A 121896-nucleotide genomic window follows, 5' to 3' on the forward strand; every position below is an offset into this window, starting at 1 on the left:
ACTGGATTTATTTTATAATGGAATTCATCTTTCTCAGTGTCTTGAGGGACTACAGTATATCAGAATATAGTTTGGGAAATGTTGGTCAATGAACTATATAAAATGTGCTTTATAAATTTATTACATTAACACATATGTCTTCAGTCTTGAAGACCATGGAGGGACAAGATTGCACCAAACACACATACAACTCTTCTAGGCTGTGTTTTGCTGGGACTGGTGAAAGGAATTTCCCATTGGAACTGTGTTGGAAACACATGTTTTATTTCCAATAGCAAGGAAAGGACCTTCTCCCCTCACTACTGATGAAATGAAGTGAAGTTTGAGAAAGTGAGCCAAATATTTAAACTCTCCACTGAGCTGGCATCTATATACTCCAGCATGCTTTCCAAGCCCTGTGTGCAGCCCCTAAACAGCTATAGGTTATGCTCCATTATTCAACCAAATAGCCCAGAAAACTTCTCTGCACAGCTAAGGTTCTGGCCATGATGTGTTTTGAAAGATGTAACCATGAAAAAGACACCAGTGTTAGGCCAAAGAATGTAGGCTTAAAATCCTAGAATTTTCCAGTTGATTTTGTCACATTGAAGAGATTGGCACAGGTAGAAGCTGTCTTCGTAGACTTCTGAGGAGTCTCTTCAGAACCGGGACTCTTGACTCATCTGAGATTTGAAACAAGCATAATCATACAGTGTTTTCCAACACATCTGGCTTTATTCTTGCTATTACCATCTTTTTTAGAAGAAGGTTTCATTCCTAAGAGCAAGTGCCCCAATTGTATTCCTCCACAAGAAGAGATGCTCTGGCTTAAAAGTGAAATCTCTAAGAATATTAGAGCTGAAGACCTTGCACAAGCATCTAGCCTTGTTACAGCTCAATTTAATCTCAGGAAGAACTGTTTTTTAAAACTTAAGGATAAGAGTGTTGGCTTTGCAGGGGAAAAAAACCAACGAACTTCTTCCTTCCAACTGTGGAAACAAAATATGATACTCAAGTGCCCACTCATTAGCCAAAAACACTAATTAAATAACTGTGTGACAATCACCAGAGGGTCTTGTTTAAAAATATACATTCCTGGTTTCCCCTGCCAGATGTATTGAATCAGAATCTCTAGAAGTGGAGTGAAGAATCTAAAGTTTTAAGAAGGTCTTCAAGAGAGTCTGATGCATAGCCAGGGTTGAAAACCATTAGATTAGATGATTTACAAGATCTCTTCTAGACCTAATTTTTACAGATTCCTTTATTTTAAAAAGATAGACATAGATCCTCCACCTACCATGTGTCAGGAATCCTCCCAGACTTGGGAACCTCTCAACCAAGGTTCCTTATCCAAACCACAGAAAATGATTTTTGTGACTTTTTTCAATCCTCCCAAAGATTATGCCTAAAGAATACTGTTATAAGTGCATAGAAGAGAAGTTAATGCATTACATACAATGGCATTCTTAGGGCATTAGGGCTTAGCTCTTTCATGGTTGCTAGAGAAAACTAGTAGAGAGACAGTTTGTGAGGGATAAAGTGTCTAAAATATAATGTATTTACACTGTAGGTAATTCAGCTACATAATAGGGCCACCAGCTGCCACACCTTCCAAATGCCTGTGTGGTATGAAGTAGGCTTCCCTTACTTCTCCCCCACCTATATCAGAAACATATAATGATCAATAAATAAATTACCATTGAGATTCTGGGGTTAACTTGTTACCATGGTACAGCGGTGTATCCAGAGTAAAGTAGTAACCTTAAGAAATTTGGACTTTATTCAAACATAAAACCATTGAAGAGTTTCTGACAGGATGAATAAGGGGATCAACTATACATTTTTCTAATATCACTCTGATTACAGGGTCAAGACTGGAAGGGAGAAGGGCAAGACTCAATGTTGACAGATCAACTTGTTAATGAAATCATTATTGAATTAATGTGTTCGAAGCTGCAAAGATAAATGAAATAATTATGGCTTGTGTTAAATACTATGAAGAAAAGAGCCAGGGTACTATGAAAGAGAAAAAAAGGAGGGGCTATCCATTTTATAGGGAAGCATGTTGATAGAAATATAATGTGAGCAATATATACAACTTTTTAAAAAGCATTTTGGTTGTTGTGGGAAGACTGAAAAGGCCATAATGGGACAAGACTGATCACTGAGTCTTTCAGGGTTGGGGAATACAGGCATTCAGATCAGGAGAAGAGAATGACTCAAGTACCAGGAACACCCTGAACTCCACATTTTAGAGAGTTGAGTCAAAGCCTTGAGCCAGAGATAAGCCCTTAATCAGTGGAAATGGTCCACAGAACCCTGTACAAACATACCCAGGGGGAAATGAAAGCAGCTTATAAACTCGACCTGACCTGGGTGTACACAACTGTCAAAACTGTGGAGCTGAAAATCTAAGAGTTGTTCATTTTATTGTGCAATACATGATGCCTTGATAAGTTAAAACACTTATTCAAATGATTTGCCTTAGCCAACAGTACTTTTTGGTGAAGAACAGGATGTGAACACAACCATGTTCTACTGAAATTCTAATGCAAAAAATTTTACTTGGGTAAGGCCCAAAATTACTAAAGAGAAACCAACTATTTAGAGAGAGAGAGAATGGAAATGCACGAAGTGTTTATATCATATCTGAGTGTTTACGTGTTCACTAAAGGTTTTGCAGCTAAAACCTGGGTAACTCAATCTTTGCATGATTGAAATGATTTTCCCCAGATATCCAGATGGTTCCCACTTTCCACCATAGAGGGACCCCTGTCCCTCTTCCACCATAATAGTTTTCTCTTCCCATTCTCTCACCTTTGAGACTTCTTCTCCAGAAGAAAATAATTTTTATAGCAAAGACTTACCATTGGAAAGCTTCTCGGGGTTGACCTTTGGGTTCAACCAGTCTCCCCATGATATTCACACACACTGGGAATCAAAGTCAATTGTGGGAAATCTATGAGGTAGGACTGACATATTGGGGTGTAGACTGAATCGCAAACTGCCGCTGAGCAGTGGTTGCTGAATTCCAATTTGTGCACAGAATCACTGGCTCCCACTAGCTACTAACCTATCTCATTCCAAGTGAAAGAACATTTTGTTTTTTGTTTTTTTTTTAATTAACTTTTATTGGTGTTCAATTTACCAACATACAGAAAAACACCCAGTGCTCATCCCGTCAAGTGTCCACCTCAGTGCCCGTCACCCATTCCCCTCCAACACCCACCCTCCTCCCCTTCCACCACCCCTAGTTCGTTTCCCTGAGTTAGGAGTCTTTATGTTCTGTCTCCCTTCCTGATATTTCCCAACATTTCTTTTCCCTTCCTTTATATTCCCTTTCACTATTATTCATATTCCCCAAATGAATGAGAACATACACTGTTTGTCCTTCTCCGATTGACTTACTTCACTCAGCATAATACCCTCCAGTTCCATCCACGTTGAAGCAAATGGTGGGTATTTGTCATTTCTAATTGCTGAGTAATATTCCATTGTATACATAAACCACATCTTCTTTATCCATTCATCTTTCGATGGACACCGAGGCTCCTTCCACAGTTTGGCTATTGTGGCCATTGCTGATAGAAACATTGGGGTGCAGGTGTCCCAACGTTTCATTGCATCTGAATCTTTGGGGTAAATCCCCAACAGTGCAATTGCTGGGTCGTAGGGCAGGTCTATTTTGAACTCTTTGAGGAACCTCCACAAAGTTTTCCAGAGTGGCTGCACCAGTTCACATTCCCACCAACAGTGTAAGAGGGTTCCCTTTTCTCCGCATCCTCTCCAACATTTGTTGTTTCCTGCCTTGTTAATTTTCCCCATTCTCACTGGTGTGAGGTGGTATCTCATTGTGGTTTTGATTTGTATTTCCCTGATGGCAAGTGATGCAGAGCATTTTCTCATGTGCTTGTTGGCCATGTCCATGTCTTCCTCTGTGAGATTTCTCTTCATGTCTTTTGCCCATTTCATGATTGGATTGTTTGTTTCTTTGGTGTTGAGTTTAATAAGTTCTTTATAGATTTTGGAAACTAGCCCTTTATCTGATATGTCATTTGCAAATATCTTCTCCCATTCTGTAGGTTGTCTTTTAGTTTTGTTGACTGTATCCTTTGCTGTGCAAAGGCTTCTTATCTTGATGAAGTCCCAATAGTTCATTTTTGCTTTTGTTTCTTTTGCCTTCGTGGATGTATCTTGCAAGAAGTTACTGTGGCCTAGTTCAAAAAGGGTGTTGCCTGTGTTCTCCTCTAGGATTTTGATGGAATCTTGTCTCACATTTAGATCTCTCATCCATTTTGAGTTTATCTTTGTGTATGGTGAAAGAGAGTGGTCCAGTTTCATTCTTCTGCATGTGGATGTCCAATTTTCCCAGCACCATTTATTGAAGAGACTGTCTTTCTTCCAATGGATAGTCTTTCCTCCTTTATCGAATATTAGATGACCGTACATTTCAGGGTCCACTTCTGGGTTATCTATTCTGTTCCATTGATCTATGTGTCTGTTTTTGTGCAAGTACCACACTGTCTTGATGACCACAGCTTTGTAGTACAACCTGAAATCTGGCATTGTGATGCCCCCAGCTATGGTTTTCTTTTTTAAAATTCCCCTGGCTATTCGGGGTCTTTGCTGATTCCACACAAATCTTAAAATAATTTGTTCTAACTCTCTGAAGAAAGTCCATGGTATTTTGATAGGGATTGCATTAAACGTATAAATTGCCCTGGGTAACATTGACATTTTTACAATATTAATTCTGCCAATCCATGAGCATGGAATATGTTTCCATCTCTTTGTGTCTTCCTCAATTTCTTTCAGAAGTGTTCTATAGTTTTTAGGGTATAGATCTTTTACCTCTTTGGTTAGGTTTATTCCTAGGTATCTTATGCTTTTGGGTGCCATTGTAAATGGGATTGACTCCTTAATTTCTCTTTCTTCAGTCTCATTGTTAGTGTATAGAAATGCCATTGATTTCTGGGCATTGATTTTGTATCCTGCCATGCTACCAAATTGCTGTATGAGTTCTAGCAATCTGGGGGTGGAGGCTTTTGGGTTTTCTATGTAGAGTATCATGTCATCGGCGAAGAGGGAGAGTTTGACTTCTTCTTTGCCAATTTGAATGCCTTTAATGTCTTTTTGTTGTCTGATTGCTGAGGCGAGGACTTCCAGAACTATGTTGAACAGCAGTGGTGAGAGTGGACATCCCTGTCTTGTTCCTGATCTTAGGGGAAAGGCTCCCAGTGCTTCCCCATTGAGAATGATATTTGCTGTGGGCTTTTCATAAATGGCTTTTAAGATGTCAAGGAAAGTTCCCTCTATCCCAACACTCTGAAGGGTTTTGATCAGGAATGGATGCTGTATTTTGTCAAATGCTTTCTCTGCATCTAATGAGAGTATCATATGGTTCTTGGTTTTTCTCTTGTTGATATGATGAATCACATTGATGGTTTTACGAGTGTTGAACCAGCCTTGTGTCCCAGGGATAAATCCTACTTGGTCATGGTGAATAATTTTCTTAATGTGTTGTTGGATCCTATTGGCTAGTATCTTGTTGAGAATTTTTGCATCCATGTTCATCAGGGATATTGGTCTGTAATTCTCCTTTTTGGTGGGGTCTTTGTCTGGTTTCGGAATTAAGGTGATGCTGGCCTCATAGAACGAATTTGGAAGTACTCCATCTCTTTCTATCTTTCCAAACAGCTTTAGTAGAATAGGTATGATTTCTTCTTTAAACGTTTGATAGAATTCCCCTGGGAAGCCATCTGGCCCTGGACTCTTGTGTCTTGGGAGGTTTTTGATGACTGCTTCAATTTCCTCCCTGGTTATTGGCCTGTTCAGGTTTTCTATTTCTTCCTGCTCCAGTTTTGGTAGTTTGTGGCTTTCCAGGAATGCGTCCATTTCTTCTAGATTTCCTAATTTATTGGCGTACAGCTGTTCATAATATGTTTTTAAAATCGTTTGTATTTCCTTGGTGTTGGTAGTGATGTCCCCTTTCTCATTCATGATTTTATTAATTTGAGTCTTCTCTCTCTTCTTTTTAATAAGGTTGGCTAATGGTTTATCTATCTTATTAATTCTTTCAAAGAACCAACTCCTGGTTCTGTTGATCTGTTCCACAGTTCTTTTGGTCTCGATATCATTGAGTTCTGCTCAAATTTTAATTAACTCTCTTCTTCTGCTGGGGGTGGGGTCTATTTGTTGCTTTTTCTCTAGTTCCTTTATGTGTAAGGTGAGCTTTTGAATTTGAGATCTTTCCAGTTTTTGAATGGATGCTTGTATTGCGATGTATTTCCCCCTCAGGACTGCTTTTGCTGCATCCCAAAGATTTTGAACGGTTGTATCTTCATTCTCATTAGTTTCCATGAATCTTTTTAATTCTTCCTTAATTTCCTGGTTGACCTTTTCATCTTTTAGCAGGATGGTCCTTAACCTCCACGTGTTTGTGGTCCTTCCATACTTCTTGTTGTGATTAAGTTCTAATTTCAAGGCATTATGGCCTGAGAATACACAGGGGACTATCCCGATCTTTTGGTATCGGTTCAGACCCGATTTGTGACCCAGTATGTGGTCTATTCTGGAGAAAGTTCCATGTGCACTTGAGAAGAATGTGTATTCAGTTGAGTTTGGATGTAAAGTTCTGTAGATATCTGTGAAATCCAGATACACTGGTCCAGTGTATCATTTAAAGCTCTCGTTTCTTTGGAGATGTTGTGTTTAGAAGACCTATCGAGTGTAAAAAGCGCTAGATTGAAGTCACCAAGTATAAGTGTATTATTATCTAAGTATGTCTTAATTTTGGTTATTAATTGATATATTTGGCAGCTCCCACATTCGGGAGGATTGTTATATTGAGGATTGTTAAGTCCTCTTGTTGGATAGATCCTTTAAGTATGATATAGTGTCCCTCTTCATCTCTCACTACAGTCTTTGGGGTAAATTTTAGTTTATCTGATATAAGGATGGCTACCCCTACTTTCTTTTGAGGACCATTTGAATGGTAAATGGTTCTCCAACCTTTTATTTTCAGGCTGTAGGTGTCCTTCTTTCTAAAACGAGTCTCTTGTAGACAGGAAATAGATTGGTCCTGCTTTTTTATCCAGGCTGAAACCCTGTGCCTTTTGATGGGGTCATTAAGCCCGTTCACGTTCAGAGTTACTATTGAAAAATATGAGTTTAGTGTCATCATGATATCTGTTCAGTCCTTGTTTTTGTGGATTGTTCCACTGAACTTCTTCTTAAAGGGGAATTTTAAGAGTCCCCCTTAGAATTTCTTGCAGAGCTAGTTTGGAGGTCACATATTCTTCCTGTTCCTGCTTGTCTTGGAAGCTCTTTATCTCTCCTTCCATTCTGAATGAGAGCCTTGCTGGGTAAAGTATTCTTGGTTGCATATTTTTCTCATTTAGGACCCTGAATATATCCTGCCAGCCCTTTCTGGCCTGCCAGGTCTCTGTGGAGAGGTTTGCTGTTAATCTAATATTTCTCCCCATAAAAGGTAGTGATTTCTTGTCTCTTGCTGCTTTAAGGATCTTCTCTTTATCTTTGGAATTTGCAAGCTTCACTATTAAATATCGACTTGTTGAGCAGTTTTTATTGAATTTAGGGGGAGGATCTCTCTATTTCCTGGATCTGAATGCCTGTTTCCCTTCCCAGATTAGGAAAGTTTTCAGCTAGGATTTGTTCAAATACATATTCTGGACCTCTGTCCCTTTCGGCACCCTCGGGAACCCCAATTAAACGTAGGTTTTTCTTCCTCAGGCTGTCATTTATTTCCCTTAATCTATCTTCATGGTCTTTTAATTGTTTGTCTCTGTTTTCCTCAGTTTCCCTCTTTGCCATCAACTTGTCTTCTATGTCACTCACTCTTCCACCTCGTTAACTCTTGTCATTAGGACTTCTAGTTTGGATTGCATCTCATTCAATTGATTTTTAATTTCTGCCTGATTAGATCTAAATTCTGCAGTCATGAAGTCTCTTGAGTCCTTTATGCTTTTTTCTAGAGCCACCAGTAGCTGTATAATAGTGCTTCTGAATTGGCTTTCTGACATTGAATTGTAATCCAGATTTTGTAACTCTGTGGGAGAGAGGACTGTTTCTGATTCTTCTTTTGAGGTGAGGTTTTCCTTCTAGTCATTTTGCTCAGTGCAGAGTGGCCAAAAACAAGTTGTATTGGGAAAAGGAGAAAAAGAGAGGAGAGAAACAAGGAAAGAAAAGAGAAAAAGAAAAAAGGAATAAAAAAAGAAAAGAGAAGAGAAAGAGAAAGAAAAAGAAAACAAGGGAAAAAAAGGGTCGGCGAATCAAACAGAAATCAAAAAGAAGAAAAAAAAAACACGTCGGAGTATCTTCTGATTCTGTATACTTTAAGTCCCTTGACTTCCGCTGGACCTTGTCCGTCTAGCTGGTCTTCTGGGGGAGGGGCCTGTTGTGCTGATTTTCAGGTGTTAGCACTTGGGGGAGCTGCTCTGCCCCCTGCCTGGTGCAGAGCTCAGTGGGGGTTGTTTACCCCGTGAGGCCCCAGGAGGAATAACCGCAGTGGCGGGGTCAGCTCTGGAAACCTGGATTCAGCTCCCGCAGTAACTAGGGAGCTCTCCGTCTGCAGGAGCCTGGATGCTCTGGGGGCGGAGCCGCTGATCTGCTCAGCTCTGGGCAGAAGCTTCCTTGCTGTCCTGGGCCCTCCTGGCCTCTGCCTGTCTCTGGGGGAGGCCGGATCCTGGGCTGTGTCCCGGCGCCCTGTGCTCCGGGGCCTGCGCTGGTGGATTCGCGCTCCCGCCCAGCAGCCCCCTCCGAGGAGCCACCGCCCGAGCCCCTCCGAGCTGCTCCTGGGTCCAGTCGTGCGTGCTGCAGCTCTTTAGGGAGCTCGGCCCCGGGGTGTGGCGCGCTCTCCCCCGGGGCAGGTGTCTGTTAGTGTCCCAGGGAGCCTGAGTGTATCCCCGCCTTCCTGGGGTCCTGCTGTAACTCCCTGCGAGCGCCTTTCCACCCGGGAAGGTTGGTGCAGCTCCTGCTCCTCCGGGACGGGGCTCTCCTGTCCTGGGGACACTCGCCCCGGCCTCAGCCCGGCTCCTCGCGGGGCCCCTCCCCCTTGGAGGCCTTTTGTTTCTTTATTTCTTTTTCCCCGTCTTCCTACCTTGAATGAAGCGCGAACTCTTCTCTCTGTAGCATTCCAGCTATTCTGTCTTTAAATCTCAGGCCGAATTCGTAGATTTTCAGGATGATTTGAAGGTTATCTAGGTAATGTGGTGGGGACAGGTGATTTGGGGACCCTACTCTGCCGCCATCTTGACCCTCCTCTCCTGTTTGTTTTCTTCAAAAAAACTTACTACAACTGATATTGTTTCATTTATTTATTTATTATTATTTATTGTCTTCTCCACCAGAATATAAATACTGTGAGAGTAGGCACTTAATCTTGTTCACCATAGAGTCCCCATCAATTAGCACTCTGCCTGGTAGATAGTAGTTGCTCAAAAATATGTGTTGAATGAATGAATGAATGAATGAATGAGATGATAAGGCATGTGTGCAAATAACCACTGTACAATGCAGTGTGGAATGAATGCATTGGGACAATATTGTGGACATTTGCCTCTCCAGGGTCCATTCTCCTTCTGGTAATGGACTTGAACACTCCTTCCAAACTTTTGACCACATTTAACCTTAGAGGGTGAAACATGTGACCCAAGCCTAAGCCAAGCAGTGTATGACATTACCCTGACCACAATTATTAATTTGGTGGTTAGCATAATCGGAGCAAATCTCAGGATTTTACTTGGAATCCTGACGTGAAGACTTTACTCCTTTGTTCTTTTGACAGGGTTAGTGATACTGGAGCTAAAGAAGCCATGTTATAATCATGAGGGCAAGAAAGCAGTATGGAAGCTCAAAACAGGGAGAGGTCATTGTAAGCCTCAAGCTGTGGGTTGAGATAGTACTTGAACTAGACCTTGAAAATAGGTATGATTATTTTTGTTAACCAATGGTTTTTTCTTTCTTCCTTTCTTTTCTTTTCTTTTCTTTTTTTCTTTTCTTTTCTTTTCTTTTCTTTTCTTTTCTTTTTCTTTCTTTTCTTTTCTTTTCTTCTCTTTTCTTTCTTCTCTTCCTTTATTCCTTTCTTTCTTCTTTCTTCTTTCTTTCTTTCTTTCTTTCTTTCTTTCTTCTTTCTTTCTTTCTTTTTTCTTTCTTCTTTCTTTTTAGTTTTCAAATTGGAAAGAACCTTAGAGATCTAGATAGTTGAAACTCAGCAATGAATTGGCTTTCTTACATTCTTCACATGGCAAATTAATGGCAGAGCCACAACCAATATCCAGACCTACTGTATCCTGACCCAGGATTCTTTCCACTTTATAGGTAGGATTTTGCACATGCAGTTTTGCATTCTAAGTTAAGGTACAGATATACCATCGAAACTTTGGCATAAAAATTTAAAAATGCCCATAAGATAGTAATCTATGTAGCTAGAGGAAAGAGTTTCAGTAAGAGGACAGCAAGAGATGGGACAGGAAACATCAGTTTGAGTCAGATTTTAGAAGTCAAAGGGAAACCATTCACAATCTTTGAATAACAGAGCATGATGATTTAGGTACCATTGAGAGACCAGCTAGGTGGTTGTTGCACTAGCCTAGTTTTGCCATAATATGGTACTAAACCAAAGTGGTTTGGGTGTGTTTTTTTTTTCAAAGAAAAATAAAAGGCAGATGTCCATAAGTAAGAGAAATACTTATATTATTGTCTAAAATAAATTCTAATTATGATAATTTGCATTAATATCTTAATATGTATATATATATTGATGGAAAAACAGCATATCTGCCTTTTGCTATTACATAATATTTACTAATTACTATTTAATATGTGTCAGATTAATTATGCTATAAATTTCATCTCACTTTATCCAATGAGTTTTATTCATGTATGCTCACTCAGCCTTCTGAATTTGAAGGCTCATTATGAGATGAGAAAGGAATACTGGAGAAACTAGGCCAGCCACTTGGTCTTTGGCTTTATCATTTCTCATCTATTTCCATTTGAGAGTAGCCCTTTCCATTCTCAAAAGGGAGGTGAGTTCCTTCCTTTGTCTTAGGTGGAAATTTGGGGGAAAAACCCCATCAGAAAAGGACAAGGCTGCGTCCTGAGCCAAAATCCTGAACAAAGCTGGCCACCTGCTTATTCTGTTGCAAGAACCGAAGTCAGCCACTTCTCAATTTCTCTCCAGGTTACCTACACAAGATGTGCCCCAGGCTATTATGTCTGGCTGCTCAGCTGGGGAGGCTATCCAGACCAGACCTGGTAGATCTGCCTTACACTATACTCAGTAACATGTCAGAAGCAAAAAGACTATAATATTAGAGGGGAGGAAACAAAAAGAGCCCAGGGAAAAACTGGAGCCCATTTGAATAATGAATCATTAGTCAAAGCTGAGCATTGAAGCTATTTGGGAATATTTAGGTTGTAATAGCAACCTTATTCATGGCCCAACTTTTTTCTAGGTCAGGTATTTCAAAGAATACACATATTCTCATACACATACATTTTCTTGCTCTTCCTGAACAGGATACTTGGTCCAGAAGATGAAGCAGTGTTTTAGAGTAAAGGGGTGTGAAAAAAGCCATGCAAATAGGTGGCAGATTTGACAGAATGAAATAAAAGTCAATGTAAGGGTGACCATATCCTGGATTTTCCTAGGATAGTCCCATTTTATGCCCATTGTAGATTAACAACTGTTAATTATTTCACTTCCAAATTTGTCCTGATTTAGAAGGTACATTGTTTGTTCATTCTATTGAGCCCATTACTTTAAAGATAACCACTTTACATATTTATAGCTCATTATAATCTTCAGTAGGCTTTGTTATCCTTTTTTCTGTTAACACTTAAAATAATTTTATAAGGTGAGTACAGCAGGTGCTACTAACAGATGAGAAAACTGAGGCCAAAAGAGGTTATTTTTTTCCAAGGCCACTAAGTGGTAGAACTGAGATTCTTATTTTCAGGTCTTGTGCTTTTCCCAATTGTACTGTTTTGCTGTCCTTATTATTATTTAAGACACATGGCCAACTCTATTGTATCCAATGATCAGCATAAAGTTAGCAGGGCCAACTAGGTACAATGTTTAGCTCATCGATTTCTGAGCTAGACACAAAATACATACAAACCTGGGAAGAGTGAAAAAGTCATCCATCTGTAGGTTAAAATGATGAGAAAGTGTAGGGTTAGTGGAGCCATGCCTTATATCATGGTAGCTCCAACCAGGAGCAGTCAAAACTTGGATGACAAAATGCTGGTTTATTGACAGAGTCCAAGTAGATTCTTGGTAAAATGTGAAGTAAGAGAAGCTTGAATTCAGGACCAATAACTTTCATACTAACATCTGCTAAATCCATACTGCCTCTAGACCCTTACTCTGCTCATGTTGCCAATTGTCTTCTGCCTGCCCATCTACCTCTGTGGCAAGTGACAGATTCACAATGTCTTCTTCTTACTCAAGCAAAAATCTCAAATGAGAGCAAGTTAAAGTCAGGTAGCAGGTGAAAGGGTTCTGATTATCTAAGTGAAGTTACTCACTGTAAATGGAAAAATGGAGATTTGAGCCTTCACCCTCCCAGTGGTATATGCATTTGAAGAGAAGGCATGGGGCCTTCCCAGTGTCCCTTTCAGATTCCAGCTACAATCCAGCTAGTCTGACTGCTTGCTAAGGAGGAAACAGCAGCCTAGCATATTCCTCTACAGACCTGGCAATCAAACCTGCCAAAGAGGCAGAAAAGGGAAAAATGAGGTCACACTGATATTGTCTAATGTAGTTGCTACAGCTTATCATTCTGGCTGAGTCCTAAAGCACACAAAATATCTCATCTTCATACACAGAGCTTATGGCTTTCTAACTGTAAGTTCTATTTTCTGGTTCTATTATACTAAATTTATGTTGCCATGGCAAGGTCTTATACCTGCTTTGTATTAATTTATTCATTCAACAGATATTAAGTGCCTACTAGGTGTCAGGTCATGTGGAAGGTGACAGTGATAGAACAATGAAAGAGACATGGTTTCTGTTGTTGATGAGTTCACAGTCTAACAAAGAAAGCAAACAAATAAATGAATAATTACAATGTAGCATAATTAGTGTTATTTATTCATTTGTTAATTTATGTGTTCAAAATTTACTGAGCACCTATTATACGTCAAACCCTGCGCTAGGTACTGGAAATACAATAGTAAGCAAGAGGGGATCCCTGGGTGGCTCCGCAGTTTAGCGCCTGCCTTTGGCCCAGGGCGCGATCCTGGAGTTCCGGGATGGAGTCCTGCATCGGGCTCCCGGGATGGAGCCTGCTTCTCCCTCTGCCTGTGTCTCTGCCTCTCTCTCTCTCTCGCTCTCTCTCTCTCGCTCTCTCTCTCTCTCTCTGTCCATCATGAACAAATAAATAAATAAATATTTTAAAAAATGGTAAACAAGAAAGGTAAGAGGCATCTCCCATATCTGTGTGCCTCAAGTAATTATCATCCAACACAGTACGTGGTACGAAGATAGCTCTTAGCAAACAAATGACACAGTTTAATCTGAAAGCTACACACACACTTTTTTTTCTAAATAGTGGAATCCTTTATTCAAGGAAAATCTTTCATGTAAGGCTAAAATGTCAAATAAATGAAAGGGGATGGGGAAAAAGGTTAAAGGTACTATGTAAAAAAACAAAGAGGAATTTTATGATTTAACTTGAAGTTTGAGTCCAAGAACTCTGTTCTATTAACAACATCCTCCCCTCCAAAAACCTCTTCTACCTCTAAGCCATCCATGAGGCATCTCAGCAGAAGGCGGAAACCAATGGATCAATTTGTTTCTCACATTATGTTTTTCAATCCAACATGTCACTTTCACCTGAAGAGCTTGTTAAATAGGCTGATTCCTGTGACTCATCCCAGATATACTGTGTCAAACTCTTTGGGATGGAGCCCAAGAATATCACCTTCCAGGTGATTCTGATGCATACTTGAGATTAAGAAATATTACCTACTAGGCTTTGTTCATAAAAATGCAAATTCATTTTTTATTGCTGCATAACAAATTACCACAAACTGAGAAGCTTAAAACAACACCCATTTATTAGCTCACATTTCTGTAGATAAGTCTAGGCATTGCGTGATTGGGTTCTCTGCTCAAGGTTTCCCAAGACCAAAACCAAGGTGGGCAGCTTTCTCATCTGGTGCTCAAGGTCCTCGTCCAAATTTGTGTAATTGTGCCAGAATTCAATTCCTTACGATCGCAGGACTGAAGTTCCCATTTCCTTGCAGGCTGTCAGCTGGAGGCTGCTTTGAACTAGTACAGGTCACCCACATTCCTTGCCATATGGCCCTTTTCAGCAACAGAGAATCTCCCTCATATTCAATCCATCTTGCACTTGAAATTAGTGGCTTTTGCGAGGAAAAGCCCAGTCCCTTTAAAAGTCTCACTGATGAGGTCAGGCTCACAGAGAATAATCTCTTTCTTAAAGATAACTGATACAGAATTTTAATTACATCAGCAAAATCACAGCAGTATCTAGACTCAAAATTCTTTTTGATTGAATAATTGGGAGAAGGTATGTATAAACCAGGGGATAGGTGTTTTCAGGGCTTGTATTACTTTGTTAGGGTGCCATAACAAAATACTATGGATTGGGTGTCTTAAACAACAGATACTTATTTTCACACAGTTATGATTCTGGAAGTCCAAGGATCAAGGTGTCAGTAGGTTTGGTTTCTTCTGAGACCTCTCTCCTTGCCTTGCAGACAGTGCCCCTGTTGGTGCCTCTTCATATAGATTTTTCTCCTGTGCACCCATCCCTTCCTCTTCTTATGAAGATATCAATAATGTTAGATTAGGGACCCACTCTAACATCCTAATTTTAATTACCTCTTTAAAGATATTATCTCCAAATACTGTTACACTCTGTGGAACTAGAGGTTGGGACTTCAACATATGAATTGTAGGGGAACACAATCCAGCCCATTATGGGGACCACCTTAGAATTCTGCCTACCATATTAGACATATGTATTACCCTTTTAAAAAGCAGATACTCTCAGTTTTGCACTGAGGTTTTACACTACAGTAGTAAGCCAAAAACAATGTAACCTACAGGGAGCCTCTAGGGGCATCATATTTGTCAGAGTGCTGAATTCTAATCACATTGCACCTACTTCTAGGGAGTAGGATGGTGGTCATGCCACGACAGAGGGTTTGGAAGAAAATGTATAAAAACAGTATGCTGAGTTACTGTTTTTACAGGCATGAACTTAGTATTAGCTGTGAATAGCAACCAGCATTTCTGCACTGTGGTTTTGACATTGAGGAAACAAAAGTTTGGGAACCCCTTCTCTACAGCCATGATTTTCAACCATGTCCCTCCTCAGCAATGCTTATAACCTTACTTCAAACCTATTGAATCAGAGCTTCAGGGCCAAGGTCAAAATATTTTTTCCCATTTTCACTGGTGAATTTAATTAAGTGCACCAATGACCCAGATACTAATGTGCTTGGCACATCATAGTTGCTCAATTAATATTTTTACTGGAATAGATTAGAGAGGGTAAAAAAAACCTTGAGAGAGTCTTAACTCTAGGAAACAAACTGAGGGTTGCTATAGGGGATGTAGGTAGGGTGATGGGGTAATTTGGTAATGGACATTAGGAGGGCACATGATGTGATGAACCCCTGGTGTTATATGCAACTGATAAATTATTGAACACTATATCTGAAACTAAGTAGGCACTATATGTTGGCTAATTGAATTTAAATTAAAAAAAAAGAAAACTAGATATTTTTTTAGTGGTTTACTAAGTTCATATTATAGCCATCTAGAATTTGGGGTGTTGTATGTAGACACAGAGTCTGATACACCTACAAGTGACGTCTATCCCCAGGATCTACCTGAAAGCCAGAAGCAGCAATCTTTGGGTTTTGTTCCCAATTTAGGCCCCTGAAAGAACTTGAGATGCTGTTGCTTGTGTCTTGAAAAGCAGCACTATACACATGAACTAATAAGATAGCAATCATTGATCCTACTGTGCTCATGGTCCTGCAGATGGTTGGAAACTGTGACCCACAGCTGGCCTCTTGCTTCACTTTTTTGGGTCAGCTTTATTTTTTCACATGAGGAAACACCTTCTTTCCCAGCCAAGCAACATCACTTCTTTGGCTGATCGATATGCCTTGTGACATGAAGCCCCTATGATCTTCATTTAGTTTCCCTCTCCACAGTTTAAAAGATTATTTTTAAGTGAGGTCTAAGAACCACGTAAATGAAAGAATAGGCAACTATTTGAGTTAGCATATGCCTTTTGGATGGGGTCATCTAACAAGTAAATATTGATATATGTGTGAAGGGCAAGAGCAAAGAAAAATGAGAGGCATGGGAGCCATTAGTACAACTCACATCATATGAAAGGAAAGCATAGAGGGCCCTCATGAGTGAGAAGGGTAAAGGCATGAGACAGGTGAGGGCCAGGAAAAGATCTAGGAAGAAGAAACAGAGCTGTTAGAGTCACAAAAACCATTTTATTAATCTCTATAATGCTTAAAGGGTGGTCTGAAGACCTGCTACATCAGAAGGTCCTGGGGCTTGCTAAAATGAAGATTTCTAACTTGATTAGGCTGACTGTTGCATAACTACAAATTTACTAAAAATCTTTAAGCCGTATACTCAAAACAGGTGAATTTTATATGTAGATTGTATCTTGATAAAGTTGTTCAAAATATAGATTTCTAGGTACCACCCCATATCTGTTGAACAAGAATCTTTTTTTGGTATATTTTTTACGGGAGTTTGGTTTGCCAACATATAGCATAACACCCAGTGCTCATCCCATCAAGTGCTCCCCTTAGTGCGTGTCAGGCAGTCACCCCATACCCCCGCCCACCTCCTTTTCCACTACCCCTTGTTTGTTTCCCAGAGCTAGGAGTCTCTCCTGTTCTATCACCCTCACTGATATTTACCACTCATTTCTCTCCTTTCCCCTTTATTCCCTTTCACTATTTTTTATATTCCCCAATTGAATGAGACCATATAATGTTTGCCCTTCTCGGATTGACGTACTTCACTCAGCATAATACCCTCCAGTTACATCTACGTTGAAGTAAATGGTGGGTATTCATCGTTTCTTTTTTTTTTTTAATTAATTTTTATTGGTGTTCAATTTACCAACATACAGAAAAACACCCAGTGCTCATCCCGTCAAGTGTCCACCTCAGTGCCCGTCACCCATTCCCCTCCAACACCCGCTCTCCTCCCCTTCCACCACCCCTAGTTCGTTTCCCCGAGTTAGGAGTCTTTATGTTCTGTCTCCCTTCCTGATATTTCCCAACATTTCTTCTCCCTTCCTTTATATTCCCTTTCACTATTATTCATATTCCCCAAATGAATGAGAACATACACTGTTTGTCCTTCTCCGATTGACTTATTTCACTCAGCATAATACCCTCCAGTTCCATCCACGTTGAAGCAAATGGTGGGTATTTGTCGTTTCTAATTGCTGAGTAATATTCCATTGTATACATAAACCACATCTTCTTTATCCATTCATCTTTCGATGGACACCGAGGCTCCTTCCACAGTTTGGCTATTGTGGCCATTGCTGATAGAAACATCGGGGTGCAGGTGTCCTGACGTTTCATTGCATCTGAATCTTTGGGGTAAATCCCCAACAGTGCAATTGCTGGGTCGTAGGGCAGGTCTATTTTTAACTCTTTGAGGACTTCATCAAGATAAGAAGCTTTTGCACAGCAAAGGATACAGTCAACAAAACTAAAAGACAACCTACAGAATGGGAGAAGATATTTGCAAATGACGTATCAGATAAAGGGCTAGTTTCCAAGATCTATAAAGAACTTATTAAACTCAACACCAAAGAAACAAACAATCCAATCATGAAATGGGCAAAAGACATGAAGAGAAATCTCACAGAGGAAGACATGGACATGGCCAACAAGCACATGAGAAAATGCTCTGTATTCATCGTTTCTAATGGCTGAGTAATATTCCATTGTATATATAGACCACAGCTTCTTTATCTATTCATCTTTCGATGGACACCGAGGCTCCTTCCGCAGTCTGGCTATTGTGGACATTGATGCTATAAATATTGGGGTGCAGATGTTCCAGTTTTTCACTACATCTGTATTTTTGGGGTAAATCCCCAGCAGTGCAATTGCTGGGTCATAGGGCAGGTCTATTTTTAACTCTTTAAGGAACCTCCACACAGTTTTCCAGAGTGGCAGCACCAGTTCACATTCCCACCAACAATGCAAGAGGTGAGCAAGAATCTCTTGGAGTGAAACTGAGAAATTGATATTTTTACAGCTTCCCCTGATGATTTTAATGCCTGCTGAAGTTAGAGATGCACCTGGCAACATAGATGAATCATGAAATATTAGAGTTAAGTCGGAAAAGCAGCAGTGAGGTTTAGAACAACATTTATGTAAATTAAAAACGTATACAGATTTTGCAAGAACACAGACAAGCAAAAAGTTATGGATTGGTGACCTTGGAATGGTTGGCAGCAGTAAGGATGAGACAGAGACAGTGTGCTTTAGCAAGAAGGCTTTTGACCAAGTTGTTCTAGGGAACATTAAGATGTTACTCTTAAACCCATCAAGGAGAGGAAAAGATCCTTTTGTCACTTTCCCAGCACGCCCCTTCTAGTTTTAGAACCTGCCTGATCTTTTTGTTTTACACTGGTCCCTTCTGAAACCATGTAAGCCCAGCACTTCCCGATCATGGCAAATTCCCAAGCTTTAGTAAAAAACAAAAAACACAAGGCAGAGTATGTTTGGCTGCCTACTTGAAGTGACTCCCCAGGGAAAAATGAAGACCTCAGATCTCAGGTTCAATTGAGTCAATTTTCCACTAATTGCATATATGTCTCAAAAAAAAAACCCTATAATTAAATACTTCCAATTCTTGAACTATTTGCAGAAAAAAAATCAGAGTAAATAGTAATTGCTGTTAAGAACAAGCAATTAAAATTCTTATGGATTAAAATTCTTATGTGTAACCCTCATAAGTATAAATCACTAATAGTCTCCAATGAGTTATCCCTCTTCACCAGAGGTTAAAAATTTCACCATGGATTCTGAGAGTCCAGAAACCACACTCTGAGATCAGTGGGAAGTGGACCACCAGTGCAAAGTAGACCAAAGCAGCATCAGCATGGCCTAGGAACTTGTTAGAGGTGCAAATTATTTGGGATCCCCGCCCCCAGACCTACTGAATGGAAACTCTGGGATAAGGCTCCACTACTTTGGATATGATATGCCCTCCATGTGCCTCTGGTGCACTGAACTAATGAACCTCTTATCTAAACTTAAGAAACTAGCCAGCATAGTCACTGCTACTGCTTCACGCACCCAACTAACTTCTTTGTTAGCTGGGGAAGTGAGCTACTTTCAAATGGGTCAAGAAAGGGATGAAACTCTTTGAGGGTTGGTCCCAAGAGTAAAATCCAGGCACTTTACTACACTCACTCCTTCCCAGCCAGAAGCATCCACAGTCTCCCTATGTTACAAGAAAACCTTGTTCAAAATTCTGTGTCATGATACCAATGCCAAAGAAAAATAATTAATTAGAAAAGGACCTCTTGCAACTTGTTCAAGTTTCTAAAGATAATTCTTTATATTTGTTGTATGCAAAGTTGTATAGAAGGACATTTATAACTTCAAGGTACCAAGGAGCCCAGTAAGTAAAGTAGTCCATCTGAGGACTTTATTCTCTCTCTCTGCCTCTGTCTCTGTCTCTCTTTCTCTCTCTTATTCCCTTTATTCTCCTCCACCATCCATTCATGTACATCATTAATAAATGCTAGTCTTTAAAATTTATATTTTATGTTATCTTTTCTCCACGGTACTTTATATCAAGTTACAAACTCAATTACCTATAGGAACATGATGAATAACATAAATGAGTAATGTGGGACTGGCATGATAAAACTTCACACTCAGCCCTGTCATAGAGCAATGGGAAGTGTCGAAGACTGTGACAAACTGGAGAACACATCACCAGGCCCAATTGAGGGGGGCCTGGCTGTTACTCAGCTCCAGCTGATTGTAAATAAATGTGAATGATTTTTATGTGAACTTCCTGAATCTTTCAATTTTGGCTTCAGTTGAAGCTAGTACACTGGGAAAGCCAACCAAAATATATGAGCTCATGGACCAACTAGCCTGGATTTCTGCTGTACATTGAACCAGCTGTTACCAAGAAGATTTGAGTGTCTGCATGTTGTCTTCCTGCTCTCCAAGCTGGTACAAACAATCTTCAGCTAAGCTATGTAATTAATTTACATGTAGAAGCCACCCCACTGTCCAAACCCAAGTGAGAGGTTTGGATTTAGAAAACTCAGATTGTCTTACGCCCTATATGGATTCAAGAATTTTGACCCAATTCTAGCTCTTAATGACTAGTGGTTATATATACCATGATAGAGTCTATTAAACACGAGGATAAACTTCCTGGCCTCCTTCCTCTGTATCTATATTTCCAGTTGTCCAAGTCTCTCACAGCTTGATTTTCCTTGCAAGGGGAAAATGCCACTAACATCAAAGTGAGATGACTCCACAAGAGAAACCAGAAATGTAAAGTCAAAAGATAAGCGAAAGTAAATTAAAACCACAATGAGAAGCCTCGGTGTCCATCGAAAGATGAATGGATAAAGAAGATGTGGTTTATGTATACAATGGAATATTACTCAGCAATTAGAAACGACAAATACCCACCATTTGCTTCAACGTGGATGGAACTGGAGGGTATTATGCTGAGTGAAATAAGTCAATTGGAGAGGGACAAACAGTGTATGTTCTCATTCATTTGGGGAATATGAATAATGGTGAAAGGGAATATAAAGGAAGGGAGAAGAAATGTTGGGAAATATCAGGAAGGGAGACAGAACATAAAGACTCCTAACTCGGGGAAACGAACTAGGGGTGGTGGAAGGGGAGGAGGGCGGGTGTTGGAGGGGAATGGGTGACGGGCACTGAGGTGGACACTTGACGGGATGAGCACTGGGTGTTTTTCTGTATGTTGGTAAATTGAACACCAATAAAAATTAATTTAAAAAAAAATAAAGCTTACAACAATCAAAAAAAAAAATACCACAATGAGATACCACTACCCACCTGCCAAATGGCTAAAATCAAAAGGACTGATGAAACCAATTGATGAGGAGAATGTGAAATAAATGAAATTCTCATATGTTGCTGTTGGGAGTATAAATTAATTCAAGCACTTTGGAAAACAATTTGGTATTATCTGCTAAAGCTTAACATATGCTTATCCTGTGGTCCAGCAGTCTGGTCCTCAGTATTTATCCCAGATAAATGAGCACATGTATCTATCCAAAGACTTGTAGCAAATGTTAATAGTCATTATACTAATAGGAGCCAAAAATTGTAAACAACCCAAATATCCATGAATAATAGAAAAGATAATGAAATTATAATCTATTCATAAGGTGAAATACAACTCAGTATTTTTTTAAGAACACACTACTGATACAAAACATTGATGAATTCAAAAACATTATGTTAAGTAAAAGAAGTCACACAAGGGGAACCTGGATGGCTCATTCAGTTAAGCATCTGCCTTCAGCTCAGGTCATGATCTCAGGGTCCTGGGATTGAGCTCTCCATAGGGTTCCCTGCTCAGCAGAGAATCTGCTTCTCTCTCTCCCTCTGCCCCTGCCCTTCGCTCATGCTGTCTCTCTCTCTCCTTCTCTCTTAAATCAATCAATCAATCTTCTTTTTAAAAGAAGCCACACAAAGGGTGCACACTGAATGACTCCATTTATAAGAAATTCAAGGACATGTTAAAATCAATCCAGAGAGCCACCTTGGGGCAGTGTTGTCTGGGAAAGGGAATTTGCCCAAGGGAAAATCCTAGGGTGCTGGAAGTATTCTATATTTTGATTGAGGTTGTGGCTAGAGGTGTACACACTTGTCAAAACTCATCCTAGGATTTTTCCACTTTATATAAATTATGTCCCAATAAAAACAATAGGGTGTGGAAAATATTAACTGAGAAAAAAATGTTCAATATATATAGGATATAAAAGGCTTATATATGGGACATATTAAAACATCTTGCAAAAAAAAAGATAAAATATCCAATGAAAAACTGGGCAAAAGATAGAAATAGACCAGTGACCCAAGTTGAATTGTATATAACTGAGAAGCCCATTTAAAAAATAACTAGTAATCAGAGAAATGCCAAATAAAACACAAGAATTCACAACTGATATTGACATTCAGTGTCAAACTGGTTAACTGTGTGGAGAGGATAATGGAAGTGTGAAGACAGATAAATAGGTATCTGTTTTGTTTGACTTATTACTTATTATATAATGAGCACAAATTAGCTTTAATTAAAAATAATAAAGTAAAAGTGAATCTTCTCTTTTTGTTCTATTCAGGCCTTCAAATGATTGGTGGAGAGCAACCATATTAGGGAGAGCAATCTGCTTTTCTCAGTCTAAGAATTTAAATATTAATTTCAACCAAAAATACCCTCACAGATATACCCAGAATAATGTTTGACCAAGTATCTGGACACTTCATAGCCCAGTCAAGCTGATATACAAAAGCAACTGTCACAGAGCACTTGGCCACATTAAAAAACAAAACAGTTATTCAGTTTTCTGGACTCTGTCTAGGAGGGATAGCATGAGTAAGATAAATAACATCTATTTTACTAATGTTAATAATGACTGTGTAAAAATTTGGGGGAAGATTATTTAAAATTTCTAGGCCTCAGTTTTCCTCTTCAGTAAAAAGATAATAAAGGCTCCTACATCACAGGACTGTGGTAAGCTTTAGAGTTCATGTGTGTAAAACACTTAAAACAGGATCTGGTACATAGATGCTGCAATGGTCTGAATGTTTGCATCTCCTCCCAAAATTCAAATGTTAAAACCTAACCCCTAAGGGTGACGGTATTAATAGATAGGACCTTTGGGAAGTGTTTATGTCATGAGGGTAGAACCCTCATGAGTGGGATTAATACTTTATAATTGTGGTTCCAGAGAGTTCCCTAGCCTCTTCTACCATGTGAGGATATAACAAAAATTCTGAGACCCAGGAGATGGCCTTCATATGACCATGCTGGCACCCTGGTACCCATCTCAGACTTCCAGCCCCCAAAACTGTGAGAAATGATTTCTAGATTTGTAGTATTTTGTAATAGTACAATAGGACAATACCAGGTTCATAGTATTTTGTAATAGCAGCCCAAATGCACTAATACAGATATCATAAACGTATTAGCTATGATTGTCAAAGTGAATATAAACTTCAGGAAAGCAGGGATCTTGGCTTGCTTTTCCTCTGTTATATCCCAAGTGCCTAGAGTTTAACCACCACATAGCAGATACTCAAAATATTTGTGGAACAAATGGTTTTATATAAGTGTTTATACTTTCCAGAGGATATCCATCTCTCATCTGAGAAACATACTTACTTTCAATCCCAGATCCCTTTCTGGACAGTTATCTGTGCAGCCTTGCTGGTGATAGCTAGCTAGGCACAGTTGGCAAAGGATGGCCATTGCATGTTTGACTGATCAGGGTAACATACAGACTGACTACAGAGGAAGGAAATCTTGCAAAATGTATCCACTCAGTCCATTCCCCCCAAATACCAGGCCTATCAGTAGAAGGTAAAAACAGAGGTGCTGGGAGCCCGAGGGGTTAGCTTTTTGCTGGTATGCTTTTTGTAAAGGCTTTACTACCTATTCTTGCTAAGGTCAACCATTGCTTTCCTAGGGGGCAGAGCCATGTCCTTTCTCTATCTTAGCGTGTTAGGCGAGCGTGATGACCACTAAACTACGGAAACTTCTTTTCTCTATCTTAAATGAGCTTCCCCTGACAAGGACCACTCATAGGCTTTAACACACTAGTCAAAACAAAAAACAAACAAACAAACAAGCAACCACAAAAACACAGCTCCTTTTCCACGAGCAGCTTTTAGCTAAAGGGAGTTGAGAGAAGGTAATGAGAAAGGAAGGGTCCTAGGAAAAGGATGATATCCTACAAAGCTACCCATACCTTATTTTGTAATGCCATTTCATGAGGTTCTGCTGAATGAAAGGCATGGCCCCTGGGCACCTGCCCAAGAAAAAGCAGCTACAGTAGCTCCCAGGACTACTTCACAATTCAGGTCTGCCCAAAGCATGTTTGTGAAATCAGGTTGAGTTATAGATCATTAGCAATTTTGATCACTTTGTTAAAACTTTGACAAACTTTTGCCAATCATTTGTACCAGTTTTTTTTCTTTCCTTTTTTTCTTATGTAACTCTCAAAAGACTTTTGAAAAACAATGTACTCCCTGGTACAAGTTTAGACTAACATCTAACTTGCATCATAAATTTTGCAGTTGGAAAGGCTATCTTCTCTAGCATACTGTAGATACTGACTTGTTTTTAAAAAACTACCATGTTATCCCTATAAAAATATCCAATGTAATCAAAATACCACAGAGATTTGATGCCCAACCTTGTCTATTTAAAAATATGTGAACACATTTTCTCCTTGAACTTGTGCCTCTTTTCTACTCACCCTACAGAATATTATGGTAATATACTTAAAAGCATTTTATTGACCACCCTCACATATTTCTGTAGACTAATTTTTTTAAATTTCTTGTTATCATAGTGGGTAATAGCTTTTTTTTTTCTTTTGGAGTAATTATGAGTAATTATTATGAGTAGTACATAATTGATAAAGTTATATAAATATATTACAATTTTTAAAAAATTGCTAAATATGAAAAGGGATAATGTTATTGAAAGTGTAGATTTAGGTGATTTAATACTGATTCGATTTTTTCTTCTAATTTTTATAGAATAAATATTAAGAAATCTTGACCACCTAAATAAGTATATGGAGATGGAAGTTGTTTTTTTAAGATTTTATTTATTTATTCATGAGAGACACAGAGAGAGAGAGAGGCAGAGACACAGGCAGAGGGAGAAGCAGGTTTCATGCAGGGAGCCTGATACGGAACTCGATCCGGGGTCACCAGGATCACGCCCTGGGCGGAAGGCAAGCGCTAAACCACTGAGCCACCCAGGGATCCCTGGAGATGGAAGCATTACTATTACAATGTAATTGGTCACTTAATTTTTTGAACATCTTTGTGTTACATATAAAAAATTATAGGGTTTGCTCATTGACATTGTTTTTAATGATCAATCAGCTGATAGTCCCTTCATTTTGTTGAAAGTCAATTAATTTAAACCATCTGACTTGCAACAGGATTTCTTTCTCAATTATTAAAGATACCAATGGTCGAAGTTGGAACAATTTGAGAAAATAAATAACAACAGTACAGTATATAGCCCATCAAGACACAAGAAATAGGGACGCCTGGGTGGCTCAGTGGTTGAGTGTCTGCCTTTGGCTCAGAACATGATCCTGGAGTTCTGGGATCGAGTGCCATATCAGGCTTCCAGCACGGAGCCTGCTTCTCCCTCTGCGTATATCTCTGCCTTTCTCTCTCTGTGTGTCTCATGAAGAAATAAATAAAAATCTTTTTAAAAAAGACACAAGAAATATCCATGAGTCCATACTGATAAAATATACAATTTAATGAAGGAATGAATGGATGAATGAATGAATGGAGGAGGGATAGATATTCCTTAATAATACCAATAACAAATGTAGAAAAAATGAGGGAAATAGAATACCACAGTGTTAGAACACCCCATAGCAATTGTAGCAGACAAGTTCCATCAACAGATGCTCAAAATAGCAGGCAAAATTTATAGATAACCAGGACATTCACATAGTCTCAAAGTATCTCCCCCAAGATTTATATTAATCACAAGGGCAAAATCCAAAATTGTTTCAAAATAAGAAGTCACAAACTAAAAAATAGGAAATTGTGCATTTTAGAGTTTGCTTCATGGGTTACAAACACATAAACATATATGTATAGACCTATATACATATTTTATATGCTATATTTCAGTTTCCTAATCTAAATTTTCTGTAAGTGACTAAAACTCAGGGTACATAGAGAGGAAGACATTTTGAGAATTATTATATATAGATAGATTTGTTATTTAATGTTATTGCTGAAAATTATTCATTTTATTGCTTCTAATTATTCATTTGACAGAATTAGTAAAGCATATCAGCTAAGGAGAAAGATTTTTTTTCCTAATTAAATGAGACTGGTTTTCTAAAGTTCTGGGCATCACATTCTAAATAGCATTTTAGGAACATTTTGTCCTACATTTACACATAAGTACATGTTCTGGTCTTATGAGGGCATTTTTAATCTATGTGTGGAAATTAACAGCACATTAAAGAGAAGCTACAGGACCATTAAGAAGTGAGAAGTTCACATAAGTTATTTCTTACCAGTGCAATCTTTGCTTTGCTCTTTTAGGACTTCCATATTCCTGAAGATTGAATCCATTATACTAAGAGTAGGGTTCCGCTTCTCATTTGTGTAGGGAGAGAAGGAAGATTGTAAAATAATAGATGGGAAAGAGAAAACTTGGTAGGACACCTTGACTGCAGGCATGTTCTCCAGCAGATCAATTTTATGAATCATACATATGCAAGTTGAGACGACCCTGGAAATTGATTCCCTTAACTCTTTGCTTGTGAACCCCTTGAGACTTTTGTGTTCCTCCAGAAAAAGGCATACTACTGATTAATGGTGATTCTGGAGTTTCAAAAATACCTGTCAATTTTTGCTTCAGTCCTTCAATAGCTTCAATGTGAGCATTAATTATGATGGTTATAATTGGTATGAATATTGCTAGCATTACATAGGTAATATCAATAGCTTATATTACATAGCACTTTTGGGTTTTCAATTTCTCTCATTTATGTGATTTCATGTCATTCTATCTTGGCCTTAGTTATCCTAAAAGCAGAGCCCAAGGGAGAGGCTTGGGTGCAGTTAATAGATTTGGAAAGCAATTCCAGGGAGAAAGATGGGGAAGTGGGCAGCCCGGGTGGCTCAGTGGTTTAGCGCTGCCTTCAGCCCAGGGCTTGATCCTGGAGACCCGGGATCAAGTCCCATGTCGGGATCACTACATGGAGCCTGCTTCTCCCTCTGCCTGTGTCTCTGCCTCTCTCTCTCAATCTCTCTCTCTCTCTCTATGTTTCTCATAAATAAAGAAATACAATCTTTAAAAAAAAGAAAGATGGGGAAGTGAAACAGGGAAGGGTGGAAAAGACAATACAAGGATACATTCTTGAGTTGGGTATCTTTGTGAGTGGTTGGAAACTCATGTATCTAAATGATTATATCTCAGAACTACCAGACTAGAGGGAAACTGTGGAAAGCACTTATCCACCTACTCAAGCTCCCATTGGTCAAGACTGGCCCCAAGGACATCCAAACCCTAGATGTCCTCAAAACCACAGGGTAGGGAGCAAAAGATAACAGTAATGGGTCTAAGATGAAGCAATGTCAGGTTGGAGGTCTTCAGGGAAATAAACAGTGCAGTAGTTGCTGAAGTAGGAGGTGAGGTTAAAATAGTTTGAAGTCACACAAGAGGCATCTTATCCATGCCCTTATAGCAAGCAGCAGTATGAGATACGGCAGGCATTCTTATTAATTTCATTTTTAAAAGACAAATGTATCAATAGCCTATTGTTAGTAAATGTCTGAGCTACTCTGTACCTCAGTTTCCATAGCTAGAAAAAAAGCAGAGAATAAAAACTCTTATTCCTTCCAATATGAAAATAGCTAAGAGAACAGCTGCAAAAATGCTGTGAGCTCCCAGAAGAACACAGCTATGTAAATAAATTATTGTTATCGTGCTTTATAGTCTATTTGAAAACAAGATGAGTCTTTTGTCATTTTGAAATATTGAATTCTACATCAGGCAAAATTGAAAAATACATAGGGGCCAATTTTATCTCTCATCTTTCACGCATATCTCCCACTGATTTTAAAGGGAGTTTGGCTCTCTTTGTCTATATATAATTATCCAAAGTAATCATAAAATGCCATATTTTAGTACTTGTATAATGAGCTTCAAAAGTCAACAATGAACTACAAATATTCATAGAAAATATTCTTTTCTAATTTTAGGATTGATAATTCACTGCTGCTTCTATTTGTGCATCAAGAACAACTATTGGTATGATTACTTCTCAGAATTTATGCCTTCATTCTGGAGCTAAGTGGCTTCTTTTGACAATACTGCATTTATGGTATTCTTTGAAGGAAGCCATATTTAAGCTTCTCCTGGCTCCATGGCCATCTGTGACTCTGCTACACCAATACATCTCCACCTTAAATTATGAGGAGGATTTAGTGTCAAGTGACCCACATGGATACTGGTGGCATAGAACTGCTAGGCTAGTAAGCCATCGCTGGCCTATGGTCTGAGCCCTAGGACATATAATTATCCTGAATAATTCTATTTTTCTTGATGAATTGACTGGGTTTTGGTATGGTCATGGAGCTATGGCTACAGCCAGGCCATCACAGGCACCTTCTTGAGAACCCAAACCAAGACAATGATATAGACAGAATCCTAGGACTTTGTAAACTTGGGAGAGCTCATTTTTTCTTTTTCTCCTCCTCATTCTTGTTCTTCTTGTTCATCATTTGTATTATGTGCTAGTTTCTGTCCTACATTTTATCCTTATTAGTTCTTGCAATATAACCCTATGCAGTAGATGTATTATTGTAACCACTTTACTGATGAGAAAACTGATGCTTAGATAGGCTAAATAAATTGCCCAGTCACTCAGTGTTAAGCTAGTGTTCAAACCAAGGTCTGTCTAATGCAAAAAGCATTTATTTCTTCTTGTTAGGTAGTACTCTGTTTCTAATGAATGAAAAGTTCTATGTTCCCTGGACATTGGTTAACAGGGCCAACTTCATACTAGACCAGAATTTATTATTTCAATATTTCTCTTTGACCTATTACAGATGAAATTACTGCTCTGGCTTCCATACCATGTGCTCTGGGTCTAACCTTATTCTGAAAGTTTATACCTAACCTGAATAGTCCTTGGTGTCAAGGTCTGGGGCCTAGAAAACCTAAGTTTTAAGTCTCTTCAGACCTTCATGATGCCTATATTTCAGAATCTTTATCCCCTCATTTGTTCATTTAAAACACTTTTTACTGAGTTGGACATGGGCATTAGATGGTCATTGCCCCTGCATTCCTGGATCTTGCATCCTAATGGGAGAGACATAAACACAGACACACACACACACACACACACACACACACACACACACACAAACACAGGTGAAGTAATTCCAAGTTGCAGTAAGTATGATGAAAAAAAAAAACAAATAGGCTGCCATGCTAGAAAAATATAGAGTCGGGTCTATTTTAGATAGTCAGGGAAGGCTACTCTGAAGTTATCTGGAAACATAGGAAGGAGCAGGCCATGTGAAGATCCAGAGAAAGATCGCAACAGGCAGAGAGAAGATAAATGGCAAAGGGCTGGCAGAGGGCAGGCTGAGAAAGGGCTTGGGCTGCTGGTTCAACCAATAGGGAGGAGACCAGTGTGTTCTGGGCTTAGTGAGAAAAGAGAGAGAAAGGCTGATAGGAGATAAGATTGTAGAAATAATCTTGACCAGATCTTGACCAGACTTTGTGGGCAGCCTTGAAAAAGTGTTACCATTTAATTCTAAGTGTCATGGGAAATCATTAGTTTTTAAGTGAAAGGGTGATATGATCTAATTCATAGTATGTAAGATCATTTTGACTATTTTATGGAAAATGGATTAGATGGTAAAAAAAAAATTGGAGGCAGGGATACCAATTAGGAGTTTCTTACAGTTGTTTAGGTGAGAGATAACAGCTCAGATTGGGGTGATAGCCTTGGAAGTAGTGAAGATGATTAGATCCAGAAGGTATTTTGATGGTGGAATTGACAAGATTTATTGAAAGATTGAAGGCAGGAGGGTGAGGAAAAGAGAGGACCCAAGGGTGACTTTTAGGTCTTCATTTGAATAACTGGATGAGGCCATTTATCAAGATGGGATATGGTGTAGAAGGAACAGATTTTGGGAAAAAATATCAAGAATTCTCTCTTGGTCATATTCAACTTGAGGAGCCCATAACCTAAGTGGACATATTAAACTGGCAATTGAATAAATGAGTCTGGAGTCCCAGGGAGATGTGTCCCATGCAAGATATGTAAATTTATGAGTTAGACTATAGATGGTAAATAGAGCCACAGAACTGGACGAGATCATTCAAGGAAAGAATCTGTTTATTTTGTTTCTTGCCAGTCTCCTGCCCCACTCTGGAATATAAACCTGTAAGGACAGGTATATCAATTCACTTGTGGTTCTTTAGGTCATGTGATAGTTTAGTTATTTAAAAAATATATTGAATATGTAGAATTGACTATTTTGTTTCTTCTTAAATACTTCTCATTGGATGGCCTTCACGGTGATATATGGCACCACCCTAGCCTCCTATCCCTGGTGTCTTGATCCTTTCTTATTTTTCTCATAAAGAGTCAAATTCACTCATGATGATCACAGTCATCATATCCCCAAGGTACAGAGAATGTTCTTAGCTGGTCATATTTACCTATCCTGATGTGTTCTTCTCCGTTCTCTGTGAACTTCCTTTGCCTAGGCCTTATGATCCCTTGATTGCTACCACCCCCACTTCTTTGCTCTAATACCTTAACCTAGAGAGGACACCTAAAATTGGACCCCATGTGAAGGTATTTGAATCATGGTCAGGCTGTGAATTGGCAACATTGGAAAAGCATGCCTGTATACTACAGGTCTAAGAAGGAATACATGCACTAACTTCAGATTTGATCACATTTCTTGCAGCACTGCTTATGTAGATTGGGCTGCTTAAATTTATTGTTTAGAGCTTATAACTCTAGCAAATGTTCCCAGGATCCTTACAATCCAATTGTACTGTATAATTTTCTTCAGATACTTTAAAACAAATCCTCACTGTATATCCAATCTGAGTGCCACCAAACATGATGCCACACTAAGCCAATACCTCAAGGCAGGTCGGTACTGGCTCAAGCCAGTACTCAGTTAGAAGTTGCCTTCCCTGGGCTGTTTGTCTTTATTGGAAATGCGCTGGACTTCCTAGAATAGTCAGATGGCTGGTGTTGCTATTGACTAAGGGTGAAACTTGCTTCAAAAATGGATTGCAGTGGAGTAGGCCATACAGCCTACAAGAAAGTGCAAATAGTAATTTTCCAGATTGGTTTGTCCCAGTCCAAATCAATAAGGACTGAGTCACAGTAGTAATTTTTTCTTTTCTTTTTTTACTGACATAATCCATTTGTTTTACTATAACAACATTAGAAGGCACATCACAGCATCCTAATACACCAGGAACAGCATCCTTTCTTCTCACAAGAACAGTATTACTAGATAAACATCAAGAATTACTTAATAATCTAATAGGAAATCTGAGATTTAATAAATCACAGTCTAAAGAGATACAGAGAAGTTTTATTATTCAAAATTCATATAATGATTTCCTCAAGTAGAGGAAAAAAGTTAACAAACTGTCTAGAGAGGGAACCTGTTATTACTTGGTTTATTTTGAAAATCATGATTGAGAGGCCTGGGTGGCTCAGTGGTTTAGCGCCACCTTCAGCCTGGGGCTTGATCCTAGAGACCTGGGATTGAGTCCCACATCAGGCTCCCTGCATGGAGCCTGGTTCTCCCTCTGCCTGTGTCTCTGCCTATGTGTCTCTCATTAATAAATAAATACATAATCTTTAAAAAAAAAAATAAAATCATGATTGCTTCCCTAAGAAAGAGAATTTAAGTTGAATGAAAAGTATTTTGGACCTGGAAAAGGATTTCTTTCTCTCAGTGAAGTTAAAATCACCTTATGAGAAGTCTGAAATTTCCATACCCCATCCTGCCAATAAAGGCGAAGAGCAGAGGTAATTCACGTATATGATTCTGGAACTGGTATCCTCTGAGTCAATCCTTTCCACGCTCCTCAGTTTCTTCCCTTCCTTGACCTGGATTAATGCAGTAACTTCTTACACTGACTTGTGGACTTTCATCCTTTCCATGCATGTGTTCCTTATGTCACAGCATATCAGCTCCTAAATTCTTCTGGCAGATTTTCAAGATCACCATCATCTGACTCCCACTTGATCCTTTGTAAATCTCACTCCTCTCAACATGCATGCACGTGTGCACACACACATATGGGCACACACACCCTCCTCTACTTATACAGTCAGGCTGCTCCACTACCACTCCCCTTCCTCCATGTTTGTGCCAACTGCTATGCTCATTTCCTCTCCTCTGCTTTTGCTTACACTATAGCCTCAATCTGGAGCACTTTCCACTCTTTGTGTAAACTGAAAGTTTTCATTTATTTTAAGACCTAGCTTAAAGCCAACCTTTCCTGTGGAATCCAGCCCATTGTGATATTTTCTTTCCTCATGGTTCCCTGGTTCTCTCATATATATTTAACATATACATTTTATTGTCCATCTTAGGCTTTGTCCTCTCCATGATAAATCTTTCTATTCCTTTGAAACACTTCAGAATGCTTATGGGATGGGCAAACCATAGACACTTAATGAATCCTTGGTGAAGGAATCTCAGCATTCTTGACTCTTTCCCATAGAATATAGTGAAGGGAGTGCTGGAAGACATAGTTCTGCTACCCCCATCCCCCTCAACACCAGTATAATCAGAGAAGGGGTTTTGATGATTTTTTTAAAGTATGAAAGCTACCAATATAGACCATTTATTCAACACTTAATGAATACTTACAATGTGGCCAGCACTGTGCTAAACATGCCTATGGAAGTTAGGAAAGGGTTAACGTTATTTAAAAAACTCTTCACAACAAGGATTTAAAAGTGTAGAGACAATGGAAAAGGGCTTACTGGAAACCAGCGTAACTCTTCCTCTAGTGTGTGACCCACTGAAGGTGCAGGTGTTGGCTTTCCTTTGCAGTTCTCTTAGATGGAGGGCCACAAAGAGTAAGGCATCGCTTCCCTAATACATTTTATCAGCCCCTCTCCCTCTGCCCAGTTCCTTGCCATTCTTACCCCATCAGAACGATGGAGTAAGTTTATCAAACTTCTAAATCAGACCAGACATATAATGGTATGAGTTTGTTTGTTTTTTGTTTTAAATACCAGGCTTCCCTGTGGGCACTGGCATTTCTGCACCTGCTTATATAGCAGGCTGCCTACATGAAATATTCCTCTTGACCCTCCAGGTCTACTGGGAGACTAAGCTGCCATCAGGAAACTGCTTTTCCCACAATTCATTTCTGCAATATTGAATGCTATGCACCTGAAGCAAAGTGTCCTGCTGCCACCACCACCAGGCAAAACTGAATCATGTGCAGACACCAACGCCCCAGGCTGCTGGCTAAGAATAAGATAAGCTCAAAATAACCTGCACTGTCCCCAGTGGACCTTGTTGCCTGCCAGCCCTCTCTTTACCATTGCCTATGATTGACTGAAGAATCAGGTAGACAAGACTTCCTAAGCCCTAAAATAACATTGACAACAGAAATAAATCTCTTGCCTGGGTCAGAGGCTCATCAAAGCCAAAGGAAGAGATGCTCAATCATTCTGCCACTTACTCAGATGTACTAAGAATTTCTAGTATGGGCTTCAAGGGGTTCTTGGCCTCTCCAGTTCAGGTGGGTGATGTGTATATTTGCATAGTAGAAGTCGAAAATAGATTGGGAGAAGTAACTAGGTTTAGCGGCAGGGGAGAACCAGGAAGCTTGTGTCCATGAGCTTAAAATCCCATTCTTATACACAGGCTCCCAATCTCTATGAACAGACCTGTATTCAGGCTTTATGAATTGACAATTATAGCTAATATATGCCTAGTTAATAAAAAGCAGAGGGAGCTAAGATGGGGGAATCCTCTCTGACAATGAGAAATCACAGTACTCCACACACCTCCTCCAAAGCCGGGGGCACCTTTTCTTTTTTTTCTTTTTTTTTTCAGGGGCACCTTTTCTAAGAGTGAACACAAGAAGGCATTAGTAGGTCCTAAATTGAGACTCACCTATTGAGCAATCTGATAGCTGAGAGAACCAAGAGCCCTTATTCACCACTCTCCTGGTTCATTACTCATTCTCAACTTTGACCTCAGAAGAGGCATTTTCTTCTCACCTAGCACCTAACGGTGGTACCATGAAATGGATTATGTTCTTGACTCTACCCATCCAAACGGCAGAATGTGCTGATTCCTTTTGAACTAGAAGTCTTATCAAGAGCAAGAAGTAGAGATATATGGGTTCACAAGACTGCAGACCTTACTGACTTGAAATGGCGTGCAATATCAAAACTGGGAACCCTCAATAGGAACAGGAAGAAAAGCAGTGGAACATTAGTGTTTTGAAAAATATGCCAAGGTTATTGTGATCCTCACCTTGAACTTTATATCCATGCATTAGCAAGTTATTCTTATTGATTTCCTAATTCATCAAAGAGACAAAAATGCCCCTACAAAAAAAGGTCATCCAGCTGAAAGTGGTGCCAGAACTTGCATGTATCCTCCAGTGCTGATGCACCCACCACTCTTAGCACGTGTAAACCTTTCACCATGAAAGTAAATGACTTTAGGATGACCTTCATCGAACATTGAGAACCAGGGCTTGAAGCTTAAGAACAACTTTCCTTCACATGTGAGTTAATCTAGGTTACCTAGATGCTAAGGTTACCATCACAAAATGCCGCAAACGAGGTGTCTTAAACAATATAAATTTATTTTCTTATACATCTGGAGGCTATAAGTCCAAGATCAAGGTGTCAGCAGAATTGGCTTCTCCTGATGCTTCTCTCCTTAGCCGCCATCTTTCTGAGTCCCTACATGTCCTTTCCTCTGTGTACACACCATTCGTGTCTCTTCTTGTTATTATAAGGGCACTAGTCCTTTTGGGTTAGCTTCCCACCCTTATAACCTCATTTATCCTTAATCACCTCTCTAGGGATCCCTGGGTGGCGCAGCGGTTTGGCGCCTGCCTTTGGCCCAGGGCGCGATCCTGGAGACCAGGGATCGAATCCCACGTCGGGCTCCCGGTGCATGGAGCCTGCTTCTCCCTCTGCCTATGTCTCTGCCTCTCTCTCTCTCTCTCACTGTGTGCCTATCATAAACAAATAAAATTAAAAAAAAATAAAAAAAAATAAAACAACGAAGATTTGTTTAAAAAAAAAATCACCTCTCTAAAGGTCCTTCTCCAAATATAGTTACATTGGGAGTCAAGGCCTTAACAGATGAATATTAGGGGGACACAATTCACTTCAGAACAATATGAAAACTCTGTGACAACTGGGCACAAGACTGTTCATCCTTACCTCATCCTGCATCCATAAAATTATATTTCCATCATCCTTCCTAACCACATGCTGCAAAGAACCTTTCTCCGTACCTCAAAAACCATGACTGTTGCTTTTACTAAGTCACATTCCTTCCACTCCTCTCCTCCATTCCCACAACACCCTGTCCCCTCACTTCTTCTGCATGATCCTAGGACTCCTTGTCTTTTTGATAAACGGATTATCTGCTCCTTGGCAACATTATTAGTTCTTAAAGGCAGGAACCAAATCTTATGTTTCCTTTAGAGGCCTAGAACAGACAGCAAATGTCCGGGCACACAGTGGGACACTTGTACTGAAACCGCATTGTACCCTATTTAGTGACATGACATGAAATGACAGTAAATGTCATTGCACTCCAGAAATGTTGACTCAGTGACTACCAAGGAACAGGAACAGGGTCACCTCATCCTCCTTTCTGCCCCCTATTTTAGTCTTTTCCAAACACCATTGAAAAGGTCTTGCTCTCTGCTTCTGTTAGACTGTTCTATTTTCTATCCTTACACTCTAGACAGTGAGAAACTCAAATAAGAATAAAGGGCATTTATCTCACTCTGAGAGGCTGAGGTTTTTTCTGCCACTGCTCTGGGGCTCTAACTCTCCCAACCAAACAGCTCAATAGGAAGAAAATGAAATCAGAAATTGGGGGCAGGGGAAGAGAAGAAAGGAGGAAGAAAAGGAAGAGATGGAGGCAGAAGGGAAAGCAAGCCAACATTGCAGTGGCCACTACTGCCCTCCCCGCTGAGAACAGGAAGGAAGCTACATTTTGCAAAGCACCTGTAAATATAGCCTCTCCCTGGACAAAGACTCTAATGAGAACTGAAGGAGGAGTGAGCCCTTTTCCATTCTCATGATCATGTTAAAAGTGCAACTTCATCATCTGGCTCATCAGCCCAAGAACGAGGGCAGCAAGTGCCTAGTGGTTTATTTTTATCCTTGATATCATCTCCCTGATCCCGGAGGGAGCCCAGCCTTGCTTATTTAAGACCACACAGTGTTGCTGTTAAACTCGTGTGTGCCTGAGGGACCCTTGCTATCTGTTGTACAGGAAGAAAGAACCTAAGCTGAACCCCTTGGCTCTCTTGCCCTTGTTTTCCAGCCAGCAGTTTAATAGTAGCAGTGAACCAGAGAAGCAGCTCAATGACACTCCAAGTGCAATGAGCACATTGAGCAATTGCACCTGGCCCAGTGAGCTTATTTGTCACCAGCTAACAATTCTGGAGTATGCACTAGACAGACTACGTTAGGAATAGTGTGCCTTTTCCATAGACTTGACATGATCCATGCCTTCAGGAGCTCCACGGTCCTGAGGCAAGATTAATTCAGTAATGTATTAGTTTTTATTGCTGCCTAACAAATTACCATGAACTTTGCAGCTTAAAATAAGTCATAATTACTAGTTCATAGTTCTATAGGCCAAAAGTATAGCATAATGTGACTAGAATCTCTCTTTAGGGCCTTCTAAGCCTGAAAATAAGTTGTCAGCTGAAAATAAGTTCCAGTTGCACTCTCATCTGGAAGCCTAGGACTCTCTTCCAAGCTCCTATGGTTGTGGCAGAATTCAGTTCCTTACAGTTATAGGACTAAAGTCTGGGGACCTCTTGCTGGCTATAGACAGGCACATGCTCTGCTCCCAGTGGCTGCTTGTATTTTTTTCTCACATGGTCCCCTCCATATTTTAATCTGCAATAGCACTTCACGTCCTTCTCATGCTTTGAATATGACTTCCCCTTCTCCATTTTTTTCCTGCCACCAGCCAGAAAGTATTTCCTGTCTTTAAGGGCTCGTGTGGTTAGATTATGCCCTCTGAGATAATCTTACTCTCTAAAGGTCAACTGTGTCATATAACATAATGTAATCATAGCAGTAATCATCATTTTAGGGAATGCAACCTGGTCAGGAAGGGGGGATTTATTTTTTAGAATTCTTCCTACCACAGTAATAAAAGGACACTTGTTTATGTGTGTGCACCCACATACACTCTTTACCCCTCCTTCTTCCCCACACACAAGTTTGCAGAGCTGTGAGCCCATAAATCAATACACATCCAAGAACTAGCAATACTCAGACTCTTCCCAAACGTCTCCTTTTCTTGTCATGGTTCTGGAAATAAAACAGAACCTACTAATCCCATCATTTCAGGTACCAGTGTAATCATTGGGTTTCTAGTACAAAGAGTGACTGAATTTATAGTTGTGGCAGAATACCATTTTGTGAAATAATTCTTCCTCATGGTTGACCAAAAAATGGTTTCCATTTTTACAAAAATGGCTCAATAGTGTGTAGCGGTGGAGGATAGCCATTTATATTTCATAGTGGATCCCTAATTGTCTTTGAGTTGCTGATTTTTAAAATATTTCAATTTATCTGAATGTTCATCTTTGTTTTATCATTTAGAAATCAAATGGGTTTCTGACTGCTGTCACATCTGATAGTCTAAATTACAAATTGATAGTGCATGAGTGAAGAGATGAAAGCAGGATACATTTCAGTTAGTGATGCAGCTGGGAATCAGATTGAGTAGAGGGTTAATGTTCATGCATTGCTATGATTTACAGAAGGAAAGAGATGTGCATTGTTCTTCAGAACCAAATACGTATGAAAAATAAATATATTTGAATAGTAGTATTTGAGCCATACAAATAATAAAAGTTCTTGAAACTTAAGATGTATGAAGATTCTAGCCTTTTTCCTTCTAGAGCAACCAGGAAAAGATAAATTATAGAGTATGGTCTTCATATATACCTCCACCCTGTATCTGAGTTTGCTCTATACCTATCATATAGATATATGCCATGTATATTTACATGGATTCCTTTGAGCTGTAACAGAATGGCTATGCAAAAAAAAAAAAGGGGGGGGGGGAGAAAAACCACTCCCTCTTCCAATTTGCTAATTGAAAAACCTTAGTCTGGCAACAGTTTAGAGTAAGAAAAGACAATTTTGTTGTTAATGAGCTAATGTCCTACATTACCGTTGACTCAGATCTAAAGTATGGTGTGGAGATGTGCTGGTCCTGGCTTCTAGAGCAGAAGTGTGAAAGAGCTTACAGATCTGTGTGGAAATGTAGTGTCAGAGAGAGGGAAAGCTTGCATAAGAATGAGAAAGGTCATTTTTTCCCTAGGTTGTATGCCAAAGAGTTTGGAGTTTAGTTCTAGATCCTGAAATGCTACTGAGTCAGAATTTTGTATAAATAATGAGGGCATGTCTGACCTAGAAAAGAGAGATGAAATGTATAAAGTTCGGTCAAAAAACACTGCATTTTGGGGAAGTGAGGGAGCTGGGACTGAGATGTGGCAATATACGGGGAGTATAGAAATATAAGGACATTTAATGAAACAACAAAAACTATAAAAACACAATTTATATTTCAATCTATAATAATTGGAGACACCTAACTCTGGGAAATGAAGAAGGGGTGCTGGAAAGGGAGGTGGGCAGGGGGTTGGGATGACTGTGACGGGCACTGAGGGAGGCACTGGACGGGATGAGCCCTGGGTGTTATGCTACATGTTGGCAAATTGAACTCCAATATATATATATATATATATATATATATATATATATATATATAGGGGGGGTAAAGGAGGGGTAAAGAGTGTATGTGGGTGCACACACATAAACAAGTGTCCTTTTATTACTGTGGTAGGAAGAATTCTAAAAATAAATCCCCCCTTCCTGACCAGGTTGCAATATATATATATATATATATTGAAGAGAAGCACCACAAAAATTGAGGGAGAGATTGGGACCCCAGGAGTAAGGCTCTCAGAGAAGGAAAAAGCCCTAGAATGCAAGTAGGGAAAATTAGCTAACTACAGCAACCACAAAGCTGCTTTTTGGAGGTCACCCTGACCACTCATTTATCATTGGCAGATCTTATAATTTTTTTTCAGATAAGGAAGACAACTCAGAGAGGTTAAGAAGCTCATCCAAAGTCACATAGTTAATTGCAGCAGGAGCCAGGACTGGATCCCATGTCTGCTGGCCTTTTTGGCAGCTTTCGTTTCTAGGCTCTTGACCTTGAGTACATCATTTTACAATGTTATTAAATATGACAAGGATTGAGGAAAAGGAAATTAGAACGCAGGGAAAGACACCCCTTCGTGACATTTACCATAAACACCAAATAAGGATAATCAGTGACCAAAATCATTGGTGATTTATTGAGCTGGTTAAGTAATCGATGCAATCTAAAGATTATTTTTTTTCAATCTAAAGATTCTTAAATACACTCAAACTCACACATACACACACACAATGGTAATAATGTGAAGTGATGGATGTGTTAATTAACTTGATAATGGTAATAATTTCATAATGTATATGTGTATTAAATCATCACATTATACACCTTAAAATGTTGTAGTATCTAAATTTATACAATATGTATTTGTCAATCAAATCTCAATAAAACTAGAAATGATTAAAGATTCATAAAAACAGGGATCCCTGGGTGGCGCAGCGGTTTAGCACCTGCCTTTGGCCCAGGGCGCGATCCTGGAGACCCGGGATGGAATCCCACATCGGGCTCCCGGTGCATGGAGCCTGCTTCTCCCTCTGCCTATGCCTCTGCCTCTCTCTCTCTCTGTATGTGACTATCATAAATAAATAAAAATTTTTTAAAAAGATTCATAAAAACATGGATATTTATTGGTACAGATGTATGAACTTTACAAAGAATTAATCTTAACAAATTGATAAAGTAAAACAGTTTGTTGTACAGAACTGACGATTTTAGAGGAGGTTTTTGCAGGCTGAAGACCAGTATGTTCACTTATGTCACCGCTTGGTGAACATAATATTACAATCTAGCTGGAAGTATACATTTTAAATGACCAAGAGTGAATCTAATTTCTAAAAGCAAAAAATGTGGAATCAGAAGATTGTGAAATATTAGTCATTCTGAGGACTTGAAGAAGGGTCAGAAGGAGGAGAAAAAAAGCACTGAAGCTTGATCACATAATTATCTAAGTGTTAACCTATTTTCCTAAACTTCCAGTCAGGTTGGGGCCATGTAGCTAACGCTGACCAATGGACTCTAAACAGAAGTCATATGTACTATTTCTAGGTACAAGGGACTAAGAGTTAGTGTTTCTTTTTCATATTTCTTTTCTCTTCCTATGATCTTGGAAGCTATGTGTTCAGGTGTTGATGTCACAAAATGGGTGGAACATGAATTCCTGATTCACTGCTTGGAGGAAAATCCCCACCAACTTGAATTAGACCTGGTGAAATAAATTTTGTTGTGTTGAGATACTGGAATTTTTATTTTTCTTTTGAATCAATTAGTGGTTACTAGTCCTATGCAATCCTGGCCTCAAAAGAATATCCAAAAAAAAAAAAAATCAAAAAAAAAAAAAAAAAGAATATCCAAATCAGTCTTCTGCATGATTTCCATATTTTTCCCACACATGTCACTAAATACACTTTACTTGTACGAGTAGTATAAAAGCTTATGGTCATTCAGAATTATATTAATTCTACAGAAACTTGTTTTGTACCACTTTGTTGGAAGGCACCTATTCCATACAACTATATAGATAAAGTTTAGGTGTTCTCTAGGATTCCCATCAAGAATACTAAGTGAAGGGCACCTGGGTGGCTCAATGTTAAAGCATCTGCCTTTGGCTCAGGTCATGATCCTGTGGTCCTGGGATCATTGCTTCTCAGCCTTTTGACTAAGATCAAGTGTAGTATCCAGGGTCCTTGGATCGAGTCCAGTATTGGGCTCCCTGCAGGGCTTCTCCCTCTGCCTATGTCTCTGTCACTCTCTCTATGTCTCTCATGAATAAATAAACAAAATCTTTTAAAAAATGAAAAATAAGTTATGGTACAAGGAATACATTCAAAAGTCAACCATACATGTTCTAAAACTGCATTGTGGTGATGGTTGCAGAACTCTACAAATGTACTAAGGATAGAATTGTATACTTAAAATAGGTGAATTTTGTGATGTTTATACTTTAATAAGATTTTTATTAAAAGAGGTCAACCAAGTATAGGTATTTGCACAAACCTTTACACATATAATTTTTTCCCTTTCTCCAGTGTTCTTTTTTTAATAATAAATGTATTTTTTATTGGTGTTCAATTTGCCAACATACAGAATAACACCCAGTGTTCATCCGGTCAAGTGCCCCCCTCAGTGCCCATGACCCATTCACCCCCACCCCCCGCCCTCCTCCCCTTCCACCACCCCTAGTTCGTTTCCCAGAGTTAGGAGTCTTTATGTTCTGTTTCCTTTTCTGATATTTCCTACCCATTTCTTCTCCCTTCCCTTATATTCCCTTTCACTGTTATTTATATTCCCCAAATGAATGAGAACATATAATGTTTGTCCTTCTCCGATTGACTCACCAATTATAATTATTCCAGAATTCACTTCAAAGAGTCCTAGCACATATCCATGAAATAAGATATGAGCAAAATAATATAGCCTTATAATCAGAAGAACTAAGGATAATATTCACAAGCCCAGGAAGAAGTCAGCCCAATAGCACCTGTGTAGTGAGTTTGGATTGGTTTCTCATGGTAGATCTACAACACTTAAAAAGATGATGGGACATAAAACAGCTAGCAATAGTCTCCAGACATGGAACACTTGGAAACCCTAACAGAAGAAAGATGTCTCACAGGTTTCCCATCTCTCACCCACATTGTAAGTAACAGATGCTAGAGAATTGCTTCCTGCTGAAAAAGAGAATGATGACTAGAAACAATTTTGAACAGGACCATCCTTAAAAAAGAAGGCAAGTAACCCAAGGTTGCTTTTGGAATGTGTCCCTTCATTTCTCTTCCCAAGCTTGTACTCAGGCCCTCATGTTCCCCATCTTCCCAGGAATGGAGGAAAACAAGATATTACACAAAACTAATGATGCAAAACTGTTGACAATATATTTCCAATGAAGTTTATAAGAGTCAACTGGAATGGACCAGACATAAACCAAAGAATAATGGTGAAATTTAATATATAAGTGTCTGGCTGGTGTAGAAGATATTATTTTAGTAAAAAAAAAAAAAACACCACAACCTTCCAAATATTCTTGAACTTATACCACACAAGCAATTGCCTATTTTGTAGTAGAGGTGGTGGTGGTGGTGGTGGTAGTAGTAGTAGTAGTAGTAGTAGTAGTAGTAGTAGTAGTAGTAAAACAGTAAATATTTATTGAACATTTATTATGTGTCATGTCCTGTGCTAAGTGCTTAATGTCTTTATATCATTTAATACTCTCAACCAACCTATGAGGTGGGTATTACTGTCCCTAGGCTATAGATCAGGGAACTAAGACATGGAGTGGTTAAAAACTTAAGATTGTACAGCTAAGAAGAAGTGAAACCAAACCTTGAGTGTTCCATACATTATTGAGATAGTTTGACAGAGAAACTGTAAATCCAGAATAGAACAAAAAAGGAGACTGATGTAACTGAGTACCTAGATGATAAGCTCAACACTATGCATGTTCACAGACCTATGCTACTTTAACCCTCAGTATAACCCTGGCCAACAGTATTATACCTGCTTATGGAAGTGTAAACCACTCTATTTTATTCAACAAGTGTTTATTGAGTTCCTGTTGTGTACTAGGCAATGTACTGGATGTTTGGATCACAGCAGTCAACAAGTAAGAAAAGTTGGTTGCTTTTATGGAATTTACATTTTAGTGGGAAGGAGAGGAAAACAATAAACAAACACATGCTATGAGGGAAAATGAAGCAGAATATAAGAAAATAAGACTTCCTTATTCTTATCCTGAGAAATAACCACTCTATTAAATTTAGTGCTTATTATTCCTGTTTTTATTACACATATACACATATTACATATATAGAAAACTTGGTGATATGTATATGCATATAGATATATATGCATATATATTTATATAATGTGTGTGTCATGTTATATTTATACATGAACAACACTGTACCTTTCAGTTTTGCTGTGTATCAAGTCTACAACAACAAGCTTGCTTCTCTTGCTCCCCTGGTTTGTATACCAGCTGGAGAAGCTTTTCTCCATGAATTTTCACTCTGAAGATGATACTGAGGGGTAGTCTCAGGGAACATGATGTGCTCTCACATGATGGAGAAAGAGAAAGGGAGAGCAAACTCTCTGGTATCTTTCCTTGTAAGGGCACTTATAAGAGTCCTATCCTCATGACCTCATCAAAACCTAATTACCTCCCAAAGGTCCATCTCCAAATACTATCACACTGTCAGTTAGAGCTTCAACATATGAATTTGGAGGGACACAATTCAGTCTATAGCAATCCTATATTCTGTTGCATCAGTCTATTTGTTGATCCCTGTGTCAATTTTACACTTATCAATCATTATAGCTTTGCATGAAGCCTTGATATATGAATCCAAATGTGAAAATCAGCAAGTAAAGTTACACTAAGAAAAAAATAACAGATGGAATATTTATTGGAACCGCATGGAATTTACAGATTCATTTAGAGAGAAGTGACACATTGAAGTATCAAGTTTTTTTAAGTCATGAAATGCATTTGTCTCTCCTTTTAGTCTTTTCCCATGCCCTTCAGCAATGTTTTGTAACTTCCTCTACATCTTTCGTTTTAGTCTTAAGTACCTTATATTTTTGATTGTTGTTGTGGACTGAAATATTTTTCAATGACTTTTTCCTTACTTAAATAAGAATATTTCTAGAATTCACCATTTAGTATGATATTTGTTGAAGGCTTGATATCTGTTGTCAGGTTAGGATATCCCCTTTTTAGTGCCAAGTTGCTAATACTTTCTGTATTAGCATTGTCATTGTATAAGACAATACAATCAGTAATGTCTTAGGATGGTACCAGTAAAGATAAGAGAAATAAACAGATAAGGAATGTATTTTGTACATACAATTGATAGAACCTGCACATGGATTGGAAGTAGGGACCAAGGGAAGAAAAGGAATCAGAGATTAACTTTCAAATTTTTGGCAGGAGTAATGGTTAGAGAGGGGAAAAAGGAAACTAGTAATTTTCTTTGCATGGGTTAGACTTGAGCAACCTAATCATATTTAAATCATCATCATATATATAAGATCAGCTGGGGAGATTCTGCATCTTGAGAGGAGGCAGAAGAGCCAGAAAACAATGAGAAGGGCCATCAAAGGAAGTAGGGGAATAACCAAATAAGTATGGTGCCATTTACTTACTAAGATTGGGATAATTATAGAAAGCAGGTTTAGGGAGGAAGGTTTGGCTCTTGGTTGTGGATATGTACAATTTGTAAAGCCTATTAGACATAAAAGTAGATATGTGGAGTATGTAGTTGGACTTATGAGCTTGGAATTCATGGGAGAAGTTTGACCCAGAAGATACTAATTTGGGAGCTATCAATATTTAAGTCAGTGTTTTTTAATCATGGTTGCACATTAAAATCACATAGTGACTTACAAAATCTATACATGTACAGGCCCAATCTTGGACCACTTAAATAAGATTCTCTGAAAGTTGGCCTTGGCAATAGCAGACTTTTAACTCTCCACCTAATTTCAGTTTGCAATCAGAGCCAAGAATCACTGGTATAGATCATTGCTTTTCAAACTTTAATGCACCTGGGAATCTAGCTAAAATGCAGATTATGATTCAGTGGGTCTGGGATGGAGCCCAAGATCCTAAATTTCTAATGCAATCCTATGTTTTTGAACTATAGCTCACATTTTGAGTAGCAAAAGTAGGGATATTTAAAGCCATGAGAGTAGATGAACTCATCGAGGGAGTGGGTGTCGACAGAGAAAAGGTGCAAGAACAGTTATTGTTTTCCTCTCTCAATGGTAGGGAAATTGGTACAAGCACGGACCGTGTATATTATTAAATTTAAATGTATTAAGGCTTTGTGGGACAAATATATGACAGGAGCAAAAGAGTGGAACATTTATTCAAGAGATGATTACATTGATGAACTATGGACCCTAGATTGAGTAAGTAGGATGGGATCAAAGAGTTGATAGAATGGAGATATTAAGAACATGAACTGAAAAGTTAAGAGGTGTTGGTCAGGAATGGGAGGCTTAGAATCAAGATTTAGGTGATGGTGTGTTTCTTGCTAATTTCAAGAGTGTGAGCAGCAGAGATTAGTTGGAAGAAAATATAATTGGAGGTAAGGAAGCCAAAGAACTTGGAGGCCAAGAAGTTGACACAGAAGTTCACATGAATGTTGAAATTTCCAAAAGGATGGCTGACAAGAAGTAGGCCACGTGATGAAGTACTCAATGAATGAAAGATGAGTAGGAGGCCAGGAGATGATATCAATAATGAAAATGGGATGGGATGGTCTAGTGGCCCCCAGAGATTCTGACTCAGTTAAACTGGGGTGGGACCTAGGCATCAAACTTTTATCAAAGCTTCTCAGAGGACTCTAATGTGAACCAGAATTACAAATCACTGTTAGAATAATCAGTTTGAAGTGAAAGTTATGGAGCTGCTGAATGGTAAATGCCTACCATAGCTCCTGGGGAATGTGAAGGCCAACAGCAAATAGGAGATGCTGTCTTAGAAAGCTTAGTAAACAAAGAGAAGTTAAATAATTTTCACAGGGAGACACAGCTTGGAAATTTTTAGGCTGGGAGTCAAACCTCATCTGCCTGAGCTCCAAAGCCTTGACAGTCTTCACTCTACCATGTTACCTAGGGGTCAGTATTTTAGCTCAGAAGATACAAAGAGATATCATGGAAAGAAACCCAAAATTCCCCAAATGAGATTCTAATAGGTCACAGTGGGAAGAAGCAACATATCTCTGGAATGATTCCAATATTTACCTCTTTATCTACCCCTCTTTTATTCCCCTTGACCTTTCTAGCAGCTTTGCTTCCTTTCTGTAGTTGCCACCATCTCTCCAGGAAGTAGACGCACTACATGAAAAAGAGACAACATTGTGGGCTGCCCTCATGGATGCCAGCTGGCCTCAATGCCCCCCTTTCCCAAGTACTGTTCTTTGGGGCCTCGTTTCTAGAAAGGGAGGAAGGAACAGGAAACAGTGCTGCAGTCAAAACCAAGCATTTTGTCTCCCCCTACTGCTACCTCTTAACATATCAGCAGCTCTGTATAATGAAAATCTAAATCGTTTGTGTGCACACATAGCAACTGTTTATTTTGCTGTTAGTTTTGAGAACTCAGTGGGGGTTCGATGCATTCAGAGAAGAGATCAACACTGGGAGAGCCTAAACTCATAAGTAGACAAAATGAAAATTGAAAATGAAAACTACATCTGAAAGAGAGGCCAGTAATAAATATCTGAAGCTCAGGAAATGCTTTTAAACCAAGGTCATGGAGTGGAGATGACTCCTTGAAAGGGCCATGCTTCCTGTCTGCTGAGAAAGCTTTACTGGGCCTGGTAAGAGATTGATTGTGTATTCTAGAAACAGCACACCTTTCCCCTTAAACCACCAGGTGCAATGCCTTCCATCTTTTACAAAATGCATTCCCTATTTTCTTGAAGCTTCCTTTTCTTTTTCCCCCACCAACAGGCTGCCTTGGAACCAAATACCATCCTGCAGTTTCTCCACATTAGTACTTCTACCACAAGTGAAAGCCAGACTGAAGAAAGTCTTTATCACATTTTGAAGGGGCCAAACCCTCCCTCTTAGTGCACTGTGTTTGACGGTTTATAAAGCCTGTGCTTCTCCACAGCTTCCTTATCCCCTCATCTACCCAGGGTTTCCTCTCATCCAACAAAAAACTTATATTGCCACCAATTCTTACAGAAGCCAAAACCCCTTTTCCAGAGGTCAGAGCCTTTCCATCTTTGTTTCCTTTGTTTCCTTTCCATCTTGGCAAAGTAGGATCCCAGTGCCTGGAATCCCCAGTCGCTACAAGTGAATGGAGGGAGCTACTCCCCTAGGAGCAGGGATAATGAGGGACATTAGGGAGAAGACATTGACTAAGACATACCTGAGTGACTAAACACTTGCAGTATACCAAGATGTAGAAACTATAACCATACAGACATCAAGGTATGTTAATTGAGCAATTACTGCCACTATGGCATTCTTTCCTAAAAGAATGTCCTGCTGAATGGGCTCTTGTGAAATAATCAGTGGATTGTGAGCTTGTCTAGATGAATAGCATCCCACCTGTCACCACCTCCTGCCAAAAGATCTAAGTGTTTCCAGTAAAGGACCTGTGGTACAACACTCCATCTGTGTACACAGGTGGGAAGCATGGCAGCCAGCCAGGCATGGGACAAATCACAGTCTCTAAGGTCCTCATTTGATTCATTTGGACCTCCACCTGACCCATGATCTCTCCTTCCTCTCTGTTCAACAGTAGCCAGAGAAGGTAGGCTTAGCTTTCAAGAGTCTACTCCAGGCCACAGGGGGGAAAAACAGGCTAGTCAGACATATGCAAAAATAAGGCTTGGCAGCAAAGAAAACAGACACAGGCAGAAAGGAATTTAAATTCAAATTGAACAAGGGGCTGAATCCCTCTTTCACTATAAGCCCCTAAAGGTCTGGTTTCCTCAAAGAAAAAAAAAATCCCTTTTAAATATTATCCCCTTCCCCTAGAAAAGGAGAGGAAGCATTCCAACTAGCTAGTACTTTATACAAGGTGACAGTCATTTAAAATGGTTCTTTGGAATTAATTCCTTCCTGCTCAGTCTCCTCTTTAGGGTGTAACTACTTCCCAGTGTGTTCGAGTGTCTGGACCATGTAGACTTCCTGAACTCTAAAAAGCACAGGGTTCCTGAAGAGCAATGTATAAGGGAATGATAGTGTCAAGGGCCAAGTACACTCACTGAGCTGTTATTTTCCATTTGCTCCTCCCACCCCCAAAGTCCATTCTGTGCTCTTATTATTTGCCATGTTCTGTACCAAAGTTGACCTCAACAGATTGTAGCAACAGGGTTCTTTGCTAGCTGGCATCTGGCTAGGTCTCACTAATGGTGGGCACTGGCAGGAGATCAGAGTGTCAAGAGAGTGAGATTTTATGCCCCTCTCCCCTCGTCCCACCAGCTATATTGCATTTAAGCAGAGTCCACATTATGCTACCTCAAGTCGCAGCTCTTATCAGGCAGCTCCCCTCTTGCACCAGAATAGCTCTTGCTAGGTTCCAACAGTTTCTTCCCCTTGCCCTTTAAGTCCTAGGGGTAATAACAGCTCCTCACTGTTCATAGTATCTCTATGTCTCACTAGCACCAGCAGGTCCTTTAATCCTACACATTCCACCATAAATGGTCCCCCATCAGGATGGCTGGGTGGCTCAGCAGTTGAGCATCTGCCTTCAGCTCAGGGCGTGATCCCATGGTCCCGTGATCAAGTACCACATCTGGCTCCCTGTATGGAGCCTGCTTCTCCCTCTGCCTATGACTATGCCTGCCTCTCTCTCTGTGTCTCTCATGAATAAATAAATAAAATCTTTTTAAAAAATAAAGTAAAATAAATGGTCCCCCCTGCATTAAGCTCATCTTGGCTAAGTAGACCTTACTGAGTATGCCATCTATTTTCTGCCAAGACCCTGGCTTAAAGATATATACCACTTCCACAAATTCCATCCCACAGAATTCCAGAAGGTTCCCTATCCTGAGAAGAGAGATCACCTGGTCTGTCTTTTCTAAGGAGAGTGGTCTGCCTTTTCTCAAATGCTTGACATATTCTCCATATCATGGAGTTTCCTAAGTTCAAGTTGCATTATTTTGTCTACCTAATAAAAATGAGGTTGAGCTGATTCCATTTTGTTTTACCTGTTCTTAGTTATCTTCTTAGTCATCTTTCTTATAATTGCAAACCAAATTACACTGCTTCCTTCCCAATGACGCATGTGCAACTCCCTTACCTTAAATACTTAATCCAGTTCCATGAGGAAGATAATTCTTGACACCAGTTCAATCATCAGTTATTCCTCTAGTATTCCCCCCTTGGTGATAGGAACCACCATATCCCAAAGTGGTCATCCGCAAACTTTCACTTGCCCTCACATACATGTATCCATTAGACTAAGTGCTGTGGGACCTAATGCCTAAATATCTTTTTTCACATTCATCCATTTGCTCAAGCCCCACAATTACCACCTTAATCAGGACTGGTTCCTTTTACACCTGGATTACCAAAACATCTCTAGTTTCTCCCTATTCTATTTCATTCTCTTTACTTTTGTCAAACTGATCTTTGAGAAAACATAAATATGTTCATGTCACTTCCCTTCCAATGGTGCTCCTTTAGGATAAAATCCAAACTCCCTGTCCTGGGGTAGAAAGCCTCGTGGAATCTGAGCAGTATCTCCCTTTTCAGCTTCATTTTTGGCCAACTCACTTTGTACAACCTTATTCATTGCTTTCATAATGGTTCCATATTCTTTCATGTCTCCATGCTCCTGGTTTTCCTGCTCCTTTGTCTAGTACCCTCTTGCTTTTGCTGACTAACTGCCCCTACTCAGCTCTCAGACTTATCTTAGGCATCATCCTTCCTATGAAGTTTTCTCATGAACCCCCTCGCCTCAAGTTGATTTAATAGCCTCTCTACATGATCCTTTAGCCCCCTCTACTTCACTTACTAGCACTTAGACTCCATGCAACACACTGGCAATCATTTATCTACATGTCTGTCGATGCCCACCACTATCTCTTTTAGGGTGAGAAACTGTTTCTTCCTTTTATCCATAGCACTTAGCACAAAGTATGGCATACAGTAGGATACTCAAGAGATGTGTCCTGAATGAGTGACTAGATGAATGAATGAGCTCATGAATGAAGTATATACTTGAATTCACTTACCTACATAAGGTCAATATCAGGACCCTGACCCTTGAAATGGCATGTAACTAATAAGGCCAATTTTTGCTAGTTCTCCCCTTCCAGGTAGGGCTGTACCTAAACCACTTTGGAGTGATTAAGAATAGAAACAGATGAGCTGGCCTTTTGAGTCACAGGCTCTCCCTAATCCCTAAAGCTATAGTTATAGAACAATAGAGCTGGCCTGAATTAATTGGGGAGGGGGAGACAAATTCTGTCCCTGGGAGACACCAAGTTCTTCTACATTGTCTGTCAGCTTTGAGCACGGATGGGATGGAGGCCAGCCCTAAAAATATATCAGCCCTAGTTGAAATCAGAGCTGTGCTCTTTCATGTCTAATTCACTCCTGTTATGATGGAGGGAAAGGCATTTGATGAGCAATCTTAGAAACAGAAAGAGAAACTTATATCATGCAAGGAATGACTATAGGGACAAAAAGCTACTGTGAATTTCCTAGTCAATAAAAATGAACTCTAATAGAAATTTTAATAAGGTGCCAGCAGAAACATCTTTGTCATCATCATTGTGAATTCATGTTTATTGAGTGTACAACAAATGCTAATCTCTGCTCAGAACACTGGATGAACGCCATTTCTGTATCTATAAGGGATTAGGGAATACTTGCCACTATTTTGATGCCAGTCACCCAGCCAGAACACAAAATGAACTCTTGTGAATATTCTAAAGCATAATGAGGAAGGGGTTTTAGATTCTATGCAACTATCCTTGATTAGTGTTTTTCCCATTGTGAGTCACCTTCTCCATAGGCTTCCCCACAACTGGAAAGGAAAAGAAGCAAGAGAAAATAGGAAGAGTTAAGGTATAGTCCTGAGAAGTCTGCAAAAATTTGAACAGTGGCATTCCATAGACGTTTGGATATGGCAATAAATACCAGGGGGAGGGCCATATACATGGAGTGTAGGAACCAGCCCTGTTCATCTCCTGGTCCTTCCCTGCACATGTGTTCCTACACAGCCTTTAAGTGATAGACAGGATCTGTAGAACTCTGAAGATCTGCCTGATTGTGAAGTTATCTTTCAGGTGAGGATCTTCTCCTTATTTTGCATAAAGGAGCACTCTGGGACTTGAGGGCTAGTGGGTACTCACCAGCTAGGTAAACATTTAAGAGAATCATTGTTGTTGATGAATTTTGTAAATAGCCACTGACCTACTGGCTTATGGGAAGGTGGAAATGAATGGTGAGTTAAAAAGCATGCAAACAGGAGGCTACATTACTGGCCTCTTTTCAAGGCTCTCTTCCTTTCTCTTTCCCACTCTCTCCAATCTTTTGCCAAAACTCAAGGTTTGAGGCAGTGGTCAAGCTCCATGGCATAAGAATTGGTGTTCCTCATGATACTCTCTGCCAACATGACAGGCTTGGGGTTTCTTCCAGCAAAGCAAGAGAGCCAGGTACAGATCAACATGGCTGCAGCTGCTCCACCTCCAGCACAGTAATAGGCCCAGCCAAGCCGACAGGTACCTGTAGAAATAGGGACAGAGACATGAGGGTTGTGTTGTCTTCTCAGACATTCTCCTTGGGGTGTTAGGGTTAATGTGAAACTATGAAACTGAGTGCAACTGGGCTTCTTGTTTCTTCTTTTCCTTTTTTGCTAATGGCTGGTATTTGCTTTAGTAAGAAGTTATAAAATGTTATTTTGTTACAGTAGGAACCTGAGGGTGGTGTGGGTGGTAGTGGTGGTGGTACTGCTAATGAAGTTGATGATAAGAACAACTTGATCAAGTGTCAAGAACTATGCAAAACTCCTTAGACATACATCCCATTGATCATTACAGTAACTATGTGAAATAGGCACTCTTTGTTATCTCTGTTTTATGTAGGATGAGGTAACCTGAGGCACAGGTTAAGGCAATTGCGAAAGATCACACAGCAGTAGAGTCAGGATATAAACCCTGGCAAATCTCTACTCTAAAGCTCTACATTTTTCACCACACAGATGTACTGCAGTACAGGGTCTATTTCCAAAGAATCATTTTTTTCTGCATCATCAGGAGATTTGACAGGCACAAAAATAAAAATCCCTTGCCCCTTGTTACATGCCTTTATCTTAACCTACCCCTTTCAGCATCTCCAGGGAAAAAATACGCATTGGAATCAAGGCAGAGCTTGTAAGGTGGTAGTTTCATTTTGAAGGGTAATAGGAAAGGTCACCTGCTCAAAAATATCCACTCCACCACCTGCCTTTCAATCAGAGGTAGATTCTGTCCTTTGAAATATTTGTGTTTTCTCAAAGAACATTCCATCCAAAAATGTCAATGCCCAAAGAAAGAAGGAGAGCCATTAATTTATAAGGGAACAGAGTAACAATGAATTGTTAAAATCAAGTGCTTAAGCAAACAAGACTCCAGAAATTGGAGCAGATGCCACTAATGGAAAATTGCAGAGGGGCCCCAAGAAAAGAGGTAGGCAGTGACCTTCACCTACCTCACAGTCTTGCAGAAAGCTACTCCTGACTACAGTCAGTCAGTTGGAGATGTCAAGACTGATGTTGACAATTTACTTCCTAATAACCAATTGTTTCTGTTCACATGGTGTTCAGTGAACCTTAATTTTCCTTCCTTTAATTGACTAGTTGGCATGTCATATAAAGAGTATAAGATGGCCCCAAGTTAAACTCCTTTGTTCCTCTGTTCAGGCCAGCCTAATTTACCCTCAATTTCTTATCTCAGAAATAGTGTTCCTACCACCACCAAATTATTATTCATACTCTCTCTCCTGCCAGAAACAACTTCTTTCCTCTTATTCATCGATTCATATCTTTCTCAGAACACTATCTAGTACTTTCAGGAAGCTTTCCCACATTGACGCCAGTGGGCTCAAGTCACCTCAACCAGGTAGCCCTCCAAGAGTTTATTCATGCATCCCTTACGTGGGTTACTGTTTGACAAATTAAGAGGAAAATTTACATATCATATATTTTTCATCTGCCTTTTACCCGCTTCCAGATTGTTGGCTCAACAGTGCAGATGTATTTGTCTCTTTCTTGATAATGCCTCCCATGCTCTGTTAACAGTGGTTGATCATTATGTATATTTTAGCCTAACAATACTCCAAAGATGGGTACACTTGAATTTTTAATCCTCAACATCCAAACCTATGGTTTAAATTTTTTATTAAAGTTATAAAACCAGCTATAGTACTATTCTATTTGTTCCTGGAATGTGCTACAGTCCTTACTACCATAAGGCCTATGCATATTCCATTGCCTGAAATGCTTACTGCATGTGCACATAAAAACAAATACTTCCCACCACTCTCTGCCTAGTCAATGTTCAGTCATTCGTCAAAGCTCAGCCCAATCATAAATCCTTAGCAAAGCCTTCCCTGACTTCCCTAAGTCAAATTCCTTCATCAGAGGTCTTCATTAGCATTGTGTATACTTCCTTCTATACTTGAATGAATGAGTGAATCCCTTATCCCTTGCCATGGCCAATGTGACAATTTTAGTTCTTTAGCAGAGATAGTACTCTACCAATAGATGGTGGCAGTCATATAACTTCTTGAAGTCCGATGGCCCCGTACAAAAAATACTAGTGAGAGCCAGACTATAGTAGATATGGAAACAATGCAATCCTTAGACAGATGGAGTGAATTTGAAAGAGTACCCTTCTTAGAAAAAATAATTCAACTATCTACAAAGTGGCCTCACCATGAACAATAAAGCTGGGACTCTGAGAAGAGTCCACTGAGGAATATCATATTGAGGAAGCAGCCAATAAATTTGTACCCTCCCCCTACCTTGTCACACCTCCCCTTAGAATACACACATACTCCCTAAAACTAGGAGGTTTTACACAATGCTTTGGGTTTCACAAGGTGAAAATTCTAGAGATGGGCAAACCTTCAACTTCAGCCATCCTTAGGGAAGGCTGAAGTTTTTATTGTGCCCATTTCACAGACAGGAATGTGAGGCTTAGTTGACAGCCCTGGGAACTCTCTCAGAAGCAGGGAGGTAGAAGCAGGGATTCAGACCAAAGTCTCTACTATCAATCTGGTACTCTGCCCTCTACTGGTTTCCTCATCCCCCGAAAGCCATTTTTCTCTTCCAGGACCCTTGACCTGTAAGCCCTAAAGAGGAGGAATCTAAATTAATTTGTAATAGGTTCACCTGAGCTTCTCTCATAATCCCTCTAACCAAAATCTCCTGTGCTTACATGGTAGAGTAGACAGGAGCCAGCTCTGGGGTGGACCCAACTTCCTCTTCTCTGGCATGCTCCCAATGTAGTCTAGACAAGGCATCAGACGTCTCATTCTTTCTTGAGTTGCTTGTCAGGTCATCCCTCCATTAGAGTAGCAGGGATATTTTTATTAGATACATGCACCCTGGGATCAGGAAAAGAGTTGTTTCTGTAAATGAAAGGAATAAATGCATAGCATGCGATTCCCCCAAAGCCCTAGGCAGGAAGAAAGCTGACAGAGTGGGCAGCTCCAGAGTGAAGAGCTAGCTAACAGGACTTGATTAACCTTTTAACAGTCAGGTCAGAGCCAGGTATCACAGGAGCCAGGACCAAAGTGCTCCCCTTGCCACAACAAATGCACTCAGACTTGCCTTTCACAGAGACTCCTGTTAGGCCACTGAACAGCACCTCAACTCTAAGCTGCTCCATGTAGGTTGCCCAGGAGAAGTAGAGTAAGTAGATCTTCTATCCAACCTTCTCCCACCAACCCTACCTGTTATCTGCCTGAGGAAATAGAGAGGTTATATCAGTAGCATTGCAAAAGGAGGGGGAAAAAGCAAACCTTTCAAGAACTATATATTCAAGTTGAGAGCTGCTGTCAATATTCACCTACTTCACAGAAAGCTTGGACATTTGTCCAATGGCCTATAAAGGAATTTGTGTTTTCTATGGAAGGGTGCAAAACAAGGAGCAGTAACAATGAACTATCACCCTTCACCTCCAATCACTCTTTAGTGAAGTCCATGGACCATCACCAATTCCTAAATCCTACTCTCTGAAGCACCATTGATTATTCATCTAATGAACATTTGTTAAGAACATATTATGTGCCAGACACTTTGGATACACCATCCTATTTGATTCTCATGACAGCCACAATTATTATCATTAACAGATAAGAAGACAGAGTCTCAGAGAGACAAGTTACTCTGTCAACTTACAAGTGTCAGAGTTCAGATGTGAATGCCAGCACTGAAAGTCCATGGTCATCTATTTTAACCATGCCAGGAGAGTGGAGCCAAGGATACAAGTTACTATGGTCTAAGATTTATGGGAAAGTATGCCTTCAACTAATCACTTCAGCTTTCTGTGTCTCAATTTCCTTTGCTTTAAGTGAAGCGAATTCTGCCAGACAGATTTTTAAAAGCCCCTTCCAACCTAAAATTTCCATTTTGCTATGAACATGATAAATGCTTTAAGAGACATATGATGGAAATACTATAGGAATATCTAAGAAAAGAAGAATTATTTGTGTCTGGGAGAATTCAGGCTCAGATAATGGTTTTGCAGGGAAGATAGCATTTCAACTTGACTTAAGCAGTGGGAAGTGGGCATTCTAGGCAGTGGGAGTGGTTGGTGTGAGCAAAGTTATATAAGTGAGAAAGTTGACCACATGTTTCAGAAACAGTACTCCATTCAGAGTTGCTTCAGAAAAGGAGCTATAGTTGGCAAATAATAAGCTGACTCTAGACCAGGAGGAGCCATGAAATCTGGCATCTTTCTCATGAGCAATGGGGAATCATGGAAATTTTCTGATCAGAGGATGACATGATAAAACAAGGTTTCTCAACCTTGGCACTATAGATATTTTGGCCCCCAAAAAAACCTTTGTTGTATGGGAGTGAGGTGAGGTGTGGTGGGGTGGGGAGGCTTGTCTTGTGTATTGTAGCACCCTGGCCTCTACCTACTAGATGCCTGCCCCTTATCCCTCCCCTCTGAGTTATGGAAACCAAAAATATCAACAGACATTGTCAAGTATTACTGGAAGCAGGGGTGGAGTGAATTGCTTTCCATTAAGAATGACTGAGTTAGAAGTATAGTTTGGGAAGATTAACCTACAATCTCTGTATAAAAAGGATTGGAGGCAGTTGTATACTCTAGGAAGAGACCACTGAACCAGAGGACAGGGATGCTGGTACACATCCAACAATACATAAAATAGCCTCCCACAACAAAAAATGATCTGGCAAAAAATGCCAGTATTTTTGAGGTCAAGCAACCCTCATCTAGGTAAACATCAAATATTTACACTTTGAATTACCTCCAAAATGAATCTTGATGACTGAATATTAGGCCAGCAGAATGGAATCTTCTTCCTTAAAAACAGCTGTGCATGGTTTCCTACTGACCTGGGAAGCTGACTGGAACTGGAGCATGGTTAGCTTTGAGAATTCTAGTATGCTATCCCAGGGAAGCTGGGGAAGTTAAGGAGAGAGATCTCACAAGGTATTCAGGAGGAAGCACTGATTCCCTGGGAGTCAGGAGACAGGAGTCTGAAGAAATCTCTTAACCCCATAGGATTTCAGCCCTCTCACTCTTAAAATTGGAGAAAGTAGTTAAGTGCCTGCCTAAAGACAGAGCAATAAAGACTAGATGAGTTCTTGAGGTCCCTTTCAGAAATAGCCAGGCTCACTGCTGCCTCACCTTTCAGATTGACTCTACCAATTCTAAGCCTCCATGCTAGAATTGTTCTTCAAGTCCTCAGAAAATAATACAGTGAGCTGACACCACAGCTGGGGATTGTCTCTACATACATACATAGGTATCTGTGAAGAGAAAGATTGGGTGGTAGGATAGGGAGAGAAAAGAGGTCTTAACTGCAAATTGGCTTTATGCAAAGTTTCTAGAGGATCCCTGAGAGAAGCTTGTTCCTTTTTTGCTCTTCTGTATAATTTCTAACACACTATCTGTGAGTCATTCTATTCCAGTGTTGAATTTGCTGTGACAAGATCCCTCATAAAAGTTATTAAATCATCACTCAGCAGTGGGCCTGACATTTAAATCAAGACACATTGCTTTTATTCCAAGTTGCAAATCAAATTGGTTTGGAGTTTAACTTTATTTTCTTTGATTCAGCATTAAGTTATATTATTACATCTCTGCTGTTTAGAGAACAAATTGTCACTGACTGCTACTTAAACTGACCCCCCCTCTCCATAGAGCCCCAGTCCTATGTCCTTAGGGACATGGTGTCTGGCCAACTGTAAATCGATCATTATGAACTACTGGGAGGAGTTAGCCATGGGCTGATGCTTTTGGTGGGGTCTAGTATTGGCATGGGTATCAGAATTGGGAATCAGAGTAGGAAAGAGTCTAACAGAGAGGCTCTCTTTGCAGAGGCCATGCTCAGAGTGCCAGCTTAAAACCCAACAAGCTGGAGAACTAATCTAAAGAAAGGAGTCCTGCTTGGAGAAAGAGGGAAAAGGCATAGGAGAGTAAACCACTTTGGAAGACAGTTTGACAAATTCTAATAAAACTAAAGATACTTATACCATATGATCTAGAAATCATGTTCTTTAGTATATATCCAAAGCAGTTGAAAACTTATGTCCACACAAAAACCTGCACTAGAATGCTTATAGCAATTTTATTCATAATTGCCAAAACTCAGAGGCAACCAGGATATCCTTCAATAGGTGAATGGATAAATTTACACTGGTACATCCAGACAATGGAATATTATTGAACACTAAAAAGAAGTGAGCTATTGAGATGCCTAGGCAGCTCAGTGGTTGAGCATCTGCCTTCTGCTCAGGGCTTGATCCCAGGGTCCTAGGATTGAGTCCCACACTGGGCTCCCCACAGGGAGCCTGCTTCTCCCTCTGCCTGTGTCTCTGCCTCTCTGTGTGTGTCTCTCATGAATAAAAAAATAAAATCTTTAAAATAAAAAAAGAAGTGAGCTATCAAGCCATCAAAAACGTGGAGGAAACTTAAATATATATTATTAAGTGAAAAGCCAAACTGAAAAAGCTACATACTGTAGGATTCAAACTATATAACATCTGAAAAAGGAAAAAACTATGGAGATGGTAAAAGGATCAATGGTTGCCATGAGTTGGTAGGTCTGGGGAAAGATGAAAAGGCAGGGCATGGACAGTTGATAGGGGAGTGAAAATACTCTGTATGATAGTATAATGGTGGATACATGTCAATATATATTTGTGCAAATGTATAGAATGTACAACACCAAGAGTGAACCATAAAGTTATGGTCTTTGGGTGACTATGGTGTGTCAATGTATGCTGATCAGTTGTGAAAAGTATACCACTCTGGTGGAGGATGTTGATAAAGGGAGAGGCTATGCATGTGTAGGGGCAGGGGGGGGCATATGGGAAATCTCTGCACCTTCCCCTCAAGTTTGCTATGAATCTGAAATTGCTTTATTAAAGTCCTCATTAAAAAATGAAGTAAAAAATAAAATAAAAATAAAAAATGAAGTAAGTCTGTCTTTTGGGTTTTTCAAGTATTCCTTTTTAGAAAATCATCTGATAGAAGTCTAGGCCCCTGAAAGTTTGGAGGAAGAGACAGAGAAGCAAGGATGTAGCAAGTATATAATGACCACTAACACTTCCAACACTGACTAGCCTAGATGAAATGGAATTTTCAGATAATATGAAGTTTTGATTTGATGAAAGTGTTGCCAAAAGTCTAATTCTAGGAGCTAATACTCTAGGAAAAGGCATGCTGTGACCCAGGATCAGAGGTCAGGAGCCCTGGATATGTAGTAAGAAAGAGGCTGGTGGAGGGGATGAGCACTGTGAAGTAGCTTGGAGCTTTGGGGTAGGGCAAGAAGGATAAAGCTGTTTAACAATGTAAACATCTTTGGGGTATGGACTGTAGACTATATTCCTATACAAAAATGACATCCAAATTCTAGGAACTCATGTCGTCAGGATTTGGGGAGGTAGTTCAGGTAGACTGCAAATAGAACAATACTAATATTGTTTTATCATCTTATATACTCCAATAATCAGGGCACTTGAGAGACATTGCTCTAGGTTCAGAGGCAAAATAAAGGAAGAAGTGACCCCAAGCATGGAGGAGGATCTGCAGTGGGAACCAGAATATTGCCCTCAACTTCACCTTCCAGAGTAGATGGAAGAGATATGCAGAGATGTCTGTCTAGGAGCCACCTGAGGGGCCTTCACAGCCTTCATCATTTCAAACCAGGCTGCCTGCACTGGCCCTGAGAGCAGTCACCTCAGCTACAGAGAGATACCTAAGATTCTTTTGGAATTCTATGGAGGGAAAGAAGAAGAACTAGAGAGAGATCTACAGAAGAAAGAATCTAAGGGAGAGTCAATGGAGTAGGTGGAAGAAGAAGAAAAGAAAGGCAGGGAGAATTTGCTTAGAAAACCTTAGTATAAGATTAGAACACTAGAGAATCTGGTACCTAGGGACAGAGTGGAGAGGTTGAGCTCTTCAACAGACCTCTTCTTAATAAAGATGGAGTTTTTTCCAGAGCAGACCCAGCTCAGGAAAATCAGCTGCTCCTCTCATCACTGTAGCACCATCTGAGCTTATGAAACCAGGGCTGCAACCCACCTCCCAAATTGCTGTTTGGTGTGTATGGTGGGGGGAGGGGAATGATAGGGTTGCTATTTGCTTATTCAACATATTTTTGCCATGGGGACTTGCATTTTGTATTAAGCAGGCAGCAAGGGTTTGGAAGAAGCTGGTGGTCCCATCTGTTCAGAAAGATACTGCTAACTATAGGGTCTCCATAGGTAGCAGCATAAAAATATTTTCAATGCAGCCAAGCTAAATGAAGAGAGAACTTTCTCTGCTAGGTTCAGGATGGATGAATAATTGTAAAAAATAAAGCAAAGCCAATGAATTCAAGGACAATTGCCAAACACCCTTTCCCCACCCCCACCCCACTGTAGCCCCCAGTGAAAAGATAGCCAAAACCATGAGGATAGCTCTCTTCTCACTCTCTAGGCTAAGCATGAGTATCAACAGAAGACCAGACTGGAGGCCCAGAACCCACTGAAGATTCCAGAAGCCTGTTAGGCTCCCTTGCCAGAGAAAAAGGCAAAACAAAAAAATCCTTTGAAAAACTTCAGTAATTCAGGTAACCATGTTTTTGTTAGTAGTCACTGTTTCTAGCTACTTGTTAGAAAGTCAGGGTAGCACTCAATAAAGAGCCAAATCCTCATGGTGACAGAGATGCCCTGATATGGTTGATTGTTTTCTCTTACACTTTGCCAAAAAAATTGAACCCTGCCATTGAAACCTTCCCCATTTGCTTCTGACTCATCCTTGTATGTTGTCAACCAGTCTTTCCTATTTATGTTATTTCTTGCATAGCTATCCTGAGGTTTAGTTACTCCAATCATCTTTTCTCTTCAATGGGGGATAAAGGCAAGGAAGCATGTCTCAGGTCAACTTAAATTGTGCTTCTGGGTCTTTTGAGATTGTCCCCCACCTGCCCCTGAATAAACCTTCATGTCACTCTATGTTGTTCTTTTTATAGCTCATCAAACTACACTTGCAGCAGCATTTCAGAAGAGATTTGGAAATTGCTATAGACTGAATGTTTGCATCTCCCCAAAACTCATGTGTTAAACCCTAATGCCCAATGTGAATGTATGTGGAAGTGGAGCCTTTGGGACACCTCATGACACTTAGGTCATGAGGGTGAAGCCTTAATAAATAGTATTAGTGCCCTTATATAAGAGACCCCAGTGAACTCCCTTCCCCCTTCTGCCATGTGAAGACACAGCGAGAAACTGCCACATATGAATCAGGAAGAAAGAATTCACCAGACACTAAATCTGCTGGCACCCTGATCTTGGACTTCTTAGCCTCCAGAACTATGAGAAAAATATTTGTTGTTTATACATCATTCAGTCTTTGGCATCTCTTACAGCAGTCCAAACAGACTAAGACAAGTACTTTCCTCAAAGAGACTAGTAAAAAACCAAGTTCTGGACCTGCTTGACTCAGCATGTACTCTGTAAGATACTTGGCCTCTTAGAAATTGGCCCCTCTCCTCTAGCATCTGCTCAATAGATTTCTGATTGCATCCACTTGAACTTTTTCAGTTAATAAAGTCATCGTGGTAAGCTCTTTAAATACATTGTTCTCACATAGGTAAGATCAACAAACTAGATTGAGTAAAAGGGAGCCAGAGACAGAAGTGGAGCAAGTAAACAGACTTAGTGTGATAAGTGCTGTGACATAGAGCAATACAATGACACAGATGAGGGGCATCAAGTGCAGTTCTAAGGGGGCAAGGAGTTTTCAAGAAAAAGTAGGAAGTTAGCTCACTGAGAAAGAGAAGGGTATTTCTAAAAATGAAAGAACACATGCAAAGTTGCGAAGGTTTGAAAGAATGTGGTATTTTCAGGGCGAAAAGGAGGAGCTTGAGTGTTAATGGAAGTGATGGTCAAGGTCCCTATAGACCATGCTTCCCGAGTCCTTTTCCTGTAGGCAATGGGGAACCATTGCTAAAGAATAACACCAGATTTGCATTTTTGAAAGATCACTTTGGCCACAGAATGTGAAATGGATCAAGAAAGTGGTGTGTAGTATCTTCAGGAATATGGAGAAAGTCAGAGGTTTTTTTCTATAAAATAGATGAAAAAGATTGATAAGAGAAAGAAAATGGGTTCTAGAGTTCTCAAGTGCTTTAGCAGTATTTAATACTTCTGATAATTGATATCATTATGGTTTGGGATTAAAATTATTATAGTTGTATTTAATAAATGTCTATATATGTCTATATATATTTATATATATAAAATGTCTCCTCAAAGCTTCTTGAAGACTATGTTTTTCAATTCTTAAAATGCTATAATGCTATGCAGTGTGTATATATATGTATAATATATGTTAAATATGTATATTATATAAAATATATATTTAATAAATATTAAATATGTATAGATATATTAAAAATAAATATATATATAAAATGTCTCCTCAAAGCTTCTTGAAGACTATGTGTTTCAATTCTTAAAATAATGTGTCCATAATATGCTTACTGAGTGACTGTTATATACTTTTTTTTCTGACTGGACTAGGTCGCTTTATTGGGGAAAGCCAGGATTACAATGGACTTAAGAGTTGGCATGGAGGCCCTTTTTCTTGCCGAAGGTGGGTACAACATTGACAAAGTGCCAGTTGCACTGCAGCCTCCGCTTGGCTCAGCTTGTCTTCTTCTGTTTCCCCTATTTGGCCACCTTGGGAGTTTGCCTTCTTACTTTCCCAACATGGGCCAGGGAACCATGGACTTCACCTCCAAGTATGCGGCCTGCTACTTCCAGGGTGATCAGAGCCTCCACTCCACACTGACCCAGGATAGCCTCATCCTCTAGGGGATATACCTGTCAGGATCAAGACTTGATCTTCTGGACTGATGTCCTCCAGCAAGACTGAACAGCAGCCGCTGCATCCTCTACTGCAAAGATGGAGTCCAAAAAGAGGAAGGAGCAAGGGCACACATGTCCTCACCTCCTGCAGCATGCCACATCACTGCTCTACTTTTATATATTTCTGCCAGAATCTTCAAATTCTTATTAATGCTAGAATGCCAGACCAGGCAAGCCGATAGACCTCAAGATTCAGAAGCAGGTGCACCCTCATTCTAGCCATTGACTTAGCCCCATATCTGCAAGACCAGGTTTGAACATCAGCTATTTCTATCCATGTTCCATTGGCCAATAGATATAGACCCTAAATGCTCTCCTTGGGCCCAGTATGTCTGGGTAACAATCAATGCCACAAATAATACCACCCGGTATGTGTATAGCATTTTACAATTTACAAGGCACCTATTCTATCCATTATTTCATTTAATCCTCTTGTATTTGTTTAATTCATTCATCAGGTCCCAGCTAGAGGCAGGAATGTCATTATAGAGAAAGTCATTGAGCAGACAGATAAGTATATGATAAAGATTGCCACTTAGCCAGAGAGTTGAGACTGGGCCAGGTCCATGTGTGCCCAGGAAGTCATATGGCACATGAACATGAGGATGGCAGAGAATGGTATTTGCAACCATGACCTGTTATTTACAAACTGAAACTATGGACAAGTCATTTAACATTTCTGAGTTTTAGCAGTCCTATGGGCACAATGGAAGTGACACCACAGAGCAGCTGTGAAGGTCAAATGATATGACACATATAAAGCACTCAGCACAGCACCCAGAATAAGCAATACTTCTGGGTCCCCTTTCCTCTCAGCTAAACATTTTTCAATTAGTCCACTAGTTCTCACAAATGTCTGGAGACAGCTTTAACATGCAGATTTCTAGGCCCTGCTCCAGATCTATAGAATTATTCTCTCTGGGGAGAGGCCCCTGTGATTGCAAAGCACAGTCCAGTGGGGAACCACCTGAATGAGACCTTATCATTAGTTCAAACTGATCCAACTTTTAGATGAAAGTCAAACTTTAATTAAGAACCTATGGTGTGGGGGTGCCTGGGTGGCTCAATTGGTTAAGTGATCAGCCGTTGGTTTCAGTTCAGGTCGTGATCTCAGGGTCCTGAGATCCAGCCTGCGTTGGGCTCTGCACTCGGCGCAGAGTCGCCTTAGGACCCTCTGTCCCTAAGCTCCTGCCTTCTATTATTTCTCTCTGTCTCAAACAAATGAATAAATCTTTAAAAATAGAAAAAAGGACCTACAGTGTGCTTGATGAAGTGCTTACAGGCTTTCTTTTGAAAGATACATGTGTATGCAATTTTTCCCAATTCATCTGAGTGGGACTTGGTGAAAATTGTTTGAGAAAGTCATGCAACACAGTGGACAGACATATATTTCCACCCCTGTAACTCTAACTTTGCCAAAGAATTGCCCTGGGGATGTGCAAGAACTGTTCCCAGTTTTCCCTCTGATCCCTACCTTTGAAAGCTCTTTCACTTATTAGATAACCTGGGTAATCTAACCTGTAAGAGTAACAACAATAATCATGGCAGTTCTTGTTGATGTTTATTGAGTTCAGGCCCTGTACTAAGTTTTAGGTGCCTCACTTCATTTTGTCCTCACAAGAGCCCCGTGAAATGGGCGCTACTGTACCAACACCCCTATTTAAAACTGGTTTCTGTTTATGTATATATATTTTTAATTTTTTTGGAGAAGGCTTAGGATACTGTGTCGTTCCAGAGCAGCCCGGGAAAGACACTCACTAAAAGTGAGGGGAACAAAGAAGACTTACTGAGGTTTATAGAAGTAAGTTTGAGCAGAGGAAACGGAAGAAAGGAGATGAAGTATGAACCCTATTTGACCTGAGGGCCGGAGGCGGGATGGAGAAAGCACAGAGAACAGGATGAATTCACCTGCCTTTACCGCCATCTCGTGGTGGTCTGTTGGACAGACAACCAGTTCACAATTTTGCATTTACTGTTTCAATAGGGGAGCCTGCTAGACCCTCTGCAAGGCACTACGTGGGAAAACAAGGCCAAGTAAAACAGAACCTGCCCTTTGAGGTCCTTTTAGAGGCTGCCACCCTCTGGAGTCATCAGGCTGGAAGTCATCTTAGGGATCGACTATGCCAGGTGTAAGCACCCTTTTCTCATGCAGGCTCTTTTCTGGAAAGGCAGAAATGTTTATAAGCAGCACCATTTTTTTTTTCTGTTCAAAATTAAGAATAGCTTAGCATCCCATGGGGTGTATAGAGTCTCATTACTTGAATTCTTCACTATTTTTAATAGAATATGGTCAGTGAGAAAATTGGCACTGAAGTTTAGTCGCTAAAATGATAGGGAGGAGGAATCTAACAGTAGGTAAGTTTTCTCATCTTCTATGCCTTACAGCTCTAGGGCATTGTTTTCATAGAGCACATTTATGTGCACTTTGTCATTTCATGGCCAAAACAATCCCTCAAGAGATAAAATCATCTTCATCGTAGTCACTGGGAACTAGGTTTACAGAAGTGAAATGTATATGAGGAATCTAAAAAAGCCAAAGTGGTCCAAAACAGAGAGTAAAATGATGGTTAGCAGGTGCTGGAAAGGGGCAGGGAGATAGAACAGACATTGCTTTTAAGCAAACTTGCAACAAGTAATCAATAAGCCCTAGACCTCTAATGCACACAGTATAGTGAATATAGACAATAATACTGTATCATAACCATCAAACTTGCTAAGAGACTAGAACTTAATTATTCCAACCACTACAAAAAATAATTATGTCATATGATAGAGGTGCTAATTATCACTGCAATGTCAATGGTATTGTGATATAGAAATGTATCATATTAACATGTACACCTTAAATTTACATAATGTTATAGGTCAAATATATTTCAATAAAAAGCACAAAAATATACGAAGCTGAAATGACTTGGTTCTGGTCACACAGGAAAATGGCAATGGAGCCACCTTGCAATTTGTTCCATTCACTCAGGGCAACATTTAGAGAGCACCCAAGCGTGTGCCAGGCACCAGGGATATATGGTTAAATTAAGTTGCTCCCTGACTCACTGATTGCCTCCTGCCTGTTCCAGCTTCACCCAACTTCTCCAGATGGAAACACCTCTTTGTGTGACCTGGGAGGACAACTGAAAAACCTTAAGCAACACCTGAGCTACGAGTTTTCCAGAAGGACAGGCTCCTCAGGGCATTCTAGCTGATGCTGCCTGATGAATGAGTTGCTTTTTCCCAATTCACTGAGCCAATGCCTGGACTTCACTCCCATGGGTAAGTGATACAAAAAGTCTCCTCAACTCTAGGAAGGCTGCCTTACATAGACTGGTTTACCCTTCTGGGTTTTTTTTTAAAAGATTTTATTTATTTATTTATTTGAGAGAGAGAGCACACAAGTAAGACAGGGAGGGGCAGAGGGAGAAGGAGAAGCTAACTCCCTACTGAACAAGGAGCCCCATGGAAGGCTCAATCCCAGGACCCTGAGATCCTGACCTGAGCTGAAGGCAGACGCTTAACTGACTGAGCCACCCAGGAGCCCCTATTCTTCTGTTTTTTTTTTAAAGAATACAATAGATAGATATGAAATTTGATCAAAGGTCTCATCACAAAGGTAGGTCATAGCAAGGACTTGGAAGGTGTCTGGGCCTTCCAATTGCTCATCAGTATAGGTCAATGCTCTCTCTCTCTCTCTCTCTCTCTCTCTCTCAAAACAGGGAAACCAAGGTTCAAGTTGAGGAAGTGACATGCCCACGCATATTTTGAAAAATTAAAACACAGCTGTCCTGATACCCAGTCCAGGACTGTTTTTACCATGCTCTGCTGCCCTAAACATGAGAATGTTTAGCCACCTCATTGTGCTCTGGCGAGGGAGCACAAGAAAACAGAATGTCCATGAAAAAGGAAACTGATAGAAAGGAAAGGTAACAGGAAATGTCTGGAAACTGAACCCATAATGTCCAAACCCCGAGTCACCGTAAAAGGCTTTGAACTGGCAAGAATGAGAGGAAATGATGAGAGAGCAAAGGAAATGGGCCTCTGAGAGAGGAAACACAGGGAGCACACACAAAGCCTTGGGGTAGCCTCTGTTGCAGGCCTGGAGTGGGTCTCTCCCTCCCTCCCAGAAGCCAAGCCTGGGGCATCATCCCTTACAAGGCTTTTAAGACCTGGACCCACTACCTACTAACAGAAGTTACATTTAGTGCATGCTATTATGCTAAATGCTTTGTACGTATGTATCACTTCACTTAATCTTCTCAATAACCTTATGGGGAAAACTCTTTATCAATCCCCAGTAATGGAGACACAGTGAGGTTAAATAGCAGGCCCCAAAATGCACAACCACTAAGGGGCAGGCCTTGATTTCAATGCAGGTCTTTCTCCTATTATCCTGTGTTTTTTTAAATTAATTTTTATTGGTGTTCAATTTACCAACATACAGAAAAACACCCAGTGCTCATCCCGTCGTGTCCGCCTCAGTGCCCGTCACCCATTCCCCTCCAACACCCGCCCTCCTCCCCTTCCACCACCCCTAGTTCGTTTCCCCGAGTTAGGAGTCTTTATGTTCTGTCTCCCTTCCTGATATTTCCCAACATTTCTTTTCCCTTCCTTTATATTCCCTTTTACTATTATTCATATTCCCCAAATGAATGAGAACATACACTGTTTGTCCTTCTCCGATTGACTTATTTCACTCAGCATAATACCCTCCAGTTCCATCCACGTTGAAGCAAATGGTGGGTATTTGTCATTTCTAATTGCTGAGTAATATTCCATTGTATACATAAACCACATCTTCTTTATCCATTCATCTTTCGATGGACACCGAGGCTCCTTCCACAGTTTGGCTATTGTGGCCTTTGCTGCTAGAAACTTCGGGGTGCAGGTGTCCCGACGTTTCATTGCATCTGAATCTTTGGGGTAAATCCCCAACAGTGCAATTGCTGGGTCGTAGGGCAGGTCTATTTTTAACTCTTTGAGGAACCTCCACACAGTTTTCCAGAGTGGCTGCACCAGTTCACATTCCCACCAACAGTGTAAGAGGGTTCCCATTTCTCCGCATCCTCTCCAACATTGGTTGTTTCCTGCCTTGTTAATTTTCCCCATTCTCACTGGTGTGAGGTGGTATCTCATTGTGGTTTTGATTTGTATTTCCCTGATGGCAAGTGATGCAGAGCATTTTCTCATGTGCATGTTGGCCATGTCCATGTCTTCCTCTGTGAGATTTCTCTTCATGTCTTTTGCCCATTTCATGATTGGATTGTTTGTTTCTTTGCTGTTGAGTTTAATAAGTTCTTTATAGATTTTGGAAACTAGCCCTTGATCTGATATGTCATTTGCAAATATCTTCTCCCATTCTGCAGGTTGTCTTTAAGTTTTGTTGACTGTATCCTTTGCTGTGCAAAAGCTTCTTATCTTGATGAAGTCCCAATAGTTCATTTTTGCTTTTGTTTCCTTTGCCTTTGTGGATGTATCTTGCAAGAAGTTACTGTGGCCAAGTTCAAAAAGGGTGTTGCTTGTGTTCTCTTCTATGATTTTGATGCACTCTTGTCTCACATTTAGATCTTTCATCCATTTTGAGTTTATCTTTGTGTATGGTGAAAGAAAGTGGTCCAGTTTCATTCTTCTGCATGTGGATATCCAATTTTCCCAACACCATTTATTGAAGAGACTGTCTTTCTTCCAATGGATAGTCTTTCCTCTTTTATCGAATACTAGTTGACCATAAAGTTCAGGGTCCACTTCTGGGTTCTCTATTCTGTTCCATTGATCTATGTGTCTGTTTTTGTGCCAGTACCACACTGTCTTGATGACCACAGCTTTGGTAGTACAACCTGAAATCTGGCATTGTGATGCCCCCAGCTCTGGTTTTCTTTTTTAAAATTCCCCTGGCTATTCGGGGTCTTTGCTGATTCCACACAAATCTTAAAATAATTTGTTCTAACTCTCTGAAGAAAGTCCATGGTATTTTGATAGGGATTGCATTAAACGTGTAAATTGCCCTGGGTAACATTGACATTTTCACAATATTAATTCTGCCAATCCATGAGCTTGGAATATTTTTCCATCTCTTTGTGTCTTCCTCAATTTCTTTCAGAAGTGTTCTATAGTTTTTAGGGTATAGATCTTTTACCTCTTTGGTTAGGTTTATTCCTAGGTATCTTATGCTTTTGGGTGCAATTGTAAATGGGATTGACTCCTTAATTTCTCATTCTTCAGTCTCATTGTTAGTGTATAGAAATGCCATTGATTTCTGGGCATTGATTTTGTATCCTGCCACGCTACCAAATTGCTGTATGAGTTCTAGCAATCTTGGGGTGGAGGCTTTTGGGTTTTCTATGTAGAGTATCATGTCATCGGCAAAGAGGGAGAGTTTATCCTGTGTTTTTAAGCCATCGTGGGATAAGTAATGTCTCCTTGCTGTAATGAGAACGTTTCCATCTCAACAATTGGTATTATAATGATGATGGTGATACCAGACAATGACTGTTGACTGGTAACTGTATACCAAACACTGTACTAGGTGTTTTGCATTTGTGATCTCATTTAATCTTTACAATGACCTCAGGAGGTAGCAATAAACTCCTGCATGCTGAAAAACTAGCCCAAGGTAACAGAGCTCAGATGCAGCTGTGCTAAATAAAGTCCATTCTACCACTAGATAATCTTTCCTTGAGTTTCTTCCCTGACTCCCACTGTTGTTGATGCCAATTAGAGATGTGATGAAGGAAAACTAAGAGGTGGAGTGAAATGCATTAATTTAATGTTGGACTTAGAATTTATTTGTGTGGGATCAAGTTGTTGAAATCTCTATCTGATGGCCAGAGTTTAATTAACAATCATCAAAACATCTTTCTCAGCTTAAATCTTTCATTTACTTAATCAAATTAAGGTGTGGGAAAGTTTGCACTTAACAGAGCTGTTGTTGAAAGCCTTTGTCTGACTTTCCCCTTCTTACAGAGTGATTCATTCATCAAACAGGGATGGGATTGCCACTGAGCAGCAACTACATCATGCCTGAGAATCAGGAAGCTCATCCCAAGTCCCTTGCTGTGGGCCTTGAAAAAGTCACCTGCCCCTACTAGGTCTAACTAACTAACTGTAAATAAGCCCACTGATTAATCTGCAAGGTCCCTCTCATTGTAGGTTTCAGTGCAATTTCCTGATTAATATTTGGGTTTTTCCCCCTGCTTTATTTATTTATTTTTTATTTATTTATTTATTTATTTATTTATTTATTTATTTATTTATTTATTTATGATAGTCACAGAGAGAGAGAGAGAGAGAGAGAGAGAGAGAGGCAGAGACACAGGCAGAGGGAGAAGCAGGCTCCATGCACAGGGAGCCCAATGTGGGATTCGATCCCGGGTCTCCAGGATCGCGCCCTGGGCCAAAGGCAGGCGCCAAACCACTGCGCCACCCAGGGATCCCCCCTGTTTTAAATATTTGAGTTAATTTCTTATTTATTTTTTATTTAGATATAATTGACATATAATATATTTTTTTGACATATAATATTATATTCATTTCAGGTGTACAGCATAATGATTCAATATTTGTATATATTGTGAAATAATCATCACAGTAAGTCTAGTTAACATCCTCTACCATACATAATTACAATATTTTTCTTGTAACTTTTAAAATCTACTCTTAGCAACTTTCAAATATACAATAGAGTATTATTAACTGTAGTCACCCTGCTGTACATTATACCCCCAAGACTTACTAATTTTATAATTAGAAATTTGAATCTTTTGACCTTCTTCACCCATTTCACCCACCCCCCACCCCTGCCTCTGGCAATAACCAATCAGTTTTCTGTATCCATGACTGGTTGGTTTGGTTGGCTTTATAGGTTATAGAGCATTTGTCTTTATCTGACTTATTTCACAGAGCAGAATGCCCTCAAGTCCTATCCATGTTGTTGCACATGTCAAGATTTCATTCTTTTTTATGCTTGAATAATATCCCATTGTATACATATTCCACATTTTCTTTATCCATTCATCTATTAATGGATACATAGTTTGTTTCTATATCTTGGTTATTGTAAATAATGCTGCAATGAACAGAGGATTGAATGTATCTTCTTGAGATAGTGTTTTCATTGTCTTCAAATAAATACCAAGAAATGAAATTCCTGGATTATATGGTAATGTTGTTTTTAAGTTTTTGACAAATTTCTGCACTATTTTCCACATTGGCTGCACCAATTTACACTCCCACCAACAATGCACAAGAGTTCTCTTTTTTCCACATCCTCACCAACACTTGTTATTGTCTGTCTTCGTGATAGTAGCCATTCTAACAAGTGTAAGGTGATATCTCATTGTGATTTTGATTTGCATTCCCCTGGTGATTAGTGGCGTTGAGTACTTTTCATGTACTTGTTGGCCATCTGTATGTCTTCTTTGAAAAAATGACCATTTAGATCCTCTGCTCATTTTCTAAATTGGATTGTCTGGTTGAGGGGGGGTTGCTATTGAGTTGTATATGGTCTTTATACACTTTGGAGATTAACCCCTTATCAAGATATATGATTTGCAGATACTGACTCCCATTTGGTAGGTTGCCTTTAAAGGAGCTTACTTCCTAACTTCCTATGTTTTCTTCTAGGAGTTTTTGTTTTCAGGTCTTATGTTTAAGTCTTTAATCCATTTTGAGTAAATTTTTGTGTATAAGATAGTTGTCCAGCTTCATTCTTTTATATGTGGTTGTTCAGTTTTCCCAACACCATTTATTTATTTTTATTTTTTAAAGATTTTATTTATTTATTTATTCATGACAGACACAGAGAGAGAGAGAGAGGCAGAGACACAGGCAGAGGGAGAAGCAGGCTCCACGCAGGGAGCCCGACAGGGGACTCGATTCTGGGTCTCCAGGATCATACCCCGGGCTGAAGGCGGCGCCAAACTGCCGGGCCATTGGGGCTGCCCCAACACCATTTATTGAAGAAAATTTCCATTTCCTTTTTTTTTTTTTTTTTTAATTTTTTTTTTTAAATTTTATTTATTTATGATAGGCACACAGTGAGAGAGAGAGAAGCAGAGACACAGGCAGAGGGAGAAGCAGGCTCCATGCACCGGGAGCCCGACATGGGATCCGATCCCGGGTCTCCAGGATCGCGCCCCGGGCCAAAGGCAGGCGCCAAACTGCTGCGCCACCCAGGGATCCTGAAAATTTCCATTTCCTATTGTATATTCTTCGTTCCTTTGTCATAAATTAATTGACATATTTGTGTTGGTTTGTTTCTGAGCTCTCTAGTCTGTTCCATTAATGTATATATCTGCTTTTATGTCAATATCATACTGTTTTGCCTACTATAGACTTGTATTATAGTTTGAAATCAGGAAACATGATGCCTCCAGCTTTTTTCTTCATTCCTAAATCTGTTTTGGCTATTCAGGGGTCTCTTATGGTTTCAAACAAGTTAATTTCTTCTTATTTAATGGAGAAAAAGAAGAAAGGGAGTCAATTCCCTAAACTGCTCAACTGATGACTCTGGTGGGTGAGAGCCAGGTAAGGTATGTTTCCAGGGTGTTAGTTAGCAGGCACTGACCAAGGATTGGGACAGCAGGGGACCTGGAGGATAGACTGGGAGACATGAGGGAAGATCCTAGAAACAGGAGAGGCAGTGGGAGGAAGGTGGTCATATAACCGAACCAACATGAGTTTGCTCCTTGGTGAGTCAGAAACTGCACCAGGTTTGAGCTGTTGCACAAAGTAAATTTTATTTGCAGTATATAAAGAGATCACAGGGAATAGCTTTCCAAAGCTGTGAGTTCCCAAGCAAGAGTGGATAGGTTCTCTTTATTTAGGGTGAGGAAGAACATTTAGATAGGGGAGCCTTGTCATTGTATGTAGAGGCTGGCATAAGGTCACAAATGCACCTTAAGGAAAGGTGCCTATACATACATTGTATGTTATATAAATGAGGCTGAGGTTCCTCCTTGGGTGGAGATTTTAGTATTATAATAAAAGTAGTCAGCAGTCATTCTAAAGGCCACTCATGATCCATCTGTACAGGTGCGAGTCAGAGGTTAAGTTAAAAGTGGCTGGCTAGTCTGGGCAGGCTGGAGGTCTTGTCGGGGCAGTCACTATGGCCCTGAGGGGCAGTTTCACTTTCTATTTGCCTGAGTTAAGAGAGAAGCTGGAAAGAGCTTCAGGAAAAATGTGTGACAAAGGTCGGTGAGTCCAAGCAGGCAGGCAGTAAAGGCAAGGTCTTGGGGTCTAGCTGGTGATAGGCAAACTTTTGGAGTGCCAGAGTTTGGGGATTCCTTATGCAACTGTGTTTTTGTCTGGAGAGCCCTGTCTTCTCCAACCCACCTCTGATCTTATATATTCCATTTCCTGCCCCACCCAATCCCTTTCTTTCAAGAAGAGAGACAAAGACAAGTCGTATTGTAATGAGTAGATATGCTAAAAGACCAGAGAGTGACCCTAGGTAGAGTGTATATGATCTTGAAGCATATGAAACAAAAACCTTTGTATATCTTTCCCCTATGATCAAGGTTAGCGAGACAATTTAGGTGTCTTTATTAATGCAAGACAAATCTAGAGGCACTTTAAAAACTTCCCACACACGTCCATTCCACTTATGACCTCTTCCAGAATCCCATCAGGTTTAGCTGCTGCCTTCTATATTTGTGTACCCTGATTATACTAAAAGATCAACAGGGGGCTTAGGCTGAAGGCAGAAGTGAAGGAGACAAGATGCAATACTAGGTACTTTCCACAATGTTTCAGACATGTGTTTCTGAAAACAATAGAGCTAAAGCATATCTTAAGGAGAAATTCATAGATGACTCAACACATACCCTCAATCAATGGAGAAGGGGAGAAATCATCGTAGTCACAAACAAGACAGTGAATTATGAGATAAGCTCCATTCATAGTTTTGCCTTTCACTTGCTATATGACCTTACACAAATCACTTTACCAATTCCTACCTCAGGGTTTCATCATCATAAAATGGGCACATTACTATCTGCTGTCCATGCACTTTTGAAAATCTGTTAGATAATATTCATGAGAACATGTTGCAAATGTGATCCATTGATAGAAGGTACAGACCTTACCTTAGAATTAACTACTATTGATAATACAGTAGTTTTATAAGCTAGCTTGAAATCAGCTATGTCCTATTGAAGTATTTAGCTTTGATCCTCAGTGGGGCTTTTTTGGGTGATGGGCCCGTCAGTATGAAAGAATTTCCTAGAAGTTTTGTGGATCTAAGAGGATTTTGAAAAGGCTGGAATGTTCATTCTCCTCCAGCAGCTCAGTTTCTCTGCTCTCCCTCATGACAAAACTTTTTGAAAGAATTGTTTACACATGCTGCTTTCATTTTCCTCATCTTACAATTACTCCAGTATCTATAACTGCCAAACTGCCCCTCTAGGTTACTTTTGTCTGGCTGACTCCAATGGTTACTTCTCTATCCTCAGCAACTTGAATCAGTGTTAAACACAAGTGACTACACCCTCTTCTTAGACGTACTCTCTTTCTCTTGTCTGTTGTGACCCTGCACTTATTTTTCTTTATATGTCCCCCTGGATCTTTCTTCTAAGCCTCTTTAGTAGACTCTTTGTTCTCTGTAGAGGAGCATAGCAGTTAGAAGTACAGACTCTCAAGCCCTGCTCTCCAATATGGCAGCCACTGGTCACATTGGAGCTATTACATTTAAATTAGTAAAATTAAATAAATTAAATTAATAAAATTAAACATCTATTAAATTAAATTCAACATTTAGTCCCACCAGACTAACATTTCAGTTATTCAACAATAATATCTGGCTAAAGGCGAACACAGTGGAACATGAGACACAGAACATTTCCATCATTTCAGGAACTCCTATTGGAACCAGACTTCTGGAATTCAAATCCCAGCTCTGCCGATTTATCAGCTGAGTAACCTTAGGCAAGTTACTTGATCTCACAGAAAAAATCTCTACCTTCATAGAGTTTAGGCTATCCTTACAAAGGGAAAATATGACATGCCTAAAATGTAGAGAGAAGATCTATAAACATTGATGGCTCTCCAAGAGATACTGGTAAGTGAAAAATGCAAGGTGCAGAATGGTATAGTTAGCTACAAAGCTAAATAGATACATAATATGTTCTTGGTAGGACAAAGTAAAGATACACTCATATTTTTATATTTATTAAAAGTTCTGGAGAGATGCAAAAAAAAATTTAATGGCTCCTTTTGGGAATGGAGTCGGCATTAGGAAAAAGACTTTGACTTTACATTTTATACATTTATGTACTGTTTTATCACATACATAAATTACTTTCGATTAAAAACAATAATCTTAAATTTATATGTATATAACTTGGCATTTTTCTGGTTCATTTATTGTACAGTCATTGTTGTATAGAACATAGTAGCTTAAAACAACATCAATTTTATTATATCTCAAGAATCTATTGGTCACAATTTGGTAGGGCCCAGCTGAGCAATATTTCCCACTGCAATTGGCTTTAACCAAAGTCATTCAGTGGTATTCAGATGGCTTAAATGGAGGGTCCAGGACTGCTTTACTTATATTTCTTGTGCCTTGGAAGGAATGGCTGGAAGTTTGGATCTAGCTGGGCCTCTCTTTATTTCCAAGCATCTCCAGGGCTTTCCATTTGGTCCCTCCAGTAGAGTAGTCAAATTTTTCATATGATGGCTCAGATGTCCAAGAACCAATATGGAAACTACAAGTGCTTTAAAGGCTAGGCCTAGAATGAGCTTTTTGTCACTTATGCCATACTCTATTGATTAAAGCAGTTATAGGCCAGCCCAGATTTAGGGGATAAGCAGTAGAGATAGATCCAGGCTATCGGAAGAGCATCAAAGAATTTGTGGCTATCTTTAGTCCAATACAGACAACCAAAATTGCTGTCTTAATACAAGTTATATCTTGGATAATTCAGATTAGGACTAAAAGTCCTAACTGTGGATGTTTCAGGATAACTTAAATGCCAAGTCAGGGAAAGAGGAGTTAAAGACAGGAATGTGACCCCTTCTACTGGAAAACAAAGGAGGCCATTCAGAGTCTCAGAGTAGAATTCTGTTTTACCTACTCTCAGAATCACCTTGGCAGACTAACAATGTCTGCTTCCATTGTTCTACACATTCTTTTCATCTCTCTCAAGCAAGTCAGAGTAAGAAGTTTTGTTCCTTGGGCAGGGTTCATGTCTTTCTTATCTCTAAAACTTCCTTTCCAAAATACAGAGTGCGTAGTAGAGTATAGAGCCTACAGCAGAATCAAAATAATACCACCAGTTGATAGTCTATTCTCTTGCACATTCTGCTCTACTATCTTTTAAGGCCACCATCTACTTTAAGTCAAATGCCGTGCTAGGTACTTTAATATATATTTTATTATTTCATTGTAACAACACTGGGACAGGTATTTTTTAATGGGAAAGATTTATGTTTTATTATTATAATCATTAAATTTTGTTCATCAAAATACACGAGCAAGAGAGTAGAAAAACCTACCACTGGATAAAATGTGAAAATTGTTTTTGGAGAAGATTTTTGGGAACAGGTATTATTATTACTCTTGATTTCACAGAGAAGGAAGGTGAGACACAGACATTAAATGACTTTACCCCCATAACCACTATATAGGTGGCAATGCCTAGATAACCACTAAGATCTTTGGCTCCAGAGCCTATGATCTTTCAGTCTACAATACTGCCTCTCAAGGAAAAAGAAACAAAAGTATGCATACTGGATACTTTTCTTCTATTTCATTCATCCATCCACAAAATATCCAAGGTGTTCCGAGGGTTCTTTCAACACTACCAGAATCTCTAAAGTGTCAAAGAAAGATCTAAGGAGAAAGGCTATATTTTTCACATTGGTATTTCCAAACTTTGGTATTAATAGCTTGGTATTCACAACATATTACCAAATATAGTTTTTAATTCTACTTCATGTTTTGCTGCTGCTCCTGGACCCTCTATATTATGAGGGAACAGCTGCTAATACAGTTGGCACTATCATGTATGTTTGGGCAGCTGACCAGAAAAGGGTCAAGGATAGCACAGGTTGTTTCTTCTTTTCAGCATTAACCAGGAAAGGGCTAATACAGAGGCCTGTAATTAAAGAATATGGTCAGGAAATGTGGCTCATGGGTGAGAGACACTTAGGCAGTGGGAAGACTTTCAAAGAGTGATTCAAAAAAAGGAAACTGGAGGGCTTAACTCAAGCAGGATTCAGCAATCCTTTCAACCCTAAATATTCATAGAACAACAGGATTCAGTGCACTGAGTAGAGGGGAGCTAGAGCCCTTGGGAAGACATATAGTGGAGACAAGGGTAAATAAAAGAGGATAATGCAATGGAAAAATAAACAATTTAAAAAATTGAGTAAAAAGAAAGAGAAAAATAACTATCCTGTGGTGAACGTGACTGATGGCTATCAACTGGAAACAAAGGCAGCCACACACAAAATTGCCCGTTTGTGAACTAGCCCCTTGGGGGCGGTGATTAGTGCAGAAAACTGCCAAATGACTATATACAAATCATGTCTGCAATTTTTTACTTTGGCATTTTACATTAATCAAAGTAGCAACTCATTTTATGAGGCCAATGTTACCTTCATACTCAAATCCAACAAACACATCACAGGAAAGAAATCTATAGACTAATATTCCTAATGAATACAGATGCAAAAATCCTCAATAAAGTGCCAACAACCCAAACAGCAACATATAAAATGGATTATACACAATGACCAACTGTGATTTATCCCTGAAATGAAAGGTTGGTTTAACATATGAAGAGAAATCAATAAAATGCATGTGATCATCTTAGTAGGTGATGAAAAAGTATTTGACAAAATACTTTCATGATGAATGCACTTAACACACTAGGAATAGATAAAAGGGGACTTTCTCAAACTAGTAAAAGCCACATACTAAAAAAACATAGTTAACATCAACACTTAATGGTAAAAAAAACTGGATGCTTTACTCCTAAGATCAGGGATAAGATAAGGATGTTTGCTCTCACCTGTTCTATTCAACATTGTTGTGGATGTTCTAGCCAGGGCAATGAGATAATGAAAAGAAATAAAAGATATCTAGATTGGAATGGGAGAAGTAAAACTATCTCTATTCTCAGGTGACATGACCTTGTATATAGAAATCTTAAGAAATCTGCCCCCAAAACATCATTAGAATTGAAGGAGTTCAGTAACCCTGAGGAATACAGGAGGCGGGGCAAGATGGCGGAAGAGTAGGGTCCCCAAGTCACCTGCCCCCACCAAATTACCTAGATAACTTTCAAATCATCCTGAAAACCTATGAATTCGGTGGGAGATTTAAAGAGAGAACAGCTGGAATGCTACAGTGAGAAGAGTTCACGCTTCTATCAAGGTAGGAAGACAGGGAAAAAGAAATAAAGAAACAAAAGGCATCCAAGGGGGAGGGGCCCCGGGAGGAGCCAGGCTAAGGCTGGGGCGAGTGTCCCCAGGACAGGAGAGCCCCGTCCCGGAGAAGCAGGAGGTTCACGAATCTTCCCGGGGCAGAAAGGCCTAGCAGGGATTTGGAACAGGACCGCAGGAGGGGCGGGGATGCCCTCGGGCTCCCTGGGACACTAACAGAGCAACTGCGCCCCAGGGAGAGTGCGCCGAGCTCCCTGAAAGGCTGCAGCGTGCATGGCTGGACCCGGGAGCAGCTCAGGGGTGGCTCAGGCGGAGGCTCCACGGAGTGGGGGCTGCCCGGCGGGAGCACGATTCCAGCGGTGCAGGCCCTGAGGCTGAGGGCGCTGGGGGACACAGCCCAGGATCCAGCGCACCCCCGTGGACAGGCAGAGGCCAGGAGGGTACAGGACAGCAAGGACGCTCCTGCTGCTGGGCGGCCCTGAAATGTGCAGATGGCGCCCCCACCCCCGGAGCATCCAGGCCCCTGTGGACTGGGAGCTGTGGTAGTTACTGCGGGAGCTGACGCCAGGGCTGGAGAGCTGGCCGCCTCCACTGTTGTTGTTCCTCCTGGGGCCTCACAGGATAAACAACCCCCACTGAGCCTCACAGTGGCCTCACAGGATAAACAGGATAAACAACTCCCACTGAGCCGGGCACCAGGCAGGGGGCTGAGCAGCTCCCCCAGGAACTCACACCTGAGAATCACCACAGCAGGCCCCGCCCCCAGAAGACCAGCTAGTCGGACAGGGGAAAAGCAAGTTATTGACCCAGCAGCACTGGAAAGTTCCAGGGGAAGTCGAGGGGTTTACAATATATAGAATCAGAAGATACTCCCCCTTGCTTTTTGTTTTCTGTTTGCTTCCCCCGTTTTTTTTTCTACTTTTTTTTCTTTTCTTTTTTTTCTCTTCTCTCTTTTTCTCCTTTTCCCAATACAACTTGTTTTTGGACACTATGCACTGAGCAAAATGACTAGAAGGAAAACCTCACCTCAAAAGAATGAGAAACAGTCCTCTCTCCCACAGAGTTACAGAATTTGGATTACAACTCAATGTCAGAAAGCCAATTCAGAAGCACTATTATAAAGCTACTGGTGGCTCTAGAAAAAAGCATAAAGGACTCAAGAGACGTCATGACTGCAGAATTTAGATCTAATCTGGCAGAAATTAAAAATCAATTAAATGAGATGCAATCCAAACTAGAGGTCCTAATGATGAGGGTTAACGAGGTAGAAGAATGAGTGAGTGACATAGAAGACAAGTTGATAGCAAGTAGGGAAACTGAAGAAAAAAGAGAAAAACAATTAAAAGATCATGAGGATAGGTTAAGGGAAATAAATGATAGCTTCAGAAGGAAAAATCTTCATTTAATTGGGGTTTCCGAGGGTGCCGAAAAGGACAGAAGTCCAGAATATATATTTGAATAAATCATAGCTGAGAACATCCCTAATTTGGGGAGGGAAACAGGCATTCATATCCAGGAAATAGAGAGGTTCCCCCCTAATATCAATAAAAACCACTCAACACCTCACATTTAATAGTGAAACTTGCAAATTCCAAAGATAAAGAGAAGATCCTTAAAGCATCAAGAGACAAGAAATACCTAACTTTTATGGGGAGAAGTATTAGGGTAACAGCAGACCTCTCCACAGAGACCTGGCAGGTCAGAAAGGGCTGGCAGGATATATTCAGGGTCCTAAATGAGAAAAACATGCAACCAAGAATACTTTTTCCAGCAAGGCTCTCATTCAGAATAGAAGGAGAGATAAAGAGCTACCAAGACAGGCAGGAACAGAAAGAATATGTGACCTCCACACCAGTTCTTCAAGAAATATTAAAGGGGACTCTGTAATAGAAAGAGAAAGTCCAAGGCAACAATCCACAAAAACAGGGACTGAATAGGTATCATGATGACACTAAATTCATATCTTTCAATAGTAACTCTGAACGTGAATGGGCTTAATGACCCCATCAAAAGGCTCAGGGTGTCAGTCTGGATAAAAAAGCAAGACCCATCTATCGCTGTCTACAAGAGACTCATTTTAGACATAAGGACACCTACAGCCTGAAAATAAAAGGTTGGAGAACCATGTACCATACAAATGGTCCTCAAAAGAAAGCAGGGTAGCCATCCTTATATCAGATAAACTAAAGTTTATCCTGAAGATTGTAGGAAGAGATGAAAAGGGATACTATATCATGCTTAAAGGATCTATCCAACAAAAGGACCTAACAATCATCAATATTTATGCCCCGAATGTGGGAGCTGCAAGTATATCAATCAATTAATAACCAAAGTTAAGACATACTTAGATAAAAATACACTTATACTTGGTGACTTGAATGTAGCACTTTCTACAATCGACAGGTCTTCGAAGCACAACATCTCAAAAGAAACAAGAGCTTTAAATGATACACTGGACCAGATGGATTTCACAGATATTTACAGAACTTTACATCCAAACGCAACTGAATACACATTCTCCTCAAGTGCACATGGAACTTTCTCCAGAATAGACCACATACTGGGTCACAAACCAGGTCTTAACTGATACCAAAAAATTGGGATCATCCCCTGTGTATTTTCAGACCATAATGCTTTGAAATTAGAACTAAATCACAAGAAGAAGTTTGGAAGGATTTCAAACACGTGGAGGTTAAGTACCATCCTGCTAAAAGATGAAAGGATCAACCAGGAATTTAGAGAAGAACTAAAAAGATTCATGGAAACTAATGAGAATGAAGATACAACCATTCAAAATCTTTGGGATGCAGCAAAAGCAGTCCTGAGGGGGAAATACATCGCAATACAAGCATCCATCCAAAAACTGGAAAGAACTCAAGTACAAAAGCTAACCTTGCACCTAAAGGAGCTGTAGATAGAACAGCAAATAGATTCTACACCCAGCAGAAGAAGAGAGTTAATAAAGATTCGAGAAGAGCTCAATGAAATAGAGACCAAAAGAACTGTGGAACAGATTAACAAAACCAGGAGTTGGTTCTTTGAAAGAATAAATAAGATAGATAAACCATTAGCCATCCTTATTAAAAACAAAAGAGAAAAGACTCAAATTAATAAAATCATGAATTGAGAGAGAAGAGATCACCACCAACACCAAGGAATTACAAACGATTTTAAAAACATATTATTAGCAGCTATATGCAATCAATTAGGCAATCTAGAAGAAATGGACGCATTTCTGGAAAACCACAAACTACCAAAACTGGAACAGGAAGAAATAGAAAACCTGAACAGGCCAATAACCAGGGAGGAAATTGAAGCAGTCATCAAAAAGCTCCCAAAACACAAAAGTCCAAGGCCAGGTGGCTTCCCAGGGGAATTCTATCAAACGTCTAAGGAAGAAACCATACCTAGTCTACTAAAGCTGTTCAGAAAGATAGAAAGAGATGGAATACTTCCAAACTCGTTCTATGAGGCCAGCATCACCTTAATTCCAAAACGAGACAAAGACCCCACCAAAAAGGACAGTTACAGTCCAATATCCGTGATGAACATGGATGCAAAAATTCTCAACAGGATACTAGCCAATAGGATCCAGCAATACATTAAGAAGATTATTCACCATGACTAAGTAGGATTTACCCCCGGGATGCAAGGCTGGTTCAACACTCGTAAAGCAATCAATGTCATTGATCATATCAACAAGAGAAAAACCAAGAACCATATGATCCTCTCATTAGATGCAGAGAAAGCATTTGACAAAATACAGCATCCATTCCTGATCAAAACTCTTCAGAGTGTAGGGATAGAGGGAACATTCCTCAGCACCTTAAAAGCCATCTATGAAAAGCCCACAGCAAATATCATTCTCAATGGGGAAGCACTGGGAGTCTTTCCCCTAAGATCAGGAACAAGACAGGGATGTCCACTCTCACTGCTGCTATTCAACATAGTACAGAAGTCCGAGCCTCAGCAATCAGGCAAAAAAGAAACAAAAGGCATTCAAATTGGCAAAGAAGAAGTCAAACTCTCCCTCTTCGCCAATGACATGATACTCTACGTAGAAAATCCAAAAGACTCCACCCTAAGATTGCTAGAACTCATACAGCAATTTAGCAGTGGCAGGATACAAAACCAATGTCCAAAAATCAGTGGCATTTATATACACTAACAATGAGACTGAAGAAAGAGAAATTAAGGAGTCAATCCAATTGCACCCAAAAGTATGAGATACGTAGGAATAAACCAAAGCAAAGAAGTAAAGGATCTATACCCTAAAAACTACAGAAAACCTCTGAAAGAAATTGAGGAAGACACAGAGATGGAAAAATATCCCATGCTCATGGATTGGAAGAGTTTATGTTGTGAAAATGTCAATGCTACCTAGGGCAATTTACCCGTTTAATGCAATCTCTATCAAAATACCATGGACTTTCTTCAGAGAGTTGGAACAAATTATTTTAAGATTTGTGTGGAATCAGAAAAGACCCCGCATAGCCAGGGGAATTTTAAAAAAGAAAACCATAGCTGGGGGCATCACAATGCCAGATTTCAGGTTGTACTACAAAGCTGTGGTCATCAAGACAGTGTGGTACTGGCACAAAAACAGACACATAGATCAATGGAACAGAATAGAGAACCCAGAAGTGGACCCTGAAATGTATGGTCAACTAATATTCGATAAAGGAGGAAAGACTATCCATTGGAAGAAAGACAGTCTCTTCAATAAATGGTGCTGGGAAAATTGGACATCCACATGCAGAAGAATGAAACTGGACCACTCTCTTTCACCATACACAAAGATAAACTCAAAATGGATGAGAGATCTAAATGTGAGACAAGAGTCCATCAAAATCATAGAAGAGAACACAGGCAACACCCTCTTTGAACTCGGCCACAGTAACTTCTTGCAAGATACATCCACAAAGGCAAAAGAAACAAAAGCAAAAATGAACTATTGGGACTTCATCAAGATGAGAAGCTTTTGCACAGCAAAGGATACAGTCAACAAAACTAAAAGACAACCTACAGAATGGGAGAAGATATTTGCAAATGACATATCAGATAAAGGGCTAGTTTCCAAAATCTATAAAGAACTTATTAAACTCAACACCAAAGAAACAAACAATCCAATCATGAAATGGGCAAAAGACATGAAGAGAAATCTCACAGAGGAAGACATGGACATGGCCAACATGCACATGAGAAAATGCTCTGCATCACTTGCCATCAGGGAAATACAAATCAAAACCACAATGAGATACCACCTCACACCAGTGAGAATGGGGAAAATTAACAAGGCAGGAAACCACAAATGTTAGAGAGGATGTGGAGAAAGGGGAACCCTCCTGCACTGTTGGTGAGAATGTGAACTGGTGCAGCCACTCTGGAAAAATGTAGGATGTTCCTCAAAGAGTTAAAAATAGATCTGCCCTAAGACCCAGCAATTGCACTACTGGGGATTTACCCTAAAGATACAGATGTAGTGAAACGCCGGGACACCTGCATCCCGAAGTTTCTAGCAGCAATGTCCACAATAGCCAAACTGTGGAAGGAGCCTCGGTGTCCATCGAAAGATGAATGGATAAAGAAGATGTGGTTTATGTATACAGTGGAATATTATTCAGCTATTAGAAACAACAAATCCCCACCATTTGCTTTGACGTGGATGGAACTGGAGGGTATTATGCTGAGTGAAATAAGTCAATCAGGGAAGGGAAAACATTATATGGTCTCATTCATTTGGGGAATATAAAAAATAGTGACGGAATAAAGGGGAAAGGGGAAAAAGTGAGTGGGAAATATCAGAAAGGGAGACAGAGCATGAGAGACTCGTAACTCTGGGAAATGAATAATGGGTGGTGGAAAGGGAGGTGGGCAGGGGTTGGGGGTGACTGGATGATGGGCACTGAGGGGGGCACTTGATGGGATGAGCACTGGGTGTTATGCTATATGTTGGCAAATTTAACCCCATTTAAAAAGAAGCTTGAGGAATACAAGGTCAATATAGAAAAATCATTTGTATTTCTATGTAGTAACAATGAAAAATTCAAATATAAAATTAAGAAACCAATTTCATTCATAATATTATTAAAAATTATACAGGGACCTGGGTGGCTGAGTCAGTTAAGCATCTGACTCTTGGTTTTGGCTCAGGTCATGATCTCATGGGTTGTGAGATTGAGCCTTACATTGGGCTCCATGCTTAGTGGGGAGTCTGCTTAAAGTTTTTCTCCCTCTACCCCTCCCCTACTTTCTGTCTTTCAAGTAAATATATAAATCTTTTTTTAAAGATTTTATTTATTTATTCATGAGAGACACAGAGAGAGAGGCAGAGACATAGGCAGAGGGAGAAGCAGGCTCCATGCAGGGAGCTGGATGTGGGACTCAATCCCAGGACTCTGGGATCACACCTTGAGCTGATGGCAGATACTCAACCATTGAGCCACCCAGATGTCCCAGTAAATATATAAATTTTAAAAATAATGATACTTATGAATATATTTCATTAAAGTAGTGTGAGACATATACTGAAAATTATAAAATATCATTGAAAGAAATTAAAGATGATCTAACTGAAAAAAAAAGATAGTCTAACTCAGTGGAATGCCGTCTTGTGTTCTTGGATTAGAAAACTTAATATTGTGAAAGTGGCAATACTTTCCAAACATATACAGATTCAATGCAAACTCTATCAAAATCCCAGCTGGCTTTCATTCAGAAATTGACAAGTTGAACCTAAAATTTACATGGAAATGCAAGATATCCAGAATAGCCAAAACAGTCTTCATGACCTTGGGTTTGGCAATATATTTTTAGATATGACACCACAAGAAACAAAAGGAAAATAGACAAAATTGGATTTCATCTAAATGAAATAACTTTGTACTTCAAAGCATATCATCAGAAAGTAAAATATGACCCACAAAATGGGAAGAAATACTTGCAAATCACCTATCTGAAAAGGGTTTAGTGTCCAGAATACATAAAGAGCCCTAAAACTCAACAATAACAATAAAGGGCAAATAACCCAGCTAAAAATAGATAAAGAATTTGAATAGATATTTCTCTAAGGAAGATATAGGAAGGATATGTTCAAAAAGTAAATGAGAAGAAGCTCAACATCATCGGTTATCAGAGAAATGCAAATTTAAATCACATTGAGGGGCATCTGGGTGGCTCAGTGGTTGAGCATCTGCCTCTGGCTCAGGTCATGATCTTGGGGTCCTGGGATCAAATCTCACATCGGGGTCCCTGCAGAGAGCTGCTTCTCCCTCTGCCTATGTCTTTGTCTCTGTGTGTCTCTCATGAATAAATAAATACAATCTTTTAAAAAATAAAATCACTTTGAATACCACTTCATACCCACTGGGATGGGTACAATTTTTAAAAATGAAAAATAAGTATTGGCGGGGATGTTGGGGAATGGGAACCCTTACACATTGCTGGTGGAAATCTAAAATGATGCAGCCATTTTGGAAAACAGCCTGAAACTTCCTCAAAGGCTTAAACATAGATTCACACTTGACCTAGTAGTCCTGCTCCTAGAAATATACCCAAGAGAAATGAAAATATATGTCCATACAAAAATGTGTACACAAATGTTCATAGAAGTATTATTCATAATAGCCTGAAGGTGGAAAAACCCAAGTATCCATCAACTGATGAATAGGTCAATAAAATGTGTTATAGCCATACAATGGAATATTATTCAGCCGTGAAAAGCAGAAGTACTGACCCATGCTGCAAATAGATGAACTTTAAAAACAATATGCTAAGTAACATAAGTAGACATAGAAACCACATATTATGTGGTTCCATTTACATGAAATTTCTAGAATAGGCAAATCTATATTGACAGTGGTTGCTGGGGTCCAGATGCAGGGGGGAATGGAGAGTGACTGCTTATGGGTAAGGGGTTTCTTTTGGGGGCTATAGAAATATTTTGGAATTGCACAATGAGGATGATGGCACAACTTTGTGAATGTATTGAAAACTACTAATTGTGCACTTTAAAGGCAGATTTTATGGTATGTGAATTTTATATCAATAAAGCTGTTATTATAAAAAAGGAGAATCGTGTCTAACAACCAAGTAGAAGAAATGTGCTAAATCATCCGTTTTCTCCATCCCAGCTGCTTGGACCAGTGGCATGCTACCTTTTTCTTCAGAACCTGCCCCAAACATTTACTCCTTTCACCTATGGCAGAAAGTGCTAGTCAGCTTTGGCCTGAGCCAGTAACACTGGACAGTCTCAGGTCCACGTTTGTCACATCTTCTATAATAGCCCTTCCCTCATGTTATATTTTTATAGTGAACAACTCCTTTCTCCAAAATCGAGCCAAGTGAGACTCAAAAACCTCTCTGAGGTAACAGAGAGAAAGGGAAGTATAGGAGCATAAGCTGTAGGTAATAAGTGGCCTCACTATTCCAAAATCCTCTCCTACAATGGAGAATACTCAAGGAAACCTATACATTTCCCCTTCTACTCCTTTCCATCTTGGTAGGTTGGGAAAATATTTTGAAGTCTTTCTGTTGGAGACTGATCTATTCCTAATTCACATTAGTGAACTTAAGCCATTCTCAGAGAGGATTGGCAACCACAGAAGATTCCAGAGCTACTTCTGTCACCCATTCTAATATTTAACAGTTCTTGCCATTACCATAACAGTAATACATAACAATGCCAGTAACAATTTCCCATATTTAGTCTAGGTTCAGAATTCTTGGCGTAAACCAAATAACCTCTTGTTATATCCTTGGTAAAGAGTGAGAAGAGATACTGTTGCCTTATAGTTGGAAAAGAGTGCCTCCGAAAGAAATAGTAATAGCAACTAGGAGTTTTTCAGAGAATGCCAGATCATCAATCTCTAAGCATTTGAAATTCCCCTGTAGGTAGGGTTTCCCAAAACTGGTCACAGGACTCTGTGTAAAAGTGCATAAAAGATGTGGAGAGACATAATTTAAAAAGAGGAGTTTAAGTCCTCTGTGAGTTAGCAAGGCCAAATGAATCTGGCCAAGCCACCACTTCCCACAAGCTAACAAAATGACAGACTCAGACAAGCACCACCACCAAGCAGAGTCCCCTCCAAGAGGTATAGCACTTTGAAAACCAGATTCCCATTGAACCATCACTGCCATCCTGCCCAGGTCACCTTACCTAATCGAAATTGATTGGAGATGTTCCCACATGTTTGCATTATCTCTGGGCTATTCCATCCTAATGGGTATAATGCACAGCCTGAGCTTATCAGCAGCCCTGGAAAGAAAAGCATACACACAGGTAGAAAAAATATACAACAGGTCTTCTGTCACCCAAAATTTCTCTCTGGATTAACGCGGCTCAACTTCTGCCTCTTCTGTTCAGGGTTTATGTTTCCCCTATAACCCTAAATGTCTATGACACTACAAACTCCCCAGGATTTTTTTTTTTTGCCATGCCATAGGTGGTAAGTTGCAGGTGATAGGAGAGGGAAAAATTCATAAAGAAAAGGCAATATTAGGAATTGAGACAGGCCAGTGTACTTTTTACAACCCAAAGGTTTTTGACAATGACTTATAAAGCTAGGTTGGCCTCCCCATTCAGATTCCTCTTCTATCTTGGTCTGGTTTTCAAAGAAGAGCAAGGTAGAGACTGCTACTCTTTCCTAAAATTCAGCCTTTTCTAAGATTAGTCAGATAGGTCTCTACCATTTGAAGGTCGGTTATGAATTCTATCACTTGGACTCAGCTGCCAGACTGAGATCTTTAGGAGGCATACATGTTGGGTAGGCTTCTCCTGGTGAGGAGGGCCCTGCAATCCCTCTTCCAGAAACACTTTCTTATTCTGAGAAATGATTCCAGCTTTATGCTAAGCATTTCTCTATTATTTAGCTTCCAATACCTTCCACCATGCCCCCTTGTCTTCACATCTATTTTGTTTAGGTTATTTGGTCACTCCAGAGAAGCTGGTACCAATCTGGGGCTGCTTGCTGACACTGCCTTCTAAGGGCAATGGCCTCATTCTAAGCTCTTGCTTACTGCCTAGGTTTACCTTTTATAACCTATGACACCAGCCCCTCTTTGCCCTGTGCCTTTGGTGACAGTGGGTTAGATTAAGTATTGACATCTGACACAACAGCAACCAAATTCATTGGTTTTCCAGTGATGGGTGACATCATAACCTGGCATGAAGAGATGAGCTGGGCCAGACTCTTCCTTCTGGAAATTTTAATCAGGAAACAGAGATGCTGAGCTAGTTAGCAGATAGAACAGAAGTTAGGAGGAAAAAACACCAAGATGTAGAATCAAGTCTGTGTCAAGCTGAATCCAGGTTCAATACAAAGTTATGAATAGACATCATTTCTGAGGAAGCTGAGCGAACTGATTGCTGGAGGAAGAGGATCCAGTGGCATGAAGCAGACACATCATGGCAAAACAAAACAAAACAAGATAAAACAAAAAAACTCCATACTCCCCCTGAAAGAGCTAGAGAAAATCCAGTCCTTCCCAATGTCTTTCCAGTTCCATTTTCCTTGTGTTAGAATAAACTCCCTTTCAGTGAGAGAGCTCAAGTGAGTCTCTGCTACTTGCAACAAAGAGAGCCTAATAACAAGGACACTATACTCAGGTACCACACCAAAGGTTATGGGAAGTCATGTGCCACGAATATAAATGCAGAAACTAGCACATAACACAGAACCTCCACAGAGCAGGTGTTTGATCCATGATGAATGAATGGCATATTTATAGGTTCTAGAGCTCCAGGCTCAGCCAGACAGTGAAAGGCCAGGCTACTCTAGAGACTGTTGGACACCCCACCTTCACCTCTCTTTCCCTACCAAGGAAAATTCCATATACACTCTGAGAAGCTAATAAGCCCCATTTGCCTTAACATGAATCTTTCTAAGAAGATCACAAAGTACTCTAAGCTTGTCCACAACAAGGCAATTGGCTTTTCTCAATATTCAATGAGTCCAGAGAAAAAGATGAGGGCCTTAAGAAATAGCAAGAAAGGTTTAAATAGGAAAACAGCAGTAACTTTCTGACAGTGAGAGCGGGTTTAGAAACTAAAAGAATGACCAATTAAGGCTAAAAATACCCTTTAGTGGAATGCTTAAAATTAGAAGGCATTCTTAACTGTCTCAGAGTCTTAAAGGAAATGAAACCGGTCACTCAAAGACTTATCTAGGCTCTGAAATTTATCCAGTGGCAATGGAACAACACTCCCATTTGTTTAGGGCTTCCTTTGTTTTGTTTGTTTGTACCACAGATAAACTGAAGCCCTACAAGATGAGAAGGTGAGCCAGAATATGGAGCCCAGAGTATGCACAATGGATTAAGGACAAAATTGGAAATGAAATCTAAGCCTTTTCCTGCTTCTAGTATATATCCTTTGAGGGAAGTTACTAAAAAGTGAGCTTTTCCCCACAAATCAGGAAGAAAAGAACATAAGTTCATAAAAGAGCAGCAGTTCTGCTTTCCACCCTCCATGTTCAGATCCCTGAGAACAGGCATGAACTCTGATTTTGCAAGCAGGTATTAATTTGTACTGACCAAGTGTCTGTCTCAACATGGCAGGGGAACATTCTACTTTTCTCAGTCCCCTCTTGTTCCTCAGACCTGACCATGTTGAGGAGCAGGAATTACCTCCTCCGGGAAGCCTTCCTCAGGATCCTGCCCCCAGGCTAAGTTACATATTCCTTCTCTCTGTTCCCATAGCACCCTGTGTTTACTCCTGTGATTAAAATATCCTGTGATATATATGCTTCATAACTGATTGTGGTCTGAGGGAACTCGCTAAAGTATGTGTACCTTCAGTACCTGGTACATACTAAGCGCCCAATAAATGCATCTGCTTCAGAGTATGCTCTGGATACCTGACAGCTTCCTTTGCCCATGCTACCCAAGGGGGAAGTCTTCTGAGGGGATCTTCATAGCAGGGATGAGAGAACATCCTAGACACCTGCTACAGCTATAGAATCTTAGAGAGGGAAAGGCCTCTGGAAATTACCTATTCCTATCCGTCCCCATACGGATGTGGATATTGAGACTCAGAAAGAGAAACTAACTTACCTATGGCCACATAGCCAGTTACTGGCAACACTGTTTCTCACTAATCAGAGGGCTCATCAACCCTTAGAAGCTCTGCCGTTCTAGAGACAGGTGTCCAGAAATGATCACCTTTTGACAAAAATATCTCTAGCAAGCACTAGGAATCTTAAGGGCATTAGATCCATAGAGACAGCACAACCCAGTGGCTTAAAAAAACAATACTGTATTATATATTTGAAAGTTATTAAGAAGGTAAATTTTAAATGTTCTCACCACTCACACAAAATGTAAAGAGGTGAGGTGGTGGATGTGTTATCTAACCTTATTGTGGTAATCATTTCACAACATGGGGGCACCTGGGTGGCTTAGTGGTTGAGTGTCTGCCTTTGGCTCAGGTTGTGATCCTCAGGTCAGGGTCCTCGGATCAAGTTCCTCATCCGGCTCCCCTTAGGGAGCCTGCTTCTCCCTCTGCCTATGTCTCTGCCTCTGTCTTTGTATCTCTCATGAATAAATAAACAAAATCTTTTAAAACATCGTTTCACAATATGTATGTGTATCCAATCATCACGTTGTACATCTTAAACTTACACAGTGTTATATGTCAATTGTATTTTAATAAGATGGAAAAAAAAAAGAATGAGCTCTGCAATCAGTCAAGATCTAAGTTCAAATTCCAACTCTGCCATCTACAGTATGTGTGACTTTAAGCAAGTCACTTAATCTCTCTGTGCTTTGGTTATCTTGCCTTTAAGATAAGAATAATAGTACTCCATCCTATTGGGCTGTTTCAAGAAACAATACTTATAAAGTGCCTAATTTATAGAAAGTGCTCGACAAAAACGTATTATTATTATTAAACAGAAGCCTCTCCCTACTACTCCTCTCTCACTTTCCACTTATATTCTCCATGCTAATTTCTTCTTCACCTCTTTGTCCTCATAAAAAAAAAAAAAAAACAGCTGAAAAGTCAAATGCTCAACAGGGCTTGATTAGAAAGTTGGAGTTGTTATCTTGTAATTTCTTGCAGGCACCAAGCCAGAGACTAGAGATCTTGGCCAGGCATGTGTTCTGCCCCAGTGCATGTGGCCCCATGCTCTACCCAACTGGCCCTCCTACTCCTCCCATCCCCCATTCTCCCTCCTGCCTTTTAGACAGATGAGTGCAGTAGGTTGTACACATGCTTCCTGGAGATGTTTGTAACTGACAGCTGATTCCATCATGTTTGCTCATAGCTAGAGAGAGTTGTGTCCTGGGACACATAGTTTAAAAATGAAGTCACAGGGCAATTTATCCTGTTATATTTGTTTCCAACAGTTCTCATCAGTTTGGGATTTTGAAGATGAGCTTCAAATAGAAATGCAGAAATCATTTGCCAGTGCCAGGCCTTGCCACCTTCTGGAAGAGTGGGGCTTATTAAAAGTGTAGATTCTTGGGCCTCAGTCACAGATATTTGATTCAGTAACTGTAACCTAGGAATAGTCATTTCAAAAGCATCCTAGTGATGCTAATGTATCTGGTCCTGGTACCAACACTTAAGAAAGACATCACTAAAAATATGAAGAACAGCAGCTCTGATGGCAGGGAAAACTAATTTAAATCCCAGCCCTGACACATATGAGCTGTAGCCCTGGCTCCCACTTCTCTATGTGCTATTGCTAACTCCTGGTTTTATTACCCCTCCAACCACATATGTCCCTTGGTTCAGCTGGGTACTTTCTTATTCTCACCTGCCTCTAGAAAGGGGGAGAAAAAACTCTTTAGAGCTTTTTTGGAGCTGCCATCTTGTTTCCCTTCCTCAACTGTTCTTTCCACAAGAATTCCATCTCAAAATGTACCAAATGTCCTCCGCAAACAGGTTACTATGGTTTGAATTTACTTCTCTGACCAAGCAGAGGCCTGTAGTTCAACACTTTACTCAGTTGCAGCCCTTGTGACAGGCAACCTTGATGCCCATACATACTCTCAGACTTACCTTCTGGGACAGAACTTAGAACCCTCCTTGTAGCTACTTTCCAGCTACACCCAACCTTCCACTGATGCCAGAATTACTACTTCCTCATATCCTAACAGTTGCATAACCTCCTCCTAACTCCACATTTTCCATGAGGCATATGCCAAATCTTTGTCTCTGGGAAGAGAAAGCCCCCTCCCTGGGTATTACCAACCACCTTCTCTCCCCACCCCCAGCCATTCACAAGTACAAATACTGAGTGTGCAACCATTTTGTTACACTCCCCATTTCATCCCCAAATATCTGTTCAAATATGGATATTAGGTAGTTTGAATTTACTACCTGAGCAGAAATCTAGTGTTAGTTTATACTAGACTTAGTATTAAGCCTAGTAATTGTCGTTAATTTGTTAATTAATAATTAATGTTATTAATTTGCTATATTATTGATTTGTTACTTTGTTATTAATTTGCTCAATTTATTGCTCTTCAACTCAAACTCAGTAGAAAACTTATAAGTCCTCCCTCCAGCTATAATCTCAGCTTTCCCTTTCCAGGGAGCTCCCCACTCAACTCTCCCATTCATTTGACCCCATATTCTCTCTCAGAGTTATACAACAATTTACTTCTGTGAGAGAGATTTAAAGTAAATCAGGGGAGGCTTCACACAGAGACTGCATTTGACACAGACTTTGAGAAACAGGCAGATGTTTACAGACAGAGATGGAAGAAGAGGGAATTCTAGAAAAAAGCAACAGTATTAGTGAAACTGAGCAGAGGTTCTCAAATTTTAGCATGTACTGGAATCATAATGGAGAATAATAAAAAACAAATCAAAGACAGTAGTTACCTTTGCTGTAGGAACAAGGGACTATGATCAGGATATGAAGGAGACTATAACTGTATCGGTAATATTCTATTTCTTAAGCTGAGTGGTGCATACATCTGAACTATTTTATACTGTATTGTAAAAAATAAATCAGTTGAGAGGCTGTGTAAAATAGAGTGGAAGGCTTCAGTTCTGACTCAGTAGGTTTAGAATGGCACTAACAAGCACCCCAGGTAATTCTTTTACAAGCGGTTCATGGACCACTCTGAAAAACATTGTGATAGCATTTCATCTTCAAGGTGAAAAGGAAAAATCAGTAGTAGCAGTGCATAAAGCCCAGCGCTGAGAGTCAGGAACCCTGACCCATATTCTCTGCTCTGCTCCAATTTGCTACCTAAGTATTTGCTAGTTGGTTAGCTTCTTTAAATACTATTTTCCCAAACAGAAAGCCACTTTTATCCTTGTTCAGCATGGAAGGATAAATTAAATTATGCCAGTGAAACTTTGAAGGATTTTCCAGGAAATGCATGGTTTCCAGAGAAGATAATGGTTTTTAGAAAAACAGCCCCCTTTTCTTGATTCAAGTTCTCAGTGATCTGTCTCCAATGGCAATTTTCATTGAGCTTGAAGCATGTGGCATTAGGACCTTACGTGGAAAGAAAAGAAAAAACAAACACTGGTGCCTGTCTGAGTATGTTGAATTATAGCTCCTTAATAATAAAGAATGTCCAGGGTGGTGGTTGTCACTTGAGTTGGGGAAAGGGAACACAGCATACACATCAGAGTCATTGGGGAGATTTTTCAAAACACCAGACTTCCACCTGTTGCTATGTATATCAGAATGGGAAAGAGGATGGGAGAGATGGGGAGTTCACATTTTTAAAGCACTCCAGGTGATCCTGATGCATTCCCTGCTCCAGAAAGATTCTTGGCCTCCCTCTAGTAACCCGATCCAAGATCTTACACTTTTTCCTGCCAAGTTCCTTATATTTACTTCTCAACTCTTTCTTCTTTGTTTAGCTCTCACTGAAGTAGAGAACAATTCACAAGCATCTTTCATATGTATACACAGGGGAATGTGAATAATGACCTTGTTCTCAGGGACTGGGGGCCAGCTGGTTGGAAATCTCTGGATCCCCAGGGTTGAAATAATCTCCTGGCCAGATGTTTCCTTCACCGGTTGGAGCAAGGCATGAAGGTCCCAGTGGAAGGCTCTCTGGACCCTAGGCTTGTCCAGCTGGATCAGCTGCAGGTGGAGCAAATGGGACCCAAGGGCCCCATCAGGTCACCTTGCTAAGTCTGACTCAGGCCAGCAGCTCTTTATTTCTTCCTGTCTCTCCCACTTCCCACCGTTCATCTTTGTGGGCAGCTGCCAAACTGGGGAACAAGAGTCAGGCGGGGGAGGGGGTAGTTCTTAATGTATACTCGATCTCTTCAGTGGTTTGGGGTCTGGCAGAGATAAACCAGACCTAAAACAAATTGGCTCCACCCCCTGATGTATTTCGGTTAATGCACTAGCTGCCGAGAAGCCGCCAGGCCCAGAGCAACAAAATCAATTCCCCTCAGCTGAATAATAAGCTTAAACTTAACCCCTACAGCTCTTTCTCTTGTGTCTTTCATCCATTGTGCTAAACATGCTGTTCAGGTTTGGCTTCCTGACACTGGCAAAGCATATCTCTAAGAGGTCAGATCCAAGGTCTCTGAAGACCCTTGGGTAATGGTCATTTGCCAACAGGCTCTTAGAAAATATGATACATCCAAGTAGTCTTCGCATCTGATGTAACCATGACAGGCACAAGTTTCTAAAAAGGAGGTAGGAATGATCCTTATTTGGCTGGAGTTATAGATGGGAAGCTGTGGAAATTTAGCAACCTGTCCAATATCATTCACGTGTCCAGGGATAAATCTTGCCTTGGGTCTTGAAGACTCCTTCCATGACCACTGTCAAGTGGCAATTTATTCTTGAACTTTACCTCATCTAAGAATAAATACTGTGACCATGGTTTTATGAGCAAGGGTCAATGGAGAATCATTCTATTATGGGGAATCATATGAGATGAAAATGGTACTGATGTTTTGACTTCCTCCATATGACACCTGCCACTCAGCCAATGTTCTTCCCCATTCAATCTATGAGTGTCTAAAGCTCCATGACCTACCCATATATCTCCTCAAGAATTTCTTTTGAGTTTTTCAACCTGGGAAGTGGGCTTAACTAAAATGTGTCATATGGATAACCACAGGGTTTTGTAAAAGTCTCAGTCAAGCCTAAGTAAGCTGGGAACAGGAGCCACTCTTAATGGTTGGAGTCTGATGGAAGCTATTGCTATTGGCCTTCTGATTCCCACCAATTAGCCCCTCCTAACTCCCTGCTGGCAACTCTTAGAAATCCAGGTGAAGCTAAGTTGTCACTCTCAAATCAGAAGATAAAAGGACTCAGGATTCTAACCCTCCTGAATGGAAGCCTGGAAAAAAAGAGAAAGGTGTGACTGAACCCAGCTCTCACATGTCCAACTTATCCCAACATATGCTAGGCATTGCCTTAGCTGTGCATTCATCCTATTACAGTTACTGAACACCTCCTCTGTGCCAGGCACTTAACTGGGCCCTGAGACTATAAATATGAGTTGCAAAGGCCACCCCTTTCTTCTGTCAACTAAGTGTCATTTCCTAAAATGATGTGTCCATGAAAGTGCTGAGCTATCTATAGCATGCCCAAGAATGCAGGTGAAAAGTGAGCCCATTAAAGGTTCATTTGTGATATTCATTTGTAATAGAGCCCCAAAGGGAGACAAAGTCATTGGCTTAGATCAGCCTTAGTTAACTGGTTCTGTATTACGGTTTTCAAGAGGGAATATAGAAACTAATCTAATGATGTTCCAATTTGGCCAGGAAAACATTAATAGGTAAAGAGTGGAAAAATGCAGATATAAGGGAGATTAGAATGTTCATTCATATTTAAAACTTGTACAGTAAGTCTGAGAAAAGAGGAAACCAGAAAATATCACCTTAACGGTCTAACCAAAAGAATCTGGTGCTTTTTTATAAGTGGGTCAGCAAACTATGATATCTTAGTTCTGGGTTTCTCAGCCTTGGCACCATTGGTATTTTGTGCTGGATACTTATTTGTCATTAGAAGTGGGAAGCTGTCTTGTTCTTGTTCCTTTACCTTTATCCACTGAATGCCAATTGCACACTTCCCAAGTTGTGATAACCAAAAATGTCTCAAAGAGATTACCAAATGTCTGGGGTGGGGCAGGAATCAGCCCCTGCTGAGAACCACTGTCTTTGTTGACCACTATCACCTCACTCTATGGCCACCCGAATACAGTCATTAGAGAGAAGAAAGAAAATTGGGATCTGCACTATCTTGCCAATGAACAAATTCAAGGATGGAAGGGAGATGAAAACAAAAGAGGTCATTGTCATTTGCCCATGGCCACAGGGCAACTTAGGGCAAGACCCAGAAGTGGCTCCATGTTTCCTGGCTCCTGCACTGTGCCGTTAATGGAGATGACAATGATAATGAATTGAGTAATGATTCTAAAACTTCATGGGCAACAACCACACATCAGCAACAGGTTCTACCAGCACTTATTCCCAGTGCCTCATCCAGGTATAAAATAAAATTCACATATTCACATGCAGATTTGCCTGTCTGTCTAAACTTTTTCTTCTCATGAAGTTCAAATTAAGCTGCCGTTGTTGCCTTCCTGCAGTCTGCCATTTTTGCATTTGGCCCTTTCCTAGCCCAACTAATGCACCACCAACATCTCAGGTCTTCGCATGGAATTTAGATGGAGACTGAATGAGGGAAAAATAAAGAGGGTGTGTCAGGGCCCTAAGAAATTGGGATAGGACACCTGGGTGGCTCAGCAGTTGAGCATCTGCCTTCGGCTCAGGTCTTGATCCCGGGGTCCTGGGATCGAGTTCTGCCTCAGGCTCCCTGCAAGAAGCCTGCTTCTCCCTCTGCCTATGTCTCTGCCTTTCTCTGTGTGTCTCTCGTGAATAAATTTTAAAAAATTAAAATCTTAAAAAAAAAAAGAAATTGGGATAGATTGTCAATGGCTACCATACAGGTCTGGCCTTAGGTATAGGTCAAGTAAGCAGTCACCTACAGTTTGTTTGGTACCTAGCATTTCAATAGTAAAGCTGTATTTCTTTGGTAAGGACTATACATCAAACTTGTTAGTAATTAGCACTTGTGTATATATGTTTATCAGATCACTGTCCTCTGAGATAACTGCTAGTGATTGAGGCACTTAGTGATCAAGTGTATTTAGAGTATACCTTGCTGCCTCTGGAAAGCAGACCTGGATAATATCCTTAAATGGGCACTGTTAAGGCAGCAGGTGATGAAAACAGAGGGCTAAAACAACAGAAAGCAACCCTGCTGCTAGCCAATTTTGTTGCAAATAAAGCGTTGATGTAGATGGCACTTTGGGGCATCCTAGGCTGGGTGTTTCAAAGGAGTGCCCATTCATAGCCTTTGGGTTGGGTAAAGGGGAGGGGCTGAGAGTGGATTTCTCCATAAGGCACTTCCCACCCCCACCCTCACCACCAAGCTCCAGGACCTACCCAATCCCAGCAACACAGTCTTACCTCCCACGAACTGTGCTGCTCCCATGCAACGTCCCATCATTCTGGAGATGAGCTCCTCCATGCAGCAGCCCAGGACAGCAGCCAGTGCCACGAGGAGCAGCAGAGCACAGCCGGCACCTGTCACCACCGTGCACATCTGCCAGGCCAGGCTTGGGATGGCACTGAAGCTGGCATAGCGCCCACACTCTTCCACCATGATCAGACTGTGCCCCTCTCCCCGCACAGGGTAGTTGCACCTCCGGAATGTGCTGAATGACACTGGCTTCCCCAGCTGGGATCCAAAGAGCCAATAAGGCAGGAAGTAACTGGTAGAACTGGCCACAGCAGTAACAAGGGACAGGAAGGCCCAGAGGGTCCCCACCAGGGTCAGGCTGCTCCTCATGGTCTCAGGTTTCTCTGCAGGGATGGGGAGATGAGTTGGGTTATGGCACCAAATTCAGAAAGTTAGCATGTAGGCTCCATTGGCCTATTTTTCATCTGGCTGGCCAGTCCTAGGGCTCATTTATGTACCACTTGGCTCTTCCCTTTGGATAAGATTATTCTCTCGAGGCCCAGTTAGGTCCTTCTGGGATTCTGTTTTCCAGCATTTTTCCCATCTTCCCTTCCTCCCAGCTGATTCAAAGTTCTAGGGTCTCTAGGCTACAACAAATAGAAGAACCATAGAACTGAATTAGTGACTGTTCTGCCAACTCAAATGCAGTCTAATCAGACAGCTTTCAACTATTGACATCTAGCATGAAACAAGTGGCAAGGGGGAAGCTGGAAGGAAACCAAAGCCTCCCAGAGAATCCTCAGCTGTTAGTGGAATGGTCTTGCTGGTCCGGGCTCAGCTGCCCGGAAGGAGTTGATATCTCAAGAGGGTCAGGAATCAAGTTGTATTCAGAGAGTGAAGGAAGAAGGAAGACAATAGTAAAGCTGTATTTCTTTGGTAAGGACTATACATCAAACTTGTTAGTAATTAGCACTTGTGTATATGTGTTTATCAGATAACTTGTTAGTAATTAGCACTTGTGTATATATGTTTATCAGATCACTGTAGGAGGGCTGCCCCTCCTACAAGGGAGAAGAGGGAAGGAGAGCTCACCATGGAGTTATAGGATGTGCCCGTCTGACCTATGTAGGATGTCCAGTAGTGTATCAGTATGAGCTGTTCACAGGGATGAAATGTGTAAAATTAAACAAGGGGTGCCTGTCTCATACCTCATGCTTATCATGGAGTAAGCATTGTTCAGTCACTTTTTCCCAAAAACAATATGGGGAGGCAAGTTTCCAACCAGTGAGGGTTGTTTAACTCTAGATGAGCAACTAAGAAAACCTGCCTCTTCCTTTGCTCAGCATAGTCCGAAAAGCTTCTCCTCTCTTTGAAATGGATCGCGTACCCCTGCCTGGCAGCAGGAACATACATGTATAGCTGTAAGGACCTCTCAGGGTGCTTTCTGGAACAAGTAATCTCAGATTCAAGACACTCAGAGTCTTTTCAGATCTAATCTCCTCAGTCCAGCTCACAAATGGCTTTCACAGACCCCTCAGTCGAAAACCAACCATTTCCCTCCCAACTCCATTAATCTGCCATTGCTTTCTGGCCTCAATTAGGGCAGAGACCACATTGCAGCTTGATGACAGCACTGTGAATGTCTCCAGCAGGCAGATGGTGGGGTATATTTCAGAAACTTTGCCAGGATTCATCACCCTTGCTTAAAGCTACAGGTGATGGGAGAGCTCAGCTGTGGGAGACCCAAGGTAAGGGGATTGAAGTCACTGGCCACCATACCACAAATTTGGGACCTTGTCAGGAGCAAGCAGCAGTTGTAGTCGGGGTCTTGGGGACCATGCCCAGCTATGAGCCCTTTCATGAACACCACTAAACAGTGTCTGGCACAGACTAGACATTCCAATTCATGTTTGTCTAATGAAACCCATTTCATAGAAGCAGCCAATTTCCAGGCTGGTATAGACCTTAATGAATCAGCTAATTCAACCTTCTTGTTTTGCATATGGGGGAGTGTGGCCCAGTAAGGGGGAAATAATTTCACTCAAACCACAGAATAAGTTTGCAAACAGCAATACTGGAATAAGAAACCTGATCTGCAGATTACTGGGCCAGCACTTTTCTACCACAGAGTACTAACAGCCCTCCCCACATCACTCTGCAGATGGGAATCCGAAGAGGAAGTAATTTTCCCAAGAGTAAAGGGTTAGTGAGGTACACTGGCCAGAGCCCAGTTATTTGATTCTTAGCATAATGCTCTGTTGTCAGTCCACCACAATTCCCCTCCTGAAACATATGTATTGTGTGCTATGTGTTTTGTGTAGGAAGGGAGAAGAGATCATAAATTGCAGGTGCTTACTTTGGAATGTTAGGGCTTGGGAAGAAAGTGCCCTGAGCTGGTCCCCTGGGAATGAGGCTTTGTGCGTGAGGAGGGGGGGTGCGGAGCGAGAAGATGTGATGAGGGATTGAAAGCCAATGGGAGGAGAAGTGGAACTAGTTTTAAGTAGCTGCTGTTAGAAAACAGGTACATTGGCCACAATGAGGTAATGCCTCTGCTTGTTATATTAGAGTCTGTAAGATTATGAAAAATGCAAGCAGCACTTTTCTGTTATGGTCTCACTTCCTGGTGAAGAAGCCCAGGCAGGAGGATGAGAGGAAACCAGCTGACAAACACTTAGGGTTGCATCATCGTATTCCTTTCCAAAGCCAGTATTTCATGAACTCTGCCCAACAACCTTCTCTGTTGGGTAAGAAAGGTGTCACCCCCAATTTACAAATGAGCACAGTGAGGATCAGAAATCTAAGTGACTTGTCCAGGGTTGCACAGTAATTTCATGGCACAGCCATGACTTCCCATTTCCCATTCACCCACCACCTTCCCCCATGTTCTCCTTTATCACCCCAATGGTATTACAATTAAAAGCCTCCATGGTTTCCCAGCCAGGATTTCAAAAAATGTTTAATAATGGGGAAAGAACTAGAGGGGCATACTGGAAAGGTCGGAGGAAGACCACTTTCTCTAAGCAGTGTGTAAACCAGCGAAACAAGAGCATTAGCTGTTTCAAGCTCAGCAAATGTTGTCAGAACCAACCCCATATGTTGCCCATAGTTATCATCACCTTGAGATCAAAAGTCCTGGTATGACAACTAGTAGAAGGGCAGAGAATTTAAGGTAGAGAAGGAAACTGTGTCACGGAATGGTACCAAACTATACAAAAATAAGAGGTGGGGTTCTGACATAGTACCATTATCTGAGAGTACCTAGGTAGCTCAGTTGCTTAAGAGTCAGACTCAATTTTTGGCTCAGGTCATGATCTTGAGGTTGTGAGATGGGAGCCCCACATCCATCTCTGTGCTCAATGCACAGTCTGCTGGAGATTCTCTCTGTCCCTCTCCCTCTGTCCCTCCCTTGCTCATGGTGTGTGTGTGTGTGTGTGTGTGTGTGTGTTCTCTCTCTCTCTCTCTCTCTCTCTCTCTCTCTCTCTCTCTCAAATAATCTCAAATACAACTTTATTTTGAAAGAGAGAGCACAAGCACGAGGGATGGTGAGGGGTGGAGGAAGAGAGAGAGAGAGAGAGAGACTCTCAAGCAGGCTCCATGCTGAGTGTGGAGCCACATGCAGGGCTTGATCTGATGATCCCGAGATCATGACCTGAGCTGAAACCAAGAAGCAGATGTTTAACTGACTGAGCCACCCAGGTGCCCCAATACACAAAATATTTTATTTATTTTTTTAAATCCATAAAAAAATATTATCATCATCTGTGCACATCAGGCTGTTTAATAAAACAATACTACCAACCACTGCCACCATAATTTTACTTGTAAAATGGAATTTTGAAGCCAAGATGTAAGGCAGAACCATAAAATCCAGTTTAAGTTACATATGTTTAGCTTTAGCGAAACTCATTGGCTTTAAAATATAAATACTTTTTTGGGATCCCTGGGTGGCACAGTGGTTTGGCGCCTGCCTTTGGCCCAGGGCGCGATCCTGGAGACTCGGGATCGAATCCCACGTCGGGCTCCCGGTGCATGGAGCCTGCTTCTCCCTCTGCCTATGTCTCTGCCTCTCTCTCTCTCTCTCTCTCTGTGTGTGTGTGTGACTATCATAAATAAATAAAAATAAAAATAAGTTAAAAAAGAATATAAATACTTTTAATTTGGGATGCCTGGGTGGCTCAGTGGTTTAAAGCCTGCCTTTGGCCCAGGGCATGATCCTAGAGTCCCAGGATCTAGTCCCACATCAGGTTCCCTGGATGGAGCCTACTGCTCCCTCTGCCTATGTCTCTGCCTCCCTCTCTCTCTCTTATGAATAAATAAATAAAACCTTTTAAATAAACTTTTAACTTCAGGAAAGACTCATTGTCCTTATTTCACTGAGGACTAGGATGACCAATCATGCTAGTTCTCCTGGGACTGAGGGGTTTCCTGGAATGTGGGACTTACAGTGTGGGTTTCCTGGAATGTGGGACTTACAGTGATAAAACTAGGAAAATTAGTCACCCTATTTAGGACTAGAGGTGTGGTGCACCAGCACTATCTGTGGAAGGCAAGCTGAGAATCTCTAATGTTCCCTCTCCAAGACTCAAACAATATTAAGTTAAAAGTAACCATGGCATTAAACAATGGAGAGACGAAGCCTATGTGTTTTGAATGTAAACTTTATTGGAGTCATAGATGTGACCTCATGAAGTCAAGAAAGAGAGCTCAGAAATCCAATTCTCAATGTTTTCAGAGCATACAATAAGCCTCAACGCTGCTTCTCCTGTAACTGGACAGGGAGGCATTGGGCCATGTGGAGTCTGCAGGCACACTACTACATGTTCTCCCAGACGTGGAAGTGCATTCAAACAAATGCCTTTAGTTCCTGTATGGCCTACAGTGGATGTCCCTTCATGACAGTCCTCCAAGTTCATTCCCAGGAACTAGCCAAGTCTCTTTGCACTCACATAAATAAAAATCATACACAGTGCTATACTTCATTCTATCTTTATTCTTCCTGTATATGTCATACATGCAATGGCTCTGTTTCCCTGTCCTGGAATTCTAGCCATATAGCCACACTAGATTTCAGAAACCAAGAACTCACCCTGGTGCTTCTGCTAATTGATCCAGTAATCAGGCATTGACAGGATTACTGACCCTCTCTCTTTACGTGTCACATGGTCCCTCATCCCTTAGTTCCTCCATCTCCTAAAAGGGTCACATACCTGTTTCTGAGACTAGTTGTATAAGATGCAGTGAGTGTGGCCCAAAAGTTGTAACAACCAGAGTGGAAGTGCAAAGTGTGTCCTGCATTTACTGTCCTTACTGAAGGCTAGTGCTCACTAACCTTTAGAGATATGGTCGTCAGTGTAATGCAGACTCATGAGTAGGAATAACTTCAATCTTTTGGAGCAGGAAATCTACCTAAGCTGTACAGGTAAAATGGCTATCTACATTGCTTTTATTTATTTATTTATTTTAAGAACTCTAGAGAAGAGGACTCTCCGATTTTTCTCAGTAGCTTAACAACTCTCATTGTCAATAAATCATTAATTACATATCATTTGGAATCTTTTCTGCTGTAACTGAAGGCCAATTCCTTTGGTCACATCCTCAGAGGAGAATAGCTTGGCTGGTCTTCCAGATGAGAGCCCTTAATCAACTCAGAATGCTGGGATCTTACCTTTAGCTCTTTCCCTCCCAAAATGAGCACTCTACTCTCTCTGTGGTGTCTCATTGCCATGTTTTTAATCATTTGTTATCACCTTTTCACTCTGTGTAGGTACTCACACATAGGCACTTAATATCAGTGAAACTGGAAAAACTGCTCTTATTTTTTTCTGAGTGGAGGAAAAGGAATCAAATCCTTCTTTTATCTCATTTTCTCCCCAGCCCCCATACACAAAAATTCAAATACTTTTGTTTCCACTCGAGCTTTGTCATACAACTTCTGAGTTAAAGAAAGCACTACTTTACCGAAGGTAACAGGGTCCAGGCAAAGCAACTAGTGAGTTAATGACCAGAATACTAGGTGGTTAGAAATGTCATGTCTGACTTCTAGCTGCTAAGGAAATTGTGGCTGCAAGACTACTGGTTTCAGACTCGTCTGTGAGGACCAGCTTTGTTGGCACTGGTGTTGGCAAAGGAATATGAACAGGCCTTTCTCCTCATGCCCCCCAGATGGTGCGCATTGCCTACCTGCCAACCCTGTTACAATTGCATCATACTCAGTGTTGAGACTTTTGTAGGAAATGAGCAAGATACACAGGCATATGTTTCCAGTGGTAAAAAGAGCCACATTCCAGAGAAATGTCTTTACCCAATGTGATCCCTTGTATCAATTTGGGTATATAAGCAGCCTGAACCTGAACATTCTAGATCTTTCTGCTTCAGACACAGGCTCAAAAAGAATCTACTACCCCTGGGATCCCTGGGTGGCGCAGCGGTTTGGCGCCTGCCTTTGGCCCAGGGCGCGATCCTGGAGACCCAGGATCGAATCCCACATCGGGCTCCCGGTGCATGGAGCCTGCTTCTCCCTCCGCCTGTGTCTCTGCCTCTCTCTCTCTCTCTCTGTGACTATCATAAATAAATAAAAAATTAAAAAAAAATAAAAATAAAAAAAGAATCTACTACCCCTTCCTAAGTATTTCTTTCCTCATTTAATGCCACCTGAGTCCTTCAGGAGTTATTCCTCCTCTATTTATCTCTGCAATGGTTGTTACTCCAAGCTCTCCTATGCCTGAAATCATCTCATGATGTAGCTACTCCAAGGGCTTTGTTTCCTATTTGTATCTTGGTGACTCAAAGAAGATCTCACTGTTTTAAAATTCATTGATGTTTAATCAGGATACAAAAAATTGCACACATTTAGTGCATACATCTTAATGAGTTTTGATGTATGCTTATATTTGTACCACCATCACCACAATCAAGGTACTAAAACATTCATAACCTTCAAAAAGCTCCTTGTATTGGTTTGGTGTATGTATGTGTGCATGTGTTAAGATACAATGTGAGATCTATCCTATTAATTTTAAAGTGCACAACACTGTACTGTTAACTTTAGGCATAAAGTTATACGGAAGGTTTCTAGAATTTGCTCATCTAGCATGACTAAAACTTTATATTCATTGAGCAACAAGTCCCCACTTCCCCCTCCCCACCAATCTACTCTCTGCTTAATATTTCACTTTTCACCTAAGGCTTGTCTTTCAAATTCCTCAGCTGTCATACTTGCTGATCCTCTTTCTGTGCTTTCCCTCTTCTTCCCTCCTCTTTTATTCTTGAATAGAAAGATTAGCAAAACTAGCTGTGTTGGCTTTATTTATTTATTTGCATCTGAGATGTTGACAGTCAGGTAAGGCAGTTGAAGGCAGGAAGTTAGGGAGTAAGTGGAGTCAGAAGATCAACTGAGTCACTGACAACCTGGAAGGCCATTTCTAAATAATCAAGTTGGCCATGTAGACAGAGAGAGCCCTTACAAATAAGCTCTATGTCAGGTCCTGGGCTACTCTCTTTCTCCATAATTTGTGGTTGGAAAGGTGGAAATTGGAATGATTTCCCTAAATTTCATATGAACTTCTCCCTTCCCTGCAAAAAAAAAAATAAAATAAAATGGTGCTCACTGAGCTCCCCATTTGTCTTCTGCCTTGGAAACTGAGGTGCCAATTAGAGCTCTTCATCCCATTTCTTATTCTGGCTGGATAGATGCCACCACTTTCAGTTAGCAGTTGGTCAGTTAGGAGTCCCCTCCACTAGTTAGAAATCACTCCTACCAGCTTGCTATGGCAAGACACGGTTAAGCTCTATCAACAGTGAGCTAACTGGTACTGCATCTCCCCACACTTCGTGGTCCAGCCCTACTACTGTTGCCCAGTAGACCCTCTACCTGTAACCTCAACTGGGAATAGCATGCCACCACAGCTGACCACCTCCATTTAGTGAACCTGGCCAGTATACGAAGAAGGTAAGCCGGATGCATCTCCAACCACTTCGGCAGACATGAGAGGCAGCGTGGTGTATTAAAAGCATTTCTCAAAATGGTGGACCCAACCCTTCTACATTAGAATCACCCTCAGTGCTTTAAAATGCAGATGAAGACAGTCACTGAATTACAATTTATGATATTTGCATTTTTAAAAGATTCTCCATTGATTCTGATGAGAACTAGTGATTGAGAAAAACCATTTTAGTGAAAAGGGTCCAGATTTTGGAATCAGATCTGAGATAGGGTCCAGAGGTCTTCCCCTTATATGAACTTAAGAGGATCACTGAAAATCTCTCAGTTTCAGTTTTTATCTATAAAATGGAGATGATTAAGCATAATTAAAGTGATATAAAATCTGGTGTACACCTAACACCAGTATAAGTGCCCATTATTCTTCCCTCTACTGGAAAAGATACCATTCCCCCATAAGTAATAGAGAAGACTTGAAGTCTCCCAAGAAGTAGAACACCCCTCCCCTCTCCTCTCCCTTTCCTCCAGCCACTCTTCCAGTGACTTCTTAGCCCTCGGCTTCTTTCTGTGTTTAGTTTCCCACCACAAAATGGAACCACTCAGCCCAGTGTTCTTTTTGAGAATGGATTTACAGTCAAACTATTTCAGTTTTTTCTCTAAATCATCATGCTTGGCACATAGTAGGAACTCATAAATATTTACAGAGTGAATACAATCTTTTGTTTCTAGCCTGACTGACTTTAACATCTGCATTTCACTTTAACCCCATCACCCCTTTTTGGTCCCCAAATCCCAATTTAGGCAGGTCTAAGAGATCAGTCCAGCACACCAGCAAACCAGATCCACTCTTCCTTCTATAGACAGGTCAGAGCAAAGTCCCTCCCTCCACTCCCAGAGATATGCACTTCCTCTCCTCAAGTTACTAACTCTCTTGAGGAAACCAGCTGGCAGTTAACCCTTAGGTCCTCAAACCACGTCAATATGAAATAGAAATCCAGCCCAGATTCCTCTTACCCTCTGTGCAAACAACAGGGTCTGAAGGAGTAAAAAATGCACCAGGCCCTCTTTGGGAAGAAAACAGCTTCTCTGAGCTGTGAGATGAAAGTACAGGAAGCCTGAGAAAGGAAAGGGAGAAGAAGGGCTGAGCACAGAGAGAGCAAAAGCATTCTCTAAGCCAGCTGTTTCCATTGCATTTGGCCCACGTTGCAAATTTACCTTCTGACCACGGAAGCTGATTGACTTGTCTCCTCTCTTCAGACTCAGATCTGAGAAACAACTTCTTCTCACAGCTTGTCAGAAGGGGATGGGAATCCCAGCTGCTCTTTGCAGTGATGCCTGAAAACCTTGCTTTACCTTTGGGAGAGAGGGGCGGAGTCCAATCTAATGGGAATTAACTCCAAACACGCTGGAGGCTTCAAATCCAGCCTCAGACTTGCAGGCACTTGAAGTAGCTTAGCTGGCACAGAGTCCCCCACTTCCATCCTCACAGCTGCCAAGTCGGTGTGTGTGTGTGTGTGTGTGTGTGTGTGTACATGTGTGCACGCACTCGGGCGCTGCAAATACATATCTGTCTCATATTCCTCAGCCACAGGTCTGCCGAGGAATAGAGGTTCTCCCTAACTTTCCTCAAAAGCCCTAAATAATCTCTACCATATATATTAGGTGGCAGACCTAAGTTGCTGGAAACGACGGAAACACATGTCCGAACAAAGTAAGACAGAATAACCTCTCCCGCTGACCCCCTTACTGACTTCCATTGTCCAGTACTCCAACAGCGGAATCTATGGCCCCAAGATGTAACAACTTTACATTTAGGAAACTTAAAATCACACGTTGAAAAAGCTAAATAATGCCTTTTTAACAAAGACAGCACTACCAAAAGCCAGTGTCTAACTGATCCCAAAGCACCAATGACTGCTTTTGTGCTTGGGAAGATGACCAGAGTTTGATAGAGTTCTGCCTAGTGCTTTGTTCCAACCTGATGTCATCTCTCCCACCTGTGAATGTCCCTGGCACTCCATATTTATTTTGGGAAACTTATCACCTCCTACCTTGTGTTAGTTTTTGGCATATGTGTCTCATTTCCACTCCCAGCTGCCTTGTGAATAGGGAACTTTGCTAAACAAAATGAGTTGGAAGGAGGAATGGTAACCAGTTTAACTTAATAGAGCAGACTAAACTAATCCAAAGTATCTTTACTTCTCTAACATCCTACTTGCCTTCCTAGAATGTTATGAAGGTTATCAGGCCTGTTTTCTAGCATTCTGTGGCAATAATTCAAAAGAGAAGAATAAATGAATTAGCAGTTTGACAGATTTATTGCACCCCAACTATTTAATAAAGTTAAAATTTTTCCTGCCTACTATGGATACAAGTCGGCATCCTGTCTTTTATCAGTGATACAATCTTATATTCATGCATGCATTTGTCTATCTTGCTGCTTTCCATCAGCAGTTTTTAATCATTTTTTCCCTGCCCCAACGTACTGATAAACCACATTCCCATCTGTAATAATGGCTTACTAGGCAGTTTCTGAGAGAGGGACAGATAACCTCGTAGGTGGAATGTCAGATTTTTGGCAGTGTGAGCTCCCGAGTTAAGTTTTATAATCTCCCATTGGTGTCCCTTTAAGACTCACTGCTTCAGATATAGGGCTGTATAAGGGGAAATGCTAGACATTCTGTCATTAAAAATAACTCAATATTAACATACACATAATAACTGTGTATGAGATAAGGCTGAAAATTTCAACATAAGAGAAATAGTTGATTCCACTCTCTGCACCTATAAAAACTGCCCTTTGCCTAATGACTACACCTACCATTTGGAGAACTGATCATCATTTGCAACTCCAATTGGAAATCATTTTTACTTAGCTCTTTTTATCCTTTTTTCCCTTAAGTGGAATAATATGAAAACTTAAATGTATACTAAAGAATGATCTAATTTATTGGGTAAAGTTTGGTTTCCTGTTTTTAGTTTAAGTTGATAATTCTTTCAGGAAAAAAGAAACTTGTTTGCACCTTGTGGCTCTAGGTAATTTTTCATTTAAAAATGTGCTCTTCAGGGGCACCTGAGTGGCTCAGTCAGTTAAGCATCTGCCTTAGGCTTAGGTCATGATCCTAGGGTCCTGGGACAGAGCCCTGCATCTGGGCTGCTCAGCGGGAAGCCTGCTTTTCCCTCTCCCTCTGCCCCTCCCCCTTGCTGTGCATTTGCTCTCTCTCTCTCAATCTCTGTCTCTCTCTCAAATGAATAAATAAAAAAATCTTTAAATAAGATAAAATAAAATTTGCTCCTCAGCCTTACTTTCATAAGATCATGGGGGAAGCGCTGAAAAGGAAAACACTTCTTGTAATTTATTTAGAGGATAGGATAGTATATAATATTTTAATAATAGGAAAATGAGTATTGGTCAGGGACCCAGGGAATACTTTTTGCCTTTGATCAGTGTGGAATAAGAGATCCTGCAAAGACATGAGATGGTGACAGATGATTCCGATATATATCCCACCCCCAAATCTAGTTTGCAAAACATTGCTCTATGTAATAGAATTTCTCAAGCAAAATCAACATCCCCACAACATTTTGCAGTCTAGACAAGGGGTAAGCAAACCAGAGACTGTGCTATGCACCAAATCCTATAGGCTGCCTGTTTTTGTAGTTTTATTGGCACACAGCACAACTTATCCATTTATGTATCATCTGTGGCAATTTTCATGCTACAATTGCAGATTTAGGTACTCTTGACAGGGATCTCATGGTCCACAAAGCCTAGAATATTTACTATCTGGCTCTTTACAGAAAAAAAAAATGAAAAAATGATGCTGACCCCTGGTTTAAGCCCACACTGATAGAGACATTATGTCAATTGTTAGGAAAAAGAAGCTGAAAAGGAAAGGGAGTGGAGTGAAATTTTTAAAAATGCTACTTGCTTTCATCTTTGTTGAGGTGCCAATCAATTCTCACCAGATTTTTAGAATCTGTGAAGTTAACAACACACTAGAGATCAGTATAAGCCGCATATTCAGTAAACTCGTGAAAATGTATTTCTGTTAACTATCCTTTGAATCTGTGTTTATGTTGTTTGCCAATATACTTAACTTTTCTTTTTTACTGACTTCATTGAGACGTAAGTCACATACCATAAGATTCACCTTTTAAAGTGTGGAATTCAGGGGTGCCTGGCTGGCACAGTGATTGAGCATTTGCCTTTGGCTCAGGGCATGATCCCGAGGTCCTGGGAGCCAGCTGCATCAGGCTCCCTGCAAGGATCCTGCTTCTCCTTTTGCCTATGTTTCTGCCTGTCTCTGTGTGTCTCTCATGAATAAATAAATAAATAATCTAAAAAAATTGATAAAGTGTGGAATTCAGTTTTTTTAGTATATTCCCAAAGTTGTGTGTGCAACCCCTCACCACAATTTAATTCTAGAACATTTTCATTAACCCCAAAACAAACCTCATAGCATATACTTTAAGATATTTTTTGCTCTTTTGTCAAAGCTGCTCATTTGGTGGATACTTTGGATTTTTTTAAACAGTTTCTTTTTACTATGGGGTTCGTATTTTTTTCTAGTCTATAAGGGCCATTTATTTCTAGAGGCATTTCTAGAGCACCATTATCCTTGAGCTTTGGAGAGTTTGCATATAAGTGCTTGCCAATTTAAAACCACAAAGGCCCCATGACCTGTCACCCATGCAGGTTGAAAATGGAAGGTACACCTTGCCTAAACTATGATTACATTTTTAGACTGAAAATCTAGAGATGAAACTTATATTTGTTTTTCTATGAAAATCAGAACTGACAACTATTTTCTTGAATTTTCTGATTGTCTTCAGGGGGTGAACTGATAGTGTGAATTAATGATGTAGTGTGCTCATAAATATTTAATAACTGGACTTGGGTGGCAGGGGAGCAAGAGAACCCTGATTGGTGGCATTTGCTTATTCCCATGGTGTAAATACTCTCACCATGGCCAATTGTAAACTACCAACTTGAAGTCAGTAAAAGTGGAGTTAGGAAGATAATATACACAATCTACTCTCATGAGCTGGTACAAGCCAGTTCCAGCACACCCCTAGAACTCAGATTTAAGGAATTATTTCAGTCCTCATTTGTATAGACTTTTAAGTAACATACAATATGAACCAAAATAGGGTGGTTTCCATAGTTGTTTCATGTGTTACATATAGATGTCTACCCACTATACACACTAAACATATTATTGCTATGCTAAATATTTTTGCTATGCTAACTTTCAAGTTTTTTAGAGTATAATTTGTGTATTACATAGAAGTAAATCAAAGGTAAATTTTTCGTGAATGTAGAATGACTAGAATTTCATTCCTAGGACAGTGTCCTAAAAGATTCATTGCTTCCTGCTTTAAAAACTTTTGAGAGAGGCTCTTTATTATATTTATAACAGATGAAAAATAAACCAGGTTGCACGTCCCCTCTTTTTTTTAAAGATTTTATTTATTTATTCATCACACACACACACACACACACACACACACAGAGGCAGAGACACAGGCAGAGGGAGAAGCAGGCTCCATGCAGGGAGCCCAACGTGGAACTCAATCCGAGGTCTGCAGGATCACACCCTGGGCTGAAGGTGGCACTAAACTGCTGAGCCACCGGGGCTGCCCATGTCCCCTCTTTTTATACTTAAATTATATACCATATTTTCAGTCCACATTGTATAATGTAAGTTAAGCTAAATTGTATTATATTAACAACTACTAATATTTTTCTGTGAGCATTTTTATAGTGAATATGAACAATCTTTTAAAAAGAAAAAAATAGAAAAAGTTTTCATCAAGATGTTAAATGAAATTCCTAAAAAGTCCTATATACCAGATGAGGAGGATTCATCACCCATGCTGATTGTTGCCCTCTTGGAGAAAGGCAGCCACCTGCCAAGAATTACAAATCACCAACATGCACCAGACACTGTGTTAAGTAATGGAAGCACAAAGGGTTAAGAAGATAGACAGGGTCTATATTCTGGTCCAGCCTAAGTCAGAGCAATGGGAAGCCACTGCCTGCTTTAAGGCATTAGTTGATTCATATTTGAAAACTGTCTCCTTGTAAAATACAGAAATTTGTAACTGTTATTTCCAGGTCCCAGGTTATTCTCAAAGCTTTCTTATTCTGTCAGTAATTGTCTGGCATTTACAACTTCCAAACCTCACTTTTCATTTACTTTTTGGCCTCTGCATTCAAAGTATCCTAGTACTGAACTAATTATGAGGTTGATTTGCCTAGGAACAGAAGATCCACTCTCTTATACTCCAGTTAATCAAGGTTTGACTAGAATTCTATTCCTAGGGCAGTGTACTAAATGATGGTCCAGACAGCTGAAAAAACAAATGATCTCCTCCAAGTATCTCAACAGTATCTCTTCTATCATTCTTCCCCATTCCACCTCTCCCATCACAAAGCCATCAGTGTCTTTTGAAGCCTTTCTAGCACTAACGTCCTTGTCTTCACAGCCCACCAAACAATTTGGAGGAGTAACCACTCATGGCCTAACTGATTTTCTAAACCACCCTGATTCATTTCCCACAGGGTAATCTAACTGGGTTAGAAAAGTTTCCATGAAACAAGAGAAGCAGCATTCTAGAACCAAAAAATCCTTATAATCCTTGTTTCTGCTTCCTGAAGCAAGTCACGGAGCTTTGTCAATTTGGGGACCTCATTCACAAAGACTAGTTCCTAGGCATCCAGTCGGTTATCACAGCATTACTACACTTTACTAGCTTTGCCGAATGGTGAAGCCCATCCAGCTGCTTCAAAAGATCTGGGCAACAACACTACAGAAGGACATTAAAAGAGCTGAAAGGATGAATGTGTCTCCTGCCATCTTGGTATAGCTAAGAGGCTGAAGGAAAAGTGAGGGTTACAGGATTACTAAAATATGCTCAGGAAATGAGATGTAAGGCTCAGGAAATATAGAACAGCATTTTCCACAGGAGCAATCTGATAGGGTCAGTGGCTGGCCAGTGGAGACAGTGCTATCAGCCAGACTACTTGCCCACAAAATCCCATGAAGAAACAGCTGCAGGAAGCAAGGATCACACAGTAGGAAAGGCCCTGTTCTATGAACCTCAGCTTTGTTCCCTGGGTATTTGGGTGCTGGGCTAAGATCACCCCAGGGCACATTTTGTCATTTGCCTAATGACATACAGCATGCACCATGTTTTCTTGACAGCTGTGAGTAAAATACAATTGGCAGCCAAAGAACTTTGTTCTCTCTCTTTGTGGGATGCAATTCTACTTTCTGGAGACATTGTAGGCCCAGCAGCGATTCTAAAATACCTTCTATCTACAAGACCTTCCCAGGAGTCTCTCACCATGGATATTTGCTGCGAATTATGAGCAAATATAGCCTAATTTTTGCCAGCAGGACTTGCTTTTTACCAAGAAACTGTCACTTAAATTTGAATAGTAAATTTGATCCTCACAACAGCCTTATGAAGTAATAAGCATTACCTCCATTTTCAGGGCAGAAACTAAGACTTAGAAAAGTTATGTGACCAAGCCACAGAGCTCTTAGGTCTAGTAAGAGATGGATTCAGAAAAGGACTTGAGAATAGAAGACAGGCTGGATGGGAACAGAGAGGAGAGACCAAAAAAGGTTTGAGGGAAATGGAGAGATGTGGTATGACTCCTGCATTTCTGCTTTGAGAACCTGGGTGCATGGAAATATACTTCAAAAATATACTTAAGACAAGAATAAAGGCAGATTGCAGTATGATCTCCCCACACCCCTTTTCTTTAATGATGGACAGTGAAGAGCTGTAAATAATTGTGTTTAGCTTGGCTATTAGGTGAGAAGCATCTCTGTATCATTCTGGTGTATTGTACATGTGTAGTTATGTGGGTCTGGAACTCAGAGGAAAACTCTGGGATGAAAGTTCAAGTATGGAATACATAAGCGGAGTAGATGACATGACCAAGATGCTAATCTAATGTTTGGGCAAAGACAGAAAAAAACCTGATAAACATCCACATTTAAAGGATAGGTAAAGAGACAAGGATCTGTGAAGGAGACAAAGATTGCTCAGTCCTCTTCTTGCCATCCTGTTACCCACACACCACAGCCTCTCAAGAATAAAACCTGGCTCAGAAAGAACTGGCTCAGGAAGGATGCGGGAACATGGAGGTTGAAGGGGGCAGAGTGGTTAAAAATCCTTCAGCGTTAAGTGCTTTATCGACCAACCATTGTCCGGAGGTAACCAAGGATGAGCTGTGAGAAACCAGTCTCAGTCAGAAATACAATTGTACCTCCAGCTTGTTTAACAAGTCTCTTTCATTTTTAATGCATTTTAGGGGCCACTCAGTAGCTGACATTTGGCATACTTGGCAAAGTACCATCAACACTAGTACTACCTGATTTTCTTTCTTGAATTTAAAGAAATTTCGAGGAATGGCAGGGAGGCTGAAAGCAGGTTCAAGGACCTTAGAATGGCCTTGAACAGTCTCCTGTGTCTTTCTCCTTTACTCTTGTGGGATGCCACAAGCTAAATTAATGCTGTGGGAATCACTCTACAAGTGAAAGACTTTCCGTTTGACCTTGGAGAGTCACTTTTACCCTTCTGAGAACTTAATTTGCCTATCTAGGGAAAAATTTTAGAAATTTTAAAACTATTCTCAAATAATGTGGGGACATATCATACATTAAGTTGAAAAATGACTTGGAGGACATTGTTGTCATACTACTGATGGAACCACTGTTCATTCTACAATGTTCATTGACTGCCTTTTGTGTGTCAGGTATTGGGGATACAGTGATAAATGTAAAGTACACTTATGATTCAGGGGTGCCTGGATGGATCAGTTGGTTAAGTATCCGGTCTTGATTGCAACTCAGGTCATGATCTCAGGGTTCTGAGATCAAGCCTCATGTCAAACTCCATGCTCAGCAGTTTGCTTGAAATTCTCTCTTCCTCTCCCTCTGCCCCTCAACTCCATGCTCTCTTTCACTCTCTCTCTTTAAAATAAATAAATAAATATTTTAAAGAAAAAGAACATTTATAGCTCAAAATAAAAAAGACAAACAATGCAATTTTAAAGTGAGCAGAGGACTTGAGTAGATATTTCTCCAAAGAAGATATATAAATGACCAATAAGCACATGAAAGATGCTCACCATCATTAGTAATTAGGAAAATGTAAATCAAAACCATAATGCAATACCACTTTACATTCAGTAACATGACTGTAATATTAGCAATGATAATAATAAGCATGGAAAATATCAAGTGTTGGAGAGGAAGTGGAAAATGCGCAACTCTTGTACTTTGCTGGTGGGAATGTAAAGTCTCACAACTGCCATTAAAAAACAGCTTGGCTATTCCTGGAAATTTTTAAACATAGTTACCACATGATCCAACAATTCTATTCCTAGATATATATCAAAAATAACCCCCTGAAAACAGGTATATAAACAAAAACTTTTGCATGAATATCCATAGCAGCACATTTCCCAATTGCCAAAAAGTTGAAACAACTCAAATGTCCATTGATTGATGAATAAAGAAATTGTGGTATATCCATGCAATGGAATATTAATCATCCATAAAAGAAGGAAAATATTTTTTAACTTAACTATATATTTTTAATCCAATTAATTAATATACAGTGTTAAATTAGTTTAAGTGTACAATATACTGATTCAACAGTTCTATACATTACTCAGTGCTAATCAAGATAAGTGTACTCTTAAAAATTAAAAAAAAAAAAAAAAAAAAAGGATCCCTGGGTGGCGCAGCGGTTTGGTGCCTGCCTTTGGCCCAGGGCGCGATCCTGGAGATCCGGGATCGAATCCCACATCAGGCTCCCGGTGCATGGAGCCTGCTTCTCTCTCTGCCTCTCTCTCTCTCATTGTGTTCCTATCATAAATAAATAAAAATTAAAAAAAAAAAGATAAGTGTACTCTTATTAAAAGGATTATTTACCATGACCAAGTGGAATTTATTCCTGGGATGCAAGGGTGGTTCAACAATTGTAAATCAATTGACATGATAGATCATATTAATAAAGAAAAGACAAGAACCATATGATCCTCTCCAATTGATGCAGAAAAAGCATTTGACAAGCTACAGCATCTTTTCTTGATTAAAACTCTTCAGAATGTAAGGATAGAGGGAACATATCTCAGTATAATAAATCCATCTCTGAAAAGCCCACAGTGAATATTCTCAGTGAGGGAAAACAGAGCTTTTCCCCTAAGGTCAAGAACAGGACAGGATGCCCACTCTCACCATTGTTGTTCAACATACCTCAGCAATCAGACACAACTACAACAACAACCAAAAAAGGCATTCAAATTGGCAAAGGAGTCAAATTCTCACTTCTTGCAGATGACATGATACTGTATATGGAGAACCCAAAAGACTCCACCCCAAAATTATTAGAATTCACGAAGCAGTTCAGCAACTTGGCAGGATACAAAATCAATGCACAGATGTCAGTGGCATTTCTATATGCTAAAAATGAGACTGAAGAAAGAGAAATTTAAGGAATTGATCCCATTTACAATGGCACCCAAAATCTTAGGATACCTTGGAATAAACCTAACCAAAGAGGTAAAGGATCTGTACTCTAAAAACTACAGAACACTGAAAAGTTGAGGAAGACACAAAGAGATGGAAAAATATTCCATGCTCATGGATTGGAAGAATAAATATTTTGAAAATGTCTATGCTACCCAGAGCAATTTACATATGCAATGCAATCCCTATCAAAATACAAGGGGCTTTTTTCAGAGTTGGAACAAAAAATTCTAAGATTTGTATGGAACTAAAAAAGACGACAAATAGCCAGAGGAATGTTGAAAAAGAAAACCAAAGCTGGGGGCATCACAATGCCCAGACTTCAAGCTATATTACAAACCTGTGATCATCAAGATAGCATGGTAATGGCACAGAAAAAGACACATAGATCAATGGAACAGATAGAGAACCAAGAAATGGACCCTCAACTCAATGGTTGACTCATCTCTGACAAAGCAGGCAAGAATATCCAATGGAAAAAAGACAATCACTTCATTAAATGGTGATGGGAAAATTGGACAACCACATGTAGAAGAATGAAACTAGATCATTCTTTTACACCATATACAGATATAAACTCAAAATGGATGAAAGATCTAAATGTGAGACAGAAATCCATCAAAATCTTAGAGAAGGACACAGGCAGCAACCTTTTTGAACTCAGCCACAACTTCTTCAAGATACACCTATGAAGGCAAGGGAAACAAAAGAAAAAATTAACTATTGAGACTTAATCAAGATAAAAGGTTTATGCACAGCAAAGAGTCAACAAAACTAAAAGACAACCTACAGAATTAGAAGATATTTGCAAATGACATATTAGATAAAGGGCTAGTATACAAGATCTATAAAGAACTTATCAAACTCAACACCCAAAAAATAATCTAGTTAAGAAATGGGCAGAAGACATGAACAGACATTTCTCCAAAGAAAACCTACACAGGGCAGCCAGGGTGGCTCAGCGCCGCCTTCGGCCCAGGGTGTGATCCTGGAGACCCAGGATTGAGTCCCGCAACAGGCTCCCTATATGGAGCCTGCTTCTCCCTCTGCCTGTGTCTCTGCCCCTCTCTCTCTGTCTGTGTCTCTCATGAATAAATAAATAGAATCTTTAAAAAAAAAAAAAAGAAAACCTACACATGGCCAACAAGCACATGAAAAAATGCTCCACATCACTTCTCATCAGGGAAATACAAATCCAAACCACAATAAGATACCACTTTACACTGACAAGAATGGCTAAAATTAACAAGACAGGAACCAACAAATGTTGACAAGGATGTGGAGAGAGGGGAACACTCTTGTACTGTTGTTGGGAATGCAAGCTGGTGCCGCCACTCTGGAAAACAGTATGGAGGTTCCTCAAATGTTAAAAATAGAGCTACCCTATGACCCAGCAATTGCACTACTGGGGATTTACCCCAAAGATACAGATGTAGTGAAATGGCAGGACAGCTGTTTCCCAATGTTCCTAGCAGCACTGTCCACAATAACCAAACTGTGGAAGGAGTCAAACTGTCCTTTGACGGATGGATAAAGAAGATGTGGTATAAATATACCAGGGAATATTACTCAGCCATCAGAAAGGATTAATGACTACCATTTACATTGATGTAGATGGAACTGGAGGGTATTACACTGAGTGAAGTAAGTTAATTGGAGAACAACAATTATGATATAGTTTCAAGGGAAGAAGATGAAACTGAATGGGGGAAAAATTAGAGAGGAAGACAAACCATGAGAGACTCTAGACTCTGGGAAACAAAGAGGGTTGCTGAAGGGGAGGTGGGTGGGGGGATGGGGTAACTGGGTGATGGGTATTAAGGGAGGCATGTGATGTGATGAGCACTGTGTTTCATTCTGTAAGTTGGCAAATTGAATTTAAGAATAAGTAGGTAAGTAAATAAATAAATAAATAAATAAATAAATAAATAAATAAAATAAGTGTACTTTTAAATTCCTTCACTTATTTCACCAATCCCCTCACCGACTTCACCTCTGGTAACCATCTGATAGTTCTCAATAGTTAAGACTCTGTTTTTTGGTTTGTCTCTTGTTTTCCCCTTTGTTTCTTTTGTTTCTTTAATTTCACATATGAGTGAAATCATATACTATTTGTCTTTCTCTGACTGACTTCTTTTACTTAGCATTATACTTTCTAGGTCTGTCCATGTTGTTGCAAATTCCAAAATTTCTTCCTTTAATGGTTGAATAATATTCCACTGTGGTTTTGATGTGCATTTTCCTGATGATGAGTGAGGTTCAGCATCTTTTCATGTGTTTGTTGGCCATCTGGATGTCCTTTTTGGAGAAATGTCTTTTCGTGTCTTCTGCCCATTTTTTAATTGGGTTATTTGATTTTTGAGTGTTGAGTTAAGTGATTCTTTGTATTTTTTGGTTACTAACCCTTTATTGGGTATGTCATTTGCAAATATCTTCTCCCATTCTGTAGGCTATCTTTTAGTTTTATTGGCTGTTTCCTTTGCTGTGCAGAATTTTTATTTTGATGTAGTCCCAATAGCTTTTTTTTATAATTTTCCTTGCCTCAGGAGACATGCTTAGAAACATGTAGTTATGGCCAATGTCAGAAAAATTACTGGCTATACTCTCTTCTAGGATTTTTATGGTTTAGGGTCTTACACTTAGGTCCTTAATCCATTTTGATTTTATTTCTTTGTATGGTGTAAAAAAGTGAGCCAGTGTCAGTGTCATTCATTTGCATGTAGCTGTCCAATTTTCCCAACACCACTTTTTGAAGAAACTATCTTTTTTCCATTGCATATTCTTGCCTCCTTTGTCAAAGATTAATTGACTATAATTATGGATTTATTTCAGATTTTCTATCTTGTTCTATTGTTCTATGTATCTATTTTTGTGCCAGTACCATACTGTTTTGATTGCTACAGCTTTGTAGTATAAATTAAGATCTGGAATCGTCATACCTCTAGCTCTGTTTTTCTTTTTCAAGATGGCTCTGACTATGCAGGGTCTTTTTTGCTTCCATACAAATTTTAGAATTTGTTCTAGTTCTGTGAAAAATGCTATTGGTATTTTGATAGGGATTGCATTAAATCTATGGATGGCTTCAAGTGCTTTGGACATTTTAACAATACTTATTCTGCTAATTCATGAGGATGGAATATCCTTCCATCTGTTTGTGTCACCTGCAGTTTCTTTCACCAATGTGTTATAATTCTCAGAGTACAGTTCTGGGTACCTCAGTCCGTTAAGTGTCCAACTCTTGATTTTGGCTCAGGACACTATCTCAGGGTCATGGGATAGAGCCCTGTATCAGGTTCTGCACTCAGTGGAGAGTCTACTTGAGGTTCTCTCCTCCTTCCTCTGCCCCTCCTCCTGCTCACTGCTCTCTCTGTCTCTCTTAAATAAATAAATAAATAAATAAATAAATAAATAAATAAATAAATAAATCTTTTTAAAAAAAGTGAAGAAATGAAACGGATTTCTGTACATTGATTCTGTATCCTGCAGCCTTGCTGAATTCATTTGTCAGTTCTAGTAGTTTTCTGGTGGTTTTTCAATCTTTTTATATATAGTATCACATCATCTGCAAATAGTGAAAACTTTACTACCGCCTTAACAATTTGGATGCCTTTTATTTCTCTTTCTTGCCTGATTGATATGAATAAGATTTCCAGGACTATGTCAAATAAAAGTGATGAGAGTGGACATCCTTGTCTTGTTCTTAACTTAGGGGAAAGATCTCAGTTTTTTATCACTGAATGAGATATTAGCTGTGGCTTTTTCATAAATGGCCTTTATTATGTTAAGATATGTTTCTTCTGAATCTACTTTACTAAGGGCCTTTATCCTGAATGCATGGTGTACATTTTCAAATGCTTTTGCTGCATCTGCTGAAATTATCATATGATCATATCCTTTCTTTTTTAATGTGGTGTATCACATTGACTTATTTGTGAATGTTTTTTTTTTATTTTTTATTTTATTTTATTTTTTTATTTGTGAATGTTGAACCATCCTTGCAACCCAGGAATAAATCCCACCTGATTGTGGTGAATGATTTTTTTAATGTATTGTTGGATTCAGTTTACTAATGTTATGTTGAGAATTTTTGCATCTATATTCATCAGAGATATTGGCCTGTAATTATTCTTCTTTTGTTGTACTGTCTTTATTTGGTTTTGGTATAAGGGTTATGCTGACCTCATGGAAGGAATTTAGATGTTTTCCTTTCTCTTCTATTTTTTGGAATAATTTAAGAACAGGTATTAACTACTTCAAATGTTTGGTAGAATTCATCTGTGACGCCATCTGATCCTGGACTTTTGTTTGTTGGCAGTTTCTTGGTTACTGATTCAGTTTCATTCCTGGTTATCACCCTGTTCAAATTTTCTATTCCCTTCTGTTTCAGTTTTGGTAATTTATATGCTTCTAAGAATTTACCCATTTCTTCTAGGTTGTGCAATTTGTTGTCATATAATTTCTCATTATATTCTCTTATAATTGTATTTCTGTGGTGTTAGCTGTTATTTCTCCTCTATCATTTGTAGTTTTGTTTATTTGAGTCCTTTCTCGTTTTTCTTGATGAGTCTAGTTAAAGATTTAGCAATTTTATTGATTTTCTTCCAAAGAACCAGCCCGTTGTTTCATTGATCTATTCTATTTTTTATTTCTATTTTATTTACTTCTTTATTATTTCCTTTCTTTTACTGATTCTGGGTTTTGTTTGTTCTTTTTTTTCCCAGCTCCTTTAGGTGAAGGTTAGGTTGTTTATTTGAGATTTTTCTTGATTCTTGTGGCATGCTGGTATTGCTATAAACTTCCCTCTTAGAACCACTTTTGCTGCAGCCAAAATATTTTACCCTGCTGTGTTTTCATTTTCATTTGTCTTCAAGTATTTTTTATTTCCTCTTCAATCTCTTTCATTGTTAATAGCATGTTACTTAACCTCCATATATGTGTGCTATTTCCAGATTCTTACTTGTGGTTGATTTTTTTTCTTTTTTTTTTAAATTTTTATTTATTTATTTATTTATTTATTTATTTATTTATTTATTTATTTTTATTTACGATGGTCACACACACAGAGAGAGAGAGAGAGAGAGAGGCAGAGACATAGGCAGAGGGAGAAGCAGGCTCCATGCACCAGGAGCCCGACGTGGGATTCGATCCCGGGTCTCCAGGATCACGCCCTGGGCCAAAGGCAGGCGCCAAACCGCTGCACCACCCAGGGATCCCCTTGTGGTTGATTTTTATGTTCATAGTGCAGTGGTCAGAAATAATGCATGCTATGACTTCGATCATTTTGAATTTGTGGAGACTTGTTTTGTGGCCTAATATGTGATCTATTCTGGAGAATGTTCCATCAGTGTTTGAAAAGAATGTGTATTGTGCTCTTTTAATTTTTTAAGAATTATTTATTTATTTATTTTTTAGGAATTATTTATTTTTGTTAGAGAGAGAGAGGATGCACGGTGGGGGGAGGGTTAAAAGGAGAGAGAGAATCTCAAGCAGACTCCTCACTGAGCAGGGAGCCTGACATGGAGCTTGATCCCAGGATCCTGAGATCATGACCTAAGCTGAAATCAAGAGTCATATGCTTAACCAACTGAGCCACTCAGGCACCACTATTACACTGTTTTAAAATTAGATGTTCTAAATATATCTGGTAAATCCACCTGTCCAATATGTCATGCAAAGCCACTGTTTCCTTATTTTTTGTTTGGCTAATCTGTCCATTGATATATATATCTATATATATGATGCTAATGCCTTCTAATATTATTTTATTACTCTCAATATGCTCCTTTATGTTTGCAATTAACTGCTTTATGTATTTGGGTGCTCCCATGTTGGGTGCATATTTACAATTTTTATGTCTTCTTATTGGATGGCTCTGTTTATGATTATGTAGTGTCCTTTGTCTCTTACTTCCATCTTTGTTTTAAAGTGTATTTTGTCTGATATAAGTATTGCTACCTCAGATTTCTTTTAAAATCCATTTGCATGATAAATGCTTATCCATTTTTTCACTTTCAATCTGCATGTGTCTTTTAGGTCTGAAATGAGTCTCTTATAAGTTGCATATGGTATAGATGGGTCTTGTTTTTTAGTTGTTGTGTTTTGTTTTGTTTTGTTTTGTTTTGTTTTGTTTTGTTTTGTTTTGAGAGAGAGAGAAAGAAAGAATGGGGAGAGGGGTAGAGGGAGAGGGAGAGAATCCTAAGCAGGCTCCATGTCCAGCACAGATTCTGATGTGGATCTTGATGT

At 40.0% G+C, this 121896-nt stretch overlaps 1 protein-coding gene across 2 annotated transcripts; it reads right to left on the minus strand.

Moving 5' to 3' along the window:
* Positions 1-50565: 50565 nt before the first annotated feature.
* LHFPL1 (LHFPL tetraspan subfamily member 1) lies at positions 50566-106421 on the minus strand. 2 transcript variants are annotated; one of them, XM_041741451.1, is made up of 4 exons: positions 106313-106421; positions 97167-97562; positions 86913-87011; positions 50566-51504 (listed from the first exon to the last, which is right to left on the minus strand). In XM_041741451.1, the coding sequence occupies exons 2-4, from the start codon at positions 97546-97548 to the stop codon at positions 51323-51325; spliced, it is 663 nt and encodes a 220-aa protein (XP_041597385.1). In that variant the 5' UTR covers positions 97549-97562; positions 106313-106421; the 3' UTR covers positions 50566-51322. The 2 variants fall into 2 exon arrangements, with proteins under 2 accessions (XP_041597385.1, XP_041597386.1); XM_041741452.1 differs by lacking the exon at positions 106313-106421 and adding an exon at positions 106112-106152.
* Between the last annotated feature and the right edge of the window lie 15475 nt (positions 106422-121896).

This window comes from Vulpes lagopus, chromosome X (genome assembly GCF_018345385.1).
Source record: "Vulpes lagopus strain Blue_001 chromosome X, ASM1834538v1, whole genome shotgun sequence".
Lineage (NCBI taxonomy): Eukaryota > Metazoa > Chordata > Mammalia > Carnivora > Canidae > Vulpes > Vulpes lagopus.

Coding starts and splice junctions, on each gene's coding strand:
- LHFPL1 (XM_041741451.1), bottom strand. CDS start 97,548: ATGAGGAGCAGCCTGACCCTGGTGGGGACCCTCTGGGCCTTCCTGTCC. Junction 87,012..97,166: donor AGCAGCACAGTTCGTGGGAG/GTAAGACTGTGT, acceptor TTTTCTTTCCAG/GGCTGCTGATAAGCTCAGGC. Junction 51,505..86,912: donor CTCCAATCAATTTCGATTAG/GTAAGGTGACCT, acceptor CTATTTCTACAG/GTACCTGTCGGCTTGGCTGG.